General features: G+C 41.6%; 1 long non-coding RNA gene across 1 annotated transcript; it reads right to left on the bottom strand.

Moving 5' to 3' along the window:
- Positions 1-39,550: 39,550 nt before the first annotated feature.
- Positions 39,551-110,538, bottom strand: LOC130482059 (uncharacterized). Its single transcript, XR_008933492.1, has 3 exons — positions 110,493-110,538; positions 102,516-102,635; positions 39,551-39,644 (listed from the first exon to the last, which is right to left on the bottom strand). It is a non-coding gene; the product is annotated as an uncharacterized LOC130482059 (long non-coding RNA).
- Between the last annotated feature and the right edge of the window lie 33,641 nt (positions 110,539-144,179).

The following is a 144,179-nucleotide window of genomic DNA, read 5'->3' as shown; positions in this document are numbered from 1 at the left end:
TCCAGTCTAAATCAGTTGAAACCAATGGGCTTACACTGGTGTAACTCTGCATAAGATTCAGATGAAGTGATCTATAGACTGATGTGGAGATACTGAGAGGAAAGTCTAAAACTGGTACTGTATGGGGTTGTATCCTACCTCTGTGCTCAGCTACAGGTGGTGAGTTCCAACAGTATGGGACATATTTAATCAACGGAAGGAGCTCTGTCAGAATAAGCCTTGCACCAGCATAATGCCCTGCCCTTAGCTGTAGAGTACAATCTTGGCTAACAGCTAACATTCCTGTTACAAATTTTGTTTCTGCTATAACCTCATTCACTGGCATTCAGTATACCACACTTCTAAACCTTAACTCCTCATCTGCAAAATGGGAATAACAATACTGACTTACTTTACAAGGCTGCTGTCAGTATTATAAGATAGCAAATTGATCTGTTTAATGTTAAAGTGCTGCATTTGCCAAAGCTGGCAAATAAGCCTCTCCTTTGTTACAATAGTAAAGACTTCTAAAAAAAATCTTTAAACAGCAGCATTCTTTCTTTTAACCAAACAATACTCAAATGCCAAATGAACAGAAATGAACTGCAAGCCTAAAATTGAGAGCTGTTCAATCTTGCATTTTATACACATATCATTAAACATTAAGTCTTCCTTTACACCAAACTCCAAATGAAATAACAAAATTGCATCTTCAACAAACAGAATTTTGAATAAATTATTCTAACTGCTTTTTATTCAGAATGGCTGTTCTTTAACTAGAATGGGTATTGGCCATAAATTAGGAAGTACCATATTTTTCGCTCCAGAGGACGCACCGCTGCATAAAACGCACCTAGTTTTTAGAGGAGGAAAACAAGAAAAAATCTTGTTTTCCTTCTCTAAAAACTTGACTTATGGAGCGAATGCCGGCTGGGCACGTGCGCGTCGGGACGGCGCGAGCCAGCGTTCCCCGCCCAGCCGGCCAGCTGGGAGGCAGGCGGGGCCGCACAGAGCCAGCTGGGCGCGTGCGCGTCGCACTGGAATGACGCGAGCCAGCTCTGTGCACCCCGCCCGCCTCCCAGCCGGCTCTGTGAGCCCTGCCTGCCTGCCAGCTGGCCGTCCGGAAGGGGGAAAGCCGGCTCGCGCTGGAATGATGCGAGCCAGCTCTGTGCGCCCCGCCCGCCTCCCAGCTGGTCATCGGGGCGGGGAGAGCTGGCTCGCGTGTGTGCCCCGCCCGCCTCCCAGCTGGGAGGTGGGAGGGGCACACAGAGCCGGCTGGGCGCGCTGGAACGACGCGAGCCGGCTTTCCCCGCCCCGACAGCCAGCTGGGAGGCAGGCGGGGCGCACAGAGCCGGCTGGGCGCTGGAACGGGGCGCACAGACCCGGCTCGCGTCATTCCAGCGCGCCCAGCCGGCTCTGTGCGCACATTCGCTCCATAAGACGCACAGACATTTCCCCTCACTTTTGAGGAGGAAAAAAGTGTGTCTTATGGAGCGAAAAATACGGTAATCAACATTGGTTTTAATATTTTTCATTAAACACCTATATAACTGTTTGCTTTAGAAGTAGGAAATGAAGACAGAAAAGGCACCATTTGAGATGCTAACTGAAAATTTTAAAAGCTGGAAGGATGTGTCCAAAATACAGAAAATAGTTTTGGCAAAAAAAAAAAAAAATCTTCGGGGAATTAAATGTAACGTTAAATGGGAAAATGTGTTTAAAAATTACTATATCTAAAACTGTATGGTTAAAAATTATTCTCAAGGATCTTAATTATCCTGTTGTAACAAGCTGTTGCCACCTAACACCTTACCAAGTAAAATATATAATAATGTGTTTAAAAATATGGAGATGTTTGACGGATGAGGGCAGCTTTATACAAACAGGATTGCCAATCGGTCTGAAGACAAATGTCATGTCCGTTTAATAGAGGCTTAATGTATGGAAATGGGCAGTTGAAGCATTCCATGGCCTAGAGTCAAACAACATCACCCTTAAAATAATATCCTGTTTAAACCTCTATTAAATAATATCCTATTTAAACCTCTATTTTTCCCTCCAGATCCTATGTACACTTTTGCTGGGAATATCCCATAATTCAAAATTTGTCTTTAAAAGTTATTTATGTTATGTAATCAATGAAGTGTTGGGTTATCCTCTTCTAATGAGCCTTGGAACATTCCCCTTGTATATTCAGAAGGATAATACACTAATAAATAATTTGGAAGTTGCTGATTGAAACCAAAATACTGGGTGCTGTGATATCCTTACCTATCAACATTATAGAACTGAGCAGCTAAATGATGGAAAACCACAGAAATCACAAAATGACTGAATATATTAATCTCAAAGGAAGGAAAATTCAGATGACTTTTTATTGCCATCATAAAATTAAAATATAAATATGGACTTATATAAGAAAATATAATATATAAAATATAAACATGGATATGAATTCATTTACCATATGATAATGTTTTTGTCTGTACATTTTTTCATATTTGCAATATTTTAAGATACTTGGAAGTACCAATATCCTTATAAAATGAAAAGGCACACACAGATCTTCACACATACACACTAGTCACATCATGTACTCTATTTCTAATAGTAAAGCACTGTAGAAAGGAATTTTATTTTTATACTCACATGCCACCCACGCCTAATTAACATCAATCTGTCTTCTGTGAACAGTACATATTGCAAATATGCATGGCCTTGTCTACACTTGGCTATTTTGGCAAAATGTTCCACAGTGTTGCTAAAAATTGAAGCTGTTTTATCCACTACAGAACATAACTAAATCAGGAAATGCATAGAAATGAATCCTCATTCATTTATGGTTTGGGTAGGGAGTAGTGAGATGGTTCTACCTTTCTGAGATTGTTTATAGTTTCTGACATAATTTTGTAGTACTTTTTTGTGCCAGCACTTCTTTCACTTCCTGATGGGCATAGTTATCTCTCTGCCTAGTTGGCCAGCTTTGGTAAGTGTGCTAAATTATGCTGTGGCTGCTATACAACTGGGTCAGAGCCAAAAAGCAGCAGTTATTAGCCCTTAGAAGATACCCTACAGAGCCTTCACTGGAGAAACATACTCCAGGATGGAGGAAGAAGGCTAGCACTGATCGTTAGGAATGATTGAACGCCTGCTGGTTCACTGCACATGCTGTTCACCAGTAGCAATCAGGCAGCCGATTAATCAGCAAGCTGTTTGGCTGTTTCCATCTATTTGCAGGAACAGGCTACTTGCAGCCATCAGAACCTAACTGCCAGGTGATGAGGGATCAGCTATGAGTCAGCTTCTCATATCCTGCTGAGGAATTTTTGTGTGTAGCTACTTGGGGAAACTGGGGAGAATCAACAACCAACTCTCAGCTGACTCTCAGCTGACTGCAGGGATCAGCAGGAAGTTGGGTTGTTCCAATCTCCCAGCCTGGAAAGTTTGCTGCATCTTAGCCTCTCTGAGATTTAAGGGGGAAATTTAAGAAGATACCCAGGGCAGAGAGACTGTGTGTGTGTTAAGTGCCGTCAAGTCGCTTCCGACTCATGGCGACCCTATGAATGAAAGTCCTCCAACATGTCCTAACTTTGACAGCCTTGCTCAGATCTTGCAAATTGAAGGCTGTGGCTTCCTTTATTGAGTCAATCCACCTCTTGTTGGGTCTTCCTCTTTTCCTGCTGCCCTCAACGTTTCCTAGCATGACTGTCTTTTCCAGTGACTCTTGTCGTCTCATGACGTGACCAAAATACGATAGCAGCAGTTTAGTCATTTTAGCTTCTAGGGTCAGTTCAGGCTTGATTTGATCTATAACCCACTGATTTGTGTTGTGTTTTTTTTGGCAGTCCAAGGAATCTGTAACACTCTCCTCCAACACCACATTTCAAAGGAATATATTTTCTTCCTATCAGCTTTCTTCACTGTCCAGCTTTCACATCCATACATAGTAATAGGGACTATGATGGCATGAATTAATCTAGTCTTGGTGGCCAGTGACACATCCTTACACTTCAAAATCTTTTCTAGCTCCTTCATGGTTGCCCTTCCCAGTCTCAATCGCCTTCTGATTTCTTGGCTGCAGTCTCCCTTTTGGTTGATGGTGGAGCCAAGGAATAGAACAATTTCCTCATTGTCAACCTTAAAGTTGTGTAATTCTCCTGTAGTCATTACTTTTGTTTTCTTGATGTTCAGCTGTAGTCCTGCTTTGGCACTTTCTCTTTTAACTTTCAGCAGTAGTCGTTTCAAATCTTCACTATTTTCTGCCAATAATGTAGTGTCATCAGCATATCTCAAATTATTAATGTTCCTCCCTCCAATTTCCACTCCACCTTCATCTTAATCTAATCCAGCTTTCCTAATTATATGTTCTGCATATAGATTGAAGAGATAGGGAGATAAAATACATCCCTGTCTGACACCTTTGCCAATTGGAAACCATTCCGTTTCTTCATATTCTGTTCTAACTGTGGCCTCTTGTCCAGAGTACAGGTTGCGCATCAAAACGATCAGATGTAGTGGCACACCCATTTCCTTTAAAACCAGCCATAGCTTTTCATGATCCACACAGTCAAAAGCTTTGCTGTAATCTATGAAACACAAGCTGATTTTCTTCTGAAATTCTCTCATATGCGCCAGTAACCAGAGTATGTTTGCAATATGATCTCTAGTGCCTCTTCCTTTTCTGAAACCAGCTTGAACACCAGGCATTTCTCGTTCTATGTATGATAACAACCTTTGCTGTAAGATTTTGAGCATCCCTTTACTTGCATGAGAAATTAATCCGATGGTCTGATAGTTGCTGCAGTCTTTGATGTCTCCTTTCTTGGGAATTGGAATGTAAATGGATCGTTTCCAGTCTGTGGGCCATTGTTTTGTTTTCCATATCTGTTGGCATATTCTTGTCAAAATTTTGATGGACTCCGTTTTTGTGGCTTGGAATAGCTCTATTGATATCCCATCTGCTCTTGGTGATTTGTTTCTCCTGATTGCTCTCAATGCAGCTTTCACTTCACTTTCTAAAACTATAGGTTCTTCTTCAAAAGATTCTTCTTGGAAATAATCTTTTATCCTTTCATCCCTTCTGTATAGTTCTTCAGTGTATTGTTCCCACCTTTTCTTTATTTTGTCCTGTTCAGTTAATGCATTTCCATGCTGATCTTTCAGCATGCCTAACCGTGCTTTAAATTTCCCTTTGATTTCTTGGATCTTGTGGAACAGATCTCTTGTTCTTCCTTTTTTGTTGTTCTCTTCTATTTCTTTACACTGGTTATTATAATAGGTCTCTTTGTCTCTACGTGCGAGTCGCTGGAACGTTGCACTTAGACTTTTGATTCTATTTCTGTCACCTTCTACTTTAGCTTTTCGCCTATCTCTGGCAATTTTAAGAGTTTCCTCAGACATCCATCGAGGTTTTTCTTTTCTTTTGGCTACAGGAATAGTCTTTGCACATTCTTCCTTGATAATATGCCCCTGTAAATCCGGGGATTTAGAAACCACTGAACATGTTCCCCTGAATTGTAACTTTTACACATTACCCCGTTCTAAGTTTACTGATCCCCTCATACTGAGAATGGGACCCGACAGGGAAAGAGAAAAGATAGAAAAGCTCCTACAAGGAGATAATCCCTCAATCACCTCTCAGGTAGCAAAATTTTGTATGGCTGCAATGAAAATTCGTTGCCACAGAGTAGTCTCTTAGTCCAAATGGCAGATGTAACTTGGATGTTATTTATTTTATTTTATTTTATTTTATTTAAGTGATTTAAGACTCGGACTGTAAACTTTTGTCGGTAAGACCATTTTAGTCCATGTATCTTGTTTTATCTGGCCAAGGGCCACAAATAAACTATCTATCTATCTATCTATCTATCTATCTATCTATCTATAACAATATACAATATAAATATACAGTAAAATCCATAATAAAACCATCAATAAAATTCTAAAAACCTAACATGGTGGCGCACAAGGGGATTTTAAGTCTGGTAGAAGAAAGATGGGTGGAGACCCCTTCCGAAGCGGGCCAGCCAGCTCCCTTGTACATGAAGCAATTGCAAGAGAAACTCGCGGTGGCTCGCGAATTGGCCCGGAGGAATTTGGAAGGAGCTCAAGAGGCCCAGAAGGAGAGGTATGATGCTACGGCCAGACCTTGGGGTCTACAGGAGGGCACCCTAGTCCTAGTACATCATAAGGTATTTGGGCCGGACAAGGGAGTCCCATGACATGGCCCTTATAAGGTGGTGAGAGACCTCGGACCTAGCTCTTATGTCGTTCGATGTGGGCCCTCAGCCAAACAGGACAAACATCTTCACATCAATGACCTCAAAGAGTGGTTTCCCCGTGAAAGTAACCCAGGGGAGTGCCATTTAGGGGAATGTCCCTTAGAGCTTTTGGCCGGGGAACTACCTTGGCAAGAACCCACCTTAGGCAAAGATGAGCCTGACATAGATCCAGAGTTATTGGTCCCACAACACCACCAGGTCAGAGTTGTGATTCAGTCCATGCCCAGAGTCTTTTCAAAGACCCCCGGCCGCACTACCTGGGTGGAACATGCGATCCGGACCCCCCGGGCCAGGTGGCCCGGGCGCCCTGGCAGCCAGTACCCCATAAACACTGGGACACCATTCAAGAAGAAGTGCAGAAAATGTTGAAGCTAGACGTTATAGAGCCGTCTTGGAGTGCCTGGCGAAGCCCGGTGGTGTTGGTGCCTAAGCTGGATGGTTCGGTAAGGTTCTGCGTTGATTATCGGGTAGTCAATAAACTAGCCCAATTCGATGTATACCCCATGCCAAGGGCAGACATCCTGGTTGACCAGCTCAGCAATGCCTGATACCTCTCAACCCTGGACCTCACGAAGGGATACTGGCAGGTGCCCATACGCCGGGAAGATAAGGAAAAGATAGTGTTAGCTACTCCCTCCGGATTATATCAATTCCAGACCATGCCTTTTGGCCTTCATGGAGCGGCGGCCACCTTTCAAAGGCTGGTAAACCGGGTGTTAGCCCAGTGCCAAGGGTATACCTTTGCCTATATCGACGACATTCTTATCTTCAGTGCCGACTGGGCCTCCCACCACCAGCACTTAGAGACCGTCCTTCGGGCCCTGAGGGAGGCAGGCCTTAAAGCCAACCCCACCAAAAGTTGGCTAGGGTTTCAACGGCTACAATAACTTGGCTACATCGTGGGTACTAGCCAACTTTGACCCGTACCTGACAAAATTACTACCTTAGAGAACACCCCATGCCCCCGCACTAAGCAGCAGCTGAGGCAGTTTTGGGGGCTAGTGGGGTATTACAGCAAATTCACCCCCCATTTCGCCAGGCGGGCAGGGCCACTGACCGACTGCCTACAGAAGGGACGACCCAATGTCATCCAGTGGGACTCTATAACCGCATATGCGTTCCTGGACCTGCGGTCCGCCTTGTCAGACGATCCAGTTCTCCAGAACCCCTACTCTGAGAAACCTTTCTCAGTGTACACGGACGCATCGGCGACGGGACTGGGGGCGGTGCTGATGCAAGAGCATGAGGGGCAGGACCTTCCAGTGTTGTTTTTAAGTCGTAAACTAAGGCCAACCGAGCAACAATATGCGACTGTGGAGAAAGAGGCTCTCGCGGTGAAATGGGCTCTGCAATTTTATTTAACAAATAACCCTTTCACTTCGGTGACAGATCACGAATCCCTGTTGTGGATGTCATGGATGAAGGACCACAATGCCCGTATATTGCACTGGTACCTGTCCTTGCTCCCCTTTAGGTTCACCATCCGGCACTGCCCAGGACGTCACCACATCCCGGCGGATTACATGTCCAGAGTGTGCGAAGACGGAGACCGGGAAGATACAGCTATATCAGGGGGAGTGTGTCCTGCGCCTGGGCAAGCCCCGGCAGTGGACTGCCCTGCGGAGCACTTACCAGGTGTGAATCCCAGCCATCCCTTGTTGAAGGGGCGGAACCAGCTGTTCCGCCGCCAGCGAAAACCCCCGGAGGGACCAGCATCCTGGCCCGGAAGGGTAGAGCCGGGCAGCACGGCAATGCCACCCAAACACGGCGGGGCCCAAGAGGCGCCGCCTCCGAGAGCCGCGCCACGGCCCCCTGCTCAGCTGCAGCCTCCCCCGGCGGGGAAAGAGCCGGGCGAGGAAAAGCCAGAGAGGTGGGCGGGCGTGAGTGGGGAAGGCGGGGCAGGAGCCGCCGAACAGCTGAGCCGGGGCCGCAGCTCAGCTGAGAGGGAGAACGGGAAGCAGACGCTGGTGGGGGACAATTGGTGGAGCCCCAGCAGGGCAGGAGGGGAGGATCGGGAAGGGGCAGAACCCCAGGGGGCCTGGCCTATATGACCCGGGAGGGGCGCGGAGGCCACGGAGGAAGAGGCGGTCTGCTGTGGAGTGTGGGCTCAGTGGAGCAGAGTCCTGTCATGGGGAGGAGAGGAGCGAGAGAAGTCATTCCTCGACTCCCATTCTGAGGCCAAGGAAGCGCTCTCCAAGTCGAGCCGGCCAGGTCGCGGGGAAGAGAGGTGGGGCCCACAGGACGGATCCTCACACCCTTCCTTGCTCTGCTCCATAAGTGACTGGCCTTGATAAGCATGAGGTCCCATCGTTATGCTTTCCTGATCAGAAGGTCCTTGCAGGGGGAGCTTGCTTTCCCCAAATGAACATGGAGGGGGGAGGGCAGTTGAGAACTGCAACCCCTTCTCTAGGACATTTATACAGACTCCATAATTGGTATGCAAGGCTGGGTGCCCTCCTCCATGGCCACTGCCAGAGAGGGGCGGTAGTACATTACCCTTTGATAAAAAAACTCAGCCATCTGCTTCAAAAAGCTCTCCTCTGGAGAGCCAGGTGAACTTTCAAGGCTGCATAGGACCGAGCTGTTAGCCAGGGGGTGCTTTATTTGGTAGGCCTTTACCAGTTGCCATGTCTGCGCTCTTTCCTGTGGTAGCAGTCAGTTTGCCCCCACTTTCTTCCTCCATTTTGCCACAAGAACATCTGCGGGAGGTTTAGTTGCTGCTGGCCCTGGCTCTCCTCCTCCATTTTGCTGTAAAAATAGCTGTGGGAGGTTTTGTTGCTCCTGGTGAATGGAATGGTTTGATAAGTAGCCAGAGGCTGTAGCCCTTTCCCCCTGCCTTTTTAATGAGTCAAGCCAACTCTCTTTCAGGAAGCGACTGGCGGCTAGAGCCTTTTTTTTTTTTTAATGTGTCGAGCCTTTTAGTGGCTCTTTCTTTTAGTGGCTCCAGCTCCCCTTTCCTTGCTCTGCTACATAAGGAGGGCTTGTCTTGGGGCTGTGGCATAGCTACAAGTAAACCCAGCTCCAAATCCTCTGGAGAAATGTATCAGTCGAACAGCATTTCCACCATCTTGTTTTGGGGCAAAATAGTTTCTGTCAGATAAGGATCTGACAAGAAAAAATAGATCAGATGAGAAATTTAGCAAGCAGGAGGAGAAAAAAGGTATATCTGAGAGGTAGAGGACTATAGGAATAGAAGTAGAAAGAAATAAAGGGTAAGTTTTGTAAGAGAAGATCTAACACAGCAGAGAGCTACACAGAAGCTGCTCTCCCTTTGCGAGGCAGGAAATGAACTGAAGAAGGGGCGATTCCAGCCCAGGAGACAGGAAGTTGAAATTTGATTCTGCCTTCCTGAGCAACCCGTGGAAATCACCCAATGTTGCAAGATGCCCTCCTCCTCAGAGCGAGAATGAATATATTCCACTGAAGTCAGTCAATCTTGTTTCCAAGAAAATCTAAGAGCAAGCTATATAATTTGCTCTCTCCTGTGTGATGCATATTATCTGGCTACATTAGTTTTTTGAAAATGCAGTAATGCCACAGAAACATGTAGATTTCTTGGAAATAATATCCTATCTGTCTCCCCACTGCTTGTGGACAAGGAACAGTTTCTTGAGTCACACTGGGTTCAGCAAGTCTGCTTTGCATGTAATCACTGACAAGTCTTCCGCTTCTTTGCATCAGCCACTTTCTTCAAACAAAGGAAGTTATTTTCTAATATGGCATGTGTGTCAATGGCATCAGGTGATTTCTGCACTTTTGAGAACAGCCATTTACAGTTCACTCAAACAATTGATAAAGATAATACTGTAACACAGCACAATAAATGCTATTCCTACTGAGTCTCCTCTTTTCCAATCACAGGAGAAAGCATATGTGATGAATTACATATGTAGTTTTTCACTGATTTCTTAGATTTGGCATAGACAACTGCACCTGACATCATGAAACAACTTAGAGTCTCAAATGGCTATTCTACACAGATTACAGATAGACGGATAGAGAAATTCCTTTTAGTGAGAATGAGCAAAGAAGACACTACAAGCAGAAATCTGAAACTGGAATTGATCAGATCAGCAAATCACCAATATTGTAAAAGAAATTCCAACATTTGTAATAGCGAATGACTGCTTTAGTCTTACATCCATCCATTACTTATGCAATAACTACATTTGGACTTTCCTTGGACTTTCCCCTCACCAAATAGTACTGTGCTCACCTTTCTGTTGAAGGTACAAAGCTGCTCGGAGATTAGTGACTTCGCAGACGTTTACAACAGGCAGCAGCTCCCAAATGCTGACTAATTCATTTATTTTCCCTCCACCTGGGGAATGCCTGCTTAGATTTACTCATTCAGAAACTTTGAGGACCATCAAGAGACTAGACCACATGTTTGAACATGTTAGTAATGATTTGCAGAGCCCAAGGTGCATAATATTATATAGAGTTTCTGCTTCTGGTTTTATTGTAATTTTAAACAGACAAATGGAAACTCTCCCTATTTGAGACGGAAGCTTTTGGTAAACGTATTTTAGAGCAAAATGCTTAAAATGCAACTACACAGAACTGAACTGCTTAGAAAGCAGAAAGCAATCATTCAACCCATCACATATGTGCTTCAAAAGTGCACCATACTCACAAAAAACTCTGGAAAACATAAAAACAGGGGTGAACTCATTAGTATCCAGGGCACCTGCAGATACATATCAACAACTTGAAGTGAACCTAACGCATTCACAAAGAGATGGAATTTGTGTAAAAAGAACAAGGTATTTAAATGTCTTCCATGTCGCCATTTGTAATGGTCATCACATCACTGATAGGTCCACTGTTGAAAAATAGAAGTTCATTAAAAAAAAAATCTTAAAACAAACATTCTGCCCCCAATGAACAATGCATTTGAACAGAGGACCTATGCCCTATGCACAAAGTTACCAACTTCTGCATGTTCTCCCAGAATTACAACTGATTTCCAGATTACAGATATCAGTTCCCTTGGAGGAATTATTCGAGGGTGGACTCTATGGCATCACATCCCAATTGAAAACCCTCCCTTCCCCCAAATTCCACACGGTAACCAGAGCCTTGGGGTATCCCAGTAAGGCTGCCTCCCAACAAGTACAAAGAGCAGAGCTTACAACTGCTTGAGCTCTTCCCCCTCACCCTGTGTGTGCTAGTGCGTATGAGTAGTCCTCAGCCTCTGGGTGGGATCTGAGATTAGGGATGCGAATATCAAGATGCCAAATTACCCCCCCCCCAGAGAAATACCTTTTTGGTATTTGGGGGGGGTACGGGGGGAAATGGCAGCAATTAATGGCAGCCGAAAAATGGACCCTGAATAATGGCGGTCTACCACAGCAGACCCTGAATAATGCCAAATTTATTCAACATTATTCGGGACCGCTATAGCCCTGCCACCATTTTTTTTAGCTTCCTCCCTTACTTACTTGTAGTTTGCTTTGGCGCACCAGCAGAGCTCGGCTGCTGTGTCAAATGACTGGAGGCAGGGCTGGCTGACAGCTCCCCACCAGCCCCCCGCCAGTTTGGTTTGGTAGGTAAGCAGGGGAGGTGGAGCCCTGCCTCCAATCTGCTTCAGCGCGGAAACAGAGCTTGAGCTGTGCTGCCGCGCTGAAGCAAACTGAAGATGGGGCTAGCTGAGAGCTCCAGCCAGCCCCACCTTCAGACCTTTGCTGCCGGAGCTGAACTCCACATGGAGTTCGACTGCAGCAGCCTTCAGCTCTGCACTGTATTTTTCGGGTTCGGGTTTCTTGGAAGATGCTTTGAGCTCTGCCAATGACATCCTTTAGCACATAGCCCACGGCTCTCTCCCCCAATCAGGTTTCATGATGCCCATTTACATCCTCCTTTGGCAGGTAGGCCAAATGGTCTGGTTTTCCCACTGAAACCAAGTTCCTGTTTTCTCTGATTCTACTCTCTTGTGGAAATAAAACAGTTGCTATGGTTTCAGGGTCCCCAATCATAACAAACACTACTTCCAGTCATTTAAAAATCATCCTTTTGATGCACATAAGTAATACAGCTTGTGTCTGAAAGCTAAATTAAAAAAAAATGGAATCTGTCACTCCAATTACTAAAATGTTTCATATTTAGACATTTCTGTCTTTTCACAATTAGTCAATACCAGCTAATTTCAGAGCTAACAATAGGAGAATCTTTTATGTGATTATTTCTGTTTGCCCGTTACAGTTCAAGAAACTAAAACCCAAGAGAGAGAAAAAACTCTCTCTCAATGCATGTCTGCAGGTGAGAATATTAACTGCACAAAATAGGCAACTGAGCTGAGCTGTAACAGAAAAGCACGTGAGCACTGTTTGGCATGGGGGCCAGATTCAGTTTGGAGGGAAAGCCGGCCTGCGTGCCCCCTTTTCCCCACCAGGAGAATCCCCATAAGGGATTTTGAGGGAGGCCTGGATTAGGACAAGCCCAGCTCGGGGGCTGTCGGGGGACATGACCAGCTCGGGGGATGTTGGAATGGCCTCCCGTCAAGTGGCAGGGGACCACTCAGCTGGTGTCTGTCAATGTGGGTTCCACACACTGCCATCTCATACAACTCCCAGCAGATGGGCTGGGAGGAAAAATGCATCGACCAGCAAGCGGGTTGGTCGATGACAAGGATCGCGCCCCAATGCCATGCCAATGCCTGTTGCTGTAACCAATAAAGTTGTGGCCATTTCCATCCAGCATCTGTCTTCAGTCAGGTGCCAGGGTCAATAGTGTAAAGGGCAGGGGGTTGGTGTTGCATGCCAGGGAAGGGTTAGAATCAGGATCTGGTAGCCGGCTCTAGATACTCCCCAATTAAGCGCTAAGCCAGCAAGCGCATGAGAACTGTTTTTCATTATAACCAGGGTGAATAATATACAGCTTCTCAGCATCTTTCATGAACCTCCCAAAATCCTATGACATACTCAAGCATTATAGCTTTCACTGAATTTAAAGAGTTCTCTTTAAGATCTGAAATTGCGCACTGTCAACAAACCTATTAAATAATTTAAAAGACAGTGGCAAATAAATGAAGCCGCACTTCATTATGCATTTCACATCTCATGTGAATTTCTCTAATCATGCACCATTGCTACGGTTGCTTTAAAAATTCCTGGTTGAAATTTTTTTTTAAATCTGAATTCTATAGTTCAAATAAACAGGAGTTTCTGATGAGACATATTAACTCAGCTACAACTCTGAAATTTTACAGTATAACTACAACGTGCTTTCAACTATAAGTTTCCATCTTACATTGTGATGAAAATAACATGTAAATTGTGATATGCGGTATCTGCAATGTATTTTTGCTCATTAGGTACTTTTCATGTCATCATTAGTGCAGAATAAGCTGCATACCCTTTCAATAAAAATAACCCATTGCTGGATTTTTAATTTCAAAAAATAAATGAAATGTCATGGTATTGTAGGAAATGCTATGGAGACAGGTTCTGAAATAAGAGGTGTCTATTTTGAGCAAAAGATCTGGAGTGTTCTATACTTGACTGACAATGCAATCCTATGCAGAGTTACTCCAGTCTGAGCCCACAATGCCATGTGAAAAGATAAGGAAATAGTTGGAACCCAAACTAAAAATCCTCTACCCAGTTTCTTAGTAAGGAATTCAGCTTTAACCAGGCTAGTTGCTATTTCTATGACATTAACACGGATCCATTGGTACCAATGGGCGGCAGGACACTATGTGAGAATAAATCTTTCATACAGAAAAGAGGTGATGAAAATGGGTGCTGAAAGATAACTCCAAAGCTTCACCAAAAATGGGTGAGTCAGAAGAAACCACAATACAGCCAGCCCCTCATGCCATAAAGGAACTCATGAAATAATTTCTCTGGCAAACAATTCATATGTTGAAGGCCAGATGTTAACAAAAAATCTTTTATTACACAATTTAGGAGTATATGAAACACCGCTGCCAAGCTCCTCAGACAAGGGGTCCTTGTATCTGTAACAGAATAATGGGATGTAAGAACGTACAAACACCATAAACTTTAAAGTAATAATTGGCCTAAGCCACTTTTGTTTGTTCGTAGGAAATAACTATTGATCCTTGCACAACAGGAAAAGTATATATGACAAACATATATTATTTATTTACATTGGTACACCCAATGTATGAGCAGGCATGCAGAGAGCTAGCTAAAAGAATACGTGAACCCACAAAGCTGCCTTATACCACCTTCTAAGTCAGTGCTGTCTCTTCTGACTTGCAGGGGCTATCCAGGTAGCGGTGTTTCACATCACCTATGACCTGACCATTTTAACTGGAGATGCTGGGGATGCATGCAGAAGGTCCCAGGTTCAATCCCTGCCATCTCCAGGCAGTAGGTGATGTGAAAGACTGCTCTGCCTGAGACTCTGGGGAGGGGCTGCTGAGAGACTGAGTAGACAATCCTGAGCTTGATGGACCAATGGTCTGGATCAGAATAAGGAATCATCATCATGTGTTCAACTGAGCTCTCAGAACGAACTTTGATGAACTGTTTGATATTTCATGCCCAAGTAGCTCTGTTTACCCAAGTTTAATTCCAAGGACAGCTTGGCAGAGAGGCTATAGTTCTGGGGGATCCCCAGGTGCCACCTGGAGGCTGGCATTCCTATATTTAGGCTGGTCCTCACCCTGGACACAAAAGTGTTTAAACTCTAAATTCTTTCAATGTCTACTCATTCTTTCTGTGACTATGTTATGGCAAAAGGTCATTTATCAAACTGTATGGCAAGACTCTGGGACACATTCAGATAAATATTTTACGGTTTAATCCAGTTACAACAACATTAGGATGGAAAAACATAGTGAATTTTAGTAACATTTGATTTTCAGTAAACAAGCTTGTTTTAATAGGCATAATAAAGAAAATGGAATATAACACTTCATGCACCTGATAGAGAGCTCTGACTCATAAAAGTTGCTGCTACAATAAATGTTAGTTATCAAGGTGCACAAGACTACTATCATTTGTAGTATTTCTGAGATTATAAATAATGAAATGAAACTTTTAAAAAATTCAGGTAACTAACAAGGTCTCATTTTTCTGCTACTGGCTAATGGAAACTCTTAATTTTGGCATCAGAAAATTGCCCTGCACTGTTTAACATCTCTATAGGTCTCCTTCCATAAATGTCATATCTTTACATTAGAGTAAAACTCATGTATTATCAGCATCTAGTAAGAACAGTTTTGTATCCAGCTTCTGTCTTCATGTGGAATTCCTAAAGATCAAAATAACAAATCCATAGGAAATTATTTTTCAGCATTCTTTTCTAGGAAATCTTCAATAAACCAATATGAGACAAAGGACCTCTTACTGAAGGACCTCTGCTAAATGTCATTCAGGATATTGGCTCAATTCAGACATTATTCCAAGCCATAGTTTGCATACACATACTTTAGAACTCAAGCCATGGTTTGAGTTTCCAAACATACAACAGACAAGCTATGGCTTAGAAGTGCTTGTCTGTGTTCATTTTCCATCTTCTCAGCACTCAAGCTTCATAAATTCAATATTTTCTACACAAATGAGCAGCCTCTGGAAGTACACCTATGGTTGTATCCATGGTTTGTCCATTCAGATAGCACCTCAAGCCACAGGATCAATTCAGAAGTCACTGCAAAACCAGGTTTGGATGCCAGTAGCATATCCCTTGCTCAGATGTCCCCCCCCCCCAACTCCTACTTTCTCTGTCCTGGACCATAGTAACCATTGTTTGCCATGATGCCTAAACTGGGCACAATTTGCCTCAAAACCAGAATCAGAAATTTACTTAAAACTATAGCTCTCAATTTTATTTTGGAGGCAAACCCAGATTGCCATGGTTTTCCCTTCTAATTCAGCCGTTATGGTTAAACGGAAGTGCATTAAGGAATCAGAACGTATGAGTACCAAGCACATTCTCAGCAGCCAATCTATGTAACCATGGGCTGGCTGTTACATCTAAGCAGGGTCATAATTAAGCTCCCTTAACCATGGTTTTGGCATGATGTCTAAGCAGATACAGTGCCTCCTAGGAAGCTCCCCCCACCCACCCCGCCTGTCACTTAAGCAGAAGGCTGCTGTTTCTCCTGTTTCCCTGCTCTGCTCTGGTCCCTTTTTGTGATGCTTTTATCAATGAAGAGGGAGGGAATATCCAGCTGGGCACCCTTCAGAACAACAGAAGGCAGAACCCGGTTTGTTCACTGTTACTGCAAGAGCTATTTTGTGCAGGAAAAGGCCTCACAAAACAAAGAGCACGACCTAAAGTGACTTTATCAGAATACTAAATCGCTTTCTATTCTACAGTACAGCCCTTCTCAGTTACCATAATTATTCACTAGCTTAAGCTACACTCTGCTTGAAAATGGAAACGGAGCTACAAACACCACTGCATAGCTCCTGAGCTCTTCTTCAACCACAACTATCTCACAGAGTTAGTAAGGTGATACAATTCCATTTCCCCACGTATGCAGTTCTGAGTTCCTCGGAGGAAGGGGGGGGGAACATGAAGTATAAAATAAATGACCACCCCAGAATTAACTTGACAACATAGTTTCAACTGCACATCAGTCATATGATTTACAGGGAAGAGGGTAAAAAATGCACGCAATTGGGTTATCTGCTGTGTTTACAAAAATGCAAGACTAAGTTGTTCCCCAGTTACACTATCAAAAAAAGAAAAGAGGAGGTTGTCTTTTATTTTCATACAAGTTGCAGTTATGTATAGTAATAACAATTTTTTGGTGTGTTACATTCAGGGACATCTTCCCTTCAAGTAAATACGGTACTTACTGAAAAGGTATTTATAAATTTGTATCACATTGTCTTCAAGATGTGTAATGAAATCTCTTTCATATCCCAGGACTGGATGCAATGTCAGCACCTCTCCATTCATACACTACTGTGATTAAACAGGGTCTAAACCACCTCTATTAGTCTCTTGCCATGAAAACCCCAAAAGGGGTTGCCATAAGTCGGCTGCGACTTGACGGCATTTCACACACACACAAGTCTACGGTACTGCTGAAAAACAGAAACACAGAATCAGCAATCAAACCAGCACACTCACTTGCCCTTTGCCAGATCACCCAACCTATGTAAAGCAGAGGAGTGTTGCTTTAAATTAAGTACATGGTATACTTAATATATTAACTTTTCTCTTCACAAAAAATATAGAATAAATGCCTGTGATTTAAAAAGAGAGAGTTTGCATTCACTATTTAATGGAGTGTACTTTTATTCACTGACTACATTATCCTTTCAAGAAAATTACCATACTTGACTAAAAGTATTTAATGAGGGACTAATTAGCACTCCTATTTCCCCCCCCCCCATTTAAAATTCCTTTTAAAAATAAGGTCAGGAACATGAAAAGCACCTCTGCGAGGTTCAAGAAGAAAAGTATTCAAGTACTGTATGCACTCGTCATTATTTCTGAAAAAGGTAAACTCTTGAGAAGCTCAAGACCTAGGCGAGAATAAATCTAAGGTGCTGTTTCCTAGCAAGACAAAGAGGAAATGAACTGAATGCTGCAATTACCAACAAGCTGCAGATCAGCTACTGTAAGCTTTGGACCCAAATGTTTCCCCATCTAGACATTCTATGAATATCTCTTTGCCTTTCATTTACGCACGGAAAGACTACCTTTCCCACTGTGATAAGACTTCTTGACAAGTCTGCTTTTCAGGGCACTGCTCGAAAGGCTGGATGCAGAGCGTGGGGCTTATTTGCAAAACAGCTTATTTCCCCATCTTCTTTCCATCAAATACAGTAAGTCAGGGGAGGCAACGCTTGACATTCTTCTGCTGCAAAGTGCCTGACAGTTCTGTGGCTTCTTGCCATCTGCTTGAGCTCTTGCTGTTCTTTGCAAAAGGCGTGGCAAGCAAATTAGAGGTTATGAACACCTCCGACAGCAGGAAAAAATTCCTTTAGAGCTAACTCAGGAAAATAAATTTGCTAGGCAAAAAAAGGAAAGAAAAGTATAAGTAGACTAAGTAACTTTGGAAGCTGCACACATCCTCAAAGCTATCAGGAAATTTATGCAAAGTCACCCATGTGTTTCATCTCTGGGCAGCACATGACTAATTTATTTAGAAACTGCATTGACAAGGAGGTGGTTTCCTTTTCTACACTGCCTCTTTTTCAAGTTCAAAGGGTGCATTCAGCCTGCAGATACCATGCAAGGAATAATCTGACATTATAGGGAGGAGGCACGGGAAACCACTGCCACTTTCAAGCCGATATTTACTTTAAGGGAGAGACCATTTCAAGCCCGCATGTCAGGCTTTTCTTACCATAGCAGCAAACTTGTATCTGCAATAGTGTATCTGCACACTACTTCAAAGTACAAACGGGGAGTCTTACAGGATCAAATGTTCCTTTACACACACAAACACAAACCCTGTATAAAGAAACTAAACAAAGAACGCAAAGCTAAAATCCTCTTCCCTGACATGCTGGTTTTCTGTATGGAGGAAAATTCCATCGTACAAGTATTTACCAGGATGATATGATAAAGTTTATTGTTTGCGGCCAAAGGCCATCACAAGTCTTTACCAGTAGCTTAGGCATATCAGTTCCAGGCTAACCATAAATAAGCAACAAAGTCTCTAAGAGCTGCGTTGAAGTCCACAACTCCATGGCTTTTAAAGGGGTAGGAAGGGGGAGTTCGTAATAGAGGCAACGATATCTCGTTTCTGACCCTTCATCCATAATAACCAGCTGATGCATTAGAAGCACCATACATCATCCTTCATACAGAATATCTACAGTAGGGGGTCTCCAACGTGAACATAAGAACATAAGAAAGGCCCTGCTAGATCAGACCAAGGCCCATCAAGTCCAGCAGTCTGTTCACACAGTGGCCACCCATGTGCCTCTAGGAAGCCACAAACAAGACGACTGCAGCAGCACCATCATGCTTGTGTTCCACAGCACCCAAAATAATAGGCATGCTCCTCTGATACTAGAGAGAATAGGTATGCAGGATGACTAGTATCCATTCTAACTAATAACCATGAATACCCCTCTCCTCCATTAATATGTCCACTCCCCTCTTAAAGCCCTCCAAGCTGGCAGCCATCACCATATCCTGGGGCAGGGAGTTCCACAATTTAACTATGCGTTGTGTGAAAAAATACTTCCTTTTATCTGTTTTGGATCTCTCACCCTCCAGCTTGAGCAGATGACCCCGTGTTTTAGTATTATGGGAGAGGAAGAAAAACGTCTCCCTGTCCACTCTCTCCAAACCATGCATAACTTTATAGACCTCTATCATGTCTCCCCTTAGCCACCTTCTTTCCAAGCTAAACAGCCCTAAGTGTCCTAACCGCTCCCCATAGAACAGTTGCTCTAGTCCCCTAATCATTTTGGTTGCTCTTTTCTGCACCTTCTCAAGCTCTGTAATATCCTTTTTTAGGTGTGGTGACCAGAACTGTACACAGTATCCCAAGTGTGGTCTCACCATAGATTTGTACAAGGGCAGTATGATATCAGCAGTTTTATTTTCTATTCCTCGTCTAATTATGGCCAGCATAGAATTTGCCTTTTTTACAGCAGCCGCCCACTGGGTTGACATCTTCATTGAGCTATCCACTACCATCCCGATCCCTTTCTTGGTCTGTAGCTGTCAGCACAGATCCCATCAGTGTATATGTGAAGTTGGGATTTTTTGCCCCAATATGCATCACTTTACACTTACTCACATTGAATCTCATTTGCCATTTTAATGCCCATTCTTCCAGTATGCAGAGATCCTTCTGGAGCTCTTCATAGTCCGATTTTGTTTTAACCACCCTAAATAATTTGGTGTCATCTGCAAACTTGGCTACTTCACTGTTTAACGTGGTGCCTATGGGAGCCATGGTGCCCACCAGCATCAATTCTGGTGTTTTTAGAAAGTGGGCGGGATCGGATGGGGCTTCCCTCCAGCAAGGCTTCTGATTTTTAAAACTGTTGCTTTGGCAGCAACTACCACCACAGCACAAGGATTTTTACTGTGTGTCTGAAGGTAAGCTGTCAAAATCCCAAAGGTGCCCACAGGCCCAAAAAGGCCGGAGACGCCAATCTATAGTCTTCCTCTCACTCCACCAGAAGGTCTAGGAGCACTAATTCTCAGCCAAGTTATAGATATTTCTGACATACAAGTATACTAAAATCTTGCTGCAAATATCAGAAATGTGAATGTGGATGTTTTGTGCAAAGTGTGTGTGTAAGAACATGAAATATATAGTGTTCCTAATTAATCCACAGTATGTAAAGTGCAACCATGTTTAAGGCCAGCAAAGTGAGGCCTCTGTGTCAAATCTAGCTCAAAGAAGGCCTTAATCTTCTCCCACTAAGGATTTCAGTACTTTTACCCACTTTCATTCCATGATTACAGCCTCCTACTTTGCATTAGTATAAAGCCCATGCCAGGAATGGGAAAGGTACTCTGACATGATTCGTTAGTAGAGGTAAGGCAGGGGTTTTAAGGAGGGAAAAAGAAATCGAAAGCTTGTCAAGTAATTCAACTGGACCTGAGAACCATATCTGAGCACCATATAGCAATAATCCATACTGAACAGCCTCTCCTAAAGCTCACTTCCTCAACACGTATAACTTTCTCATTGCTCATCCTTGAAGCAGCTTTTTTTTGCAGGAAACTTGCATATAATTTGATAATCACTGCCAAAACACTGATCGGTCAAAAGTTACCCATAAATTAAGATTGTTACTGAGTAGCTTTTATAAAGCATGTATGGATGATGTGGCAAATTTGTTTTTAATTCTTAAATATTTTCTTGGTATATGGCTTATGGGCTGTTAAACCTGAATAAAGTGGAAGTGGAAAGTGGATTCATTAGTGCAATCCAAAGCAGAGTCACAACACCCTTTTAAGCCAAATTGAAGTCAGTGGGTTTAAGAAGGGTTTAACTATACTTAGGACTGTAAGCAATCCAGTAAAGTATCATGCCTTGAAGTAATACAGATGAATGAAAAGGTGAAAGATGAGTGAAAGGTTGCTACTCAGTACACAAAATGTTACTTATTTCCCCCCACATCTACATAGGACTTGAGGCAGTAGGAAATCATCCACAGAGGACCAGCCTAATTATTCGTCAAAAACAGATTATAGACCTACAATGAATTACTAAGAAAAATCTGAATGGGCAAATTGGCAAGAAAACAGAGGAGTTGGGGAGCTGAGGGGTGTATACACTTGTGGTGACAATGTCTTGGGTCAATTTGAGAGCAAGCAAATGCCACATCTAAGAGTAGATTGCAAAATCAGCTTAAGTTATATTGGAAGTAGGTCGGTCAAGATTCTGAAATAAGGATGTTCTTAATTAGCAGATAAAGGTACAGTCCTCAAAATGCTCTGCCAGCGCTAGTCACATTAGTGTCCACCTCTGGCTCAGTCACGCTTATGGGACAGTTCCCATCTTTAAGATCTCAGAACTGGAATCCTCATATTAAAATAATTGCAGCCAAATATCTCCCTGCAACATGGGCAGAACTTTTCAGCAACATCTCAATCTAGCAGTACTCTTCACTGTACTGAGAGATAATACTCTCATCCTGTCACCTTCCTGTGCTTTTATTGGTTGATGCAGAACCTGGACACACATGTTGCTATCTCTGCAATTAATTTAATTATTTGCTTCACTTATACCCTGCCTTTCTCTCTGTTGTTCTCTCCTCCATTTTATCCTCACAACAGCCCTGTGAAGTAGGTTAAACTGAGAGTACGTGACTGGAGCAAGGACACCCAGAAAGCTCCCATATCCTAGTCTGACATGCTAGACATTATCCTACACTGGCTCTCTGTACAACATTAACATATACCTGTAGACTGTGTGCTCCTGAAGGTTTTTGTCAATATTAATTCACAACCACCTCATCTTTTAAAAAAATGTAACCCCCCCCCAAAAAAAACAAAAAACCCACTAAGGTTTAAATATACAGCAGACGCATCCAAGGGATCCACAATATTGATGTTCTTTTTGTTGTCAAAGATGTTCCTGTAAATTCAGGAGCCTATAAAATGACAAATGAATTCAGATTACAAGGCAGAGAATGTACAAAGCACAAGGTCATTAGATACTATTAGGAATGGCATAATATCACATGTACTTTAGGAGATAACATAACCCAGAGGACTGCATATAAATCATTTTCAGCTATCAGACTACTCCCCGCACAGTCACAGGGCTCTCCCCGCACTAAGCACTTATGCCAACTAAGGCTAAAGGAGGAGTGCCACACAAAGCAATTGGTGCTTATTGTAGTGTGAAGCATCATCAGTTCTTCAGCAACTGCTGGAAAATAGGTGGAAGAACATTTCAAACCTCAAACTACACACAGTAATGGCCTTTGTCTATTGCTGGTGAGGAACATGTATTCTCTTATTTTAAAATATAAATTTCCTGAGTGGGAAGAACCAGTGGAGGGGGATGAGTGTGACTAAAGTTATTAATGGATTAGGTCTAAAAATACAGAAGAGAGCAAAATAAAGACAGCAGAGGGAATATGTTAGCTAATAAACAATGGGCTTATAAACGCATACATCTGACACCCACTGTTGTTGTAATTAGTACTTGTGGTCAATTGTGTTCTTGTTCATTTGCATTTTTCCATTTCTGCATTGCATGACTTAACTGTTTCCCTTCCTGTCGGTCAGAAAACTTCAGTGCATAGCCCAGAAGACAATTTATATATAGCACACTCTTATACAGGATGCATTGATTGAAACAAACAAACAATCTCACCTTAGCTGGCATAAATAACCTTAGTTATCAGCATCCAATGTTTAACAGTTTTATTTATCCAGAATAACTTCCTATATGTTGTAAATATGCATGCTACAGTATAAAAGTGAATCCTGAATATTACCTTCCTGTTTACCCATGCAACCTTGCTCTATTTGAAGCACATTACTTACTCCTTTCTCCCTCCATATGTCCAACCCTTCTGCAGGTAATTTTCTGTTTCTGTGTGGCTATCCCAAGCGCCTGAATAGGACTGAGAACTGGCCACCAGCATGAATCCTGCAAGCAGGCAATCCAATATCTTTCCTGGGCTTAGAGCTACTGGTTCTTAAACTCAAAGAGATATGAATCTCTAAGCTTAGAAGGTAGTAGTTGCAAGGCTAGTGGCCAAAATAAGTGTGCTGCAATTGAAGTTAATCATAAAACAGTCATGTGCACATGCAAGTGCATGGAATGGCAACTGTGCACGGAGCTCCATTTCTGCAGCAGGCAACAGGCGTCCTGGATGTGACTATTACATACCATAGGTGACCAAGTGGAGAACAAAACAAATGTCAAGTTGGCCTACTTTACAATGTATTCATGACTTTTTAATGCTTCTCTTATTTGTTCAATGCATTGTGTGCAACTTTCTCCCCAAGAGTTTTTTAGAAGTCTTCAATGGCGTGGTAAGTAAATCTCACCACTGTACTCTGAATACTGAGGACTCAGACAAAATCAAATGTTCATTTGACATAAGAACTCAGAAATTTGGCACTGTAAGCAATGCAAACAAGAACAGTGTACACTACAACAAGGTTATTAATAATAAAAACATACAGGGTATAGTTATATCTTTACAGTGAATAGGCAATTGATTTTAAAAGTGGGCGAAGGAACACTTCCTAGTCTCTTTTTCCAATAACTGAATTTAAAAGGGTGCATGGATACAATCCAACCATTGAAATCAAGGGAAGTTAAATGCACTGTACTGCAGCAGGATTAGGACACATGCCATCCACTTGCTTTACATTAACATGACAGCCAGAATGATATTCACTTACCCACCTGTGTGACATGCTTGAAAAAATCAATTTTCAGAGGTTCTGTGCATAAACATTTGAGATTTCTCATTGATGTCATATGCCTTTTACACACAGAATTTTTTTTTAAATCCTACTCTTTCATTTAGAAGTTGCTAGATTTGTCGAAGAACTGCATACTATTATTCTGAAATTACTACATATTCTGTCCACATACTCTCTAAATGGCTTTCAGTGCTTTTGCTATGCAATTATACCATGGCACCACAGCTTCAATTATAACTTTAAGTGGCATAATTCAGAAGAGTTGTAAGAATCCCATGCAAAGCCATCATTTTGGTATAAATGTAATTTGCTGCCGCTTAAGGATACCAGTTATTGTTCTTGCATTTGGAACTGAAAATTCCAAAGACATACTGAGAAGGGAAAATGCATCTAGGTGCAATCTTACATGAAGATCCAAACCACATGAACACATGAAGCTGCCTTATACTGAACCAGGCCCTTGGTTCAATAATAGCAAGCAGACTGGGAAATGAAACAAGAGGATGGGGAGGGGCCATGGTTCAGTGGTAGAGCATCTGCTTGGCATGCAGAAGGTCCCAGGTTCAATCCCCGGCATCTCCAGTTAAAGGAACCAGGCAAGGAGGTGATGTGAAAGACCTTTCTCTGAGACCCTGGAGAGCCACTGCCGGTCTGAGTAGACAATACTGACTTTGATGGACCAATGGTCTGATTCAGTGTTCATGTGTTCCATCAAAGTGAGTATTGTCTACTCAGACCAGCAGCAGCTCTCCAGGGTCTCAGGCAGAGGTCTTTCACATCACCTACTTGCCTAGTCCCTTTAACTGGAGATGCTGTGGATTGAACCTGGGACCTTCTGCATGCCAAGCAGATGCTCTACCACTGAGCCACGGTCCCTCCCTTATCATAAGACAGTGTTGAAGTATTAATCAATCCTATTTAATAATGAAAAATGAAACGTGGGTACTGCACCTTTGGTTAAAACCAGGTAGGGTTTGTTCTTTTGTGTGTGTGTGTGCACATACGCAGACTAGAATCCCAAGGGCTTCCTGTGCAAGAGAAAAGCACTTCTGCTTGGATAAAGCAAAGGATCACCAAATTTGTACAAAAACAGTTTCAGAGGGTATCCATGCTGGTCCACAGTAGAATAGATATATTCAAACAGCTGGATTCAGTATCTGACAAAGGGAGTATCTGACAAACGCTCATACCCGGAAAACCTTGTTGGTCTCTAAGGTGCTACAGGACTCAAATCTAACAAATTTCCACAGATTAACCCCTTCCATCTGCAATCCCCCCCCAACACCACATCCTACACAATTACAGAGGGATCCTCAAATCCAAGAAACAGCTTTAATTTATCATCTTGAAAATGCAGCAACATAGTTACCCAAGTATGTAATTGGTGTACAATTATGGCAAGTAATTTAGGGCAAGTTTTGGCAAGGGACCTGGTATAAATCTCAGGCTCTGGCACACCCATCTTCTTCCGCTTCCTACATGAACAAAGCAGCAGATGACCTGGGGAAGGGCAAGTACTACATTTATTTGATAGCAATATCTCCCTGAAAATGCATCGGTCCCTTGAAGGATATTGCTAGGGTTTTATTACTTGTCCAAGGAGATACTTCCAGACAGATATATTACACTCAAATAGATAGCCCTAGTTTATTATTGTTTTTACCAGCAATGAGGGAGATGTGGACAAATTCACAAGACACATAATATATTACGAATTCTCCTACAAATGTAATTTGTAGGGTTTCTATAACACATATGGCTTTGTGTACATTTCTTATACCAACTAACCAGCTGATGGTAGGATACTGCATGATCGTATTGATAGAGACGCGGTAAACGATAGGGCTGCATAGTGAAATGCAATGCCACTAAGACTTGAGCTAGTTTCCTTGGCCTATCACGGGCAACACATCAAAATCAGACAGTGATTTAACATAATTCATATTTTACAGTTATTTAATTAATGTATGATGATAATGCACCTCAATCCAGTTTCAAACCATGACAATGGCTTTGCTAGCTGGACGTTACTTCCAAACACCGTGGGCCTCTTGTCTATGCATTTGTGGAGCTGCATTTCAAAGGAACTCTTGCGCTACATTTTATTCTGTCCTCTTTATAAAGAGCCCAGAACTAAATTTCTGACAGCACTTTTAAATGAGATAAATCTCTTTTCTTTTTATCACATATACTCATGCAATGTATGTACGCTATCTTCCCAAAGCTCACATACACAGCATTTTTCTGTTTCTTTTAGTGATACAATGTTCATTAGACATTACATCTGAATTTCCAGAACTATTCTCTGTGATCTTTTACTGTGCATGTTACCACAGGCATTTCCAAAGACATTTCACAACCTTCTGTATTTCCATTTATATTTAGAAAAATAGATATACAGCAAAACAGCAGTAGACATTTCTCCTGTCTTAGTACTGCTATTCATTATATTATTATTTCTTTATAATGGTCAAATATGAGTATGAGACATGCATCTTACATATGTTCTAAGAACATTTTTATTAACATATCATGAATTCCAACGAATTATCACACATGTATGTGATCTGCACTTTGGCAGAGTAGAAACATATTTAGAATTTCTTGATTCCATGACCAATCTTTTATAAACACATACACAAATCCCAACCCTTTTAAAATAATCTAGCCTCCACAGAAAAATCATTTAAACTGCCCGGTTGTTTCTTCATCGTCTCCCAAGCACCTACCCCCTTTGGCAGCCAGGCCCTTGGAGTTTTTCCAAGTCTTGCCTTTAGCCATCTGTAGATCATCTTCCTACGGACCTTTGCCAAGCGCACAAGAGAAAATACTTTCCAGGCAAGAGTTTACTTACATTGCCCATATTATGTGATTGACCTAGGATCAACACTCTGTTTTACCTCTAATCTACTCATTGCTATTTGAACTATGCTACAGCAGGCACACTTGCCTGATCACGCAGCTGAAGAAACCCACAAACAATACACTGGGCTACTGTGATGAACCTACAGAAGGCAAGAATGTATCGAGGGAATATACCTTGAATTCTGGCAATTCAGACTACATTTACTGCCCTCTTGTATTCCAAAGCCTGGTGGAGCAGAACTGTAGTAAATTACACTTATTTGACTTCCTGCCAGCACACTGAGTAGAGGGCAAACACAGGAGCTGGAAGGCTCAGAGGAGGCACTTGCAGAAGCACCACAAGGGGAAGTGTCTGGTTCTAAGAGATTCTGGAGTCTTTAAAACCACATCTTCCACATAATCCCTTTCCGGAAAGCCACAGCCTCAGGCTAAATGAAAACTCTGGAGCAACTTTCCTTGTCATCACCACACAGAGAAGGAAAGCTCAGATGGTTTGTCACTACAATTCGGATTTACTTCAAGGTATCTTATTTTATTATGAGCCCATCAAACTGCTGTCTTAAACAGAAACCTTTTTTAAATTCACAAATAAGTCATTAGCATCAATCACAGATATCACAATGATTCAATAATTAAGGAGAATTTAAGATCCACAAACACAGCAATTGCCACTTGACGTCTCTCATACTATCTACTCCCACAGCAGTGAATTCAATTAAACCAGAATAAATGAACGAGCAGAAAGATTCCATAACTGCAAACTTTAATACAGATTAAAATCTTCACTTCATCCATAATCCAGAAACCTGCCCTTTCGTCATTCTTTTATCATTCAAATGTCACAAATTTCTGGTTTGCTGACTTGAGGAAGAAGGTTTTGATCACCAGTTCTGCCAAGTGCTCTTTGGAATCCATACTGGTGAACACAACACTCTACTCCACCTATTGCTCTGCTGACCTGATGCTCCTGACCATGTAGGCCATACAGAATCAAAGTCAGGAAACATGACAGAAGAACAAACAATAAAAGCACACTGATTTTCAATGCAACTCTTTGTAGTGGATGAGCAGGTATTGCCTCATTGACCACATTATCTCCTTCAACTAATCACTCTCCAGATGTAGACACCAGCAGCGAGGAGCCAGTTCTACTCACCCTTTCTATCCCTACAGTAGTTAGTGCAATTAACCACAAACATGCAATTTTAATTTACCCACAAACTTTGATAATCCATAATCTAGACACTCACCCACTGGAGAATGGGAGCCTATCTGAGGCATGAAGAATTGAAATATACCCAGGGAGATGCTCCTTTACTCAATCACTCATTCTCAATAATAATCCAGTACCTAGCAATGTCCACTCAGATATTAACCAATCCAAACCTAAAACTAAAATTTCCTATTCTTTAACATAACTAGTAACTAAGAAAATGGACAATCAAATACCTGGATTGTCAAAATATTTAGATTCTGCCTGTTATCCTAGGAAGAGGGGAAAGTGAACAGAGAGTGACTCAGTACCAATCAGCAGAGTTCCATACTTATCTTGCTAACAAAAAGGATTTTCCTTATAGGTTTCTGTCCTTCCAGAGCGCCATTTACAACAATCAAGTTTCCGGTATTCTGGCTTGGGGAAGAAGGTTCTGATATGATTCTGTACACATTGTGAGGACTCCACCCCCTCCTCCAGCCAAGGCCTCCTAGACAGTAGGGGGCCCCTTTTTGTTTTGGACTTAGTTGTTTTAATACCCCCCCTTTTAGAGCCTAAGTGTCAGGAGGTCTGAAACTTGGGGAACCTCAGAAAGGCACCTGGGTTCAGCCATGACATTGGAGAGGCCCAGGAACGAGGAAGGGAGTTGCTGGAATCAAGACTGATTGAATGCAATCTCCCCCAGCTCTGTGGCATATCTTTTTTAAGAACAAAGACATTTCAACACTAAGGACATTACCCAATGTCCACACACCCAGCAGGTGTTTGCCCAGCGCAAGGTCAGTGACTCAGTCAAGGAAGGTGTTGGAAGTGAAGGACTTTACACTGTCTCCTACCTCAGATTCCAGAGGGGGACAAGACTGGAGAGTCAGAGAGCTAGAGGGGACAAGACACTGGGACATCCTTTCTCTACTGCTCTGAACTATCCCTTTGATGTGTAGATTGCTGCTCTCAGAGGAAAACTTCCTTCCTTCTTCCTCCTCCTCACCTCCTCACACATGCAGGCACCTCCTCTCCATCTTGCCACCATGAGGGAAGGACACAAGTCCTGGGTCTCCCTCCATCCTAGTTAGTTAGAATAGATAGGGAACTATATTTTACTCTATCCTATCCAAAAATGGACTTCCTACAATAAATGAACTATATTAGTTGAATAGACAAAAGGCTCTGAGCAATTTTGTTCCTGGCACGCACAGCGGTTTGGATGGGCTTCTCTGCGCACTTTAACCTTTGTGCACTCAGCTAAATTAACAAGGATTGGGGCATAATGAAGCCCTCAAAATCCAACAGAAGGCACTCAAGTCATTTAATTGTCCCCACCTTAATTTCATTATTTCTGCCTCGCATGGGTCTTTGCACCCATGTAGATCTGGTTTACAATAGGCTAATCAAGGTAATTTCCCAATTTTTCCTGCCGAAGTATGACAGCGGTTACCTTTAAACCTGCCATTAAGATTCAAACCTATCTTGGCCCAGTCCAAAATTAGGATAGCCAAAACCCCCACCAGGACCTGGGACCTTCTGTCCATAAAAGAAGGACCCCAATTCCCAGCCATCGTATTCCCTATTACTATGTATGGGTGTGAAAGCTGGACATTGAAGAAAGCTGACAGGAAGAAAGTAGACTCCTTTGAAATGTGGTGTTGGAGGAGAGTGTTAAAGATACCGTGGACTGCCAAAAAAACAAATCAGTGGGTTATAGATCAAATCAAACTTGAACTGACCCTAGAAGCTAAAATGACTAAACTGGTCATATTATAAGAAGGCAAGAGTCACTAGAAAAGACAGTCATGCTAGGAAAAGTTGAGGGCAGCAGGAAAAGAGGAAGACCCAACAAGAGATGGATTGACTCTATAAAGGAAGCCACAGCCCTCAATTTGCAAGACCTGAACAAGGCTGTCAAAGATAGGACATTTTGGAGGACATTGATTCATAGGGTCGCCATGAGTCAGAAGCGACTTGACAGCACTTAACACATACAATCCCCAGCAAACAGTTCCTCAGATCTCCAGTCCAGATCTTTGCTGGTCAGAACTCTGGTTTCCTTCTGAGAACCCCTGCTGCACTCTGCAGGCCTTTTCTCCCTGCTGTTATGACCCCTCACTCTGCTCCTTGGGCCTCCACTGGGTCAATCCCTGGACCTCTCCAGATCTCAAGCACCAGATTTAAGGCTGTATGCCCCTTCCCAATTCCCCCCTTTCCCTCTAATAAGGTGCTCCCTCTTGTTGGTGTGTGCATATGTGAGTGCTTAAGAAATCAGTCCTCAGGTGCTTAGTGTAGGTTCTTTATAATTTTTGTTATTCTATTTTGTACACAATGAAGCTATCTGTTTATGTTTACAATTACTCTTTCTCTACCTCCCTTTATAATTTTATTTTGGGGTATTCCCATTGAGATCCTCCTGGTATACACAGACTGCAAGGTCTTGAGTTATTCCTTTCTGGAACCCTGTGATAAGCCAATTTCCTCTTCTCTGGGTCTACTTCAGGTAACAACATGACTCCTGATTTCTCGCTAGTCTCCCTTTGGTTGAGCTTGTTAGTCACAGGATTATGCTGCCATTCAGGAAGGCAGCACTGAAAACTGGAGTAGACTGAGAGAAATGCTACCCCTCTTCTTCAGCAACGCGCAGCTCTGCCCCTAGCTAGAAAGGGCCAAATATACAACCCCATCCAGAACAGGCTAAATAACACTTCACTACCACAACCGAACTTCCACCTTGTCAGGAATGAGCTGTAATGTATCAGCATGTGGATTTACAATTTCTTCCATAGTTAAACTGAAGCCATCTTTGATGAGGAAGGGATACTGTGATGGCAAAGGAGTTGCCCAGATTTATGAGCGTATCTCTCAGCTGTTGCTATGTTGACCCTAGATCCCAGTGTGCTTTTCCTGCTTTTTTATTTTGTAGCTCGGAAAGCACAGGAAGGTGACCACACTACCCTGGTGTAAAGTGCCAGTGAGGCAGGACCTTGTGACTGGCCTGTCCATTACAGCAATTCACCCTATTTATAAGAGACTTCTAAGAACTCAGTTAATTGTCCAGCAATGCAATTCAGTTAATCAAAACTAACATCAGAACATAAAACAAAAAACCCAAAGGCCTTAAAAGTAATAGTTGCTGATTCTTACATGTGATGACACAGCCGAGACGTAACCATATAAATACGATAATGCACAACCTTATATAGTTCTTGTCCCTTTGCACACCTCACAAATACAGGCTACACAAATTCAAGTGATACTAAAACTGACTCATCCTAACAGCTTTCTTGCTTTATTGGGTAAGTGCAAGTTATATTTATGATTTAGATTGTTCTTTAAGTTTAAAAAATCCCTTTAGGGTTTTGTTTTTCCTCTGCCCGTTTATCATGATATACACCCAAAATAGTTAATAGAATCCAACAGTCTTTTGTAGCCCTTTAGGTATTTGTGATGCTATCAAAGCAAGAAAAGGATACAGAGCACCTTGGCAGATAGCCAGATGAGGAAATGGTTTAACAATATTATGCTTCCAAACATATTTGTCTGCAGGGCTCACTAATTTTTTCAAATGTAGATGGTTAGTGACTTCAGATCTTGAGCCAAAATTAAAATCAAGAAAGACTACACCAGTTTTTAAGCATTTTTAGCATTCTCAAAGTAAAGAAGCCTTTAAACCAAATTAAACTTATTGCTATTAATAATTTCTGCACTCCCTTTAAGAATTTGTCTTCACTGCATGGCTATGTTTGCCGTAGTGCTCCATGTTAGTTTGTAAGGTTAGAAATAAAATCCAAGCCCGACGAAGTACAATAAGATCTGGGCTCCTAAGCCATTTTCCTGATGCAAACTGCCACACACTTATCCCTAAAATTTGCCATTTGCCCTTTAGGGGGGACACAAGTACTTATCCAGTTCCTGAGCTGCACCTAGAAGGAATAACCATAATACTCCATCACTTCTCTCATCTTTTGTTTTCATATTATTTTCTCCCAAGTTGGTGTGTGCACCTTTACAGCACTTGAGTATATCAGCCCACATGTTAATTAAAAGTGTCTTCCTCTTCCTAGCAATGCTATTTACCTATGAACTAAATAGTGCCTCGCTGGTTCAACTCAGACATCCTGGAGGATCAGGAACAAGCCACATGCTCTCACACATGTTCCTTCTTCCCTCTGCCATTACCTGTTCAGTGCCAACTATAATTTGTCATTGTACCTGTTTGTGTGTACCCTTCTAGACAGAACAGCATACCATGTTAATCATGGTTTTTAAATATGAGCAAGTGGAATCCACAGTCTGCCGGTGCAGATGTAGCAGCAAATGATAGTTTGCATCAGAAAAGAAAAAGGAAGGAGTGTACCACAACATACAAGGAGGAGGAGGAATGTGAACCTGAAACTTTTTCAAAGCTTATCTGCATATTGCCAAACCTTGGCTTGGTGCTACATATGAACCAAACCCAGAGTGGTCCTACAGTGACGAAGTGGAATTATTGTGTCAAAGATCCGTAGTGGCCAATAGCCTTAATTCAGGAGGATGAAATCTGTTGTCTTTGCGCATGTTTACACCATTCAAAAGTATGCACACTGTTGAAAGAAATGTTTGGAAACCTCCCAGGTTTTTTGGTTTTTTTTTTTTTTTTTGGAGAACATTTGTCAAAACACTTCACCTTCTGCAGTTGTAGACACAGTTGAGAAATGTTACTTCAACTTCCAAGTCATCTAAGCTTACATGTAGGCTGAATACTAAGGAAAATTCAGTTACAACTTATCCAATGACAGCTGAGTCCAAAAAAGGGGGAAATTTGTGCGCAGCCTGATTTGAAAAAGTTCCAGCAAATGAACTGGAAAAAATACTAGCTGGGTGCGATTTTTCACCTTCACAGGTAAAACCAAGTACTCTACTGCTTCAAGAGTTACACAAGTCCACAACATAATAATGTTACAACAATTGTTATAGTTAAGGTTCCTTGATAATGATGTGCTTGAATTCCTTATCACTAGTGACATGAGAATACATATAATTACAGCTTCCTGCATTTGTCAAATGAAACCAGGTATACTTTAAAAAAAATACCAGATTCTCAGAGTAAGTCAGACATCAGGAAATAGACTTCACTGACAGGTACCATGCCCCACTAATGCTGAAAGCTGAACATTTTCCTATCACCTCAGACATATACATTTACATTGGAGACATTCCTAACACCACCATGGCACAGTCAAAAGAATTATAACTGCTTTAAAAACAGCTGTAAATTTGAAGCTTATCTCACTGAGGCAACATGCTGCAACGCTGTAATCATACTACTCCAGCCACATACCAAGTCCCTATTCCATCTCTCTACCAGCTCCACCCACACACCCTCGTGTAAATAAATGAACCATTTTTGTTATGTGGCTCACAGCCAGGACATTTTCTCTTATTTGCAAAGAAGCACACAGCCAAGAAGATATACATCCAACACAACTTAATCTAAACTGAACCCCAACACCCCACCCCACCCCAGGATTATCAAATTCTCACATCCTCTTGACATGGTTTCTTGGGAAACCAAGTTTACTGGGGAAAGAGATATATCTTCTGTAATTAGTTGAGAAAAAATCAAAGTCCTCTAGGAATTATACTGAATGTTTTAAGAACTATGAGACATGGGAATGGTGGAAGATAAATGTATTGTGACCACCTAAAAGAACAAGAAACCTGTAATTAATTGCTGAAGAACTAAAATTTCACCTCCCACCCATGTCTTGTGGAAAAATTGCACAGAGAGGAAACCCAAATTACGTGTTCTCCAAAGCATCCACCTGTCAAAAGCATTACCAGTTACAGAGAGAAAGCATGCATATGTGTTAGTACATATATGACATAAATATAATGTTAAGAAATGTTCCCTGTCATTCTGTTATGAGATCTCTTGCTACTGTAGGATTCCCCCCCCCCTTTCTCTCTACAGTCGACTCACAGGTTTCACATTCAACATAATGTTATTACTTAGGCCAGCAAATGGTTTTACAGAAGGAAAGGAACCCTGGATGAATGAAAGCTGACAGTGCAACCCTAAGCAGAGTTACAGCCTTCTAAAACTGATGAAGTCAATGGGTTTAGAAGGGTGTAATTCTGTTTAGGACTGAATTGCAAGTTACCAACTTTATCTCTGTTATCTACAACATAATCCAGTGATAAAACTACTCATTGCGTAAGGAGAAACAGCTTTCGAACAAGTAATTTCAACGATTGACTTGAAAATATTGGGTGAATATTTCTTTTTATTTTTGTTTCTGCTATATTTGTTAGTACTATGCGATAACTGAAATATGGCAATACAGATATGCAAAACTAACGGGATGGCGAAAGTTTAATATTGTATACTTTGGTAGACCAGTTTGTATTGAATGATTATGACTTTTTTTGACGGGTAAAAATAAATACAGTCAACTAAATGGTCAAAGTTACAGCAGAATGTTAAAAAAGAGATTTATGCTAATTACAAAAAGCCAAAGCCACACCCTTTGTACAGTAATGCACATCTGAAAGCCATATACAAGTGGGTCAAAGTATGGACAGATCCATAGTATGAGAATCCTACACATGGAGTAGCATGTCTGGAGATGGGGCCAAGGGAGTGGCTATTGACTTAGGCCGAAAACGCACGGGCACTTACTCCGGTCTCCGCCCAGTCTCCTCCCATTTTATTTCCAGTTCCAACCAGGACCAAATTCTCGCAAACGAACGACCCCTCAGATGCTGCTGGCTGAGCGTTGTCTCGACCCAAAATGAACCCGGCTTTGTTAATGAAGACCCCAACCATTACCCCTGGCTCGCCTCAGATTAACAGGAGCCTATTCTTCCGGCGTCAAGACGTCCCGCACGCCTCCAAACCCCTCCCTGCGCAACCTCACCCCCTTTAGTTTCCAAATTTTTCGAAAAGTGGGAGCGCAGGGCTGTCATTGGTCAGTGAGTCAGTGAGTCGGCCAATCACCACCGGGCGCGTGCTTTGCTGAACGGCCAGGAAGTGCGTGTCTCCGGCGTTTTCTGTTTTGACGGGCAGATCAGCATGCTGACTCGTCACGGATCAAGAGAGGTTCTGCGCACAGATTGTCCCCCCGCCCGGTTTGAACTGATCCTGGCTGGAACGGGGAGGACACTGGGAAGAAACCGGAGTAAGTGCCCATGCGTTTTCGGCCTGAATCTAGATAACTACATTGAAACAGGGATAGCTATGCAAATATTTATGTCATGCAAATGTTATTTAAAATACTGAACCATTCTTTTTAGCTTTCCTTTGGGACTCCAGTGATACCACAAACATACATGTGGAATGCATAAGTACTGTGGAAAAAGAATCCTTAGCAAAGTTCGATTAGCTGATCTGGGTGACACAAACCTAGCAGGGGAGTCAGATTTGCTGACCGGCGAACTGCGACGCTGGTACCAAAGGTAGGAAACATGGATCACAACACACACCCTGCTGCAGTCTGATGCATTAAGGGCAAGGGAGCCATCTCATGAGCTGTTCGTTGTGCATGGAGGATTTGGCCAGGGGGCTGAAGGCTCTGTCAAATGAGCAATTTCCCCCACATGCCTGTTACAGTCCTCTCATGGGACTGTACCGTGTTCAGCACTCCCCCTCTTAGGGAGTTCCACAAGGCCTGTAAGACAGAGCTATTCCGCCAGGTTGAGGTCAGCTACGGCCTTTCCCTCAATCGCTGGCCTCCCAAACCCTCCCACCCCCTTTTTCTCTGTGTAAACCATTGTTGTTGTGTGTGGGTGGGGGGAGCTAGCTTGTTATTTCTGCTGTAGTTTATGCCGCAAAGTGTGCCAAAATGAGTTTTTACAGGGGTGATTTTTACTTAGGAATTTTTTAATTATGTGGTGATATTTTTAAAGATGTTGTGCGCCAGCCTGAGCCCGGCTTTGCTGGGGAGGGCAGGATATAAATTTAATAAAATAAATAAATAAAATAAATTTTTAAATGAATTTAAAAAAACAAATACAACTATAAAATGCAAAGGTTAGTTTTAAATGTGGTTCATGTGTGTGTTCCTAAATGAAGTATGAATGAAAGCGAGAGAGAGTAGGTGTATTCGCCAGTGTCCCTGCAGCTCTGGTAAGCAACATTTACAGTGCATTCCTAAGGAGAGTTACTCCAGTCCAAGCCCATTTAAATGAATGGGCTTAGACTGGAGTAACTTGCTTTAGGAATGCACTGTTAGGTGCATTTATTTCTATCTTTGACATCCGTTGGTATCACGTGTTTATTAAAAAAAACTAGGCCACCAGCTGTGTAAGAGAATTCCTCACAAGAAGAAATATTTTTCATATAGCATTAGAGAAGATTATCCCACATTAGCAAACCTTACTAAAGGCCATTTACCAATAACCTCTGGCCATAAACACTAGCCAACTTCTGGAGGAGCTTCTCCAGGGGGCCCTGAATTGCAGGATTCCAGAAGTGCATGCACCACTCTAGAAAGTCCCCTCCCCACTGTCTGGGGTCTCTGCAGACCATGGAGAGACAAAGGGGGGGACTTTATTTTTCCCCTCACAAGAAGAGGGGAATATTCTCTCCTTACCCCATGAAGTTCATTGACATTCAGTGGAACATATTTGGAGCAAATCCACAAGAGTAGACAGCAATAATGCCAAATATGATGCAGCTAGAAGAATCCAATCACCCCTGATTTTCATCATCAAACAACATTAGCCAAAGGATTGGGGACCGTAAGAGTGGTTGCTGTCCTAAGCAAGGCTAAATGCACAGAATTTTCACAATTCAGCTATTAGTTCGGAATGTTCAATGACTTATGAGATTGATGTTGTAATTTCCCCAGAATAAAACACAAATTTCTGCTATTATGAAACCAAAAGCCTTTTCCCATTCTATGGTTACTTTCTCCCCAAAAACAAATAAACATGTTTACACAAGTGCACAGGTTTACTTGCATATAATATGGGATTTTAAAACTTGTATTGGACTATAAAGTACAGCTCTGTCTCCTCCCAAAGTACACATCAAGAGACCTGTTCAGTGGTCCCACGTTTTGAAAAGCAAGGAAAAAATAATATGAAAGTTGGAAAAATGAAAAGCGGGGTGAACAAAAAGGTTAACCCCTTCGCCACAATTCATACTGAAATGTCTTTTTGTTTTTTTAATTACAAAACCAAAATAGCACGATGCAGTCTGAGTCATACAGCTGCTAATTCTGGTACCAATGAAACATTCTAGTGCCATTCACAGCCATGGTGCAGAAAGGGGATTTTATTTTGTTTCAGTCATTCCAGTTAAAAACTTCTCGAATGAAGAGAGCAGCATTAAAGCAGACAAAATAAGAACACTGACAAAACAATTCAAAGTTACAGACACATTCTGAAATATTTCAACAAGATGATTACAACAGAAGAATATGCAGTTTAAATCCACCAATTTTCTTTGAAACTCTGTTATACTTGTACTGCCAAGTGAAGAGTGCTCTAGTTATCCTCCTCCAAAACAACTCTACTGAGATTGCCTGGTCAGCAAAAAGATGAAAAGAGGCTTAGCAGGAATCAGATCCAGTATAGCAATTCTTACATTTTCACTGTTCTGCATATAATAAGAGACTTCTGATTACAAAGGTCTCAAGTGCCTAGCTACTTACACACAATGGATTATACTTGGGCACACACTACATTTTTTTAAGCTTTCATCCTATCTATAAAATGTAGCAGCCGCCTTCTTTGCATCGCAGCCAAAAAGTAAAATGCAGTTTGGAAACAAAACCTTTTGAGTATGTCTGCATAGCTGTTACTCAGGTTTCTCAGCTGGCACAGAGCTAAATTGAAGAAGAGTTTGTTGTTATACCCCAATTTTCTCTACCATAAGAAGTCTCAAAGCGGCTTACAATCACAAGTCCTTCCTCTCCCTACAACAGGCACCCTGAGAGAACTGTGACTGGCCCAAGGTCACCCAAGAGGCTTCATGTGGAGGAGTAGGGAATCAGACCTGGTTCTCCAGATTAGAGTCCTCCTCCCATGTGGAGGAGTAGGGAATCAGACCTGGTACTCCGGATTAGAGTCTGCCGCTCTTAACCCCTACACCACACTGGCTCTCTTCCCATACTGAAAGTATGGGAAGAAGTACCATGCTGTGCTGGTGGGCTATGCACAATCTCAGTGCTCCCACCCAGGAAGGCAGCCTGAACCTAACCCGGGATAACTAATCCACCCATCCTGCTGCTTTTCAGTATGTTTGGGAGGACTGCAGTGAGGACAGACTGACTGGGGCATCGTCCTGCAGGAGAAGGGGCTATCTGCCTGGAGGCAACGTTGCATTCAAGGATGGTGCTGGCCCCACCCCCCACCCCAGCAGGACTAACCCTCCTTGAGGAGGCCAGTTTTTCCATCCACACCTGGGAACTGGATGGAATCCAATTTTCTCGGTTGTCTGGTGTGAAGTGACTGAGCACAGGATCCAGCAAAGGCCTCTGAAATGCAGAAACGAGATGTGGGGGTGGCTGGCCTTGTGCAACAAGGGCATCCTCCACCCTTTCTGTCAGGATGGAGTTTCTGATATGCTCATTAGAGTTCAATTTTGCATTCTCCTGGGTGGATTTGCTCCATTGCACCCCCATCCCCACCTGCTGTACGGATAAGGAGACACTGTGGACTTCTTATTTTAAGCTTGCAGGGGCTCAAAGTATAACTTACATACATATGCACATCATGTCACAACTTACTTATAGCAACCTCAGCAAGGGGCATTCAAAGCAAAGGTAGTCTGCCATTGCCTTTCTCTACAGAGTCTTCCTTGGTGGTCTCCCATCCAAGTACCAACCCGGTTTAGCTTCCAAGATCCAGCTATACCATGCTGCCTTCCCTCCCAAAAGTATAAGTAGACATAACAAAAACAAAAGTTCTAAATGCAGACACAAACGTTAAACATTTACCAACTCGGGGGTGTATTATATATTGGCCTGGATCCACTATTTATACTCAGATTCAAGTGGGACACAATGGCGGAAACCTAGGTGTCCAAATCCAGATCAGTCCCAAATCTGATTCTAATAACAAAGCAGGGGGTGATAAACTTCCCCTGTTGCTAATCACCCAAGTGTAGGGCCTGTCTATCTGAAGTCAACGTTTCAGCCAGGCAGCCTGTGCTGTGCCCTCCCAACTGAGCTTATGAATCTGGTGGAGGGGGCACATCGGAGAGAAGTGAGCTACACACCATCTAACACACAACTCTTTTGAGCTTTTAACATCCGCCAAAACCCTTTCTATGTGATTTGAGTTTTAACATACAGATCTGCAGCTGTCATGTCTGGTTTGGCCTTCGGCATTCCAACGATCCCTTTGCAAAACGGAATGAATGCATATCTTGAGAGGAATGTATCAAAAGTGCTCCCATTACTTACTTCAAATGCTAGGAGTGTTCCCAGGTGCAACCTCTTTTTTCCCCTTCTTCCACCACTTGCTGCAACACTTTGCTCTGAACTCTGTGCATTAAAACTCCTTCATTGTGCTCCAGGATGCTACAACTAAAAACAAAACAGGAAACAAAATGTCACTTCAGGTGGTTGGCGGGGAAATCCCTGGCCCATCTGTAATACGTTTCTGATAACTTAAAGCCAGCAACCCGAAAGAATAGTAATTAGGTGGTCATTTTTTGCGGGTTGTGCTTTTTGTTATCTCTGTAACCTAAAGTGTGTTTTTTAAAGACGATTCCAGCTAACTGGGCTCTTAATGTTCTTTGATCATCAACTTTATAACAACTGCTGATTGAACAGAATATGCACTTGCAGAGAAGTAGGAGTTATTACACAGAAAAATATCATTGTGATAAGCAAGATGAGTGATGTAGATAGGTATATCAAATTAATTATAATGTCGTTTTTACCCTGTATAAAGGCCCATACTCTCCCTGTCTTCCATCTCTCAGCACCACAACCACATCAAAGACAATCAACCAGGTTCAAATCTGCCTAAGACTTCACTTTTATTTAAATTACCAGCTTTTTGGTGCCAAAAGAGACCTTCTTCTATAAGGATTCTTCCTGTGTAGCTAATTCAGCACTATATAATCAACTAATACTATTTATTTTGCGTGCCAAATAAGCCCCCCCCAAAAAAAAACCTGTGTGCTTAAAGTCTTTAAACATTTTCTTTACCCCTCAGCAGAGGTTAAACTTGCTCACAGTGCTCATTTCACAACTATCTTGGGGCTTACTTAGGTAAGGGTTTTTTGTTTGTTTGTTTTTTGCTTGCCTGCACAGTGGTTTCTCAGTGTAGTAGAGGGTTTAGACTTCCTCAATTAAAATATTACTACAAATAAATATCTTTTTTGCAGAACTCGAAGTACAATACATTATTGCTTGCAAATGGAATTACCCTGCCAGCCCCTACAGTAAGTATATTTTATTGCCAAAGCGAACATTGTATGGATCATGGTTGTATCAGTATCTTATTTCCAGGGTGTGAGTTTTTAGTCTGCTGCAGTCAAAATGATGAAGTATCTTGTGAAATCTTGAAGACTAATGAATGTTGTGTGGCATAAGCTTGAGGCCAACACCTTCAGACTTTGTTTGCCCCTAGTACCATCACACCATGTGTGTTTGTAAAGTGCCGTCAAGTCGCAGCCGACTTATGGCGACCCCTTTTGGGGGGTTTTCATGGCAAGAGGTGGTTTGCCAGTGCCTTCCTCTGCACAGCAACCTTGAACTTCCTTGGTGGTCTCCCATCCAAATACTAACCAGGGCTGACCCTGCTTAGCTTCTGAGATCTGACGAGATCAGGCTAGCCTGGGCCATCCAGGTCACCATCACACCATAGCTAAATCAAATTGGCTGCACAGCATAGTGACATAATCACACTCGCTATGTGATCCCTGATCAGCTGGAATCATTCATGAAAAGTGAATGCAGTGCAGAAACGGCACCAATGCATTAGCAAAAAGAGGAAATGGTATCGCAAAATCCACATTTAACATTCATTAGGTTTTTTTTATTTCCTAGTATTTTAATCAAAATACCCTCAAAACTGCCTACCCATTGCATCACCAATTAACTAATTTACAGAGCAGCCCTAAACAGAATTATATCAGGATTGCCAACTGCCAGTAGGGAAAAAAAGAAAAGTTGGTTTTTATAACCCGCTTTTCTCTAGCGTAAGGAGTCTCAAAGCAGCTTACATTCACAATCCTTCCTCACCCCAAAACAGGTACCTTGTGAGGTAGATGGGGCTGAGAGAGTTCTGAGAGGACTGTGATTAGCCAAAGGTCACGCACCAGGCTTCATGTGGAGGAGCGGGGAATCGAACCCAGTTCTTCAGATTAGAGTCCACCACTCTTAACCACTACACCATGCTGGCTCTGTCCCTTTAATAAAGAGTTGATGCAGTGTAATTTCTGGGATGACATTAGTTACCTCCATGCCATGAAAAGCTTCAGCTGCCCATTTCCACACTTTAAGCCTCTATTAAAGGGACAGGACATTTTTCCTCAGGCCTGTTGGCAACCCTAAGTTACACTCTTCTAACCCCGCTGACATCAATAGCCTTAAAAGGGTGTAACTCTTCTTAGGTGTGTACTGTACATTTTAGTTAATTAAATCCATCAATCCAAGTTTGCAGCACTATTATTGCTTCTTATTATTTTAAAGCTATCTTCCCCTCCCTCCACTCTCAGTTTAATCAGCCTAGACAGTTTATTGTGGTCCTACTGTTGAAAATCAAAGTGTAAGTATAACTAGAGTGCAATTTTATTGGCTGTCCATATATGCCAATAATATAAGGTCCCCAACTGGATGCTGTTCACCACAATTAGGGTAGTCAGGAAAAGCAACCTTTTGGATAAAGATAAAAATCAGACTCTTTACATCATATTGATGCGACGGTTACTTTTGGGACAAAGAAATCACTAGTTCTTTTCAATGCCTGCCCAACGTGTGTTGTGGTGTTACGTGTGTTTTAATTGATTTATTTTATAAATTTAACTGCATTTTATTTGTTTAAATGTTGTAATTTTTTAATATTTCTTGTGCACCATGATGGGGTGGAAAGGTGGCATAAAAGGTTTTAAACAAATAAATCACGGAGATGTCTGCCACCATGCTGTACTTTTGTGCCAAATGTGTCTTATAGTGTCATCTTTTCTTGCAGTAAGTCCTATCTTCTGCTTTCCTTGGCTTTCTAACTTGCAGTCATTCTGTGGTGCAAGGCTTGTCACTTCATATTGTGGGGCATGAAACGTCCCCCATTCAAAAGAGCCAACCCTAAAGAGGAGGCAGATGCTTTCTTTGGCAGGAAATACCTTCCTTTGCACATGCTGATCTACATGTCTGCACACTCAATAAATACCACATGGCTTCATTCAGACTGAAGCACGTTATTCCACACGATCATTTACTGAAGTCAAAGGAAAATGCTTAATCTGATGTTGTACAAAATTGAAACTTTTGTTGGGTCATGTCTATATTCTCCTCAGCACTTCTGCCAGAACCCTCATAACAAAACCACGGTCAGGAACTGAATGAGTATTACTGCAGTCACTGGATCATTTTACAGCTGCTAAAATAAGACCTAGTGTAGCTTGTTTTTTACTACCTTAAGCAGTTCGTGTAAATTAATTTGCATGCTATTAAAAGTGTCATATCAGCAGGAAGCTTAATTTTCGGTAACTTCATCTGGATTCATCACTATTTCCTCTCTCTACAATTTGGTGCTGGACTGCTACATTGGCTCAGCAAATTATTCAGCCTCTCCCAATCTCCTTATACCCATTCCAATTAATTTCCTGACATTTAAAGTCAAGAGTTCACACATAACGTAAAACCATGGTTTATTCTAACTATGGTTAGTCTGTGAAACGAGGATTAAATTATTTTGTGAAACCAGGAACCAAGTAACCATGAACACTGTGCTGTTACAGGGACACTTGTTTCTGCTGTTGTTGATTTTCTTCTGACTTGCTGTTGAGTTTCAAGACTATATCACACCAAGGTTATGGCTGAAATAGTGGCTACCAATGTAACATGAACACAGACAGCATTCTCCCCCCTCCCCATATCAATGGGACTGAAAGGTCCATAACTTTTACTGGTTTGGAACCACCAAGGAAATATTGCTAGTCTCAATAGTCCCATGCATCCACTAGGATAAAGTTTCTAGTTTCTCTGTTAAGTGTATACATTTCACAGTTCTGTTATATTAATATAATTCTTTATTTAACTTTACTTCCATTCCTAACTTGTACACTAGGAATACGTTGGGGGGTTAGAAAAAAAATTAAAATAATCTCTCATTGTATAAGGTATTTAACACCCTCCATTTGCCATCACTGACGCAACCACTGGACAGTACTAACTGCCAGAAGGTAGATGAGGGACCCAAACTGGCTGTCCAATTTTCCACGAAGAATAATTGTTTATATAGTGATTCTTATGTGATATTGTAATTGTTTTATACACTGGTGATTTTGTTAGCCACCATAAGAACACCAACGCAAAGGCAACGGGGGGGGGGGGGACGGGACATGCAGGAAAGTCCTAAGTCTAATCACTAATACATGTTCAGGTGTTCAGAATCCATTTGGAAGGTTACCTCCATGGAAGGTTATCTCCTATGGCAGTGGTTCCCAACTTTTTTTCACTTGTGCACCCTGTGGCAGCCCACTTCCATAAATTGTACCCTCATATTACCAAAATGTTTGTATTTAATATAATTGCTGTTATTTCAAATGTATAGGTTGCAACTGCAAATAAATAGCCCAATAATGGGATTAAAATCAATGGAATAATAAGGTGAACAAACAGTGTATATATATTTACAGCTACAAACACAAAATCCAACCCAGATGCTGAATATGAAGAAAATGCACCCTCCACCAGAATGGGGGCAGGGAGTGCCAAATGTCCAAAAATGCTCTGAAAAAAACACCGTGGTGTTATCAATACAAGCCCAACCCTGCTTCTCATTTGTCACCGGTACCAGGGGGGGAGTAGGAAGCTACACCTTTGCTGCCACTCTGCACTCATTTCTTCCCCTCCCCCTACGTCTCCCCCCACAAATAAACAAACAGTCCCAATGAAGTTGAGGGGAAAGGGAAGGGGGAAATTCACATCCCAGGTATTTTATGATTTGACAAAGCATGCCCCCCTTTGCTACCCCCATAAACAGAAACTCACTCAAGGGAAGGCCCATATCTATTGTTTGGGACCTGCTGCAGTTGCCTCTTTAGGCCCTTTCTTCTACGGCGTATGTGCCTTTTTCAGCCATTACTCAATTTTTTTGCGTACCCCTAAACGTCCTGGGAGTATGCATACCCCAGGTTGGGAATCACTGTCCTATGGGAAACACAAAGCTAGAACACAGGGCGTCAAACAGAGAACTGTTTCCTTCCTCCCACTGCAGGGGTAAAGGATAGGCCATTAAGACAAACAAACCACTTTCTGTCCTTGATGGCTATGCTGTTCCAAGATCCACAGTACACCCTCGGTCAAAGAGACTGAAATTCTTGGGTTTGCAGTGGTAAGGGCCTCCCCTCTTTTGAACCTTAAGTTCTGAAGATGTTGGGCAGAAGTTTAATAAAGTATTAGGGTGGTACATAGCAGTCCCAGCCCCTGGAATCCTCCTCTTTGTAAGACAATATCAGTGACACTGTAAGGTACAAGTTTATTGTATTGAGCCAAAGGCCGTTACAATCGAATGAACATAAAGATATTTGAAGGAACTACGTTGGTTGACTGAATATCCATTTATGCTCTTTTCCTAAAGATCTTTGCAATAATCCTTAGCCTACGAAGAAGCTTCCTTAAATCTGAGCAGTGTTTATCAAGACACTGTTTATCAAGTTTGAAAAAGCTGTCCAACAAGACAGTAGCATTGGCATATCATACATGTCTATGGCTAAGACCACCATTTAGTTGACTGAAGGATTTTGGGGTCCATTATAAGTTTCTATATGAATTAAAGGAACCTATACCACACAATGCCAACCCAACCTGACTAAACAAAGAACAAAATATGTCAAATTCAGACATCTCTAAAGACAATCAATTCCATTGTAACCACAATCTTCCATCAGAGCAGGACCATTTCCACCCATGTACATGATTATGCCTTCAATAGCTGTAAGCTTCTGAAGCTTCACAAATTTCTGGTAACTTACATTTGCAGACTTTTGTGTGGTAATCTTTAGTCTGCTTTCCCAAACCAGAGACATCCCTCATCCACATCTCAGTTTGTTTCAGACAGAATTATAGGCCTAGTTGTGTCCTATCTTCTTTTTGGCAGCTGGATGTGGGAATATATTGGGAAACCTGATGCCAAGGTAGTCACTACAGCATGCTTTGTTCCAAAGCCTAATGTTGTTTCAGCTTCGTCAGTGTTCTTCCAAATGGTATGTGTAGGCTCTCCAATGTTATTAAACATCATGCCATACTAGATGCAGCAATATGAGGCTGTTCCCCGTCCTTTATTCTCTCTTCCAAACTGGACTAAGGCTGTAGTGCCTGCTGCTTCATTCCCGAATGTTCTGAATTCCCTACAAAGGAAAAGAACCTTAAATATTTACTGAGAAGGTCCTTTCTGCTCTGAGGTAGAAGGGCATCTTGAAGCTTTGTGTGATTCTCTTCCAATGCTAGGGGAAGCAGGAACTAAGTTTCTACTTTCTGTATCCTTGGCAGGAATCACCTGAGACTTCCAGTTTTCCTCCTGCCTTGCTGGGGAGAGCATCATCACAGCTGACCTGCTGTAAATTCAGCTGTAGATTTCAGAATTCTAGGCTCATTCCTTCCTTACCTGATTCTTTTCAAGCTACTACTATTTCCTTCCTAACCTTGCACTCCAAGCCCCCTGTCCTCCTCTGTCCTCTTCTAAAACTTTTTCTTCATCCACGGAGAGTCACTCTTCGGATATAAAATGGCCACCACATCGGACAGAGCCACAGATTACAAGATGGCCACCACTCTCACTTGTGGACAAGAAGAGGAATTTTTGTCAGATGCCGATCACTATTCGGCACTGTGCCATTCCTCCAATACAGCACCCTCTGTCAGCTGGCAAGAAAACCGGCAGTGTGGCAAAGAAGCAGGGGTTGGAAGCGCCTGGCAAAAAAGGCGTGAAAAGAAAGTGGCTCAATAAACTGAGCTCTGCTGATGCTGCAATGGCTCTTGATGGCTTTTCAGCATGCCAACAGACAACTACTTTTGCTGGCAGAGAAGACGTTGGATATACCCTCCCCTTCGGCTGAAGGTGTGGGACTCAAGCCACTTGCTCACAAGGAGGTCTTGGCCATGATAAATAATGCTTTTATGGACATTTTCAGACTTTCCAATCCATAGCCTTCCACCCTCCCTCCCAGGGTTAGGTGCCCCTCCAACCCTCTGCCCCCTCCAACCCTCTACCCACATGGATGCCTTCCAGAGGATCCTTGCTGCAGCCATGGGGACCCTATGAGGCAGTGGCCATCCAAAGTGGCCATGAAATCTGTCTCCTACTCTCCTGACCAGTTCTCTAGAGATGACTGTTCCTCCTTCAAGCAGGGATCTAGGGGAGATGAAAGGGAGGAAGGGGGATTTGTCTCAGATGAGGAAGTTCCCCTGGTGCAAGAGCCACAGCCTAGGCTACTTTCTCCTGAAGACTATCAGTCCCTGCTGGCTAAGGCTCTTTTGCACTAGACTTGTCCGATGAACCCGACGTCTCTGATGAGACCAAGCCTAAAGCTAGAAGGAAGGGGGTTAAGGAATGTTTTCCACAATGCGATACCCAGACAGAAAAGGTGCCTCTTCCTGAATACTTTGAAGGTGTGATAAGGGCGGAATGGGACAAGCCTATCTCCAATAGACAGTTTTCTACCAACACCAAAAAGCTCTATGAAATTATGTCATACACTACGGGGCTATTAGACTTACCAATGGTAGATGCCCCAGTTGCAGCCTTGAAGTCCTCTGACCTTTTATCAGAGGACAGGGCGGGATCCATTAAGAACCAGCTTGACAGGAAGACGGAATTCCTTTCTAGGAAGGTCCACAAGGCCTCAGCCTTGGCAATCCAAGCTAATTCCACTACTGCCATCATAGCCAAGGTCTCTATAGCTTGGACCAAGAAACTTGTTCAACTACTCCCAACCGCAGATAATAGGGTTGCAGAGGGTCTGTCAAGGGTTCTTCCTTTTTGGCAGACGCATCCTTGGATGCCCTCATCTTCTCAGACAGATCAGTAGCATCTAACACTTCCATCAGAAGGGCCCTGTGGCTCAAGCCTTGGCAGGCAGATTTTAAATCCAAGTCTTTTCTGTTGGCCTACCCTTTCAAAGGCGGCAAGCTGTTCAATAAGACGCTGACTGATACTAAAGATAAGAAGCAAATGATGCCAAGGCATTACAGAAAGGACACTAAACCTAACCAACCTTCCCAGTCCTTTCATTCTTTCCACACATTACCCAGGTTTTGTCAGGATCAGAGATGCCCCTCCTGGACGAACTCCGGAGGCTCCGTTCGCCATTTCATTGGCTTCAACCGTCCCCCTCAACTCCAGCCCTTTAGAGGAGACAAGGGTGACAAGTTCTCCAAAGGTTTTAAACAGTGACGCCAGGTCCTAGATAGTGGGAGGAAGATTACGGCTGTTCCTTCCACAATGGGTTCAGTCCCAGCCGGATGCCTGGGTCCTTCAGCTAGTCCAACAGGGCTATCTAATAGAATTCTTACACAAGCCTCCGGACCGTCTTGTTCCGTCACCAAAGTCTCGTCGCACAGACAAACACCTGAGGACTATGGAGGCCATAAACCATCTGCTCCGGATCGGGGACATCAAGGCTGTCCCAACAGAGGAAAGCTCCAAATAGGTGTATTCGGTTTTCTTCTTGGTCCCCAAGAAAAACGGGGATTGGAGATCCATACTAGACCTAAAGTTTGTCAACTGAAAAAAAGAAAAAAGAAGTGCACTCTTCCCAGTTGTTCCAAGCAGGAGCCAGGGCACAATGTGGTTCACTTCAAGTGCCTTCAGTGAACCTCTGAACTAACCACTTTACTTGGAGGGAAGCAGAAGAATGTATATAATCCAGAAAAGAGATTACACCATTTTGAATTACAGAGACATTTTTGTTGGAAATTATTTTTAGGCCCTATCCATGTGCATTCTCCTGGAAATATTTGTGTCCCAAAAAATAAAAAAGTGGGTACCTAACATCGGCATCCAATAACTTTCCTGTGAAAGCCACTTGCATTTTCAATCTAGAACTGTATTTTCACATATATCCTTGTTGAAGAAAGACACTAAAAATAATTTCCAAAGCTGTTGCATTCTTTATTGTATAATCACAGGAGACAGCAAAAGCAGAATCTCGGGGGAATTATCTTTCCCAAGTACATTTATAGTCCCCCAGATAGGCATGCACAACTAGAACTTAAACTTGGAATTTTCCAGTGAAACTGACATCTTAGTATCTTTTCTCTGCAGCTGATCATGGCTTGATCCAGACCAGTTAGTTCTAGTTTTGAGGTCCTTTTTTTTTTTTTTTTTTTTGCAGTCATAGCTCATCCCACCTACCCTACTTGACTTCACCATTCTACTATGTCTCCACTCTAGGTCATTTTTACTTCCACATTCTCCCTTATGTGAATTCTTATTCACACTCTATTGTACACATTCTATTCCATTCTTCATCAGTCTCCTTCGTGTGCAACACCATCTTGATAGCTTCTTCTTTGGTCATTAATTGGATAGTCTTTTTCATGGCACATTTATAGCAACTCAGAAACAAGTTAACCAGCATGTATACAACAACAACAATCCATAGGACTATAAGACCATGTTTCATTAGAGTCTTAAGCAAATTTCCATCCCCACCCATGTGGGGAGGACTGTATCATCCCTTGCCTCACACTTATGATTTCACCTTTTTTCAGTGTTTTTAAATAACCAAACAAGATTCTAATCCCCACCACAAAGTGAAACTCAGCACAAGCTGAGTGAAACTCAGCCACCCTTACCAGTCAATGGGTTCTTCTGCAACTTTATGGAAAATGTTCACTGCATTTTAATACATGGTGTTTACTAGCATGCAAACTCCTCTTTGGGCAGCCAACAAGTAACCTAAGGCCTACGATTCTGTAGTGTGACTTGGCATAAACTTTTAATTTCTTTTGCAAAGCTTGTGACACTGCAGTGACACTGCCAAGAGCTCCGTGGCTGCTGAAACGTTAGAAATTGCAGGGTTTTCATAACAGTAAGAATTTGTTCTTCTCAGTCCCCATGTCCACCTGCAAACATGACAGGCCATCTCCTGCCAACCCTAACTACCATGCATTATCCATATGCGACCTTTTGGAATGCTGCTAATCATAACAGAAAGCCTGTAAGTATATAAACGTCTTTCTTGCGAAAAGTGAGCTTTTTCTTTCTACTGCGGTGGGCTAACACAGTGATTGGGCGGGATGTTAGATATGAAATGTTGAGAACCGCTGGCCTAAACAATATTATTCATGGTTGTCTGACAAGTTTAGTGTTGACCAAAAAAACCCTGCCTTCAACAAAGAAGCAATACTGGGCCCTTCCCATAGAAATATATATATAAAAATAAAGATACACTGGAGCTGAAAGTCAACATGGTTATTTAGTTATTACAAAAAGATTATACCCTTGTCTATGAAATATTCTGAAAGCATTCCTGAGGAGGTAACCATTCTGTCAGAATCGGTGCTGAATTCCCAAGGCTAGCTTAAAGGTTCAACAGTCACTCTTTTAACAATGCCAGCTGTTTAAAATAACATGTAACATCTTGTTATACCAGAGTACGGTAGCTTCCAATTACTGCCAGATCTTGGTGTGAAATAGCTCATGTATATGGAAGAATATAAGCAAACAATATACATTATTCAAAGAGATATGTAAGCTCCAGCTCGTTAAAGCGAAATATCAGCCATCTCCATCTTCTACCCTAACACTACACCCTTGTCTCATAGAAGTAGCTTACTGTATCACCTTCTCGTGCGGAGCTGTTTATGTATTTTGAAAACACAAATTATGCCATTAGTCATTTTTATGTGACGGTACACTGCAATTACATAACTTCTCACATTCACACAGTACACCTGAGGCAAACACCGCCAAGGTACAAACATCGTCAAAATGAGAATATCGAAACATTATTATTTCAAGGCAAGAGCAAAATAAGTGGGCTTTTCCTCCTGAGATAGCCAGAGACTATTTTTGGGGGGAGGGGTCCTGAATTTTAAAACACTTTCCCTTCTCCACTCCAGAAATTATACAACACTACAAGAAGAAAATAGTCTTAACACATGTACAAAATGCCATAGGGAAAAATCCTAAGACGGTCTACTCAGAAGTAAGTCCTATGTTATATAATAGAGCTTAGTCCCCAGAAAGTGTCCTTAGGACTGTAGCCACAGTCTCCCTGTTGAGAAACATCAGCTATTCGCTAGCGTGGTGTAGTGGTTAAAAGTGGCAGAATCCAATCTGGAGAACCAAGTTCCCCACTCCTACACATGAAGCCAGCTGTGTGACCTTGGGCTAGTCACAGCTCTCTCCGAACTCTCTCAGCCCCACCTACCTCACAAGGTGCCTGTTGTGGAGGAGGGGGGGGGAAGGCAATTGTAAGCCGCTTTCAGACTCCTTACAGTAGAGAAAAGCGGGGCATAAAAAACAACTCTTCTTCTGGTGCTGCTCTTATGGATAGAAAGAATGGCTTCCAGGTGAGATGGCATGAGCTATGATTACTAGCAGAACTTGGTTTAGAAATTTTGCCAACCAGTCTTACAGTCTCCATGTGGGGAGGACTGTATCATCCCTTGCCTCACACTTATGATTTCACACCTTTTTTCAGTGTTTTTAAATAACTGAACAAGATTCTAATCCCCACCACAAAGTGAAACTCAGCACAAGCTGAAATCCCCTTCCACTGCCATTTAAGTAACAAAGACTGATGAAGTGAAACATAACAGAACTGGTAGTTAAGAAAATGGTCTCACATCTGCCATCCAGATGGAAGTGGGGATCTGGCTGTTCAGGTATGCAATGGAGGGCTTAAAGTCAGTCGGGGGGCCCTAAAAAAAGCCGAATATGCTGTTCAAACTAAGCTAGAGGAACATTTGTGTGAGAGTACTGATGGATTTCATAGTGGTCTTAGGTAGCCTCAGGCAGTGTGATGACCTCTCAGTGGGTCTGTTTCCTCTCAGCCCCTCAATGCAGCTCCTGAGTTTGCCTTTGCATAGATAGAAGAGGAGGGGGACCAGAGCTAATAAACACCCAGGATTCTAGCAAAAAATTCTCCGGATTTCTAGTTGTGAAACTATGACATTAGAATCTGCAAAACCATTTTGTAAAGTCTCCTCTATCAAGGAGACTATAATTTCTTCACACATAAAAAAAGAAAAAGAAAAAAAGAAATACAATAGTCTTCATTTTTTTAAATTAGGAAGGGTAGTAAAAACTACATTACTCAAGTCCAAAATAAGGCCCCAGTTTTAATAAATGCACTGTGCCAACATCTTCAACAGTATTTTGATTTTTAGCAGAACTCTCTAAACTACTTCAGTATTGTTTCTCTAACTTTGACACTACTGCAACCAACATCTTCTCTGTATGACCACCAATACATAAGCTGGGACTTTCCCCACCTCCAAGAAATTCATGTGGCCCTACTCCTGCTGAGCGCAGGAGGACTGCGTGACTATCAGAAGCCTGTAGAGGAGGGGGAAATCCCACGCCCAGCTCAGCTCTTACAGATTAAGACAAGACAAGGTTGCTGCAATAACCAGCAAGCTCCAAACCCCAGAAGAACTAACGTTTTTTAGTTTTTGTAAAATACTTTGTGAATTATTTTTAGCGAAAAGGATGCAAACCTTTTAAAATATACATCTACCAGAACAGCAATGCCCAGGAATATGAGTTTTGAAAGGCCAAAGAGAGGATTTTTAAAGGATCATACTTACTGCTCCAAGGATCCAGAGAGGCAATCACCTTTGTTCAGGTACAATAAGCTAAGAAAGGCAAGGGTCGATCATAGGCTCCACTTCCCCTAGCAACTTGCCCGTATCCTCAGGCTACAATAACTGAATTTCATCTGAACTATGACAAGACTGCACTCTCATGACATTCTGGGACCAATCTGCTAAAACCACAAGTCTGTGCCTGCACAGATGCAGTGATCGCAAAGGAGTACACACACTTCACTATCCACACCAGCAGAAAACAGCAAGCCTTGCCTTTGAAGGTCACAGTCATGGTATGACTTTCTCCATTTGCGCTGTAGTCTGCTGGCCACTTCATTTCTCTCTGCTCCCCAATAAACCAAGGAGCAGTATGGGCTCAGGAGGAACACCAAGAGTATCTCAAGGTGACCATGTCAACCACCTATGTCATCTCCATCAGGATATAATCACCTTCAGTTTTCTGGGATTTGAACTTTTACAACAGAGATAATTTGTGGTAGCACTGCCCCAGAAATTCTCTGAAAACTACCAGCATACTATCCTTGGATAGTGTGGGGAGAAGAGTAAAATAAATGTATTTTAGTACATGCAGGGTACCCTTACTTCATTTCATCTCTGACCTACTAGAAATGGCGTTGGGGAAAAGGGTAGGTTAACTTTCAGTCTTCAATAACACCCACAAATTCACACACACAATGGCTAGTGAACACCTAATGCAGAACTCAAAAATAGTAGTACTTTTAGAACTCAAATCCTCACACTCAGCAGAAGTATGGATATTCCTGAAGAATGTTCTTCAGCCCCCAGTGAATTAAGCAGATGTTCACTGAAGTGTTGTTCTTACAGTAGGGCTGTAAGAAAAAGCATATTCACCTGGAAATTAAATTGAGTAGTTTAGGCTTAGAGTATAGGAACACAGAGGGTTCCAAAATTATATCACTACAACATACCCACAATTGTTACAACCACTTCCAGGAATTCTAGCAGCAGAAAGGCACTTGAGTTAAATTACCTAAATTAAAGTTGTAATTCCATCTTCAGTCTGTGATGATACTAAACACCCGGGTGAAATTTCAGACTTATTATGAACGGGGATACACTGCTGAGAGACAATAATGAACTACTAAGTTCATTGCTGAATTACTGCACAAAATTAAAAGTGGGTATTTCTCACTTTTAAAGTATGTTCATAGTAATCAGAAAGTGGACAGCTGCTACATTTTAAAACACAGAAGTCATGGACTCCCATAATGTTGTAATGATGCTTTAATAATTGGTTAATGAACATCACATGACAAATAATTTCAGAACTGATTAGAGACTATTGTTATACAGTTGGCCAAGAAAACACCAAAGTTCAATAGTTGGCAAAACAAAAAGGACTGTCACTTTAAAAAGCAAAGACACACACCCACATAAACTGTGGGTAAGCATCAGGAAGCCACGGTAACTATGGTGCCCCAGTCATGCCCCCATTAGTCTTTTGTTACTCATCATGACAATCACTGCTGAAATCCAGGTACTGTATTAAATATGAAGCAGCTCTAAGGTGTTCGATTAAGCATGAAAGATTTTACAAGGTTACTGCAGATCAATATTCCATGCCTAAAATAAATCTTACGAATTAAGGCTGCGATCCTAACCACATTTACTAGGAACTAATTCCCTTTGCTTCGAAGGAATCATGCATACAATGGAGTTGTAATGACTACAAAAGATCTACCTGGACTACAGAAGCAATAACAGGTTAGGACAAAAAAAGATAACTACATAACAAGAAATAAACAATAAATAAAACTGAAGAGTTACTAGAGCAAGAGTAAAAAATATTGACCTTGAGATATATTGTAACAGAAACACATTTTCAGAAGTGGCCACACAGCCCTCCTTGGCCTTTTATGCTTGGCTGTTTCCCCCGCGGTCACCCCTCCAACGACTTCGGGTCTTTGTTTTATTATGCATGCCATTTCCGACCGTCAGAGGTCACCTTGCTCTCCCCCTGCATTTTCCCACGTTTTGCCCACGTTTTCAAATTTGAGATAAAATAGGTCTCTGAAAACGCAGGCAAAATGTGGGGAGATGCAGGGGGAGAGCGAGACGACCTCTGACAGTCAGAAACAGCATACATAATCAAGACAAAGACCCAAAGTCTTTGGAGGGGTGACCACAAGGGAAACAGCCAAGCATAAAAGTCCCTTATTAGTAATGCAAACCTTTAGAAACTGATGCACAGAACACAGTTGGAAATGTCTAGATGAAAGTAAAGGTACAAAGATCAGAAGACTTGCTAGATTTCTCGCTTGAAAGTGTAGAGGCATATTTTGAACCATGAGCTAAACAACAGTACCCTGTGTGGCAAACTGAGCAAGGAGCCAGTTCTTCAGTTTCAGAGAACAGAGAGTGGAAGGACCATTTCAAAAATATTTCTTTGCACAGATGGAACATGCACAGGTATGCTGAGGACTGTAATCTTGAGATGACCACATAAGCAGGAATTAACAACTGGTCATCAGTCTAACTCCATATGTGGTAACCTAAAAAAAAAGGTAAAGGTCCCCTGTGCAAGCACCGAGTCATTCCTGACCCATGGGGTGATGTCACATCCCAACGTTTACTAGGCAGACTTTGTTTTACAGGGTGTTTGCCAGTGCCTTCCCCAGTCATCTTCCCTTTACCCCCAGCAAGCTGGGTACTCATTTTACCGACCTCAGAAGGACGGAAGGCTGAGTCAACCTTGAGCCGGCTACCTGAACCCGACTTCCGTTGGGATCAAACTCAGGTCGTGAGCAGAGCTTGGACTGCAGTACTGCAGCTTACCACTCTGCGCCACGGTAACCTAGCAGTTACTTTAAAATACAGGTTAAACCTATGGCAACTAATAGCAATCTAACAGCAAATGATGCACTGGATTGTCATGAGGCAAGATGTAGCATGGCTCATTTGCAACACATTACTGCTAATGACTTCCGTTGCCACAAAGGTTCATTGGTAGCCCATGCACAATGAAGAAATACAGTTAGTTAATTGCTTTTTAACTTTGTTTTTGCTTTTTAACTTTGTATTTCACTGCCTAAACATCAAGCCTTACAATTTTAAAGTATGAATTCTTTTACCACTGTGACAATAGGGAGTCTAACACACTTCCTGAGTCTAATGAGATCAAATTTTACTCACTAGATTATCAGGAACAGAATTTAATTTTTCAAAGGGAGTTTTCACAAAAGCTATGAACCTTATCAGAAAAAACACCCCCAAGATACAATTGTTTGAAAGTAACGCTCTGTGGCTCAGAGGATAGTGATGTGAAATTTCTTTAATCAATTACAAAACAGTGGGAGGAGGGACAGGTCACAAGAGATCAGAGATGCATGGACTACAGCCATGCTTGCCAGCCTCCATGTGGGCCTGGAGATCTCCCAGAATTACAACTGATCTGCAGATGACAGAAAACAGTTCCCCTGGGGCAAATGGCTGCTTTGGAGAGTGGACTGTATGGCACTGTACCCTGCTGAGCTCTTTCCCCTCCCCCAAACCTGTTGTCTGCAGGCTCCACCCACAAAATACCATTCCCCTTAATGAGGGCTGACTACTGGGAATGCACAAGAGGGAACGTTCCCCCATCCTCCAGGGACACACCTCATTTGCTGGGCAGAAAACCAGCCCTGAGTGTCAAACAATGTGGTCTAGTCTGAGCGCCACCGTTCAGTGCATGAACCAGATTTTGCCTGTCCCTGGATAGATGACAAAATCCCAGCACTTCACCCTTACCAGCCTGTTTGTCACCATATTTTAACATCACTCCACTCGTTAATTTGTCTAGCTAGCATAGTGGTCTCCCATTCAAGTACTAACCAGGGCTAACCCTGATTAACTTTTGAAATCAACCTAGCCTAGGCCATCCAGGTCAAGGCATAGCTGCTTGCAGAACCTAAAAAAATAACCTTAGAAAATATTTCCGGTATCCAAAATCTGCCGATGCAGTAGAAACAAAAAGCCAGGTTGCAGTACAGGTTGCATTGCTGTTTATTTGTGCACCCATTGTAGAAATGCCACTTAGATTGATCAAGTACACCATGACTGAGACAAGCTAAAAAGATTTCAGAATTCTCAATAATGGTGGAGAAACAAAGGAGCGCTGACCTGTCATGTGAGAACCCGGCTTTCACTTTCAGTTACACACATTGCGCTTTTCTTTTGGCTTGACAATTTTGTTTACAAATGATAATGATTCAAGTTCCACACTTGCTCTTGACGGCTCCTCTATAAACAGTAACTGCTCTGATTCAGAAAAAAACAATGCTGCTGTGCTTGAACACTTTGCAGCAGAGTCTGGAGAAAAATGCCATTTGTAATGTCAGCCAGCTCACACAGATGAGTCGTGCTGTGATTTGCATCCCTTAAAAGGCTTCTGGAGCACGCCCTCTGCAATGAAAGGTGGTGGGGCAAGTATAAATATTAAGGGACCAATTATATCCCAATGTGATAGGAGAGGAAAAGGAAGTCCATCTCCACACTTGCCACATTCATGGCAATTCAAGGTACACGTACAAGCATAATGCAGTGAAGGAGGCGTCACATTTTGCCCATGTGACATCACTGGTCCTTACAGCTCTTGTAAACTAACACAGCCCTTACCTGGATAGCCCAGGCTAGCATGATCTTGTTACATCTCAGAAGCTAAGCAGGGTTGACTCTAGCAAGTATTTGGATGGGAAACCTCCAAGGAATACCAGGGTTATCACGTGGAGGAAGGCAATGGCAAACCACCTCCAAACGCCTCTTGCCTTGAAAACACCACCAGAGGGGTCGCCATAAGTCAGATGTGACTTGACAGCAAAAAATCCCTAAAACCCAACATAGGCTTCAGCATGACATCTGCATGCCTAATCGGGCAGCATTTTGTTTGTGCGGTGTGACAGCCCTGTGGTTTTTTTCTGCTAGTTGGGAAGCAGGGAGGCATTTTGACTTACCTGCTGATATGACACAGTAATTTATTTACTGCATTCATATCCCTCGTTTCTGCTACAGAACTCAAAGTGGCATACATTGCACTCCCAGGCACAAACCAAACCCGGACAATCCCTCTTCACTTTAGAAAAACTGCTGCATTCAGCGGTGGAGTGGGACTTCAAACCGCCCTGTAGCAAGTGAGCTAAGCAGCCCCTACACGGAGGTGGAAGTGCTCAGCTCAGCACTGCTCAGCTCAGACGGAGGATGTGGAAAGGATAACAGTGAGTATAAGCTCATCCGATGGGCAAGCTACAATTGTTGTTGTCATTGATACAGGCCAGGTCATAGCCAAGTTGCCCCTGTGATGTTGCTGGCATCACAACGGCTCGGCCCCTCACCCAGTTGCCACACAGGGCAGCAGCCCACTGGGAACTTTCCTGGTACATTAAAAGGCCAGTCCAGTCTACAGCAGCCAGAATATGCTCTGAAGTTTATTCATAGTAATTTACCTCCTCTGGTGTTGTCAAGATCATATCTGACCTTTCCCCATGATGGAGACTAGTAGGGGGCTGAATGTTCTCAGCAGGAAGCCAGTAGTATAGCATGCACACTGCATGTAGAAGGTCCCTGCTTCAATCCCCAGTATTTCCCACTATAAAGATGTCAGGGCCAAAACAGATGCAGTGGAGACCATGGATTCAGATCAAGGCGGTGCCAGAACAGAAGCCTAGATCAGTTGGGAAGGATCAGTTGACCTCCCTTTAGATGAACATGATATCTTTTTGATACCAAATGTAAAAGAATTTTGCAAATCGAGCATCTACCGAATGGCTTGGGAGCCTCCACGAAACACAAAATGGTAGTGCCTAGAGGGGACCTACGGTAGGGCTTTTTATAACTTTCAATCCTGTGAAAATGCAGAAAAGCCAGCTGAATTTGTTACTGGCTGCAAAATTTGACATTGTCAGAACCTAAACTACTGTTTTGGGGGAGGCGGTGTTAAAGCAAATGTATTACTCTTATGCCCTCAAAGATAGACTGTATGGAAAATGCCTGAAGAAAGTGAGAACAGGGCTCTAAAAGATTTCCAAGCATCAGGAGCTAGATTTCACTAACCTGCACAACTTGCTGTCACTCACTATGACTAGCAGAGGCAGAATACATTATACAAGCTAAGAAAATGCATTCAAATTTTAACTGTTTGCCACAGGTTTCAGCTTTTGCCTTGAATAGATTCTTTTATGTGTACACAATCCTGCCCAATGGATAGCAGAGATGCAGCAAGAGATGGCTTATTTCTTTGCATTCTTTCAAGCACTGACATGTACCTCAGGAACATGAGAGTTGGAAACATCTATGACTTTAACTATGAAATTAGGAGATTACGACTGCTGGGGCTTGCATGCAGAGGGGTGAGGATTTATTTTTAATTAAATTCATTTGGATTTCCATCACATGAAAAACAATCACCGCCTTCCTCCATTTAATCCCATTTGAACAAGAAACATTCTTGGACACGTTCTCTTCACATGACACACCTCTGTCCTCCTGAACCCTTTCATGTACGCAGTCGCTGGCCCACCACCCCCATGGTCAAACGCTGATGGGGGAAAGCGTGGCTTTCAAAAGAAAATTGTTACCTTGGAGGTGGCAAAAGATTGAAGGAAAAGAAAGTTAAATGGATACTCTTTCTCTCCAACACAGCTGGGGCTCAGACATTTTCACTGTGTGATTAAAAAAAAAAAAAAAAACCAACAACAAACTGCTCTTCCACAGAACTGAACATTTTTACAACGTTTACCCCCCCCCCCTTAATGCGGCTTCCTGAAGAATGCTTACATAAGACACATGACATTTAGTAAAGGAAACAGCCCTGTGTTGTGAAAAATGGCTGGCAAGGACCCTGAGTGCCGACTGCATTAATGACTCTGCCCGATGCCTGCTCCTTTTTTACAGGCATGAGAAAACAAAGGGGGATATCTTCCTAGATAAATATGACATGGGCAGTGGCATGAAAGCCCTTTGAGAGAGGAACACAATTTGATATATAATTGTTTTAATGAAATGCTTCCTAAAGGGCGTGTCTCAAGTGATTTGTGGCCAAGTTCCTAGGCTGCAAGCAATGGGTGTGGGGGGCGGGGAGCAGTGGATGGACGGAACACAGCAGGAAGGCTTCTAAATCAAAGGAAGAGAACAAATTTTGTAATAATAAGTCTGGGGATTATATATGACAAACGACTACTTACTGGCCTGTATGTATAACCCTAGTTCTTGCACTGCTTCTTCTGAAGGCCTCTGCTATGCCTCTTAGCTCCAGAAAGCCAAAATGAAACACAGCACTGAGGTTAAGAAAAAGAAGTCCTCTTTTCCATTAGAACATCAGATAACCATATTCTCTGTACTTGATTCCTCTGCACAGAATAGTGTGTCATGGCTGGCAGAACTAGCCCTCTTTTAGTATATCAAAAAGACCATCTATCTGTCTTCTTTGAACTGGCTACTTATCTGAACTCCATACACTTTTAGAAGATACTACTGCGGCCCCCGCATTTCATGACCCTCTAGCATGCAGCTTTTCTGAGAGTTTCCATCAAGTAGAGCTTGCCCTTCCTATCACATACAAGTGTGTTTGCCCTTGGTCACACCAACAGCATCAAAAGCTTGTAGCCTTAATGTGTATTTCTCTGGTGCAATCACTAAAGCTTAAATTAGACTGTTATTCCGAGATAAGGAAGATGTACACTGGTGTAAAAGATGCCCTGACTGATGAGTTCCCCTTCAGTCGCATGATTAAAAGTTCTACAATAGTACAACCATGTAGGTTTCTTCATGGTGAAAGTATTTGGTTGGATAAATCACATATATTTTGTCAAGCTACGAACTAAACAAAAATTACACATCACATTAAATATATATGTTTCTTCTTCTTCCTTTGGTTTCTTAAGATTTGCTGCAGTAATTTCTTTCATTTGTTTCCTCAAATATAGGAGTTAAAATCCTACAAGCCTAGTATTCTGCTCTTTCAAACTTCAAGATAGCAATGAAAAATGAAAAAGAAGATAGCAATGAAAAATGAAAAAGAAGTACTAGATTCCAACAGGGATTTTAACATCTAAAGAAACGTAATACCTGTGGTACTCAGATTTGGCAGCAAGCAAATTGAAAACCAATGTGCATGCCAGCTGCTCCGGTTCTCAATGCTGGTTCTAATGTCTGAGCTTTTAGCAAGCAATCAGGATTACTGTCAGTTATCACCAACTATTACTTGTATTGAGAACCAAAAATCAGTAACATATGCTTTTAAAATTCCTTTAAAGTCACTGGTAGGAATAATATGCTTTTCAGCACCTGAAAAAGAATGCTGCCTCTCTATTTAACATAGAAAAGTGAAATTTGAGGATGAGGAGTTGGGCTGCCAGATCCTCCCCTGGAAAATGGTGCCTATTCTTTTTAACACTCTAATGTGCCAATGCACAAGAAATCTGCAAATGCACAAGAATGTAAGAACTACTGTGAAGAAACAACTAACGGTTCATCTATTCCATGTCTCCATCAGTGGTCAATCCAGTGCCTTTGGGAAGCTCTCAAGTGAACCAAGATGAAGAAAAGGCAAGACCCTTGGAGCAATTAAAGCAGGTGTGTACAAGTCAAACAACTGAGAGGGCTATAAGGGATCTTGGCTTAAACTAAGGGCCAGACTCAATGATATGGTGTCCCCTCATTTTACAAACACCGCAGGGACCTGATCCTGCTGGGACTGTGACATCTGAGGAGGAAAGGCTCCCTGTCTGGGCTCCTGAAAGTGTGGGAGGGTACAGAAGCTCCTCCTCCTGCCAAAGTCCCAAGATGGATCAGGTCCCCATGGTATTCGTAAAATGAGGGAACTCCAGTGGTAAAATGGTGATAGCAGCAGCATACTCAGGGATGCCGTGTTATCTAGTTTGGCCATAAGTGGACCACCTTAAGACCCACGTAACTGTTTGGGGAGGTCAGAATGCTGCCTTTCAGTTGTTCTCTTGGCTGAAAGGTGCCGTTCTGAAACACATACCCCATAGAAAATTCCCCCATTGCATTCAAACACAAGCACCTGAAATGCAATGGAGAGCATTCCCTTGGGGGAGGTCAGAATACTGCAGAACGCTGACTCTCAGCTGCTCCCAGGTCTGAAAGTTGCTATTCTGACGTACGCACACACCCTCAGGGGAAATTTCCCCATTGCATCCCAGAGATATAAATTTGCATTTATAAGCCCATTGAATGCAGCAGAGAAACTGCCCAATTAGGGGGGTCAGAATGCAGCCACTCTCTTAGACGGGAGGCAGTGTTCTGAACTTTCCCACAGCCACCTGGGAAATTTCTGGTGCATCCTAAGCAGGATGTAGAGGAAGTTTTCCAGCTCGGCGTAGGAGACAGATTTCAGAGTGCCACCTCTCTCTCATCTGGGAAGCGGCATTCTGAATGCAACGCCCCCGCCCCATGCAGAAGAAAGTTCTGCTGCATCCAAAGTAGGGGCACAACAGAAGGTTTTTAGATGGCATAGGAGTGCATTTCAGAATGTCATCTCTTAACTATGCTCTTAGCTGGGAGGACATTCTTTGTTGCCACCCCCCACTCCTGGGCAATGTCTTGCCACAACAACTTGACTCCACTGACTGGTGGTGCCTCTCCACAGAGCTAACGTTGTGGCTTCCCAGTTGCCAGTCTCAGGGCAGAGGGCAGATTATGGGTGCCAGGGCAATGAGCAGCAGGGCATATACTTTGCATGTTGTGCACCCCATGATTAAAGATTCAGGAACAGTCTCCAGGAAACTTCAGCAGGGAGTGTCAAGCTGAGATGTTATTCTTCCAGGCCACACAATCTCATCCCAACACCGGTAAAAATTTCATTGCTCTAGGAAATCCTTTCATACAACACAGGTGAGACTGCTGGGCTTCGTGTATGCCTTTAGTATAGTAGTGATACACAGCTCTCTTTCTCCTTTTCACACCACCTAGGTAAGGCCACGAAGGTTCCAGACGGGATGAGACTGAATTAACCTAGACAAGACGGATATGATAACAATGGGAGTCCTAGCCAGGAGTACAAATACCAGTTCTGGATGGGAATAAACTCTGCTGAAGGAACTCAGCCACTGTCTGGGCCTCATACTGAATCAGACCATTGGTCCATCAAGGTCAGTACTGTCTACTCAGACTGTCAGCGACTCTCCCACTACCTGCTGCTTGGTCCTTGTAATTGGAGATGCCAAGAATTGAACCTGAAACCTTCTGCATGCAAAACAACAGCTCTTCCACTGAGCTTCCCCTGGAATTAATGTTGCTACTAGAACATCAGACAGCCAAGAACAGAGCACCTTTCATCAGATCCAGCTAATTCACCAGCTACACCCACTACTGAAACCAGTAGTTGCCTCTTTTGCCAGGAGAGAATATTATATGGGTGTTCGAAAAGCTATATTGCATTCCTATATGCTTCCAGGTACATTTCAAGGTGCTAGTTTTTACCTTTAAAGCCTCGAATACTCTGGATCCAGAGTACCTCAGGGAGTGACTACTTTCATGTGAGTCCTTCCGTCAGTGAGGCCCTGCAAAGGCCTTTTCAGTAGTTACCCCAACACTGTGGACAAACCACTCGGAAGATGAGCAGTGCTAACTCTGCACAGGATTGCACTTACAGTCTCCTTTACTTGCTTCTTTTCAGAGACAGATTACAATTTATCTACATAGCTGAGCAGGCAATCTGGAGTCTAGTCCCCTAAATTTGATTGTGTATGATACTGTTGATTTCAGGTTCCTACAAGCTATACTTTTTTTTTTTAGGCAGCGTTGCTGTCTAACCAATTATTGGCTTTTATTGTTTAAAATTAATTTGTAAACTATACTGTAAGTCTTTAAAAACTGAAAGCCAGTATAGATCTATTGTAAATTAATATATTAAACACAGACAACCATTGAAAACTTTCCCCTCTACTTCTCACATGTGACATAAGTCACACACAGAAGAGGATGCTTACCTCTCTTTGAAACCTGTGGTGTAGATTGACTAGGGATTCTTAAACAGCCAGCACCAAACCATTTCCTGTAACCTCCCTATTTATTTCAGAGAAACTTAACTTCCACCTGTGTACTTAGGATACCAAATGTTACCCACCCTTTCCTGCTTATGTTTAATATAACATGGCAATTTTCAATATCTATTTGTACTAATCTGGACAAATCCTTAAAATAGGTAAACATAGAATACAAATAATAACCAATGTAGATTTTAAAACTTTATTATGAGATCAGTGTTTCACTTTTATTTTTGGAACATGTATACAGTTCCCAATCTCCTTATAGCACCCATTGGAGTTACTTGTGGCCAGATTTTAAAGATTAACCTAATTCACAGCCGGTGGTGGTGGCAAATTACTGAAAACATGACTGAAAATCAGATATGTAATTTCTTAATATCTAAATGTGTGTGAGTGTTACTCAGTGTGAGTGTTATTCAGAATAAATTGAATGTTCAGCAAAAGTCTTCAAGGTGTGTGTGTGAGTGTGTAATGAATGCAGCATACGCCAATAAAACAATATATATTTAAGATAAAAGCAATAGAATATATATATATATATATTTTAAAAATGGACAGTCTATTAACTGTTTGCTATGACTCTGACATTCCCTATTTGTTTCAGCATAGAATCATCAGCTATTTGTTTCATTCCACATTGCTTTTAAAAATCAAATTATGCTTCACAATGGAGTCCTCTGCCTCCAGCTTTGAGTTTTTGTTTCATGGCCCTTTAGTTGTGTTAATACTATATCTTTTATAAGTCTGAATATGTACTAAATACTTTTAAAACCTGAATCTCATTGTGGGTTCTAAGGTCTTGATAACTTGGATTAAGTTGTAGAGATGTTCGGTGGGGGGAATCGCAGCTGCAGGTGTCAACTGTTATTTAGACCATGCTTCTTAATGGAAGAGTCAAAATCAAGACTTGTTTTGGTATGTCAAGGCAAAATGCTTGCATGGGGCATCACCATAAAGATAATGTGAAGTGCAAAGAGAGTGCCAGAAAGGGCAATGTGAATCCCAGCAAAGCACATATCAGCATACAAAGAGAAGCAAATGCAGCTTGTCTTAAATATATTACACAGGCCTTTTATGCCTGGTCTATTTGTGCTGGATCTGCTGCTCTCTAACTGCACAGTGTTTGCAGTCGAATTCTCAAAACACTTAGCACAGGGGCTTTTTGCCCCGAAGAAATTCCAGGAGTACCTTGTGATCAATTATGCATCCCCAGCAAAAATGTGGAGCTTCTGAACCATGTGTGAGTCCCTCCCCGCAATAACGCTGCTTTGTAACTGGCTGAGGTGTATTTTTTTGAAATACATCACCAGCCCCTGCCAGCCCCACAGCGGGATTCTTTTTTTTTTGGGGGGGGGGATCTGAACCTACTGGCCATTTTACAGCCAAAGCAGGGATGGGTCCAAACAAGAATACTTTTTTTCTGGGTGGGTGGGGGAGCTTCCACACAATGGTGTGCAGTAATTGTATTGATTCCAAAGTTTCCCCATCGTCAATACACTCCCTCCCAAATCAGTCAAAAATGCAGCCCAAGGGAGTTAGAACACCAGCTGGAAGAAATGGTGCACATTTTCCTAGGCCACAAAAGGTCCCACCCATATCAGCGCCCTTTTCTCATTTTCAGTTCCATGTAGATGCCACTGTTTTCCTGCCATGCCACCAGCAGACTTTTTGGGAGCTTTCTTTCTTTCTTTCCTTCTTTCCTTCTTTCTATATGCCGACTTTTTCTACCACTTAAGGAAGAATCAAACCGGCTTACAATCACCTTCCCTTCTCCTCCCCACAACAGACACCCTGTGAGGTAGGTGGGGATGAGAGAGTGACTAGCCTAAGGTCACCCAGCTGGCTTTGTGTGTAGGAGAGGGGAAACAAATCCAGTTCACCAGATTAGCCTCCGCTGCTCATGTGGAGGAGTGGGGAATCAAAGCTGATTCTCCAGATCAGAGTCCACCGCTCCAAACCACCGCTCTTAACCACTACACCACGCTGGCAGTTGTTATAGTGCTACAGCACTATATAATCTCTTGCCCCTGTTGCAATCTATTTCCATTCTAAGTGTTAATAGAGCATGCATGAAGAATAAAAAAAAGTGGGAATGAGTCACCATGGCAGCCATGACAGTCATATCTCCAGAGCCAATGTGGAGTCACTGTAGAGCACACATGGGAAAGCAAAAGCTGGGGGGTGGGGGGAAAGACTGGAAAAAGTACACTGAGAACTCCACATGTGGAAGCTCTGTCATGAACATGTATGTCTCCCCATACACAGTGGCAACGAAAGAAACGGAGAATCCCTGGAGTGCAGAAGTACCTTTCCAAGTTGTACCATATTTTCTGACTGCGGGGCTGCCAACTTCCAGTTCTTATAATGCAATCCTATGTTTAGAACTAATGTTAGGTCATGAAATCTTCTTTACATGTTTACAGTTTTGCTTCTATCCTACTTTGTTCCACATATTACAGCTGTAACAGAAATGCATATCTTAATAGTTTTTAAACATCAGTATTAGTTGCAACACAGCTAATATTTTGTTCTGTTCTTTTGAGAAGATAAGAATCTTCTGTTAACTCTGGCTCAGGAGCCGGTGCAGACATAACATCACACTATGATTAACACTGACAAGAGAAGGGAGGAGAGAATTCATACAGAAGAGGGGAAGAGGAAGGGAGAGGGGGCATAAAAGTTAAGATACTGGCAGAATTCTGTCTGCACAGGGCCTCTGCAGCTAACAGGAAATAATGGTTTTAAAATAAACAGGTATGTTTCATATTGCCTATGAGAATGAGACAGAAGGTTGCTCGATCTATTGTTATTCAAAGCTACAGACGACTTTTTGAAGTCACCACAGTGGCAAAAATTCAATTCCAGGAGAATAAAGTCTATTTGAATAATCTTTCTTTCTTTCTAAAGCCAGGTGCACAAATAGTCTGTAACTATAAGTAAATCTAATGTATACTGCTTGTGACAATTTTTTCGGTTTGGGAGGGATAACTTATATATTTTAGCTTGTTTTCCCCCTCATTTTCCTCATAATCTTTGCCAAAATAAGCTCCATGTTTCCAATTTTTCAATGGAGTTGGAAGGTGTGTTTTATTTTGCTTACCAAAATCCCGTTATGAAATGTGACAGATTTGCCCAAGAAGAGAAACTGCACAGGGTTTAACACACTGCGAAAAAGGAACAGATTTGTTCTAGCAGATTAACAGTCAGAAAAGGCTGAGAAAAGAAGTTGTACTTTCCTTCCTTACATATGGTTCTTGTTTATCAAAATGCAGTTTTATGCAAATAGTTACAACAAGGGACAGCATAAAATAAAAGGATTACCAGCCAAAGGTACTGAAATCCATGGGGGCATGCCTTGTAGCCATCACATAAAAATCTATAATCAAGCTTCAAGAAAAAGGGGATGTTTTCCTGTGGATATTAGGAGAGGAATGTGCCAATATTTATGAAAGCAATGAACATATTTCTCACATCCTCCCTTTCTCTTAATCTCAACTGCAGGCAGACACTTCCTTTATCTGCCTTGGGTGGGGGAGGTGTTTCTTCTTCACAGCTAGCTCCTTTAGCAAACTTCTACTAGTCTGAAAGCTAAGTATCATCCTCCCCTTCTATTCTACAAAGGATGCTTAAAACAGAACTGAGAGTAGACAAACTATTGTGGAAAGCTGCCCATAAGCATCTGAGGATAACCATATGCATTACATCAGCATGTGCCTTTTTCAGAATAGCATGGGAAGAACTAGTAATCCAGACATGTTCAGTATGTTCAGTTCCTTTCTCTTGACTCTCTTCTCCTCCTTCAGAATACTATAGTGGTTAGATCAGGGGTCCCCTCACGTGGCACCTGCCGACACCTTTACTGGCACCCTCCAGTCGTTTTGAGAAAGCAGTTGGGGCAGGCTGGGTTTTTGCCTAGTAGGTCTTCTGACTGAAGATATGATTGGCTGTGCAGATATTTTTAAAGTTGCTTCAACTACAGCTGCCACCACAACACAAGGATCTTCACTGTGATACCATTTGCGTATGCCAGAAGTTTTGTTAAAATGTTCATTTTAAAAGGCATCCTGTTAAACAGAGCTTCTGCCTGAAATATTGAAGCCTTACTATTAGAGTTAATCATAACTTCAATCCCTGACATTTTGTAGTTGGCTCCGCCTCCTGAGGCAGCCATTTTATAGTTGCAACCATCTTATGTCAGAATTCCAAAGGTGCCAGCATGCTCAAAAGGGTTGGGGACCACTAGGTTAGAGTGTCAGAGGAGGATCTGGGAGACCCATGTTCAAATCCCCATTTCTGCTGCGATGATGACTGGTTGACCTTGGGTCAACTCTCTCTGCCTCAGTTCCCTGACAGGGCTGCTGCAAAAATAAAAAGGAGGAAAGGAGAACCATGCATGCCATCTTAAGCTCCCTGGAGGAAGGGAGGGATTGAAACTGAAAACAAATGGTATTACAGAACAACCAATGTGTAATGGACAAAGTCAAATCTACATGTGTAAGCTGAGCTGGGCGAGCAGAATGACTGTCAATTCAGACTTGCGTGAAAAGCTAGCTTCAGCAAATACTCATTTCTCAAAAGAGAAACCACTGGTATAGGAGATTAATATAATTTGTATTTGTACACGATGAAGCTAAAAAGAAAGAGTGATAAGAATTATACATTTTGTACATAGACCATGTGAACAGAAAGTGAGTTATGGCAACAGAAAAAGAGAATGTACAACTTTCCCCCCAAATTATAGGCAAAATGGATGTTTTTAAATAAATGGCTCAATTTTTTCAACCACAAGATTTGCTTTATTTGAGTGGCTGCATTTTGTTGCGTAATACATCCAAGAATTAAATATTGGCATATTAAATTTCTAAAATGTAAAACAGAAGCAGCACACATCCAATGGATAGACCAGCATATTGCGCAGAGGCTTAAGAAATTAAAGTTTTGCTTTCTCTATCTTCATTATCTTCCCTTCCTCATCATATACTGTCCAGTTTATAAACTTGGGCAAATATTGTTTTTCCATTCATGAGATAAAGTTTAGCCTTTATGATATCACCTTTTCGCTGCTTTCATTTTGACTCACCATTTAATTTCCAACAACCATCACATGACAATGCATGAAAAACTGCCAGCACGCACTAAAAGTCTCAAAGATGCTGAAAGACCACAAAAGAATGAACCAAAGCTAGGCCTGTTCAAACACAGTTCCAGGGAAAGAGAGACTCTTTGAGCAGATGGAGCTTCCTTTACTAACCAGTTTAGAAACAGGTGGATTGAATGGTCCCTATCAGAGAATCTTCACTGAGGAGAAATAAAACATTTCTTCACATTGTTCTGTGAGGAAAATTGTCCCACAACTGTCTCAGTCTGATTTAGCAAGAGCTAATACACATTTCCCTCTGCAATTATGTTTCCCTCTGCATGGTTCTGGGAGGAGCTATTAAAAGATATCCCCTTCTGTTCCTCTTCTAATTGTAGTGTTGGTTTTCTGCCATGACATGATGATGCAAGGATCGCTGCAACCTCACTTGCAGAACACATGGCTTGGGCAAGGTTGGCAGGGCAGGAAGCTTTTGAGTCAAAGCCTCCTTCATCAGATACCAAGCTCTGAGTCTTGAAAGCTCATACCCCAAAAATCTTGATGGTCCCTAAGGTGCTACTAGACCCAAATCTAGCTGTTCTACTGCAGACCAACATGGTTACCCTCTGAAACTGAGTTTAGAAAAGAGGCCCAGACTGAAAGAGTTTGAGGAACAGAATAATGGGATATCATTCCGAACTGGCTTAACTTGCAGCCAAATAATTTCACCATTATGCCCCCAATCAGCACTTTAGACTACTTAAGACTACTCCCCCAGAAGATCATTACGATCATCTGATAATAATCTACCTGTGGTACCCAGCCCTAAGAGTGTGCGGCTGTCCTCGGTCCTGGCTCTGGCCTGATGGAATGCTCTGTCTGGTAACATCAGGGCCCTGCAGGACCTTAAAGAGTTCTGCAGGACCTGTAAGACACAGCTATTCCACCAGGCCTAAAGTAGAGGGCAGCTGCAAGTATTATATTTGCAGGCCTTCCTACCACCTTTCTTTTATGTTATATGTTGTATGGATCTGCCTTTTTGTCTCAGTCAACACAATGAAAATTGGGTGCCATCTCGGGATTTTAATGTTCTTAAATTATAGGGCTTATTATTAAATGTTTTTAATGTTACTGATGCATGGTTTTAAATGATGTTACGCACCCTGAGCCTGGCTTTGGCTGGGGAGGAAATGAATGAATGAATGAATGAATGAATGAATGAATGAATGAATGAATGAATGAATGATCACTCAGCAGCAAAAGTGAACTGCTATTTGCCCAAATCCAAATAAAAGTAAAATGTCACCAATTGGCCCCTATTCACACTACTGCACCAGTTTCACTGTTGCTAAATCTGATGTTTCATACAAGTAAATAAAGAGGCAAAAGTGACAGAAGGACCCAGATATAATCAAATAATTCTTCCCTAGCCATACTGTTACAATTCTTACCTCTCAATCTGCATAACAAAGATGCAAAGTTGCAACTTTAGAGAAAACCCTCATTTTGCATTTCTAGACAATTCAGAGTGTTACTGTACATTATTAGGGGCTCCACAGAATTCATCACATTTCTACTATACAATTTGCTTCAACAGTATTTTCATATGGGAAAATCCCCAGAGGGGTAGTACATCTGCATACAGCAGGAATGTATATGGGCAGTGATTTATGCCCCAATTTTTACTGGGTCAATAAAATCTCATATTCTTCAACCATGATAAACAGCAGTAGACAAGAAATTCCTGTCAATAAATGTGAAGCTTCTATTGATTGGTGCATTAAAATTAAATGCAAGTTCATAAAATAATTCAGGAGTTTTTGTAAGAAAAGTCAGATTTTTTACAATCTCAAAAATGAAATAGATGTTATATTAATTTTCAGTCATAAACCATCACCATAGAACAATGTCAGCCCTATACAACATGCTGATTCTGCTTAAGTCTGTTAATTAATTATACTACAAACTAACACACTTAAATTTGAGCACAAGAGCACAGGCTTGTTAGATATTAAAATATCTAACAAGGTACACCAAATCTCAACCTAAAGGTTTCCCAATGTACACATGAAGATTATCTCCAAGGAGAAAAGTAACATGTATTAAATGACCACATTAGCAATGAGAAGAACGACGACAGTATTTCTCTCAGGTAACTCGCATTGTCAGGAGAGGTAATAAGTTTGTTTGTCTTTAAACAGATACAACTTTTGCCACTGCTGTACAAAGTTCTAAAATGCTGTAGTTCAATCTATCATGTTTGTATCCTAGGGTTGCCAAGTCCCCCCTGGCCATCAGCAGGGGATGGGGGGTAGGGTTGCCAGATCCAGGTTGGGAAATTCCTGGAAATTTGGGGATGGAGTCTGGGAAGGACATAGACCTCAGTGGGGTACAATGACATAGAGTCCACCCTCCAAAGCATTCATTTTCTTCCAGGGGAACTGATCTCTGTAGTCTGGAGATGAGCTGTAATTCTGGGGGATCCCCAGGGCCCCGCTGGAATTTGGCATCTCTATTCCCTCTTCCTCCAAGCAGCTTCTGGCAACATATATTCTCATCTTCCATTTTATCCCCCAAACAACTTTGTGAGGCAAATTAAGCCGTGAGTGAGGGACTAATCCAAGGTCACCCAGTGAGTTTTGTGGCTGAATTAAAATCTGAAACAGGTTTTTCCCTGTGCCTAGTCTGCTTCTCTAACCACTGTTTCACAATGGGGTAGAAGGTCAACATCTTCTGCGAATACACAGCTCTCTTCCACAAAGGAGCAGTTTATGTTTACCACAACAAGGTGCCAACATCAGCTATACAAATAAAACAAAACACAACTCACCTTTGGGAAAAGTAACCAAGGTGAGCTCCTATCCCATTTCCCCCACACATAACATGTTATTGACTGTGGCCTTGTGATCAGACTGGAAAGATCTCTGTAATTGTATGAAAACTAATTAATTGGAATGAAGTTGGCCCCTGTTGATCTGTTCACATGGAGTATGGGAGTGCAACATTTCTAATCTGCTCAGTGTTCAAGATCTCAAATCTTCAATGCCTATGTCAGATGTAGGCATTTTTGCTCACTTATCAAATTCTTTTTGACATTAACAGTATATAGAACAACAAACACAAAATAGAAAAGCATTACTTACTGAATAAAAACATCTTAATCACAAAGGCTCTTCCCTACTAACTTTGATGTAAAGAAATCCTCTGAGTCTCCAGTATCCAATAACCATGCTATAGTTTTCTGCTGAGAAATAACAGATGTCTTAATAAAATAGCGAAGATTCAACATTCTAAAGCAACACCATTAAAAACATCCAGGGAATAGTAACTCATTCCTTTTTCTGTTCTTCACTTGTTTGAACCTTACCCCTCCATCATAGAATCATAGAGTTGGAAGGGGCCATACAGGCTATCTAGTCCAACCCCCTGCTCGATGCAGGATCAGCCTAGAGCATCCCTAACAAGTGTTTGTCCAGCCTCTGCTTAAACACTGCCAGTGAGGGGGAGCTCACCATCTCCCTAGGCAGCTGATTCCACTGTCGAACAATTCTTACTGTAAAAAAAATATTCCTAATATCCAGCCAATACCTTTCCACCCTCAATTTAAACCCATTATTGCAAGTCCTATCTTCTGCTGCCAACAGGAACAGCTCCCTGCCCTCCTCTAACTGACAGCCCTTCAAATATTTAAAGAGAGCAATCATGTCCCCCCTCAACCTCCTCTTCTCCAGACTAAACATTCCCAACTCCCTTAGCCTTTCCTCATAGGGCTTGGTCTCTAGGCCCCTGATCATCCTCATCACTCTCTTCTGCACCCACTTGATTCTGTCCACATCTTTTTTGAATTGAGGCCTCCAGAACTGCACACAATACTCCAGGTGCGGTCTGACCAATGCAGTGTACAGCAGAACTATGACATCTTGCGATTTGGATGTTATGCCTCTGTTGATGCACCCCAATATCGCATTAGCCTTTTTTTCCTCTGCATCACACTGGCTGCTCATATTTAACTTATGGTCCACCCGTAGCCCAAGATCTCATTACCATGCGTACACACCCCTCACACCTTCTGGTCTTAACACAAAAGAGGGAGAAAGTCGCAAAACAAGACATGTGCCATTAGTAGTGTGCTGTGACACCCCCACCTCTCTTAAACCTCAGTACTCCAGTGAAGAAATGGTGGCAATGGATCCTTGCTCCTGTCCTGCAAGTACCACTGGGAAGGAGAGCATAGGCACCAACTACCCATTGCCCTTGTACCCATAAGGCCAAGAGAAGTGGTTGAGGCTGCTGTCATGTCAAGCCATGTACATGGGTTTGTCTGATCCATCTGCCTTAAAGAATTGCTGCCCTTTCAAGGCACAAGGAAATCAAAAGATCTGGGTACCTAGCTACAATGGTAGCAGAACAAGGAGGGGCATGGTTTGGTGGTAGAGCATCTGCCTTGCATGCAAAAGGTTCCAGTTTCAACCCCTCCTCCAAGTAGAAGGATCAGGTAGTAGGTAATGTGAAAGACCTCACCTTGAAACCTTGGAGAACTGCTGCCAGTCAGAGCAGGCAATACTGACCTTGACAGGCGAGTGGTCTAACTCAGCATAAGAGAGTATAAGGAATATTATTTATTCATGTGTTTAGTCAGACCCAGCTGAAGAAAACCACAGCTTCGATATAAACATCTATTGGAGACAAAGATACCACTATGGATATCTTCGCAAGAAATGTTAACTTTGCGACCGTTAAGACCATCACAATTTATAATATATCAAGATCTTTTAAAATGGGAAGAGAATAAATGTGCCCTGAAGGACTTTGATGAGGTTAAAGACTCTTAACATGGCTTCAATATTACCAAGTACAATCTGTATATATCCAAGATATGAAAAAGGGATTTCTTAAAGAAAAATCAATTCTACAACAGACACTTTTGGACAACACTGATCATCTAATTTCTAGGATGTACAAGCTTTTATTGTTGCTATATACAGAACAAGAAAGAATCAAGCCAACAGTGATTACCTGGGCACAAACAATTGGTCATCCTATTTCCTTGAAATGTTGGGAAAGACTTTGGTCAAGAGACATGAAAAAGATTTTTTCCCAATCGATAAGGGAAAATATCTATAAAATGATCTACAGATGGTACTTGACACCGAAAAAATTGTCCGCAATGTACAGTACAATGTCACCAAACTGTTGGAAATGTCAGGATAAAGTTGGTTCTTTTCACCATGTTTGGTGGCTTTGTGATAAAGCTAAAAACTTTTGGGATATGATATACAACGAGTTAAGGCTAATTTTACAACAAAATATCCCTAAAACCTCAGAGATGATGTTGTTAAGCATTATACCAGACTATATTATAACACAACGAACCTTTTTACTCTATGCCACCACAGCTGCGAGAATGGTCTATGCAGCTAAATGGAAAATGACTGAAATACTGATTGGATTCATAAAATGTTTGAACTAGCAGAAATGGCAAAATTGACTGCGTTAGTAAATCAAAAAGACAATGATGAATTTGTTAAGGAATGGGAGGCGTGGATTGTTTATTGTAAAAATGAACTTAATGTGCAAAATGTTAAAGGCTATGACTTAGACTAATTCAACTTGTTATAAGTTAAGTTAATTTTCTTGTTTTTTTTCTTTCCTTTTTTAATAATTGTAGAAGGTTTTATAAATTTCTTATAAAGAATTAGAAAATAATTGCTAAGAGGATTATGAAGATAAGTTAGAGATAGAAGAAGGAAGAGGGGAAGTCAAAGTAGGGGAAGATGATTGTTACATATATGTTAGATTTAATTGAGAATTAGAAAAGATTGAAAGGCAATGTTAATTGATTGTATAGAATGTATGAAAAAACAATTAAAAAACAAAAAAAAAACAAAAAAAAAAACAAAGACCACAGCTTCAACAGTCCTGGACTTAACATCTGAGACGATTTGTACACTTGTTTTCCTGGCTGTTTCTTCTCCATCCATAATATTTCAGTGTATACTGTGATGAATGAACTAGCTGAAGTGAAATTTTTCCTTTATAATGATGCAAATGAACTAAAGAACATGACTTCTTCACTAGTTTTGTTCTTTGTTGATTTGGTTGATGGTGTCTGGGAATCAAGAGTAAAGTGGATCATAGCTTTATACCAAGTGCCGTTAAGCTTCTCTTTGCATAATGCTGGTACACTCTGGCCCAAATACCACAGATTTATTTGATGTACACACATTTTCAAAAACTAGCAAACAAGTTACGGTCTATTATGAAAAAACAGCTTTGTAACTTTTTTCATGCACTGTATTTCTATGTAGGTATTGTCATATGTTTCCATTTGAATCTCAACAAAATTATGAATGTTTTTGTTTCACAGAGGGGGAAAACTACTCAAGCTTTTTCATTTGTTTTGTCTACATAACCAGCCCCCCAGCCTGTTGAAAAATGCTTTAATTCGGTTTTCATTTTTTGCGCTTTTAGCTTCAATGATAAACATTACTTAATTTTATGTATTTAGGCATATAACACATCATATTAACAAGCAAAGAGGGCATCTTTATAAAAACCAGATACAGATTTTTTTTTAAACCTGAAATGTTAAACTAGATTACTTAAAAATTCTGCTGAAATTGCTCTTATTTATTCCTAGTCACTAATGCCTTCCTGAAATAAAAAGATCTTATACCACCTCAATGAGATACCCAGACCTGGGTTTTGACAAGAGGAAAAGAGTAATAGAGCCATAGAGCAACCATTTAACACCTTTCTCACTCAATTTAGTGAGTGCTATCTGAGGTTGCAGGATACTAAAGGTGGACTGGTATGTAAGAATCAAGTTGTTTAGGACTTGGGAGATTAAAACCAGGTCCTTGAATAATTTCTGTGGACATGAGGAAGTTAAGGCGTAATTTGTTCCCGTTATCACTAAGATATAGATCACCACGTTCTGCACCACCAGAAACATCTGAACTTTCATCAAGGGCAATGTCATGGTGAGTCCATTACAGTGGCTTAGCCACTTTGTAATGAAAACATAAATGTTTGTTGAGAGCCATGCATCTGACAGCCTCCTTACTGAATGCTAGTAAAAAGTACTTCTGGGCACTATTAGAACTAGGCATGTAAATTTTCATTTTGTTATTTCAGAAAAGGCATGATTATCGGTTTCCTAAAATTTTGAGAGTATTGGTATCATTTCCAAAATCAGTTTTGGATAGATATTTTGAGTTTGGGAATATCAGATATCGGTAAACCCAGCCTCCATCCACACACCAAGTCTACTGCCAACTGAAAACTGCTGGAATCCTGAAAAAATCCTGAAATTTTGGGAGACAAATTTTAGTAATCCCAACATTTCAGGAGTTCATTGTTTGTTTCAGCATATTTCTGATCTGAAACAAAAAATGGGAATTTCAGGCACTGTTTTGGATCAGCTATTCAAATCCTAATCACAACATGGGCCCAACAATAGATTGTGAAGTCTACCAGGTCTATAAATTTGAAGGCTATAAGTAGGAAGGCTGACTCCTATCACACCCTCAAGTAATAAGACCCAGCAAACATTATTATCTCAATCTTATTTGGGTTTATTTTCAATTAACTCATGTGCATCCAAACCCCACCATAGCCAACAATGCAGGTTCCAAGTGAAATTGAGGTAGAGTTAAGGTTTCATGAGTTTACTGAAGGCACCAAAATCTCACACATCTGACTGACATCTGCTTAAAACTGTTATGAAGTATTCCATATCATGAAACTGGCCCTTGGAGCTCCTTGACTACATAACCACTGAAGTCACAGGAGTTTATTAGTATTTATAGGATGTATCATCGGTCTTGTAGATCTATGTTCCCAATGCACACCTTATTCTGCGTTTTGAACATTCTTCACAATACGACAAGTTGTGACCTGGCCATATATTGAAGAGTATGACTTCAGCACTAAACTGTTTCTACTAAGGACATACTTTCAGCCCAATGTAATATTGTGAGTTTCCTATGAAGCATGCAAACACTCAAAACGCTCAAAGGAGTTGGAAAGCTAGTGGATGTGAACTTCCTTGAACATTGTTTGGCTGTTAGCATTTTAGACTCATCTCTTTCTCAAAGCTGAAGGAGTGGGTTGGCTTTTCTTCCCTTCTTTTTACAGAAATTGTATAGTACTAATTAACTAGAAAAAAATAGTAGCAGTTGGAAAGCCAGTGGAATTTTCTGTTCAAATGGGTGGTGGTTTCAGAAAAACAATTAAGGGCTTAAAATAACCAGAATGAGTATTCCTAGTACAATGCTTCAGTGACTTTACTTGATGAGAAAAATGATAGCACAATAAATGCAAAAATTCAGCTACCACATAGCCGCAGAAAGTTTTTAAAATTACACAGAACTACATTGTATCAGTACTTTCTACCAGATATGTTCAACAATAAAACACTATAACTTTACTGAAGATGCACATCCAAGGAGGAAATTAAAAATTCACTTGACCAGCATGCTGTTTTACTGCTTACTTATCATTCAAGAAGGCAAGACACACTGTATTGAATTCATAGTCAAGTGAATCATTTTCTTAGGCCATCTCTCCCCACCCAATTCTACTCCCACCATAGTTCCACTATTAATTCAGTTTCTGTTAAATTCACACAACTCTGCAGCAGGCCAAAGTTATTTTCCAGTTCCGTATTCACATCTCCTTGGAGTTGCCAGACCCCCGATTTGGGCCCCCTCGCCCTGGCGCCATCCAGCTGGCCAGCGGGGGTCTGACCAGGCTAAAAATGAGGCCCTGGCCCCATCGGCACCATGACATCACTTCCTGAAGTGAAATTATCATGTCAGCAATGTCGAGGGAGATGCTCTGGTATTTGGGCAAAACTCTATGGTAAAAACAGCCTCTACCATAGAGTTTTTGCCCAAATACCAGAGCATCTTCCTCAACATCTCCAGTGTTTGGACTGGGTACCAGTGCATGTCTTCTTAGAGATGTTTTCCAGAGTCTGGGGAAATGGCTTGGGGTGGTCCAAAGATTTGGGGGGGGCAGCTTTGCCCCAGTTGCTGCATGTGCATTTGTCCTGGGGGCACCCAACTTTGGAGCAGTTAGCAGAAGAACTGGGTTTTGGACCAGGAGACAGCATAGGTCCACTTGGAGGGCAGACTCCCCTGAATGTGGGGATGTATGATATGTGGTGTTCTAAACCTTATTTTGGGATCCAGAGCTTTTAAGTTATTCTTAATATTTGTGATTGGACTCTCAAATCAGGCACTATGAAATGCAGATAAGGAACAGGGAACCAACTTCATCCTTATTAGCTCTTGCAACATTTAATCACTCCTGTTTTGCACCATTTTGCTTTCAAGGTATACTTTGGGTTGAGAAAAATGATACTACTCTACAATGATAGAGAATTTTCTTACAATGTTTACTAGCAAAACTAGACAATAACTGGATCCTCTAAAATTAACTTATCCAGGAGATCACAACTAGTTTTACGGAAAAAATCTTACCACACCATAAGAAATCCTTGCAATTTTTCCAACCATTGTAATTGTAATTCTTCAGTTTTATAAACGTAACAGTGTGTGATAAAACAGACATAACTGCCAAAAATGGCCTTAATTTCTATTTTGCAAAGATCAAACTTGCAGAACAAAACACCTTTGCTTGCTGTAATAATTCTCCGGCTACATCAATAAGCTCTTTTCAAATGTTCCCAAGAACAAAATATATTAGGCCCCAATCCTGTTCTTTACATTAATCCAAAGAAAAGGGAAATGAAAAGGGAAGGGAATGGAATGGAATGGAAAGGAAAAGGAAAGAGCTTTGGCATCACAACCTCTCAAAGAAAGAGACTGGCTGGGGAGATGAAAGCATTCTATACTGCAACCTTGAATTATACGTTTTAAGAATAGATGGAGAAAGCAAATGCTGGTAAAGTACCTTGGATTTGTAATAAAAGATGTAAAAAATTTTACATCATTAAACATTTATTTAGAAAATTATAGGATAAGTATTATTTTAAAAGTTTCTGCATATTATAAATATATTAGCTTGGTTCCCATGCAGCATTTCCTTAAGGATTTGCATCAACAGAGCACAATTTTCTCACCTTCCCCCTTCTGCTGCTGCGCAAAATATCCCCCCATGCAGTTTTTGGAACTGTTCTCCAGAAGCATTTTGAGCTGTAGCAGGCCGGGGGTGGGGTGGGGGAGTGAGAAAGTCACGTACTGCTGACAGAAATCCTTTCCATCAGTGGAAACATGGGATCCAAGCCAATGTCTACTACCACATTATACTGTAGCAAAGTTTAAAGCATTTTGTTTGTGGCATGCCCTGGAACGATCATGCCAACCTGTGTCAGTGACCTACTAACTAACTAAACTGTCTGGTGACTCCACTAGAGCCATTTTCATTCATTACAGCCACCCTCTGTGAGTTACGTGTCACAGGCCCCATTCACTTGCTTAATTTGATCATCTTTTGTATCAGAAAAGCATGTTTTTATGTTTCATACAAAGTACCCTGACTGGTACCAATGGTTTGTAAACTTCTGAATGAATCTCAGTCACCATCCTTAACCCCCAGGGGCTGCTACACCCCAAAAAGCCTGCAACAAGGCCTGCTTAATGTTTTTAACATGACGGGACATGAACTACTCTGTATCAGCCTTAATTATGTATAGCAGCAATCTTGCTACCCTCATAAGACCACAAATTATCAAGATCTTCAGTTCAGGGAAGAAAATGGTCAGTATAAGCAAAATATAGGAATTACTAGCAAAGTTCTACATCCTGAGTATGTTATATAGTACTAGACTCAATAATCATAACAGTCCTGTTATTAGTTTTAAATGTTTGCATCTATGAATTATCCAATACATGCTACTAGTTAACTGACTTATGACCAAAAGGTTGCTAGCACATGACAGTCCAAAATCATTTATTATTACGCAATTGCAGAAATGCTTATTTATTAGATCTTCTGTACATACTCACATCTATACGTACATAAGTGGTGTCAAGTTGCAATCAACTTATGGCAACCAATTTATAGTAACCCCAGCAATGGGCTTTCAAGGCAAGTGAAAAGTAGAGGTGGTTTGCCATTGCCTTCATCTGCAGGGCTTTCCTTGGTGGTCTCCCATCCAAGTATTACCCCTGCTTAGCTTCCAAGATATCTCACTCACATCTATACAAGCTACTTTTTAGCTATTTTTAAACAAAGTATAAGGCAAGTCTTTAAGGTGCCACTAAACTCCCATTTATTTTTGCTGCAACACAGTTCTCCTCCAGAACATTTATTTAACAGCAACACTGAGCACTGTGTTGTATTATGAGTGGGAAAAGCCCCCTCCTTTTAAATTACAACTGCTCATCACTTGGCTAAGTACTGCAAAGGAAGGAAGTACAAATATATTCTCAGCCAAACACAAGAACGTGAAGTTAAAAACCAAACGTTTAATCAGATTAATTAATGCACATCACAGAACGGAATAAATCAAGTACATTTGATTCTGTGAGCACATAAGCGGTAGCCACTTGTCTCAGCCTGTATCACCATGCTTTGTCTTAATTACAAAAAAGAGTGCCAAGTCAAACATCAGCAGCTCACAACCTACTAGTGACTAGTTGAGGCAAGGGAACTGGTCCATGGAAAGGGAAAGAGATCTGTACAAACAAAAGCTGGGAATACTGCAATGAAAGCCAAATGTTGCAATTCAAGGCAAAACTTATTCATGAAACAAAACAATATCCCAGCCTGCCCTAAGGGAAAACATCTCAAGTATTCTTCCCCCAAAGCTGTAACAATCAAAAAAGATCACAGTAGAATATAGGTTCATTTTTTTTGCTCTATCTGTATGTATACATCTTGAATTATACCTAGCACAAATTAATCGACTACACAAATGGTGAGCAGCTGTGATTTTGTAAAATACCGGTATGTCTTTTAAAAAACAACCACGTATAGCAACATCTACTTACACAGTCACCTTAGAAAGAGAATGCTGGTTAGATGTATATAACCCACTACTAAGTTGAACTGCACAGTAAGCAATTTTTGCAAGGAGAAATCCAGTATTGTTAGAAACAACATGAGCTAGAGCTATCCTTGCATTCTAAAGATAAAAGTGAACATTAATCATGTCTGGAACTGGGTTAGAGGAGAGAGGACCCGAAAGTACATGAAGTATTGCTGAAGGCAGAATCCTTCTACTATCAACTTTTTCTATTAAAAAACAAACAAAACTCCAATGTAAGCAAGCCCAGTTCACCAGAACAGAGCTGAATATCACAGCATTCAAATACAGCCTTGTCAAACCCTAAGGGCTCCAGCAAGGTTGTGAAATCCTACTGCGTTTTTAGTTCAAACAAACTCCTACTTTTCAACATGCATTCTATGAGCGCTGCCCGTTGGCTTTCTAGTAAGCCCCTGCTGCATAGATTTAAGGGCATCTCCAGGTATATTTTAGTTACCAGAAGTAAAAGTGTGCTAACCCACACTTTCTCAGGAGCAAAGAAAGCTAGGGGTGAGAGAATGGATGGATAAAGCACATATTACAGTTGTCATAGGAATGCTACCCAAAACTGGTTCACTGTGGCAAATAACCCTTGTCGCAAACATATTTACCCCATGGATCTCTGCCACAAGCACATTTCCTCTATGCACAGCTTCTGTTAGGAGTGCATCACTCACCATGACTGTAACATGTACTATCCCATGCCCTCAACAGGACAATTATTCCACACCCGCAACAGGATGATGTTTCAAAAGGATTCCATAATGTGGGAATAATACTCTTGTCTAGGAAGGGGTGAAACATCTATGTCTATACAGTCTTCCAGTAGCAAACGAAACTGCCACCACCTTGAATGGCCTCTTGTTTAGAGATTATAGTTGCTTGACAACAGGAAGAATAAGATTCATGGGGGAGGGAGGTCTATTATTTGTTCTATAACACAGCCTGATGGAACTTTCTGTCTAGTGAGACCCGTGCCCTGTGATACTTGGCCTAGTTCTGCAGGGCCTGCAAAACGAGAATAGTTCCGCCAAGCCTATGGTTGAAGACAGCAATGGTAATACATCTCAAGCTGGCTTCCCTTCCCTTCCCCCTTTGTGTTCTCCCTTTTTCTGTGCCCTTCAGTCTCCATCCCCTTGAAAGAATGAAATTGAAGCTGGGTTTTGGCTCCCTATTGTCATTCTTTGGCTCTTGCCAGGAGAGGGCAGGGTATAAGTCTAATCAAATATAAATAAATAAATAAGACATATTTTATAACCAGGACCTCTTGCTAGGGCAGGGACCTTAACTTCTATGTAAAATGAAATTGTCAGGAGGCCCTTTTGCCATAATGTAAGCTACATTTATGAAGTTTAACAAACTGCGGCCTATGTACGGAGGAGGAAGAAGAGTTGGTTTTTATATGCCGACTTTCTCTAACACTTAAGGGAGACTCAAACCAGCTTACAATCACCTTCCCTTCCCCTCCCCACAGCAGACACCCTGTGAGGAAGGTGGGGCTGAGAGTGTGTGACTCGGCCAAGGTCACCCAGCTGGCTTCGTGTGTAGGAGTGGGGAAACAAATCCAGTTCACCAGATTAGCCTCCGGCGCTCATGTGAAGGAGTGGGGAATCAAACCCGGTTCTCCAGATCAGAATCCACCACTCAAACCACCACTCTTAACCACTACACCACGCTGGCTCTGTACATGGCTTTTGAAGGGCGCTTAAAAACTAATAAATGATATTTCTAGCTGTGCAGGAACAAAGTTGTTGGTTGGTAAAGCTGAGGTCCTGGAGGAAACTGTACTTCCATCTTTAGGTGGGATACAGCTTTCTCTAGATTTGGTTAAGAGTTTGGGAGTGCTGTTCAACCCAGATCTTCCGGAAGTGACAGAGGAGCAGCAATGTGGCAATTTTGATGGATAACTTTTGGAGTAAGACCCTTTCCACCACAGCAAGGATTCTTACCCTGGAGGAAAGCTCCAGACCTGTGGTTGGATACAAGCTATTGTTTGTGAATTGTAATGCTGACTTTGTTATAAGATTTCAATTGTTTTTATTACTTTCAATTGTAGATTTCTGGGAGAAAGGCAGATTTATAAATATCTTAAATAAAGAAACTGACAGTGCAATCCTATGCAGAGTGACTCCAGTCTAAGCCAATTGAAATCAACGGCCTTAGACTGGAGTAATTCTGCATAGGATTGCCCTGTAAGTGACAGTGCATTTCTGAGGCTGGTGGCCGAATTGCCTTAAGAGGCAATGTGACCCCTACGTCGGCATCCGTGCCACTTGCGCCATGCAAACTGGCATGGACGCCGGCGTAGTGCCATTTTCACCGGCCCTACTGGACAGCCGTGGTAGTGCAGCCCTCGGACAGCCTCTCGCCAGCATTCTGCCAGCGCAACTCCTCACGCTGATGTCCTGGGAGGTGTTCCTGGGGCATTCTGGGGGGCAGAGCTGCTGGTAGGCAGCTTCCTAACCCTTTTCAGCCTGAAAACGCCCCCTTAAACAGTGATGCTGCACCAACTTTTTCCTCTTTCTAAATTTTACTTTTTTAAAAGCCCTTTTTCCCCCTTGTTACATCAGCCAAACCTCTTTGGAGGCAGCACAGTATGGCCACACTGTCCCCAGCCGCTGCAGCTCTCAGGAATGGGCTGAAAGAGACTAAATATGCAGTTTAAATTTCAGAGCTGTGGTAGAATTCTATACTTCACCTAATCAAAAAAGTTTCCCTTTCCAAATGTAGCTTCAAATGTAGCTTGTGGTCAAAAAGTTTTGGTATCAGTATTAATTTTTAAATGTCAAGTATATGAAAACACATTTCCTGTGCTATCTAAGGTATTTGGAGCAATTTTCAGTGAAGCATTAATGTTGCTACCAGCTTGCAATTTCAACAATTCTGAATGGGAGAAAAACAGCACTTAAAACATCTATATAAATTTTTCTTTTCAGTCTCTTTTGTGTGTGTTTTTATAACAGTGCTCTTGTATTCCCTTGAAATAGTTGTTCTAGCTTCCTGCTATAATACATATTTATTCTTTTTATGGAGTGCTATTCAAACTGACATATCAATTGAATTTATAGCGTTCAGCATGACATTTGCTTCATGCATACGCTATATTTGATAGCCACTTTCATGTGTTTTGAATCATCACAGTCCTATTTTTAAGTGGTTCTGTTGCACTTTCTTCATTAATGTTTTGTAACACATTCTCAACTTTATAATACTCATTGGTTGTGATTATCTGTACAGTTATTTAAATTAAGTACTCATGCTTAGTTATGGCTGTTATTTTTTATTACATGTAAGTGTTTCAGCTGTAACATGTACTTTCATTATATAGCTCAGAACATGCTTCCTCCTACAAATCTGAGCAACATTTGTGCACACTCAGAGAAATAAACAAACTACATAGATTTGTTTCCTTACATAGTAATGAAACCTTGATTATTTACCATGAGGGTTCTTTCTGCTCTGAGGATGGACGGCATCTTGACTGATGGGTGATTCCCACTGGCTACTTGGGGAGGCAGGATCTAAACTTTACTTCCTTTCTCCAAGGCGGGAATCTCCCACCAGTCAGTTTCCTTCCTGCCACACTGGGGTGTGCAAGCGTAGAGAAGGCTGTCTGTAGCTGCTTAGGTTTTCTGATCAGAAAATAGTAATCCATCTTTCTTGTTTCTTCCTATTTACCTTCTTTACTCTCCTTTTTGGTGTCTTCTTCTCCTCATATGCGACTTTTCCCTCCTCATATATCCTTGTCTTGTCGATCCCCCTCTCCCACTCTTAACATTAAGCAGAAAGTGAAAATGGCAGCCCATGAAGGCAAAGAAGCTGACAGGTTCATCTCAGAGGAGGACTGTGTGCAAAGGCTCTCTGTTCCCATGCCAGGACAGGTTCCTCTAGTGGCTGCTGACACAGACACGCAGAGGAAATATGCGGGGAAGGACAAAGTACACCGAAGAAGAGGACCGAAGCACCTAATTTAAAAAGTGTGAAAGTGGCTCCTGGCAGCATGGTGATTCCAAAGGCACCTGACTTCCAGCAATGTCAGACCAACGACCACCACCCCACGTGCCTCAGAGCAAGAATTGCTACTTTCTCCGTTGTAATCAAAAATTAAATCTGATCCATTTTTATTTTACAAGATACTGGATTGGATCCCATGGATCTATTCTGTTAGCTGAGATGCCTTCTTGCAATGGAAGAAGCCTCCCCCCTAATATAAGGCACTTGGTCAAGAAAAGAATTGTTTACCCAGAAGAAAGCAGCTCCACAAGATGCAACCCACTATTTGTTGAAAGATCAGACTAAAACATTGCAGCTGAAATCCACTTCTCACATTACATCTGACTTTGGAAGACAATAAGAAGAAAAATGAAACAAAATACTTCTACTGAGGCAGGTGTATAATTCCATTCCTACAAGTATTATTCTTATTCTCAGGGTGAAATTTTACATTGAATATAATAATTCATGCTGTAAAATAGCAAGCAATACTAATGGTAAGATAGCAGTAGGCAAAAAGTGACTAGATAGAAGACTGAGGCCTTCATGTTGCTTGTCTCTGTGATTTGATCAACTATAAGCTGAACGTATATGCCAACATCTCCACACTGCAAAATGGTTTGCAAGAACTGCTTCCTGTTTTGAGTGTCTTGATATAAAAAGCAGAGGCTGGACAAACACTTGGCCATCTTTTGGGCATGAAGTAGGTGTCACTGGGTGTGTAGGCGGGAAGTAGTTGCAAATTTTCTGCATTATGAAGGGGGTTGGACTAGATAACCCTGGTGGTCCCTTCCAAGGTGGTCCCTTCCAACTCTATGATTCTATGATTGTCAGGGATACTCTAGACTGATCCTGCACTGAGCAGGAGGTTGGACTAGATGGCCTGTATGGCCCCTTCCAACTCTATGATTCTACAATTCTAGATTAATGCATCAAACAAGCAAAATAAATATATTTTTTCTGAATTAAAACCTGTGCATTTGCAAAACTCATGTTGAGATATAATTCACACCTCTGTGTGTGTGTGTTTGTGTGTATAGAATCTGCAAGTACCTGCAGGAGGGGTCATGTCATTTTTCCCTGAATCTCCTTCCCAATATTTCTCCTCTCTCTTTCCCTTCTTTCTTCTCTCCTTCACACTAACAAACTAACCTTTTTGTATTCTTCCTCCAGTCATCAGCTTTATTTATTATTTATTTACTTTATTTATACTCCATCTTTCTCCCCAATGGGAGTTTTCATCATTCTCCTCTCTCCATTTTATCCTCACAATAACCCTTTGAGGTAGATTAGGCTGAGAAAGGGTGACTGGCCCAAGGTCACCCAGGAAGCTCTCATGGCAGAGTGGGGATTTAAACCCATGTCTGCCAGATCCTAGTCTAACACTCTAACCACTATACCACACTGGCTCTCAGCTTTCCCTTCTTCCCTTCCTATGGCAGCCTTCCCTGGAAAAGTCTGGTCCAGTTGCAAAAGTCATGAGGCAGCAAGTCACTCAGGAAAGTTGTATGGTAATCAAGTTGTATTGAAGCTGCCAGTAGGTCCAGGCAAGTGGTATGACACCAAATAGTAGCCACCACCGCATTTGGGTGAGTTGCACAGATTTCATGGTAGCAAGTTGCCTGGTGGTTGCTGCTGGGCCTGGACCCGATGAGTCCTCCCTCCAGGGCAGGAGGAAGGAGAGCAGTGGTGGACCAGGAGATCCAAATAGCCCTGGATAGCCCCTCCCCCTGCCTCTTACTGACAGAAACCAAGGTTTGAAGACAAGCAATATTGTTGGAGTTGTCTAGCAACCCCCACAATGGCCAGAAGGCATCAATTTCTTAAAGTTATAGGTACCGCTACTATTATTCTGGTGGGGGTTAACCCCCTCAATTGTACTTTTTAATAAGATTTGTTTTTTTCTGAAAATGTGGGGCTTTTCTCAGGCTTGTAGAATGATTAGTTGTGTCTGTTCATGGCTCGGAGCTCTGGATTTAAGTATCCACAGATGGGGATACTTAGAATTATATATATATATAATTATATAATATATAATTAGAATTATATATAGAGAGAGAATTATATCGATAATAAGTTGTTGTAATTTAATTTATTGTCACAGCCATTGGCCAGCATACTATAATAAGAATTACTAGATAGACAGACAGACAGACAGATGTATTTATATATGTGCTGTCCTCAAAAAAAAAAGCAAGAGTTATTTAACACTCATTTAAGATGTCCTTCCTTTAAATAGGATCTACTGCAACAGGCAGGATACCTGGTAAAATTAAGGATGGGTAACAGATAGTGTCATCTGAAGGAGGTAAACACTTCTAAGCACAATCAATTCAATGGACTTAGAAGGGTGTAACCACTCATTACATATATAAAGAAAGCCACATTCTTTTTTATGAAGTAGCACTAGGAAGGGTGATTCGAAATGGGGGAAGGAGGTGCTAACCTTTCCTCTTCCACATTCTCTCTCAACTAATTCTTCCTAGTGTAGAACTCCAGAGACATATTTATATGGGAGATGTGGAGGAAAACCAGTGGACAGGGAAGGGTTGCACACTGCCATTTCTGTGCAGCAAATATGCTTCTCCTAATACTTCTTTGCATCAAAAAAAGTAGGTTATCAGAAGCCTTTTTTAAGCTTGACATTACCAGAGCAACATGAGGCTAGTGAAGATAAAGACTGTAGAGCCCTTTGAAATGGCACACGTCCAATTGGTAAGGACAGACCAGACTTTTCAGAAGGTAATTCTAAAAAAGTGGTTACCACAGTACACTTCACACAGTTACTATTAACGATATATATTACAGGAGAAAAAGAGAACCTTTCCTAGTTTATCTGCATTTCTCATTTGACAGTAATGTTTTACAGTTAGTTTCACTATCGTCTGCATCATCTGTTTAGTCAGGGAAGAAAGAAAGGAAAATATTTTATTCCAGCCAGAAAACACTCATTTTCAGGAACTTGGAAATCAGTGTCATTCTGAATAATGCTTTTACATTTTTAAACATTCAATTATATACCATGCTGATGGGGTGTCTTTTAAAGCCAGTGTTGTGTTAATCAGCAAAGAAGTCCTTTGTGCTTTGTAAAAATCATAAAAAATAGAGTAAATTTTTTATTGTTTTGATGCGCAACCTGTATGGACAAGAAGCTACAGTTAGGACAGAATATGGAGAAATAGAATGGTTTCCAATTGGCAAAGATGTCAGACAAGGATGTATTGTTTTGATGCGCAACCTGTACTCTGGACAAGAAGCTACAGTTAGGACAGAATATGGAGAAATAGAATGGTTTCCAATTCCAAAAGATGTCAGACAAGGATGTATTCTATTTCCCTATCTGTTCAATCCGTACATCATAAGGAAAGCTGAATTCAATTTAGATGAAGGTGGAGTGAAAATTGGTGGAGGAACATTGAGATATGCAATCTCTGAGATATTGAGATATGCAATGACAACACATTACTGGCAGAAAATAGTAAAGACTTGAAACGACTACCGATGAGGGTTAAATCAGAAAGTGGCAAAACAGGATAGCAGCTGTATATCAAGAAGATGCAAGTAATGACAACAGGGGAATAACACAATTTTAAGGTTGACGATGAAGTAATTGAAATTGATCAAGATTTTCTGTTCCTTGGCTCCAAGGCCTGAATTGTCCCTAGAAGCTAAAATGACTAAACTGAGGCTATCGTACTTTGTTCACATTATGAGAAGACAAGAGTTGGATTAGATGGCCTGCATGATCCCTTCCAACTCCATGATTCTAATCACCAGAAAAGACAATATCGATCCCAAGGCTACATTGTCAGTGGCAAGATTTGTTTCAGTCCTTATATCCCTCAAACACTAGATATATGCTGCTCAAGATCCATGGATCAAGGCGCTTCTAAGGGATAAAAGGAAAGGAAAGGAAAAGACAATAATGCTAGGAAAAGTTGAAGGAAGCAGGAAAAGAGGAAGACCCAACATGAGATGGATTGACTTTATAAAGGAAGCCACAGCCCTCAGTCTGCAAGACCTGAGCAAGGCTGTTAATGATAGGACATTTTGGAGGAAGATCCAACATGAGATGGATTGACTCTATAAAGGAAGCCACAGCCCTCAGTCTGCAAGACCTGAGCAAGGCTGTTAATGATAGGACGTTTTGGAGGACATTAATTCATAGGGTCACCATAAGTTGGAAGCAACCTGATGGCACTTAACACAACACACACAGAGAGCAAAGTATTTGAAGAAAGTGATTTGAAGGAAGTGATTTGATGTTATTCCAGTGATCTGGTCCGTTTAAAGGAACTACAAGAGGAAGGGACTTCTCAATAGCAACACTACAATTATTGAATGTCCTCCTGAAGGACTCATGAATACACTGAAGCTGCCTTATATGGAATCAGACCACTGGCCTATCAAGGTTAGTCTTGTCTACTCTGACTAACAATGGCTCACCCGGGATTCAAGTAGAGGTCTTTCACACCATCCACTACCTGATTCTTTTAACTGAAGATGCTGGGGATTGAACCTGGATACAAAGCAGATGCTCTGATTCTGAGCCACAGAGCTGTTCTGTGTGGAAGAAGTTAAATACAGAGCATTAAATGTACATATTCCTTTGCAGATGCAGCATAGAGCTGTTGCTTTTGAGGAAAATATTTTCTTGCTGGAATTGTAATGGTTTATTTTAATGTATTTTGGGTAGAAGCTGCTTTTTAGATAGATGTTATTTTATATTGCTGTATCTGCTTTTCCTGTTCAGGATGGAAAGGCAAGTTACAAATGGCTTTAATAAATAATAATGTAGGTTTCTAGTTACATATTAGAGAACTGGAAGAGACATGATGGGTGATACTATCCCCCTTTCTACCAGAAATATGAATTCTACCCAAGGGTGGGTTTTTTTTTGTCAAAGGGCTATGAACCCTCTAATTATATTCAACGTTTGGCACCATGATTCCAAGGACTGCAGATTTACTTTTCATTTCTGTTCAGCACAACCCAGGAGTTTGACTATTCTAACTACAGTTTGAACTAAACAGCAAATAAAATGTAAAGCCCTACATTAGAAGGAGAGACTATGTGACTCCATAGCTCATTCATGATTCTCCAAATCATGGGTTAAAAGACTGAACCAAGCCGGTCTTTCACATTTAACACATTCTTAAGCTTGTAAACCAAACGCATGGCTTCCAAATGCAGCATAAATATGGAAAAAGCAGTTGAATGAATGTTAACTGTTTAACAAAGGACGGGCTATATTATAGGAAATATATAAGGTGCCAGAAAAGGGTTGCATTTTATGCACCGTTACGTTAAAAACTAGCATATGTGAGAAAAGATTGCTACAGAAATACTGCAACTGGAACCAAAAACAAGCTGGCCAGGACATGCAGCATTAAAAAAAAATCCCGGCATGTTTCAGAGGAATGTGTGTATATATAAAGATTTTCCCATGAGCAAGTGGTTGGGGGGAGGGCAGGGTTCCTGGAACGAAAAGCTACTTCGCACAAATCATGTGAATATAGAAGCTTGAGATTCATTTATGACTAATAAGGAAGGAAGGCGGTTACAAAAAAAGTTGCATACAACTCTGCAGAAATGCTGAGAGCTTTAGCAAATCCTTTAGCAACACATTACACAAGAAATGACCATTTAAAAAACAGAATTTAGTCATGATATATAGCAACAGACCTCTGCAGAAGGAAATCCAACAAAATGAAAGTGAATAAACGTTACTGAGATACCAAATGTGGGGGGGAAATAATGGGAGAAAATGTCTCGGGGGGGGGGGGAACACCCTGTTTAATCAAGTTAAACAGAAACATCATCCATACCAGTTGTAGATTGAGAAAAAGGAAATATGGTTTTGACCATGGAATTATTATTTTCATTCTCCCCAAGCAGAACTGCAGTTCATATCTGCTTCCTATAAAACAAGCAGAGTTTCTACAGCCCTATTCTCAGAAATGTTGGCTCTCTTCACCAGCGGAGCTCCTTACAAACCATCACAATAAAGCCTACAGTAATGAAATCAGCTTCCGGCACTGAACTACTATCTCTGAGTTTATTAGCTTAAGAAATATACAAAACACAGCCCACGTTAAGCAAAATAGGGAATATTAAGCTCTCGTAAGCATAACATACTCAGTACTAATCTATTTGTTAGGACCGAACATTTTCCAGTATGCGTGGCTGTTATAAATGTTGATGAAGTGTCGCTTGATTTGCATTCATTTTCTCCTAAGTAACATTCCACTCAATCTGAAATTCTGACATGGGAGTATACTGTCTGATTCTGTTTAATACAAGTAAAAAAACAAAAACCTATGTCTATACACATTACTGATTCAAGTTAATATGCACTGTATTATCAGACCAAAAAAAGTCACACCAGCTAACCATCTTAATTACACTGCATTTTTTCTAAAACATATCAAAGATTAATAGACTCGTTCCACAATAGAGTTGCTTGGCCTAATCTAGTAGCTCATAAGAACTAAAGCACAGCCTTGCTGGAATGAACTGAAGGTCTGTCTAAACCAGCATCCTGTTTCTCATAGTGGTAAGCACCAAGGAATCCCACAATCAGAGCATGAAGGCCACAGCCCTCTTCTGCTGTTGCCACTCCGCTCCAACCACTAGCATTCAGTAGCATTCTGCTTTTTGAATGTGGAAGATCCATTTAGCCACAGGGTTGCCAGCTCTGGGTGGAGACATACCTGGAGATTTGGGGGGTGAAGGCCAGAGAGGGCAGGGTTTGGGGACAGAATGCACCTCAGCAGGGTACAAAGCCATAGAGTCCACCCTCCAAAGCAATTTCTCCAGGGGTGCTGATCTCTGTTGCCTGGGAGATCTCCAAGCTGCACCTGGAGGTTGGCAACCCTGATTTAGCCATGATGGCTATAAACCACTGATAAACCAATCCCCCATAAATGTGTCTAGTCCACTTTTATCTCCAGAACAGACAAAGAATCCTGAGTGACAGAAAGCCACACAATTAATTTCAATATCAAGGAACTACGTTTTTGCCAATCTAACCACCACTACCACCCCAAAAATCCCCCATTTCTTACAGCCATCAAGTTTCAGCAAAGCACTTATGGTTAAACTTTTGTATCACACATGTCTCATACTTTCTAACACCACAAGTATATAATTTATAAACAACCAAACAACACAGTCTCAAGCTATTCATATACATTACAGAGCCCAGAATTATCTCTCCTAATTTGTTTCACTTATACACTCAACTAATTAAGAACAAAATGCCACAAATGTTCCCTTACCACTACTGATCTTTGGTCATACCCACTGGGCCATGGATTCGTCAGCAGGCGTGGCTGCACCAACCCAGAAATTAACATAAATAGTTGGTATTCTTATTCATCAAGGCTTGTGGGCATATCATCAGTTGCTTGATAAACAAAAACTGCTTATGAGGACACTGATAATTCGGTTTCAGTTCAGTTTGCTAAAATAACTGTGCTCCCGGGTAGAGTCTAGATTCTTTTAAAGAACTTGGAGAAAATATAATAATTTCAGTTTGGGTTACACAGAAACTGTAAAATAGGGGGGATTACTGCAATAAATTAATGTAGTATTCATCATCAATATAACAGTTTCTGCATACAAAATACTTTACAATATTGCAACACTCCTATGAGACAGTCCTTTATTATTATAATTTTTACAGGCACAGAACTGAGATTGATACCACTTTGTCAAGAGCCACCAAGGTGACCTCATATACCGCAGCTACATGTTAAAGGTATCCAGAAGAAAAAATCTTCAAGGTGTACGGTAACTCTAAATATCAGGGACAGCCCTGTACTAACACTACTACCGATCCCTGCAGTAATCAGCACAGTGACCGCACTAGGCAGTTGCACAAACCCATGGCTAAGTTACAAATCAGCACACAACTCACACAAACATCAGAAAGCAGATTTACCCTTGGCCAAATACATCCCAAGTCCATGACCTAGCTGAGATTCAAGCCCTCTGTGAGCCAATATTTTCTGAAACCCACATACACTTTATTTGACTTCTGGTCTTCTGTTGTTAGACAGACTTAATGTATAAAATTATTTCATACACTTGCATAAATATGCAATACATTTAATATAGAATGCAGTGTTCAAAATAGACAGCATATTCTATCTTCCACTCTAATGTCACTTTAAATCAAGGAGCAAGACTATACATGCTGTACATGAAAGCTGTAATAAGAACAATGGTACAATTAATAATGTAGACCTTTATTACAAAAAGCACAAACAAAAAACACAGGTTAGTCAGCAGACACTTCCCATTGTTCTTTTGTCATAAAGCAAAATACAGATTTCAAAACATTTGTTCCAATTACCTGAACAGCTAATTAAACAACCTGATTCTATGAAGTAATATTTAGGCCCTTGTCTATCAACTATGTAACCAATGGTCAAATTAGATGTGACAAGGACAGCCATTTGTACTAACTCATATGCTTGCTCCATAAAGTAGGGATGGCCTACTTGCTACATGAATTGTGAGAGGAACTATAGGTACCCTCCCCTTACTATGTTGCACTCTCTTGCTTTAAGCACCTTTGTGCCAACAATAGCATAAGTATAGAAAAATGTCCAAAGCATAGAATGCAGCAAAGGAAGGGAAGGAAGGAAGGAGGCTGTAACTCAACTTACTAGCGCTTAACTTTTCAAGCAGAAATACTCTCTTACTCTCCGATTTATACATAAATGCAGCAGATGCATGAATACATGGCTGTCCCTATCACTTCTGGTTTGGCCCCAATATTTCAATATTACCTAAACCATTTTATGTACCCCCTAACAATAAGGTAGAGCACCATGAATGAACAAAGATGATGCCTTCAGTACCTAGCAAAGGGTTCAAGGGAGCTCCCAAAGAATAAGGCAGGCTGCATGTAAGCAAATGCACATACAAATATTATAATAATAGAACCATAAAGCCAGATAGATCACTATCATCAACAAATCAACATCTTCAAAGAACTGGTAGCACAAACGGCAGCATGTAAGTTCACAATCAGCAGAAGAAATCAACAAAAATTCCCCTAGCATAATATAGTATTATATTTTAGAGGCTCTGCTAAATACAAGGCTTCAAACCTCACCTCTACCATGAAGTCCTACTCGACCTTAGGCAAAGAACTATTTTTCAGGCTCTATTCCTCATCTGCAACTTAGCAGAATTAGTTTTAAGAAGCTAGCAGGGCTAGTTTTAAGGAGCTAGATCAGAGGTGTCAATCTCATTTGTTACAAGGGCTGTATATGACAGAAATGTCACTTCGATGGGTCGGGCCATGTGTACCATAAAATATAATGCCAGGTACAGGAGATACAAACTTTATAGAAGACACAGGCACAGCCAATTAATGATATTATTTTTTACTTTTACTTAAAATACAAACATACTTACCACAATAACACACCCATTCCCCACAATTCATTTTTCTATACTGTACAGGTTAGAAGAACATATGGGGTTATACTGATTTGCATTCCCAGACCTAGCAAATGCTGCTGGGGTACACACCTGACATAAAAGGCTTCATCCCTAAACCTCCCTTAAGTACCAAAGTTTTTTTATTTCAACAGTCTGCAACCTTAAGAGAGAGCAACACTGGAACCGTAAACAGCGCTTCAACATGCATTTAACAAATGTACAAATTTCCCTACACTTCTCCCTGTAGACGGGATAATTGCTCTCTCACATAGGTCATTTTATAAAGAAGTGGTATACATTCATAATGTTTTGGAAGGGTTAAGTTATTAGTATTATTTTTCATCTTTTTATATGAGATTTACAAATTATTGCAACGATGGTATTTTATGGTCTTTGGGATTATTTTAATAATTCTAAACTTGGAGCAGTAGTGGTCTTTCAATTAACATATATTCCAGTTGGCATGTCCATTAGTAATTTCATTGCTATATGGTGGATGTCTTTAATAGTTTATTACACTGTGAATTTTATCAGGAGGTTAGAAATAAGCTGATTTTACCAGTGTTGTCTAGAAATTTTAGAAATGTTAGCCACTCGGATGATTTTATTGTTACATTTTTATTAGAAGATAAAGATGCTTTTATCTCTTATTCCGTGGCAAAGTTCTGTTATGTAGCCAGTAAGATACAGAGGTCCTCAGTTGGGGTTTTAAAATGGTAAATTTTGTACTGCTACGTGCTGGTCAAATGACTGTAAATAAACTAAACTGAACTGTCTTTAATAGTTTTGTAGCATAATATTTTAACAAATGGTTTGCCATTGCCTGATTCTACGTCCTAATCCTGGACTTCTTTGGTGGTCTCCCATCCAAATACTAACCAGAGCCAACCCTACTTAGCTTCCAAGATCTTACAAGGTCGTATTGCAGAATTTTCTAGGTTAGCAGTTATTTTTAAAAAGAATCAGAATGGGAATGCAGATTGATGGTGGAGACAAGATTATTATGCACTTTATTATGCACCTAATTATAATGCCATCCATGCACAAGTAGCCTGTGAAACATTATTTTTAAATTTACCCATCAGCCTGAAAGCATGATTTCTTTTTAAATCCTTCTTGGTGGTTATTTACACTGTATGTGATATATTTAAAATGCATGTTGAATAGTGCATTCTTAAAAAATCCCACTTTGATTTGAGAAAAACATTAGCAATTATTCATGGTTGTCAACTGTTCGCTTGTTTTCCAACATCTGTATTGCAATATCTCTAGCACTACATAGAAGCTTCTGAAGCTCAGATTAAATGCACTCTGCTCAACAATTCCATCACTGTTAACTCATCAGCAAATAAGGAGGGAATTATCAAATGGGAATTGCCAAGTAATTATTTCCCTGAAGCAGATGACATACAACAGCTACAAGGAGAGGCTCCCTCTTAGTCATATGTCAGAACTAGAGCTTTACACTCTGTAAATAAAATATTGCATATGATTATCTGTAGCATTTTAACTACTTGTGGCATGGTGACAGTAATACTAAAATTCAGTCTTGTAATAATCCAATATACTTCACTGTTTGTTTCCATAGGTTTTTTGGGGTTTTTTTTACAAATTGGGCTGGATTTTTTTTCTTGCTGAAAGTTTTGTTCCTGCACATAATACAGCAGAAAGTAAAACACACAATGGGAACTGCACTTATACACAGAGGTGTTCCAGGTATCCTTCCACCATAGAAACCTTTAAATCTAAAGACAAGAAAACAGCCATATGAGTTCCGTTTCACGAAACTAGCAGCATTCCAGAATGTCAGCCACATGACCAGGACCAATAAATCACTGGAGACACCCAGGGGGGCCTACCTAGTGGCATGAACGGACCTCCGTGATCTGGGATCAGAGACTAATTACCACATATACCCAGGGAAGCTGGCAGCACTGCTTCCAGTTTGAGCTACTGTTTCTCCCAGGGATTAAACTCTATGGAATGGAGTTAAATCAGAACAGACCTCGACTAACACAGAAATAATCCATAACTAGGGTGGGAAACTCTGAGTTGGGAGATTTTGAGGATGGAGCCTGAGAGGGAAAAGTTTGGACTAGGAATGGGAGTGCAGCAGGGTATCATGCCAGAGTTCACCCTCCAAAGCAGCCATTTTCTTCTGGGGAACTGACCTCTGTTGCCTGGAGATAGTTATAATTCCAGGAGACCTTCAGGCCCCACCTGGGGGCTGCCAGCCTGTCCATAACCCAATTACAAACAAGGTACCTGGAGTCATCAGAAACAGGGAGTAGCTCAGTACGGGGGGGGGGTGAGGAAGGCAGGATTAATCACCGCTAGAACTGTGACATTGCAACAGGGCCGGGCACACACAAATATATCATTGCTGTAGGCAATAGAGACACAATGTTTGAACATGAGGAAAATCCAACCTATATAGGCAGCACACACTACAGGGCATTTATCTCCAGAATGTGGAGGACAACCACAAGAAAAGTGTAAGGAATTTGCCACTGTTTTCTCTAAAGGACTTTCTGCTGGATTGCCTACAGCAAAACATTGAAATTATACTACTGAGGACTACTTACACAAGAGAACAGACAGAAGAAGCACTATTCAGCAAAGATCAGTTTCTGGAACCCTTATTTTATTCCTGGAATAAACTACGTGTCCATACTGCACACAATCTACTCAAAATTGAACAATTAAATCCCATGGAAATCTACCACTGAAATCACTGGTACTTAAAAGCATCTTACTCTGGTTGGGCTGAATCTATAACAACCTGCAATTATGATGTTTGTATCCATGTTTGAAAAATGTTTGGGGTTGAATTTTGGCCCCTAATTATAATGCCATCATTAATTTCCAATAGAATTAGGATTCGACTTCTTATTCAATGACTTCGAAACCACCATTCAATTTGCATGTGTACATTCATAACCAACATGCAGTCATTTAGTTTAGACTAGGGTTGCCATGTGCTGCCAACATTCCAGCTGCCAGCAGCAGAAAGAAGAATTTAAAAAATTATTGTCAGTGACCGTGTGATGTCACTTTCAGGAAAACCCACAAGTAACATCATGGCGTTCTAGGAATCACTGGGAACTGTTTGGTAAAACCATACAGTTTTCATCAATACCTAGAGAGGACTGATATCACTTCCTGTTCTATATTAATCAAAGAGCTGAAAAGGCTGAATGTCAGTGATGTTTTAGGAATCAATTTTTGTATTTAATCTATTAAATCTCTATACGGTGTAACACTATGAGAATCCTAACATACCCATAAAGTACAATCCAACATAAGAATGCACCACACACAGATGTCTATGTCAAATTAAAGAGTCCATATAATAATCCTTGCACAGTATGCTGCACTTGTATGGTTGTGCAGGACAAAGGTTCAAATGTCCACATTGTCTGTTATTTTGTAGGAGAGAGTGCTTCAAATCCTGGAAGACGATCCCTCTCGAGAAAGCCTCATTTCGAATCTCTTCATCAGTTCCGTGTTATAGAACTCTCCTTACCAAATAATAACCAAAAATACATCGAAATTACATCAATACAGAAACAATAATTATAATAACAATAAAGTACAATATGGACATACTTTACCACTTCTAGTTATTTATCTTCATGCTCAGTCTTTTCATTACAGACTTGCCTTATTGCATTAGTTCCTCCGTGGGATACTCTATAGCATAAGGTAGGTGCTAACCTAATCCTACCACATTTATCTCATCAAATTAGTTACAGATGTGGAGACCATTGCTGAGCAACTAGCCCCATTAAAGGGATATAGTCGTAAACCTCAAACAAAACATGACAAATAATTAGCCAAGTTTAACCCATGTGGGGTTACAGTATTGGATAAATGTATAAAGAAAGCTTATTTCTGTAATAATATCTTTTCAATATTCACCCGATTATACTTATTTGTTTTTAAATGCCATAAAACAAAATAACGTAAATCATTCTCAGAATGTTCTAGGAATCACTGGGAACTGTTTGGTAAAACCATACATTTTCCAGCAATATCTAGAAAGGACTGATATCACTTCCAGTTCCATATTAATCAAAGAGCTGAAAAGGCAGAACATCAGTGATGTTTTAGGAATCATTTTTTGTAGGTGCACATAAATAATGATTTAAATAAAAATTTCAAGTACAGATTATATATGTAATTGTTTGAAAATCTAAACTTACTTTTCAAAGTAGATTAATTTCATGCCCCACAATTATTGGGGGGAGCGGGTTACACAAACCAGAGATAGTCTATGAGATCAGACTCAAAGTCAGGATAACCATTTCAAAAATGTCATGCTAGTTAAATAGGGTCGCCAACCTTCAGGTACTAGCTGGAGATCTCCTGCTATTACAACTGATCTCCAGCCGAAAGAGATCAGTTCACCTGGAGAAAATGGCCACTTTGGCAATTGGACTTTATGGCATTGAAGTCCCTCCCCTCTCCAAACCCCGCCCCCTCAGGCTCCACCCCAAAAATCTCTGACTGGTGGCAAAGAGGGACCTGGCAACCAAGCATGATTTTCAGGAGTTCGTGATTTTTTTAAGTACAGCTTTTCAGTATTAGTGATCTACCAGCCAGGCCTGTCAGTTCCTCACTTCCAAGTAGATTAAATTTACTCTTCTACTTCAATACTAAATATGCAATTTACAAAAATCTAATGTGTTTTCTAATTACTAGCTAATTACACTGAAGACAAACTGGAATTCATTCTCTTGGTTCCTCTAGTTCAATAAAATTTTCTCAAATTTGTTTTCATACTTCTCCTTCAGGTCATTATATATGCAAAGTAAAAGATGCCGTTCTTAAGGAAGGCAGATATTGCTCTCAAATAGACAGCAGGGGGCACTAATATCTTCCCCAAAGAGGCAAAAAAAATGTTGCAAACCTGCAGTACTTATTTTAGTAAAAACTACACAAAAATATTACAAACATACAAACATAGAACTACTTGGGTGAGCTCAATTACCTACATATATACTTAAGTGTCTGGGGGGTGGGGGTATAACTCAGAATTTGAGTCTATAAAAATAAAATCAAAATTATTGGTTCTTGTGGGTTATCCGGGCTTAATTACTTAATCAAAAATATAATCAAAATTACTTAAATATTGTATTTAAACTTAAGTACCACAAGCACTGCATGTGCTCTGTGCACAACAATATCCCTAAAGAAGGGGAGCTTTAGCAGTGCTAATCACCTGGTGAACAGAGTAAAGGGTATCTAGATTTATAGTGCTACCTGAAGCAGAGGTGCACCCTTCTATAAGCCCACTGACTTCTAAGGACTTAAACATCGGTAAATTCGCTTTGCCCTGATCTAGATAGCCCAGGCTAGCCCAATGATCTCGGAAGCTAAGCAGGGTCAGCCCTGGTTACTACTTTGATGGGAGACCACCAAGGAATACCAGGGCCGCTAGACAGAGGCAGGCAATGGCAAACCACTCAGAATGTCTCTTGTTTGAAAACATCACAGGGTCGCCACAATTCAGCTGTGACTTGATGGCAAAAGAAAAAGGCTGCTTTAGAATGACACTGTCAGTCACCTCTACTCAGGAGGTTACCTTTGTCCAAGCTGACTGTCACCAAGCATGTATGCTATCCAAATCCAGCAAGGGGCACTGCATGCAGTTACAACTGATAAACACAGAGGGGGTTTCTTTTTACATTTTTTTTGCATGTCTGGATTAACTTTGTAGATCAGGATGACCATGGCACCAAGCCAAGAATTTTGCAAACTAACAAGAGGTTTTGTTTATTTGTTTCCTTGCCATCAAGTTGCAGCCGACGTATGGTGACTCCATAGGGTTTTCAAGAGAAGAGTTGCTCAGAGGTGATTTGCTTTTGCCTGCCTCTGAATAACAACCCTGGACTTCTTTGGTGGTCTCCCATCCAAGTACTAACCAGGGCTGACCCTGCTTAGCTTCCACTGTATGACACTGGCCTAGCCTGGGCTATCATTCAAAACTGTACAAAGCAGTGCTACAATCTTGTCATGTCACTTTTCTATCCACCTTCTCCAGAAAAACAGCCCCTTCCAAGCACTGATGGCTTTGCCCATATTGTTAAAAGTATCCCTGCAAAAAAAAAAATTATTAGTTTTTGCAATATTAGTTTAAAGTACAGAAAAAAGGGATACTGAATGTGACACTGCAGTACAGTTCTAGCAATACTTAGTGGGCTATCAAGAATCAATATGGTCGAAACAGTGTTATAAAGAATAATTTCTTCTAATAATTAGACGTAAGTGGAAAAAAACTATCCTTATATATAGAGTATCCTTATTGCTATGATAACTGCGTAATTCTAACGGGGGGTAAAGGGGATAGGAGCTAGTGTGATCCCACCGCTGGCATTAGTGCCGCTTGTACCAGCTAAGTGGGCACTAATGCCGGCGGCTGGGCACTTACGCTGGTGCTGGGGAGCCGTGTGGCAGCATGAGATATGGTTGCTGGCGCAGCCTCGCCAGCACCATTTCCCTGGCGCAATGCCTTGCATCATTGTCAAGGGGTGTTCCCAGGGGTGGAGCTGATTTAGCCAGCTCCCTAACCCCTTTTGGGCTGGGAACGTCCTTTTTTAAAGGTGCTAAGTTACACCTGCAAAAAGGCAGGCACAGTCCTGTGAAACTCTATGGAGGAGTTTCGCGGGGCTTGGGGAGTTATTTTATTTTCGCTTCTGTGCCGCAGCAAGCCACTCAGAAGTTGACGAAGCTATGCCATCCCCGAGCCCATCGTAAGTACCTCACCCCCATTAGGACTGGGCTGTAAGTCTGCAAATATGTTCAGTTCCCAACAGCATATCAACCTGTACAGTAGTGTACCCTTTAAAATTGCTGGAAGGATAAAACTTGAATCCTGAAAACCTATTGAGACCCTGTACCAATATGAACTGTTATCCTTTGCAGGCTGTTAGGCCATGCTTGTATTGCTCATACTTAACCACTGCAGTGGTAGAAGCTGGTTAAGCATGGCATGTTTCCTGCACGCACCACTGCAGGCTCCCAACAAACATCAGTGCAAACTGCAACACCCCTTATCCTAGCTGACCTATCATTCATAATATAAATGCCATCCAAAAACAACAAAGGGTATAAATGTGCATTAACCATTGAAAAAAGAAAAATACTTCAAAGTCAAATGACTCAAATATGCTTCCTCCATTTCTGCCGATGTGGTATACTGCAAGGGGAATGTCTTTACATGTAGCTAGTTGTTGAAACTACCCTCCTACAAAGTACAACATCCCAGCTCGTCGCCAAAATAAAATTTCAATTATGCACTGTGTAACCCATTAAAGCAACCCTGTATACATTAAAAGTTATTTTCACTCATGCTTTGAGCACATTTTCATAAGCCGTTATAACGTAAAATAATTTTCTGGATTCTCTACATATTTCTGTCATGTTTTAGCACTTTTAATTTGCCACTTAACAACCCATTATAATATTTAAATGGCATTACTATGATCTGGGAGATCCAGGTTTGAATCCCCACTCTGCCACAGAAACCTGCTTGGCGACCTTGGGCCAATCACACCCTCCCAGTCTAACCTACCTCACAGGGTGGTTGTCAGGACAAAATGGAAGAGAGGAACGATATAAGCCACTTTGGGGAGAAAGGCAGTATGTAATTAAATAACAGCTCGTTCCTGAAAGCTGCAGCGGTCAGGTACGGCATGAGTGTGGCACTGCTGTGGCACCTCCAATGAGGTTTTGTGTTCACTGCGGGGGGGGGAGGTTTTTTTAATTTAAAAAAACAAAAATGGTGGAGGAGCCCCATAGCAAACAGTGATGCTGCGCCACCAAAAAGGTGGTACAGCAACACCATTGCGTTAGGGGGTGTTCTCAGGCTGAAAGGGGTTAGGAGGCTGCCTAAAGCAGCTCCCCCCTTCAGAGCACCCCGGAAAGGCCTCCGAGGACACCGACGCAGGGACTTGCACTGAGAGAATGCTGGTAGAAGGCCGCGCCAGCATCCAGGGACCATAACGGCACCATGGTCCAGGGGGGACAGTGTAAGTGCCCCTACACCAGCATCCGTGCCAGTTTGCATGGCGCAAGTGGTATGGGCGCTGGTGTAGGGGTCACGCTGCCTCCTAAGACCATTTGCCCCCCCCTTTCAGGAATGCATTGTAAGTAAGCCACGTTAAAAACAGAGAGAGAGTTATCATTCACTGGTTGTCTTATACTATCTACCTGCACTGTTCTAATGTGGGAAAGGCACACTATAAAGTAAATAAAATAATATTTATTTCATCAGTTAACGATCTGGCTATATTATAAGCCTAAATATGAAAAACAGACACCTACATGCAAAGTCAAGGAATCAAGAACAGGAAGTTAGGCTACTTCTTAGCCTCGCCTACAAGTGCTATGATATTTATATAACTATTTTTAAAAATAACCAATAAAAGCACAGATAGGATTTCTGTTATTTATGCTTCACATCTTACAGAGGTCAAATACTGCAACTCTTTTCCATTCATACTTTAATATACATGCCTCAGCATGTTTCTGATCTATTTCTATGGTAGCTATCACATCATTAAGTTTTTTGTAGCTCAGCCTTCCAGAGATCAACCAACAAGCAATTTTAAATGTGAACCCTCTCCATTTAGTAAGGTTTTGCAAATCAGAATAACCTCATTTCCTCCTCTCATTCAGAAAACCCTACTCATAGCAGAGATCAACCAGCAACAACATCTTGAAACAAACAAAACAAAAAACAATTTTTTGAAACACTGTAGTAAGTATATAACTTCCTGGATTGTATAATAAAAATAATTTTAACATATAAAAGCATTTTATCGCTTTTTCAGACCATAAAATCTTATGTCCAGGTTTCTGCAAGATTTATATATTAACTAAAGTGAAGAAAAGTTTGAAATTCTGACCTTATTTACGTACCCCCTCTCAAAGGTGAAGATTAAAACTGGTGGTTCTTGTCTTAGAAGGATAAGGAAGAAAATCACTACTTGGGTTGTTTTTCTGGGTTGCAGCTGTTGATCCAAAGACTGAGAAGAGAAACAAAAGGAGAGGCTGTTAATATACTATATAAAGTACTAGGAAAGACCTAGAAAACATATTTAATCTGTTTTTAACAAAGCAGAATAACTTGAATTAACAGTGTGCTTTGGCAGACTTCATCTTCAAAAAGAAATCCAAAAAGTTTTGTTTTTGGAAAACTGGTGTTTTCTCCCAGACAAGATACTGTATTCAGAAAAACCATATTCAGAACCAACTTCAGATAGCAAATATCTACCATTTATAAATTGTTGCAGAAAACAGACGAGTCTGACTAGAGTGCAAACTTTATGATGCAAAAGACTTGAGCCAAACAAAACACATAATGATAATCAGAATTCTGTTTTTCATTTCCTAATATTTCGATCAAATTCATTCTTTAGATGCATAGTAGGCTCTTGTGTGTATTTTGTTTCAGACTAATTTCAGTAAAATTTCACAAAGTACACAACACGCGTACTCCCCAAAATAACTGACATAGGAACTAACTACTTCATCTATAGAACAAAGCCTGATACAGCCACATAATGTTCTAAATTATGTTGGCATGGCATGGTAACAGCCACTATTGCTAGATATCACACTGCAGACTCAAGCAAAAATGACAGGCAGAACAGGCAAAATTAGGCAAAGGGTGCACAAAAGTAGGGATACTTTGTCAGCATGTATAGAAAAGGGCATTTTGACCATTACAAAATTTAGCTATATAGACAGCTCTTCCTGCCAAATACATTTATAATGGGATTGCAAATTACAAGCAGAGTAACATGAAGAAATGACATACATGCCAATCATGGAAGCACTGCAGCTACTGACTTTGGCTGCAATCCTGAAGGGGGGGCAAGCTCCTTAGGAGCTGGCGTAACTCTGCACTGGCGTAAGTGCCCCTTTAACCCAGGATAAGGAGCACTTACGCCATCCTGGGAGCAAACACTGGTGTAGAGGAGCCGCAGAGCTGCGCCAGCCCCCACTGCTAGCTCAGCCACGCCAGCAGGGAATTCGCAGAAGGGAAAGCCCGCACTAGCGTGCGGGGGGGGGGGCATTCCTGGGGGCAGAGCTGCCTTTAGCAGCTTCCTAACCCCTTTTGCCCCAGGAATCCCCCCTCGTGCTGCGGCGTGGCTACGCCAGGTACTTTGGTTGTGTAGCTTCGGTTTACTCAATGGGGGCATTTCCCCATTTTTATTTTTTAACTGCCTTTTCTTTGCGGCAGCCAGGAAGTCTCTGTGGAGAGCGGCACGGCCTGCCCCCGCTCCCTAACTGCCCCCCTTCAGGAACGGGTTGCCCATCTGCTACATAAGTCTATAGGGGCCATCAAGATGGCACTGTCAACAACATAAGGAATACAGGGCAAGTCTCCCAATTATAATACAAGTTTAGAAAATGTGTGAGTAATAGTATATTATTTACCTACCATATTTCTGAAATGTCTGAAATTTTAAAAACCTACATCCTACCTTGTACCGATGCGTAGTTTAAAAATCCAGTAATAGAATTACCATTAATTAAAATTTAAAAAATCAAGATAAAATAGCTTTTATTCTGTGTGGGGATGTACTGTTTGTAAATCTCTCGACTGAAATGCTTATGGTTGAACAACAAAGAAACAGGGAAATTTGTGTCACAAGAGAAGTCTAAGAATCTACATTTTACCATATTAGTCATGTCATGTTACACCCGATATTCAGAGTATAAATTCTCAGGGAAAGTAAACAAGTATGTTACATTGTTCCTTCTTTCTCCCACACTATTTTTAGCATCTCATAAACTGTGATTATGTTTCTGTCTCATAAGCTTTATATGTACTTTAAAAAACTAAACTTTTGGTTAGTGGTGAAACAATAACTTTTACCTCATCTTGTCGCCATTATATATTGCACCATGTTCCAAATTAAAATGGCTTACAACTTTGATTAATTTTAAATTCTATGCTTATTTAAAATTGACTGCAGCAGGCACAGTCTACCAAGAAATTCTCCTGAGCAAGCCCCCAACTGAAATGAAGCTTTTTCAGGAGAACTTCCATGGTAGCTCATAATTACCTTTTTTTTTTTTTTTAGTGGAATTAAAAAGATAGGAGTGATCTACTGGATCATTAGTTCTTACCTCAAAAAAAATTATGTTCGTCCAACTTATATTATTTTATGCTCAGACTGCTATCTTTAATTAAACAGATGATTTCCAGTGTCAACCATGGATGCTGTTTTGTTTGCTGTGCAAGCACGGTTCCCATGTTCTCCCACCTCCCTCTTCCTCTCCCCCATAGATCAAGCTCTGGTTTGCTATAAATCTGTCTTGCACATTCCCCCCCGCCCCATTCTAAACCTTACAAAAGTTAAATATCCATGTAGATGTCTAACTCATGAGGGAAACAAGATTCCAATATGCTGAAGTGCCTGTATTCAGATGTCAAGGAAAACTGAACCTTCATGAAACCCAAAAGCATTCAATCAAGCGCCATGTTTAAGAGGAAGTAAAAGATGCATGGAGAAAAAAGTGTTCATGCCTGACTTGACAACCATCTTTTTAATCGGAGCTTCTCATGACATCTGAATGGAGCCAGGCAGTCCAATCCTGAAGGGGAGGGTTGGAGCTGCATAAGAACTGACGTGACCCCTACGCCGGCATCTGTGCCACTTGCACCATGCAAACGGGCACAGATGCTGGTGCAGGGTGACTTACACTACCCCTGGGGCACCGCGCAATAGCATGAGCCTCCTATGCCCGTGTCACCTCCCCAGTGGCATATGTCTGCGCCGGCATCCTGAGAGGCATTCCCGGGACATTCCTGGGGGAGGAGCTACTTTTAGGCAGCTTCCTAACCCCTTTCAGCCTCAAAATGCGCCATTTTGCAGGCAGCGAGAAACATCTGCAAAATTGTGACGCAGCCCTGATGAACTCTATGGGGAGTTCCATGGTCTTTTTTGCTAAAAATAATTTTAAATTCATTTTTCGGCTCGCTGCACTGGCAGCAAGCAGCTCTAGAGGCATCATGGCTGCACCGTCTAACCACCCTTCCTTCGGGAATGGGCTCTTCGACATGTAGAAGTTCACAGCATTAAAAAAGATATTTTATGAAATTCCTATTGACTATTTTATATGCAGAGTTCAGTAATTTAAAAATGTACTGCTTTAAAAAGGTCTTACTATAAAACTTTTTTTGCAAAAATTAAAATCATGAATTTTAAATTTTAAAATTTCATATCATACCCTAGGCACAATGATATAACACAGATTTTATGGTTTTATAAGATATTCCATCTAAAATGTCTTTATGACATGCAAATATAAATATTCTAACCTATAGGTAAAATGGCCACCAAACTACATCTCAAGTAACTGAAGATTTGACATTTCAGTTTTTCTATCTGCCAATTTTACTTTAACATTACAACTCCCTTTGGAAACTATGATGTACTTACTATGCACTTTTTAATTATCATAGCTGGGTGATATAGTTTGTGCATAGTTTTCATATATCATGTGACGTCCACTGCAATAAATAACACCCAGCTAAGTCTGCTGTTAAAACCGAGTGCATGAATTGTACCCTAAACAGTTAATCATTCAACCACTCATAAGGTCGGCTAAGAGCTCTCAAGAATTCTCTACACTCTTGTCTCAGAGAAACCGTCCCCTTACTGAATTGTGTTTAAAACTAGTAAACACTGAAGACAGGATTCACTATTATGACAGTAAAGTGGGGGGGGGGAGAGAGAGTCAGGCCTATTTTAGCTCCCACGGACATCAATGTAAGTTAAGTATTCCCTCCAGCTATCAGTGGACAAAGAATTGGATCATGTGTTTTACTGTACAAGATAGCTTATTCTGCTATAAAATACTAAAACAAAGAACATTTGATGTGATTTAAAACACACAAACTCAGGTGGGGCGGCTGTTTTATAAAATAACCTTAAAAATATAAGCACTTTTCCTAAGGTTTTACATAGTGAACTCCACGGGAAAATATCATGTAATTGGTACTTCAGACATCTCAATCACACATCTAAAGCATACCTGAAGGCACATAAAACCTCACATTATAAACAAATTAATGTACAACAACACGTACCAAGACAGTACAAGGATTCATTCAGTACTACCCACTCTACATGGCTGTTTCACTTTTCCCTGGTGTATTACTTATGTCCTTCTCTGCCTTATGTTTTCAGACTAGCAACGTGGGCACACTGGCCCAAAACAGCAGTTGAATGGAATGTGGCACAGACTGAAATGGAAACGAACTGCAGAACCTCCACAGCAGCATTGCCCAATCTATCTTCACTGCTTGAAAGATCTGGGCCTGCTCAGTCTGAGAGAAACTGCTCCCAAGGCCCATCAGGAGAAAGGAAGCTCTGAGCTTTGGCAGACAGAGAGAAACCTGCCTGTTCACTTACACTGACTGCATCTATGACTATGAACAAATTTGCAACGCACAATCCAAAATACTAAAAAAATAAAAGTATCACATGCTCTATACATTTCCAGCCTCAATGTTATCAGTGGTCTGGTTTTTGCTTTTCGAGCCATCTGTTTAATAACATGGCACTCTGCTTTCTGATAGAAATATTTGTTAAATATATGTTGGAAAAGGCAGTGTGCAAATATTGAACCATTAGCATTATGAAAATGCTTTTATTTTACATTAAAAATGCATTAACAACAGTAAAAGGCCTTTGCTGTTTCCTTGGTTTAACGCTGTGATTAAAAATAGTGAAATCAAATAAAAAATAAAGTTGTTAACTAATTATTGATGCATTACTGAGAATATAACTGGGTCTCATTGGTTTTGTTTTCTCTAAGCTTTTTCCATCCTGGCAATGAAAATATCTACAATAAAAGAAAATCTCATTAACACAGTAATATGCATTTAGCTCTAAACTTTATGATTAAATTCTGGCATAATCTTTGTATATATTTACAAGTCAAAATATCACACTCCTTAAAGTTCAAGTTCGTTTGTGATTTCACATGCAATTCTCTGGCTTCAAATGGTTAAAACACCCAACAAACTAAAAAGAGCTGGCTGCAAATGAAATTTTCCTACCCAAACTCTTAGGTAGCATTTAAAAAGCAACATGAGTGTTCTGGCTCATTAATAACACACCCATGTTATCTATATGCAAATGTCACTAACTAAACAAAATAGATTGGCGAGCAATTTGTATGATTGAAGATCAACTTCCATAAGATGCCAATAATCAGGAATCAAAGGCAAATGGCACAAGTTACTTGCACGTCTGCACACTTCTGTCAGAGGTGGTACAAACTTTAAAATGTGGCACATATGTCAGTCATCAAAGAACAGCGTGACCAGAAGATTCCTTCCAAAAAGCAGTAGGCTCAATTCCTTGCTCAATTTAACGAACTGCAACCCTTAATCCTGCAGTAGTTGTAAACTTTGCATTTTAGACAGTTGCAGTGCAAAGATACCTGACTTTCTACAGATACACACAAACTGTATAACAATGAATACAGTAAACCCACACGGACAACATTCAACCCACAGACACCTTCCCAATGCAGTTTAGTGTAGTATGAGAGATCTAGCTAAAGACCTAATAATCTCACGTTTCATAGGATTAGAGTGCCTCAAAGAGAAAAACTTGAAAACTCGTAATTTATGTGCATCTAATTCAATGCTTTAAAAATAGCCAAATAAAAAGAGCCATTTTATTGTTTTTAAATCTCATTATTAAAGGATTTGTTGGTATTTTGAGTACTATTAACGAGCTGTTGTCATTTTGAATACTCTTGGGTGGCCTCTGCTGAAGTAGCAAAGAAAGTCTCCCTGTACCCCCAGAGATGCCACAAAAGTCTACTTTAAAGTGAAATGCCAATTGCCATAAATACATGGCAAATGTAGAGAAGTGTAGTTGGAATTAAAAGAGAGGATTCTCCAAGTTTTAAAGGCAATAAGCAAAGCTACTTGCTATTTACAAATCCTCCAACTATATATCTAGCATGCAAAAGACATCAATTGATTCATACAGCTGAACAGTGGAGAAAAACAGCCCCCCCCCTTTTATAATTCTGCCAATCTCTAGAGGGGGACAAAGACTAAAATAAGAGCAACACGCTTAATTTTCCTCTTTGGTGATGCATCCCCTGCTAAAGCAGTGTAAACAAAACATCGCAAATAATAAATAACTGTCTACAGAAAATCCTACGAACTGCAACTTGTAGACTCAAAGTCGAAACTGTACCATTGACCTAATAGAAGTGCTTTTATATCAAGCAGCCAAGAACCCACTTCTTACATTTCAAATTACATGCAAATTATGTTAATCATATGCAAACAAGCTGCGGCACACAATACACAACAAGCAAAGCTTAACAAGTTGCCCAGCCCCTGCAGTACATGCATCATTTGAGGTATCCCAGTCACAAGAAAAGCGCACCTGAATGGACGATGAATACTGTCTGTTACCATGGCAGCCCGATCTAATTACATGACTGATCAGGGCTGGAGTGAGTACACTGAAAACCTACACCCTGACATGTCTATACATGATCACACTTACACACACACAAAATCTTACACACAGAGAATGAAGTGGAGAATTTCTCAGTGTTTTTGCTCTACATTACTGGTGACGAGACCAAGGCAATCTATTCCACTGAACTATGCTCAGTAAAAACAAAAACAAACACTGAATAAAAATTATAATCTACTATCGACAGGGTAACCTTCCAGCATTTCAGAATAACCCTTAGCAACATAGCCTCTCTCTTTCAGCTATGTCTTCCTCATTCATAACCACTATTCCTGTGAGCAATAAAACTAGGCTGTCCTCACCAGCCAGACAAACAGATTCACATTCACAGATGAAATCTGAATTTGCTGTTCACTGAAGGGGTCTCATCAGAAACTGAAACGGACTGCCTAAATGTCATGCGAAGTAATTGGCTGTATTCAGACACATGTAACTAACCATTAACTGCATAAAATATATAACAGGAATCATTAAATATTTAATCGCCAGCAGTGTCAAGCATTTCTTATCCATATGTATGGAGCATAAAAGGATACACAAACTCAAAGTATGCCTTCCCACAACTGCCTGTATAAACAGATTATAAACAGTGATATTATGCATTAACAGGACAACTTGTAGGTTTCTTCCTCCTTCTAACTGTATTTGGGGGGTTCACACAATCACTGCGAAGAATATTATCTTGGAGGAGTTCCTATTGCATACCATACGGTAAACAAAATAAAAATAGCTTGTTCTCCTTATCCACATAATATGGCATTATATAACACGCTTGCAATTTGCTCTCTTTTCCATCGCTGCTTTCTGGTTATATCTCTTGCTTTTTATTTTAATCGCCACCGTTTCCAATACTGCCCAACACATTACGTTGCCATCGTAGCATTTCGACAGCAGCCAACCTAGCAAGAATGTATCTTCACTGCCTGAAATATTCTTAGATGCCATGCAACCAAGTTGCACCTACCAAAGAGTTCGGGGCCTTTAAAAGAAGGAAAGAAGGTAACTTCGAAACATTATTTTGAGCAAGACAAGGAGGAGAAGGGCACCTGAGGCATGGAACATAAATATTAAAAACAGTGTCGGGATCTTGTCGTGTCGCTTTAAAAACCGGGGGGGGGGAGAGAGAGAAGAATCTTATAATATGCACCGATAAACCCACCGGTTCTTGAAAAGCAGAGCTCCTGGCCAGCCCCGTGGGGGAACTGAACGCTCTTGAGCTGGTTTTCTCTCTGGGAAAGGCTGCAGGAAGGGGGAAAAGCAGAAGCTGGCCTGGCGGAGGGAGTCAAGGTGAAGAGGAAGGGGAGCGCAGGCCTCCCTCTCTCTCCCCCCCCCCCCCTGCAAATGGAGCCCTACCTCTCGTCCCGGTGCCCAGCGCCGGCCTTCACGCGCCCCCTCACTGGCTCCTTGCTGAAGCGCCCCGGGGAGACTCCAGCAGACCTGGGCCCAGAGCAGAGGAGCATAGCGGAGCGGCGGCGGCTGCCGGACACATCCCAGCCCCAGCACCGCCTCCTCCTCCTCCTCCTCCTCCACCGCCTCCTCCTCGCTTCATTCACCCCTCCGGCAACCGCCCAGCCCCGTACTACACAGTGCAGGGAAGACTGGCCCTCCCTACTATGCAGCCGAGCGAGGGAAGGAGGGGGAGGCAGGGCGCGCGCGCGCCTGTCCCGCTCGCCCACAGCCGCCGAGCAGCAGCGGCGGCGGCGGCGGGGAGGACGCAGCCCCCGGCCCGGCAGTGCAGCCGGGGGAGGGCGTTGCTGCGGGACAGACAGACGCGCCCGCCCGCCAAGCCCGGGGCCTGTGCAAACCCCGCGCGCCCCTCCCGGGGTTGCAGCCGCCACCGTCTCCCAGGGCGCGTAATGGGGCCCAGCCCGAGGGACGGACGGGCGAAGGCCGCTCTCCTCCCTGAGCTAGCCTGAGAAATGAGAGCCCGTTTCTCCAGGGAGGGAGGGAGGGAGGGTGGGGGGGGTCGTTTGACCACCTCCGCTCCTTGCCTTCGCCGTTTCCTTGCTGCAGAGGGGAGGACGCTTCTGGCGCGCGCGGAGGGCCAGGCGTTCCAGCCAGCGCCACCCCCGGTGGCGACAAAACAACATTCCTGGCCTGGTTTCCCCTTCCTCCTACACCTCCCGGGGGGGGGGGAAGATACACCGACTGGCTTCTAGGAAAGGGAGACCCACCAACCCCTTGGAGGTGACAGGACGTCGCGCTCCCCTTCCCCCCCCCTCCTCCTCCTCCTCCTCCTCCAGAGCCTGGCGTGTGTTTTTTCCCCAGCTGGAAACTGCTGGAGGTTTTCGGTCGGAAAGGAGGGGCGGAGAAGCGAAAGCAGAGGGGGTGGGGGGCTTTTTTTTTTAAGGCATTTGCTGATAAGTGTCAGGGGGGGTGGGGTGATGGGGGAGGGGGGGGAGACTCACACACAGGGTCTTGGCGGCTGATCGCAAAGGCTTGGACTTTTTTAAATAAAAAATGTTTTATTTTCTCTTCCTTCTCGCGGCTGCACGGGCCCTGGATGGTCTCCTCCGCCCCAAGTGGAGCAGAAACGATGTCTGCGGTCGACAAGCTCTCCTCTCCAGTGTGTCAATGTGTAACCGAAGCCAAATATGGAGCAGTTGGCTTGCCTCTGCATCAGCTCAAGGATCCGACTTCATGCAAAGGGGAGGAGGCGGCACTTTGTCAGGCGGCCAAGAGAGCCACACAGATTAGTGCATACGCACCACACTGCCTGGCCAAACCAGGCTTAACCCTTTCCGGGGTTGCTTCTCGGATGTTTCTTTTCATCGCTACACCTCTGGGACTGCACCTCACTCCAAATCAAGTACACCGGTACCCTAAATAAACAAGGAACCTCTCTAACGTTTCCCTGCGTTTGGATCTGCATTTGGATCTGGAAGTATTCTTGGGTGTGAGGAAAAGACAGTTTTCCAGACAATTTTTTTTTTTAAAAAATCCTTACATTTTATTCTCACAAGTCAGTCTTTTCTGCATGTTTACTAAGAAGCGTCTCTAAATCCATTCGCGTCTATTCCCAAGGAAGTATGTGTAAGACTGAAGGGCCAGTGTATATTCCTGCCAGCGTGGTGTAGTGGTTAAGAGCGGTGGTTTGGAGCGGTGGACTCTGATCTGGAGAGCCGGGTCTGATTCCCCACTCCACACGAGCGGCGGAGGCTAATCTGGTGAACTGGATTTGTTTCCCCACTCCTACACACCAAGCCAGCTGGGTGGCCTTGGGCTAGTCACATTCTCTCAGCTTCACCTACCTCACAGGGTTTGTGTTGTGGGGAGGGGAGGGGAAGGGAAGGCGATTGTAAGCCAGTTTGAGTCTCCCTTAAGTGGTAGAGAAAGTCGGCATTTAAAAACCAACTCTTCTTCTTCATTCTGGGTCCCAGTGATTCCCTGAAAGAACCCTCATTCTTTAAACAAATAGGGGTGTGTGTGTGTGTTTTTAAATACACTTTTAAAAAGCTCACAAAATAGTTATAGCATGGCAGGAATTATGTCACCTGTTTGAATTGTTTAAGTTACCCACTACATACCTATACCACATGCACACCCAAAGCTACATTTTCCAGTTAGAGGTAGCCTGAGCAAAGTCTATAGTATAGTGAATAAATTATCACAAGAAAATTAATGCTGACCAACTGTTATTCCATCACAAGGAGGTGGTTCCTATGGCCTTGGTGTAAGCTGTTCCGAGCCCTTTTTTGGGGGGAAAGTGGGCTATAAATGCCTTAATTAATAAATAAATGCAACTTTCTGGCTGTCTTGTGACAAGGGGTTCATTTCAATGACAGTACCTTTAAACCAATTTCCTTCCTGGAAGCAGCCCTAAAGCATCCCTGGCCTCAAGTATCCAGGTTGCATTTCCCTCTGCTCTGCAACAGCATGCATGGTCTTGAAGGAAGGGACTGTGACTCAGTGGCGGAACATCTGCTTTGCATGCAGAAAGTCCCAGGTTCAGTCCTGAGCCTCTCCAGTTAAAAGGATTGGATAGGAGATGATGGTGGAAGACCTCTTCCCCAGGATCTCCAACAGTTGCTACCAGTCAGAGTTGACAGTATCGACCTTGATAGATCAGTGTGGTCTGACAATATAGGACAGCCTCATGGGTGTGAGCACAATACTTATGGAGTTGATCAACAGTTAGTTTTTATTTTTCAGTTGGAGGCTCCTATGCTCCCAGAAGGCCCAAGGTGCAACTGATATGAAGCTCCACCCATCACTAGTATTGCCAACCTCCAGATGGAGCCTGGAGGTCTCCTGCTTTTACAACTGATCTCCAGATGACAGAGACCAGTTCCCCTGGAGAAAATGGCTGCTTTGGAGGATGGATTATATGGCATTGTACCATGCTGAGGTCCCTCCCCTCCCCAAGTCCTGCTCTCTTCAGGCTCCACCTCCAAAATCTCCAGGTATTTCCCAACCCAGAGTTGGCAACCCCTACCCATCACCAAGACTGTGGGACATTTAACTAAGGACATGTAGCCTCAAGATCTATCTCCCCCTCTTTTGTTTTTGAACATCCAGCCCGATAAAGGGTTCTGGAGAACTCAAAAGCCTGCACAATTTGTGTGTGTGTTATTTTGGTCCATCTCAATAAAGATATTACACTGCTTTGTTTTTAGCTCTTACGTTGGACCAATACAACTATCTGCAATCTCCATATTTCAGGTGTTTCTTACAATGGAGAACATTCAAGTTCTAGTTGGTCTTCCAGATCTGAGGGCACACCCACCAGTCTGATAATACTTAATTTAGGTTTATGCTTTCTTTATAGCTAAATTAAGCCACTTTAACTATCTAATAAATTCCAGTAGTCACTTGTCATAGCTGTCAAGGAATGCTGCAATCTTTTGGAACATCCAGTGCAGCTGAGCTGGCGTAAAGCATTTTAATCAATGTATTCAACTCACCTATTCAAAGACCTTGGAGTTTAAAATCAGATATACTGGTAAAGATATATTTTTAAACCCTCAGAATCATACACTGGGAGTTTGAGTGGTAAACGGGCCTTTGCGATGCAGAACTTCCGGGTGTAAACTAGAAGTGACATGGCGCCGTGGGTAGGCGCGCGTGCACGTGTGGCCCGATGACCTTCAGCTGGTTGGCAGGCAGCCAGGTGGATAGGCGGGGGTTTGCCTGCCACCACCTGGCACTTGGCAACTCTATTTTGAATGCTGACCATAGTTCTCTGTACCACATAGACCTCCACCTGCTTGGAACATGCTATTTTAAAACGGGGGGGGGGGGTGCCCAGAAGGCTGGCAATTGGCAAGCAGCTATTTTTCCAGTGGCAACCCCAGGCAGTATCTCATCCCCTTGGTGCCCAGAAGTGGGGTAAGTGGGAGACACCAAGGCAAGGCCTCAGGGTTTGAAAGGGATGCTGGGAGGGGGGGATCCTGACCTCACCCTAGTGGGCAAGTCCTACAATGGTCAGATAGTGGCAGCGGATACCCAAAAACAGAGAGAGGCAACCCCCTCCAGGAGAGGTTGAGAATCCCTGGGAGAGGGCAGGAGTGGAATAGGGCCTGCAAGTCTGAGCAGGACCATTCTGCCACAACCCCAAAGGCTTGCATGCTGCTTTGTAATACTTAGTTTGCTAGTATATTACTTCTGTTCTTGGAATTTTTCTTCAGACTAATTTGACTACCTATTAATCTCTTCCAATAACATTATAACTGCAGGTCCTTAAAAAGCAAACCAAATGAACATTTTACATGATCATATGGCAAAACTGCAAGGGGAGACACTGCTGAATGAATATACTTATTTGTTAAGAAAGCAGCATGAATGTTGATTTTGCCACTACATGATTTGGGAAGGTGATGAGTACGACCATTATGTATTGTTCTAGTTGAGAGCCAGCGTGCTGTAGTGGTTAAGAGCGGCAGACTCTAATCTGGAGAACTGGGTTCGATTCTCCGCTCCGCCACATAAAGCCTGCTGGGTGACCTTGGGCCAGTCACAGTTCTCTCAGAACTCTCAGCCCACGCAGGGGCAGACGATGGCAAACCACCTCCAAATGTCTCTTGCCTTGAAAACCCTACAGGGTTGCCGTAAGTCAGCTGTGACTTGATGGCACTTTCCACCACCACATTGTTCTAGTTAAGATGCATAACCTTAGAACTCTTACAGCCCATTCCTGAGCCGACGGCGTAGGGGAACGGCGGGGAAGAGGTGCAGCAGCGCCACGCCTCTTCTTCTTTTTCCCCAAGATATTTTATTAATTTTTTTTAAAGGAAAAGAAAAAAGAACATACATACATTACAATCATACAGATTCTAATCCTTCGGGGAATAGATTCCTTCTTACATATAATACCTCTTATAAGATTATTTCAGTGTTATACAATATACTTAATAAATCATGTAGCTATATAATCTAAACATTATCTATATTATCACTATTTATCAACATTTAGTCTATTCTTTCCATTTAACATATTCAAAATAACATTGCCATTTCTTCTGTGTTTCTTCCATCGGCTTTTCTTTCATCATGTTGGTTAATCTGCCCATCACCGCAAATTCTTCCATTTTCTGTTGCCACTTTTCCAAATCTGGAATGTCCTCTTGTTTCCAAAAAGCTGCCAGTACTAATCTGGGCACCTCTTCTTAAGCCGTTTCCCCTATGCAGTTTGTTTGTTTGTTTGTTTGTTTAACTGGGGCTTCCCCCCCCCCCGTTGAAAACAGCGAGGCTGCGCCTGCAAAATAACAGGCGCAGTAGCGCTGTTCCGGCCGCCGGCGCAAGTGGCCAAAAGTGGGTAGGAAGCAGTCTAACCGGCAGTTCCTCCCCCCCCGGAACGCCCCCCTGCGCTGGCGCAGCCTCTCTACACCGTTGCCAGCTCCACGGAAAGGCCGCACTGGCAGAGGGGAGAGGCACAGCTCCGTGGCGCTTGGGCACCGGGGTCAGGCCGTCTCCTAAGAGGTTTCACGCCCCCCCTCAGGAATGGGCTGTAAATTGTCATCTTAACCATGGTTTAGGTACTTTATAGTGTGTTCCTAAACAGAGTTAAACCCTTCTCATTGCATTGACTTCAGTGGATTAAGAAGAGCATAATTCTGCATAGGATTACACCATTAGTGCAAAAATGAAGGCAGAGGAAGCAGTACCCAAAAAAGGAGATACAAAGTTGCATTTTTGAGATGTGCAACATTCCCCATTTGTAATCTGTTCCACATGTGCTAACTCCACAGCTCCCATATATGTTATTAGATGGATCCACAGTCTCCCAATAAGGATCATTAGAAGGACTTCTACTGCTATGCTGACTTGCTGGAATTTATTACATCAGCCATGAAAAAAATTCCTTTATGGGTCTCCCTGGATATTATATACACTGAGTTGCGAATAAACTTTAAATAATGGAAGCTTACACAACTTGACTAGAATAGCTGTACCTGTGATGTAAGATACCAGAGCCAGCTTTTATACCACAGAACTCAAGCACATTGCTTAAAATCGCTCTCGGTCTGTGTGTGTGTTTGTGAGACTACTAGCAAAGCTAAATTGCTAATTTCTGGATCTGAGGCACACTGTCTAGAAGCCAGTTCATTACATGGAGTGACACGTGTTATCCGCTATTTGTGTATTATACCTCTATTTGTGACCAAATAATCATACAGCTGTTAAACCCCAATACGTTGTTTTAATGCAAAGGAATATTTTGCCAATGACTTTCATTGATGACCGCCTACATTTCACGTCTGTCCTAAGAACAACATTGCTGGTCTCACTACAGCCTCTAGTGGACAACAGCAATCCATTTCTCAAAGTACACCCTTTTTGTACTACAGGAAACTCACAGCAGTCCCTCTGGAGCCCAGCCAATTGCCTTTGGAATGGTTCTACGTGAGGCAGTTCACACATCCACAACTTTTTTTCAGCATATCACCGTGGGTTTTTGATATGGCAAGCTAGCAAATAAATCCTGCCATCAGTCAACCACACTTTCCCCGCAGAATCTTTAGTTTGGGGAGGGTAAAACACTTTCCTACTTCAGCCAAAAAACAAAATGTTCCCCCCCCCCGAGCATGTTGGTTATTTCAGGATTTGTTTAAACTTTTAATATAGATACCTCAGCAGATTTCAGTTTGAGATTTAATATAGGTAAAATAAAATGTTTCAGATTTTCCTCCTTAATTTTAGTTTGAACCTTTTTAAAGACAAAAAACAAGTTAGAAAATCTACATCTAAACAGGCATTCAATAAATATGAATTATTTTACCAGTCAGATTTATGTATTTATTTACTTACTTCATTTGTACCCCACCTTTCTCCCCAATGGGGACCCAAAGCAGCTTACACCATTCTCCTCTCCTCCATTTTATCCTCACAACAATCCTGTGAGGTAGGTTAGGCCGAGAGAGTATGATTGGCCTAAGGTCACCCAGCAGCTTCCATGGCACGTGTAGGGATTCAAACCCAGGTCTCCCAGAAACTAGTTCGATAATCTTAACCACTAATCCACACTGTCAGATAAATGGAATGGTTTGACAAGTAACAATGCTATGTCTACAGCATTTGAAACCAAATCATGACATATTTCCTAAAACAGACCTATCAGCACAAGTTATTGGACTTCAAACCAGACTTCTCAAGTGATCTTTGACCTGTGTTATTCTGAAGACTACACTGAACAGTTGTAATTAGGGCTGTGTTTCTTTCATTTACCAAATTAGGATTTTCATGGGGGGGGGGAACATTATTATACACAACAGACTTCCCAAAATTAAATATTGGACAAACAGTTCATTGGGCAGCCAGGAAGGTTTCAGCCATTTACAGTACAAGATGCTATACAAATTAAATACAAACATTAATGTAAAACTCATGTCACATATGTAATACTAGTGTGTTTTGTTTAAGAAATTCATGGATATGCTTTCATCTTAATGGCCCAAATAGGAGAGCCTATGTTGACCACTGACTATTGTTCTTTGGAGTAATATTCAAACATAAGGACATAGTTGCCTATATTTTTTTAAAGAGTAATGTTTGTGCAACTCATGGAGAGTTATTACTCCAGATTATATATAATTAGTTCAAGCCCTGACTTCGATTCTCAGGTTAGCCTGCTCAGATCTCAGAAGCTAAACAGGGTCAGCTCTGATTAGCCGTTGGATGGGAGACCACCAAGGAAGTCTAGGGTTGTTGTGCAGGAGGCAATGGCAAACCCACCTCTGAACATCTCTTGCCTTGAAAACCCTAAGGGGTCGCCATAAATTGGCTGCAACTTGATGGCAATTTTTTTTCTTTCTCCCCATTGGGGACTCATTCTCCTCCATTTTATCCTTACAATAACTCTTTGAGGCAGGTTAGACTGAAAGTGTGTTTCAGGCCCAAGGTCACACACCCAGCAAACTTCCATGGCAGAGTGGGGCATTCAAACCTGGGTCTCCCAGATCCTAGTCTAACACTCTAACTACTATACCACACTGGCTCTGTGAATGGTAGTAATAATAGGAGAAATATTAATGATAATACTTCCTATGTTTAATATCTGATAATGAAAATATATGAGGCATAAGATATCTTCAGCTTCACTTAAATGTAATGGTTTTCCACCTTCAAATCTGTAATTCACAGCCAAGTCAGAAGTATACTATAATTGCCCCTCAACAGACAATTATCAACTCTAGCTCTTCCATGAAAATTCAGGATTTTCAGAAGCCGTGATAGTACTTACCAATATGCAGAATCAGGCCACTAAACACTGGTTATTAGTGGCTGCTTTGTGCCTTTTTCTGCAAGCATTAATGTTCTTATGTCAATGTCCAGTTAAAATATTGATAGAGGCAACTTTAAAATGGCCATGTTAAAAAAATCCAGACAAAAAGCTCCAGATATTTCTGGAAGTAGGCAGAATGATAGACTAAGTTTGCAGCGCTTAAGTGCTACCCAATGCATACTGTTTAACTGCGACCTGATAGATATGGATTCAGCTCAGCCACACATTGGTGAGTGGCAAAGTGCAAGTCATAGTTTCCTATTTAAAAAGATCTGTTCTGCACAGTTTGGAAAAAAAACTAACAAGGTCAGGATCACAGTGTTCTTTGCATGTTCAAAATGTTATATAAATGATAACTTGGAATTGCAATCACTTTGGAACATAGAGTAGACCTCCCTCTTTATCCCTGTCCCTCTTTACCACTTTTCTGTACTCCATAACAGCTGCAGGAATCTAGACAGAATGGGCAATAGTTCCTTTACTCTGCATGTCAGTTTATGTTGGTGCATCAGAGTGGAGACTCTTCTTTATAGTGGCTGAAGGAGCCATTGGTTTGATAAAGTGGACTGTTATGTTGCAAGAACAAAGAACACAATACCTATGGCATGTTTTAGTCAATAAATGTAACCTGGAGGAGAGTGCTGTCCCTTTATATTTCTTTTTCAGCATAGGAATAGCTGGGTTGCCAATTTAAAATACCAGTCCTGTTGACATATAAACCAGAGATCTTCTGACATCTAGCAAGCAAATTCTCTGGGTTCAAAAGGAACAAAATGGTGGAATCTTTATATAATGTTGAGCAGAAATATAAAACATTTTCAAGAATGGTATGTTGTACCTCACAGTTGCTTGTTTATGCTTTCTGCTAAAGTAAAAGCATGTTAGAACATAAGAAAGGCCCTGCTGGATCAGACCCAGGACAATCAAGTCCAGTAGTGTGTTCACACTGTGGCCAACCAGGCGCCTTTAGGAAGCCCACAAACAAAAGACGACTGCAGCAGCATTGTCCTGCCTGTGTTCCAAAGCACCTAATATAATAGGCATGTTAGGAAGGTAATCTTCCCTGCGGGACGCTTGGTGCCACAGGTCACAGTGGTTTCCCTTATGACTTCTTTCCTTGTGGCAGAAAGTTGTAGGTATTTTAGAAGTTCCTTAATCATGGATACAAAACAATCCATTTCCTTTCAATCTGATTGAGTTTGCTGGAGACAACAATAGGGTTGCCAGGTCCCTCTTCGCCACCAGCGGGAGGTTTTTGGGGTGGAGCCTGAGGAGTGTGGGGTTTGGAGAGAGGAGGGACTTCAATGCCATAGACTCCAATTGCCAAAGCAGCCATTTTCTTCAGGTGATCTGATCTCTATCGGCTGGAGATCAGTTGTAATAGCAGATCTCCAGCTATTACCTGGAGGTTGGCAACCCCCTTAAGTGGTTAGTTACTGATATCTAAATGTTCCAAGTGAAGTTCTAGATTTCAGATGCTGAAATTCTGATGTTCAATACTGACTATGCCCAGAATATGATCCCTAGTACAGCATTTATGGAACAGCCTTATATTGTCAATGACTATCCAAACGTCCTGTAGAATAAATGTTAAATTTATGTTACAATTAAATAATAAATAATATGGGATTGGTTGTAAAGCAGTTCTTCATACAATGAGATAAAATGGTGCCGGTTCTAATTATGTATCTTACTTTCCCCCAACAACCAATACAAAGTGCATGGCAGGATGTATATGTCTATGGAGCCCAGTGTAGTAGCAGAGGGAATCATGTCTAATGTACCTTAGTGAGTCTGCAATTTATAATAATTCACAGAATTGCTGCCATGATCATAGACATAGCTGGATTTCTCTTTCTGTTCAAATACAGTACACTGGTTGAACTAACAATACTCCAGGGTGGTTAGGCACCAAAACTGGTTGTGAAATTCTGCCTGTTCATCTACAGGCTGATCATGTATCTCATCACTTTGCACTATTAATCTTCTTTTCTCATCTGAAAAGCCCTTTGATTCGCTGGCCTTTAAAATCCTTACAATCTGCCATCATCTGTACCTTTCATTGTTGTGCTCAACCAAGATCTTTCTCAGATCACTAATGAAAATGCAAAACAAAGCCTTCATTGTTCTTATCTTGATGCATCTACCTCTTCAAGGTCATGTTGCTGTTTACCTTTATTCTCTCCCTTAAAAAAACCTCCTTAAAATTCAATTTTAAGGGACAGATTTCCCATGTCCTATACCTGATTATGCTTGCAGTATTTCTTAGCCCACATATATTTTACTCTATAGACCTTTCTTTCTTTCTTTCTTTCTTTCTTTCTTTCTTTCTTTCTTTCTTTCTTTCTTTCTTTCTTTCTTTCTTTCTTTCTTTCTTTCTTTCTTTCTTTCTTTCTTTCTTTCTTCCTTCCTTCCTTCCTTCCTTCCTTCCTTCCTTCCTTCCTTCCTTCCTTCCTTCCATTTAAAACAAATATTAGCTAGAAAGTTTTATGACCCCATATTCTTGAGACTATGTTTCTGCCTTCCAACATGATGCTGCCTTCCTTCCAACAGGAACACAGATTTTCAGCTACGTGGCCCAAATCTTCAGCCCTAAGATATTTATAGATCAAAACCGGAAGAAGCCTGCCATAGCTAGGCAAGGGAGCTGGGCCTAAGCTTGAAGGAAACATATACGAATTTTTCTTTCCTGAGAGGCATGATTCAACATCCTATTACTTTAAATATGAGTGCAAAATCAACACATTTAATCCATAAACCATCTAAGTGCATACTGTACTTCTTCATCATTTACCTTTCAGCAAACTGCTACTTTGCACTGTTGTAGCTTGTGAATGTCAAGTTGCAGAAGTCAGTCCATAGTGACAATTTCTCTTATTTCTCTGCCATTCTCAAATAGGGTACAATCCAAACTCCTTCCTGGTTAGCAGAAACAACTTACTGTTATTTTTAACAGGCTTTGAAACTAGGGTAGCCAACCCTTGAAAGACAACATTGTTGTAGCTGGACAGGGTTCAGCGTAGAGTTCTGGGGCTCAGGTAGAAATGGTAGCTCAGAGAACAGAAAGAAGGGTAAAGTCAGGGATTGGAAGGTTGTAAAGATATTTGTCTTGAATCCACATCACAAGAGGCTGAGTACAATTCAATTTTGTTAGTCATAAGACATTAAAGAATACTTGCAAACTAAGGTTGCTTTCTGACCATGGGCCATACACACTTATTTCCTTCAAGTGGAAGCCAGACTTGGACTTTTCCCCATCAGTTCAAGTCAAAGCTTCATTCTTAGATCAGGCAGACTCCTGGAACACACTGATGGGATACTGGATATATATTTATATTTGTGTAATTTCAAACCTGTATCTAGGGTTGCCAGCTCAAGGTTGGGAAATACCTGGAGATTTTTAGGGCGGAGCCTGAGGAGGGCAGGGTTTGGGGAGGGGAAAGACTTCAATGCTACAGAATCCAGTTGCCAAAGCAGCCATTTTCTCCAGGTGATCCGATCTCTGTCGGTTGGAGATCAGTTGTAATAGCAGGAGATCTCCAGCTAATACCTGGAGGTTGGCAACCCTACCTGTATCATGAACTATGGCCATGAATATTTCATTTCCATGGGATTGGATCCTGCTAATCATTTCTGCATGTGCAAAGGGGGACGTTTTTCACGATTCTCTCCTCTTGCTGCAAACCTGTCCCTCATGTTGTTCCTGGTGACACCTCCCCCACCCGAAGCAGCATTTGGGGCTGCAGCAGTAGGTGACAGTAAAGCTGTGCTCGTCTGATGGAAATCCTTCCATCACTGGAGATCCAAGCACCAATATACATTAATGGCTTTTCAAACTCCCATCTACATAGAGACAAGGGACTTACACAGTTGCTCTCCTTCATACACACTCACATACACACACTTATGAAGGCACTGTCTCCCCCACCCACGCAATGTGGTTGTTGCAGCTGCACCATCCTCAGATCTTCTCGACTGCTGACTGGCCTGGCCTGTGTTGTGCTCTTCCTGCTGGATAGTGCCTGGCTCAAGTAAATGGAATGAGACTCAGATAGAAAGCCAAACAAGATGAGTATCGCTTCTCTTGGCTGCCTTTGCCTGTCATCTTATTTGAGCTTCCAGCTTCCACTTCCTTTGCCACGACAAACCTGCCCCAGGGACAAGGGATGAAGCCAAGCCAGCTCTTCCTTGCCACTACTTTCCATGGGGAAGGCCAAGCCAGGTTACAACAACCACATGGAGTACAGTATGTAGATGGTCAGCCATCTAAATTTCAACATGCACTGCACGCACATATGTACTGGGCATCCTCCTGACCCAGTGTACACAGGTGCAAAATAAATGAAAATAGTCAAAATTGGACAATAGATTAAAGAAAAATGAATGAGCCAGCAATACAGGTTTTCTCCCTCTTCCAAAAACGTGTATGTGTGTGTGCATTCACATTCTTACAGAGACTCTCTCTCTCTCACACACACACACACTGATATAAATATGTCATCCAGCCTAGATATTTTTTCTTGGACTGGCAACACTACTTGCAATTGGAATGTGTAGACCAGGACTCAAAACCTGGGAATGGTGACATGGCTGATAGATATTTGAATTCCTCTTGTGTCCCCTGCATGCAAAAATTGAGTCTTCACCTGTTCATGCACAAAATAAACAGAATGTTAATATTTTCTCTGATAGAAAAGAGGGAAGGAATAGATGCCCTCAAACTGGCTGGACCAGTCGTTTTCTGGTAAATTAGTAGCCGTACTTGAAAGAAACCTTTATTGTTTAAAGAGTAAAGAGTAGCTGCTTTGATCCAGCCAAAATCAAGTAAGGATTGGCTGCCCTGAAGTCAGTTTGGAGCAATGTCTTTTTATTACCTGTGAATGAAACATGTGATACAGTGATCATTAATTAGTGGGAGAGTAAACCCATACTTTTAAACTATACTGAAATTGCTGAAAAGCTCTGTTTTTATTTTATTTTATTTTTCTCTGCTCCTTCTTGCTAGAAATTTTTTACTGCAGAATCCGGCATTATGCCCTGAGGAGCCAAACAAAATCCCAGTGATTTGCAGCCATGAACACTGACAAGTTCCCTCCATACTTGTATCAGAAAATAGATTCTGGCAAGAGATTTAGGACTTTCAAAAGGAAATACTCAATGAGTAATTAGGTTGTGGAATTCACTGCCAGTAGACATAGTGAAGGAGCCCCGTGGCGCAGAGTGGTAAGCTGCAGTACTGCAGTCCAAGCTCTGCTCACTACCTGAGTTCAATCCCGACGGAAGTAGGTTTCAGGTAGCCGGCTCAAGGTTGACTCAGCCTTCCATCCTTCCGAGGTCGGTAAAATGAGTACCCAACTTGCTGGGGGTAAAGTATAGACGACCGGAGAAGGCACTGGCAAACCACCCCGTAAACAAAGTCTGCCTAGTAAACATCGGGATGTGACATCACCCCATGGGTCAGGAATGACCCACTGCTTGCACAGGGGTCCTTTACCTTTAGACATAGTGATGGCCACACACATGGATGGCTTTAAAAGGAGGTTAGAGAGGTCCATGGAAGATAGGTCCATCAATAGCTAATAGCCATGGTGATTAAAGGGAACTTCCACATTCAGAGGCAGTATATCTTTAAATAATAGTGCCAGGAGGCAACATCAGGGGAAGGCCTCATCTTCTATGCTGCTTGTTTGGCTCTCCAGGGAAACTGTCTGGCCACTGTGTGAAACAGCTTGCTGTACTGGATAGACCACTGTTCTGATCCAGCAGGGCTCTTCTTAAGTTCTTAAAATAATGTGTTTGTTAGAACTTATCATGTCCCATGTATGCAGATATGTACAGATGTGTGGAGCACAAAAAACAGGTACCTAAAACCTATTTCCATCTAGTAGCACAAAAATTTAAGAAGAGCCCTTCTGGATCAGAACAGCGGTACGTCTAGTTCAGCATCTTCTTTTATGCTCCGGTCAACAAGTTTGTGAGGCTCTGCCCCCTCAGCCCCCTTCTGTTGCCCCTCCACGCTTGGCATCTCTTGCACCAGCTGAGCTTCCCCGGCCTCCGAATGGGTCAGAGACGAGGATGAGGATCCTGCCCCGGCTGCTGTGTTTCCTGTGTTGTGCTAGGAATCAAGCAGCCTGGGGCTGTGCTCATCTGGCTTGGCTCCCTGAAGTCTGTAGGAAGTTTACACCATGGCCAGTCTGGTCCTGGCTGGTTCTCTCCCCTTTGGATCTCCCTCCTTGGTGGGAGAAGCCTTTGGACTGCCTGTTGCCCTAGGCTTGCAGCTGACGGGAGGTTCTTCCTTGGCCTAAGCAGCCTGGAGTGGCTTCCCTAGTTGGTCTAGCCCCTCCCTGGCTCCCTTGAGCCGTGTCAGGTATTGTTCCTGCCCTGCGCTGGTTAGATACAGTTCCAGGAGGAAGGTCCAGTGATCCCGAGGCCCAACCCCATTGGCTTTGGCCCATATGCATTCAAAAGCTTGTTGTTGGGACCTAATTTCATCAGAGGGACAAGTGGGAGATGCTCTGATGTCCCCGCTGGGACTCCTTGCCATAGGGACCCAGCTGTCTCGGATGTAGGGTTGCCAGGTGCCCACAGGTGGTGGGCAAACCCCCGGCAATTGCCCCCTCTGCCCGCTGACCACCTGAGGGTTGGCGGGCAGACGTGCACGCGCACGGTGTGACGGCCTTTGATAGTTTTGCCATTGAAAATCTATAGAAACACCTTAGAACCCTATAAGAAACCTTATAAAAGATTAAGCATGACATATGTTGAGAAGGTATCCTGCCTTAGAAGGTTGAGAAGAAACTTGCCTTAGAAAAATACAGAATTGTATTCACAGTACTCTGGGAACATTGCCAGAGGAATAGATAAAACAACACCTGCTCCAGAAGGGAAAAGTAGTATTGTAGTATTGGAAAACCTTTTCTAATAGAGATAAGAGGCTAGCATCAGATATGGTTACATATCTGTGTAAGGATAATGGTGTAATTGCAACTCACTCCTCAATGTGGAATACTATTTCCCTCAAAATATGCCGATGCATGAAGAATAATCAGATTATCTACATTATCAGATGTAGGAGGGGCAACAACACATACTGCAGATGTGTTGATAGCATAGATCTGAAGTGTATATAAGGCGGAGCAGGATAGCCAGTACTTCAGAATGTTGTTGCTGGGCAGACTGCAGCTGCACAGACACAGCATCTCTCCATCTCAGAGGCCTGAGATGTAAAACACTGAGACTCTGATCCTTGCATGGACAGAAGTTCTCTGAGGTATCTTGGAGTATCAAGATCTGGATATTTCAACATATCTTATAATATTCACAGTCTTCTTGTGAGACTGCTCTATTCCTAGAAGAGGATGGAGGCCCTTAGAATTCTTATCCTTTGAATAGGAATCTAAGTGCAGTGATCTTTCCACAAATTGGAACATTGAGAGTCCATTGGATCAATGGATTCTTACAAATTAAACCTATTTGGCTTACCAATGCTAAAGAACGTCCTGAACACAGGACTAATAGATAGACCTCTGAGATAGTGTCAGAAGGTCCTCTACTTAACACAGGGAGTTCTGAACCTCCTCAGAGTAGAGACCAGAGAGGTTCCTGAAGGAAAAGGAGACTCTCTGTACTCTGTGAGATATGCACAATGCTGATACATTGTACAGCACATACACAGATTTGAACCATAAGTTCACATACAAAACTCTCTGCAATTGGCACTGTCAGAGAGACTTTAAACAGCTTTAAGCTAACACATAGTATTTATATATTCAGAATTGCTGTGTAATACTAAAAGGAACATGCATAGCATGTACAAAGACAATGCCTGATCTTAATGATGATCAGAGGTCTTCTTTATAGCTAAGAATACTGATAGAAGTCTTTAGGGATTCAAGACTTAGAAAATACAGATACTTTTGGATGAATTCATATGTTCTTATAGATCTTAGTTACTTAGAGGTTTGCAGATGACAAAGCAAGGTATATTGTCTTCTGTGTGAGGTTTTGAATGATTTAAGTTAGGATGCTTCTAACCTAATCTTTTTCCAAAGAATTAACCATATTTTGACAGGATTTCTGTAACTTTATATTCTGAATGAAGGTCCATTGCACTAATTATACCTTATGAGGTATATTCTGACTTAGATACTCTTTTAATAGAGATTGTGAATGATTACTTGCTACTTCTTGTTACATAAACAAGTTTAAGACTAATGATGTCTAGCCTTATATAATATTTTAAGACTTCACAACCAAAAGGATATATTATATAATGTAAATAAATGTGTTTTTATTATTCTTATACTCTTCTCCAGTATTATAAATTTATTGGCGTGTTCAAGAGATGTCCTAGGAACCGTAACAAGTTTCTAGGAACCGTTGATTCTGGTCTAGTGGTGTCTCGCTGAATAAGATAACATATTCCTTCTCAGGAAGGGGTCCTTTCTAAGAGTGTAGGCACTTAACGGCCCGAACCACGACAGTGGCACTTCCGATTTAGAACTAGACGTTCCGCCTCGTGAGGGGCCTTCACCTCTTAGTTTGAGTGGTAAAGGGCTGCTTTACCACTCAAACTAAGAGGTAAAGGCCCTTTGCGAGGTGGCACTTCCGGTTCTAAACCGGAATTGCCGCACGTGCGTCGGCGCGCTCACACACACACACGCTTAAACACGAAAGCCTCCCACCGGAGGAAAAGAGGGACCGGGCAACCCTACTGGGATGCCCCACCCCACCCTCCAGGGCCTGACATAAATCCCTCATGAGAAAGGTTTGAGCTTCCTGCTGCTGCTGAGTCATATCCTGGAATAGCCTCTCCTGGTGTTCCACCAGCCATTGACCGAGTGAGGCCAAATCTGTGGTGTCGGTCCGATCCCCTTCTTCTGGCTGCACATTGCTCTCTGGGGCAGCTCTCTGTGACTCATTGCCTAATGTTAAGAGGGGTGGTTGTAAGAGGGGCTGGCTTCCCATCTAGCCGGGGGCAGCAGTGATCGAGGAGGGGTTGCCTTACAGCTGTGCTGCCTGCATTCTCCACCACTATGTGAGGCTCTGCCCCTTGGCCCCTTCTGTTGCCCCTCCACGCTTGGCATCTCTTGCACCAGCTGAGCTTCTTCGGACTGGATTAGAGACGAGGATGCGGATCCTGCTCCTTCCCCGGCTGCTGTGTTTCCCATGTTGTGCTAGGAATCAGATATCCTGCATCCTCCCCAGCCTCTGCTCTCACAATGGCTTTTAAAGTATTGGCTCCTCCCCTTCATATCCTGTGAACCTTCCCGGCTTTACCCCCTGTGACACCTTATAAGCCTACCTGCACCTGAAAGCCGTTCCAGCCCCACCTTCTGTAAATGCCCAGGGATGGGCTCTTTCCAGTGGCCCCACCCTGCTCCTGGCTGTGCTCAGCCAACTTGGCTCCCTGAAGTCTATGCTGGATTTACACCACGGCCGGTCTCACAGGTGGTCCTGGCTGTTTCTCTTCAGATCTCCCTCTTTGGTGGGAGGAGCCTTTGGACCACTTGCTGCCCTAGGCTTGCTGGCCAACAGGAGTTCCTCCATAGCCTGAGCAGCCTGGAGTTGCTTCCCTAGTCAGCCTAGCCCCTCCCCCAGCATGGTGAGGTGGTTAAGAGCGGTGGTTTGGAGTGGTGGATTCTGATCTGGAGAACCGGGTTTGATTCCCCACTCCTCCACATGAGCAGTGGAGGCTAATCTGGTGAACTGGATTTGTTCCCCCATTCCTACACATGAAGCCAGTTGGATGACCTTGGGCTAGTCACAGTTCTCTTATAGCTCTCCCAGCCTCACCAACCTCACAGGGTGTCTGTTGTGGGGAGGAGAAGGGAAGGTGATCGTAATTCGGTTTGATTCTTCCTTAAGGGGTAGAGAAAGTCGGCATATAATAACCAACTCTTCTTCTTCCTCTTCTTCCCCAAGCCACGTTGGGTGCTGTCACTGCCCTGCAGGCCTTTGAGCACCCAGAAGCTGTGCTGGGAGTTTGGTGCGGACAGGGTGGGCCCGACCCTGGCCACATCTCACACCACCATTGTCTTGGCTGGCAGGCTTGGGGCTGCTTCACTGGCTCTCAGGCCTGCCCCCATGCTCCTGACATCGGGCTGGCTCAGGGTTCCTTTTTGTCTCTTCGGGCAGCAGCAGACTCCGCAGGTGAATACTGACACCCCTAAGAGGCCCAGGAGGTTGCAGGCTGCCAGCGCTTCAGGACAAAGCTGCTCTCGTGTGCCAACAAACAGAGCATAGAGGCCAAGGTCTTCCTCTGATGTTGCCTCCTAGCACTGTTATTCAGAGATTTGCTGTTTCTGAATGTGGAAGTCCCCTTTTGTCACCACGGCTAACAGCTATTGAGGGTCCTACCCTCCGTGGATCTAATTCCCTTTTAAAGCCATCCATGTTACTGGTTGTCATGACGTCCACTAGCAGTAAATTCCACAATTTAATTAATAATTGAGTAAAGAGCCCTGTGGAGCAGAGTGGTAAGCTGCAGTACTGCAGTCCAAGCTCTGCTCACAACCTGAGTTCAATCCCGACGGAAGTCAGTTTCAGGTAGCCGGCTCAAGGTTGACTCAGCCTTCCATCTTTCTGAGGTCGGTAAAATGAGTACCCAGCTTGCTGGGGGTAAAGCGTAGATGACTGCGGAAGGCACTGGCAAACCACCCCGCAAACAAAGTCTGCCTAGGAAATGTCGGGATGTGACGTCACCCCATGGGTCAGGAATGACCCGGTGCTTGCACAGGGGACCTTTACCTTTTTAAAGAGGTACTGCCATCAGTCTGTATTTTTTTTTGAAAGTTTTATTGGTTTTTATAATATAAATTTTCCATGTTAACAAACAACAATAAAAGTAATATACAAAATTAAGTCATAAGTAATGTTGTTATAGTTATTTAAGTACTTAATAAAATAAAAAAACAAAGGAAAATTTGTTGACTTCCCCATCACCTCCGTCCGCCTCTTAATAAAGTATTCTATCCCATCATGATATAGTCTGATCTTAATTATTCTTATATCTCAGTTAAATTTCAATCACAATATTCTGTTAATATAATTAATTACACTTCTTTATATTAGCAATGTCATCTAGATCAGATTAAAAGGTACTCTTCCATTTTCCCCAGTCCTAGTTCATATTCACAATATTTCATCCAAGCCTCCCATTCCCCCATAAATTGAACATTGTCCTTTTGGTTTAAAGTAGCTGTAAGTTTTGCCATTTCCACCAGTTCAAACATTTTCATAATCCAGTCTTCTTTCCCAGGGGTGTCTGCCCCTTTCTATTTTGCTGCATAGAGCAATCTTGCAGCTGTTGTCGCATAGATCAAAAAAGTCCTTTGTATTAACAAGTCATCAGGTATCATGCTTAATAGCATCATTTCTGGTGTTTTGGGTATATTTTTTTGTACTATTAGTCTTAATTCATTATAAATCATATCCCAAAAATCCTTAGCTTTGTCACAAGTCCACCACATATGATAAAAAGAACCAATTTCTTTATTACATTTCCAACATTTAGGGGATGTCACTTTATAAATCCTTGCAATCTTCTTAGGTGTTAAATGCCATCTATACATCATTTTATATATATTTTCTCGAATTGACTGCGCATTTATTCCTTTCAGGTTTTTCACCCATAATCTTTCCCATTTATTTAAAGCAATATCATGTCCCACAGTTTGAGCCCAGTTTATCATTGTTGGTTTAATTATTTCCTGCTCACAATAAATTGTTAAAAGAAGATTATACATTTTAGAAATCAGTTGAGTGTTATTATCTAATAACATCCTGTGAAAAGGCGATTTCTCTTTAGAGAATCCATTCTTCATATCTTGTGTAAATACTGATTTAATTTGATAATATTGAAGCCATTGTAAGTCGTCTTTAAGTAACTGAAAGTCTTTTAGTGAGCTTTTTTTCCCTTCCCAGTTAATTAACTCTTGGTAGGTAATAAATTTGTCCAATCTAAGTGGGCGTAATGTCAACATTTCTTGAGGTGATATCCACATCGGTGTTACTAGTTCAAGAATATGTTTATATCTCATCCAAGTATGAAATAAGGAGGACCTGATTATATGGTTACGAAATGATACTTGTATCTTAATTTTACCATACCACAAATAGTCATGCCATCCACTTATATTGTTAAAACCCTCAAGATCTAACAAACGCAAGTTAGATAAGTTCATCCAGTCCTTTAGCCATACTAAAGCGGCCGCTTCAGCATAAAGTTGAAAATTAGGTAATGCTAAACCTCCTCTAACTTTAGAGTCCACCAAATGTTTGTAAGCAATCCTCGGCTTTTTCCCTTGCCAGATGAAATTTAATACGTCTTTCCTCCAAGTATCAAAATATTTAACATGTGATATTATAGGCAGATTTTGGAATAAGAAAAGCATCCTTGGTAAAATATTCATTTGGACTGTTGATATACATCCCAAAAGTGACAGCTTTTTATTTGACCAAATGATCATGTCAGTTTTTATTTTATCCCATAATTTAAGATAGTTATTAGTTATCAATTCTTTGTTCTTCGCAGAGATCCAGATTCCCAAATATTTGACCTTATTAGCCTTGTCCCAACCTGTATATGATATAAATTCCTGCTGTTCCATTTCTGGTGAATTCTTAAATATTGTCTTTGTTTTTTCTTGGTTAACTTTAAACCCCGATACACTTCCAAAGTCGTCCAAAGTTTCCAGCAATATCTTCATTGATTGTGTTGGGTTCTCCAAAATTAACAGAAGGTCATCCGCGAAAGCTCTCAATTTAAATTCATGTTTTTTAATTTTTAATCCGCGAATGTCCTCCATACTCCTTAGCTTACAACATAGTGATTCCAACACCAACAAAAATAGTAATGGAGACAGGGGACATCCCTGTCTAGTTCCTTTCTTGATTGAACAATTATCAGACATCGATTCATTCACCAAAAGTTTTGCCTGTTGGGATGTGTATATGGCCGATATACCTCTCAAGAAACGGTCTCCTAAATTTAATTTTTCCAATATCTTTTTCATAAAATCCCAGGAGACCATATCAAAAGCTTTCTCTGCATCCAAAAATACAAAGGCCGCCATTTGTTGAATATTCTGGTCATAATATTCCAATGAGTCTAATAAAACTCTTATATTATCTTTAATTTGCCTTCCTGGAACAAAACCTGCTTGGTCTTCATGTATAAGGTCCTTAATAAAATGCTTTATCCTATTCGATAAGACCGAAGCATAGATCTTATAATCCACATTTAACAGCGAGATAGGTCTATAGTTTGAAGTTTTTTCTGGATCTCTTCCTTCCTTAGGTATCAACGATATAAATGCATGTGACCAAGTCTCTGGGGATGCTCCCTTATCCAAAATTGTATTACAAAGTAATACAAAAAAATCACTAAATTGTCACTGAATGTTTTATAAAATAGTGCAGTAATTCCATCTGGTCCTGGTGTCTTATCCATTTTTTGTTTCATTATTGCTTCTTGTAGTTCCTCCTTTGTAATTGGAGCATCTATCCATTCTTGTTGGGGCTTTGAAAGGACATTCATCTGTATTGAATTTAAAAACTTGTCTATTTTCTTTTTTGAGATATTTTCTTTCTGATATAACTTAGTATAGAATGAAACAAATTCTTTTTGTATATCCGTAGTTGTATAAACTGGTCCTTTAGCGGATTGAATTTTTGTTATAATCTTCTTTTGAAATGAATCTTTCAGTTGGGTTGCTACAAATTTTCCAGGTTTATTAGCATGTTCAAAGTATTTTTGTTTAGCAGATTTTAAATTTTTGTTCATTTCCTCCATTATTATCCATTAAGATTGATTTCAAAAAAATCTTTAATTAGGTCCTGTAGTTCTTTTTGAATCTTGTTATCCTTTAAAAGTTTATCATTTAATCGCCATCTAAATGCTTGTTTATTGTTCCATTCAAATGTAATTGGATTGTGATCAGAAAAAGTTCTTGGTACAATTTGAATTTTACGTAGTTGCGACCATCAGTCTGTATTTGAGGGGGACAAACACAAGCCCCTTTTTGTCCCCTCTAGTGGCTTTCTAGAATCTTATTTCAGGATTTCAGAAAGGTATTCTGTTTAGAGTCGGAACTGCTTTAAGTACATGCCTTTAGTTGGATCCATATACACAGATGTTCAAAATCCCTTGACTAGAATCCAGAACTTTCTCATCTACACTGATTCCCCAACACATGTTCCTTCTTTACTTTCCAGTTCTTTTAACCTTGCCAGTTTCTACTGTCAAAGTGCTGGTGTTAGAAATCACTTTTGATGCATAGACCTCTCTTCTCCAGCTTTCTCTTGTATGTCTCCTATCGATTGATTAATGCTCACATACACCAATATTCCTGTTACAAGCAACAGTAATACCTCTTTTAGTAATACCGCTGGATAAATTATAGCCTCTCTCATTCAGTAACACTACTCCTTGCTTACTTCCCATGATTCTTACATTTGTGCATAGATACATAAAGCACTTACTTTTCTTATTCTTCCACTCTTTGTTTCAGAGGAGGGGGGGATGACTCTCCTTTGTTTTAGTTGCTTGAAGGACTAATTAATTTTATTTATTTTGCATTGGTAAAAGAGTTTGCTCCTAGGCTGAGTATAGGGAGGGCCCAGATTTCCTGCATGCAATTTGTTACAACTCAATAGCATTTTCCTGAAGATAGGAATTTCAAATAGAAACCATGTCAGCCACGCTATAGTAAGAATTTTTTCTTTCTTGTTCTATATACTTTATGTTGTTATGCAACACCAGCACACCAGAATGTTTGTGGGAGACAAATGGACAGATAAAAGATGGAGTGCAAAGTAAAAAAAGAAATAAATAAAGAAAGAAAGAAAGAAAGAAAGAAAGATGGAGTGCAAAGTAAAGAAAGAAAGAAAGAAAGAAAGAAAGAAAGAAAGAAAGAAAGAAAGAAAGAAAGAAAGAAAGAAAGAAAGAAAGAAAGAAAGAAAGAAAGAACTAGACTAAGATCAACCTTGCAAATTAAAATAGTTTGGTTAAATATTTAGGCGTGGACGCATGAAGCTTAGAAAACATGCCCTTGAAGTATTGTTGTCAGGATCAGCACCCCACCCCCAATGGAAACCGGTTCAGAAATTTGACAGTTTAAATAGTGGAGGATATAAGCGTTCTCACAAGGTCTGCATATGTTCCATATATGGAACAAGATGCCAGATGTTCAAACTGGATTCAAAAAAGGAAGAGGCACTAGAGATCATATTGCAAATTTACGTTGGTTACTGGAGCATATGAGATAATTTCAGAAGAAAATCAGCTGGTGTTTCATAGATTACAGCAAAGCTTTTTGACTATATGGATCATGAAAAGCTATGGTTGGTTTTGAAAGAAACAGTGTGCCACAACAACGGCTTGTTGTGATGCAAAACCTATACTCTGGACAAGAGGCTACTGTAAAGAGAATATGCAGGAGCAGAATGGTTTCCAATTAGCAAACGTGTCAGACAAGGATGTATTTTATCTCCATATCTCTTCAATTGCTATGCAGATCGAGACCCAGCATTGTGTAGTGGTTAAGAGCAGCAGACTCTAATCTGGAAAACCAGATTAGAAGAAGAAGAGTTAGTTTTTATATCCCAATTTTCTCTACCTTTTAAGGAGAATCAAATCGGCTTACAATCGGCTTCCCTTGCCCTCCCCACAAAGGACACTTTGTGACGTAGATGGGGCTGAGAGAGTTTGGAGAGAACTGTGACTAGCCCAAGGTCACCCAGCAGGCTTCATGTGAAGGGAGGAGGAGGAGAAGGAGAAGGAGAAAAAGAAGAGTTGGTTTTTATATGCCGACTTTCTCTACCACTTAAGGATAATCAAACCGGCTTACAATCACCTTCCTTTCCCCTCCCCACAACAATCACCCTATGAGATAGGTGGGGCTGAGAGAATGTGACTAGCCCAAGGTCACTCAGCTGGCTTTATGCGTAGGAGTGGGGAAATAGAATCTGGGCTGGATTGGCAACTAGTTGTCAACCTGCAATCATCAGAAGGACATATATGGTCCATAGGCTTCTAGTTTATGACCCCAGTTCAGGTCGGAGCTGTACTAGGGGTTTTGTTTTTCATTAAGGGTCAGTATCAGTTGCATGCTCTGACCTGGATGACCCAGGCTAGCCTGATCTCATCATATCTCAGAAGCTAAGCAGGGTCAACCATGGCAAGTATTTAGATGGGAGAACAACAAGGAATACCAGGGTCGCTATGCAGAGGAAGGCAATGGCAAACCACCTCTGTTATTCTCTTGCCTTGAAAACCCTACTGGGTTGCCATAAGTTGGCTGTGACTTGACGGCATGTTACACACACACATCAGTTGCATGTGTGATGTTTGTCTTACACACAGTGTCTTTTAAAATATTTATATATATTGTGTTCTTAATTGGGCTTGCATGTAAGGTCTTCTGCAAATTCTGTAGCATCTGGCATTTCCAGACAATTCACCGGGTCTGATCTGCATTCTTTACAATGAAGACAATTAACAGAGTGTTTAGGTGTGGTGTCATCATAAAGAAAATTGCACTGGTCTGAAAGTAACAAGCTACATCCTTTTGTAAAATGAGTGTTGATAAAATCACACAAATCAGACCACAACAGTTTGCCATGGGAGAGAGCTGGGTTAACTGTCTAGCATGATTCCTTCCACCCCCACCTTCTCTACATGTGCACACCCTGGTTCAAAAGGCAAGTGATGTGTGGGTTTGAAGGGCTTTGTTCTGTTTCTGCTTTGCACAACTATGCAACACTACAAATTTGCTTAATTACAAGCAGGAGGGATTGCCATGCACGAATGTGTAATTCTCATGGAAAACTTAAGAATAAAAAATGATGTGGTCGAGAAGGCTTGCAGAAACCAGACAACGCCCACACCTATTTAAAGCACTCTCACAAATGGCTTCAACAATGCCTTTTAGTCTGGGACATGTTACTTTTGAATGTTCATAAAGAAATGCAAAAAAAAAAAAACCACAACCACAACCCTGATTAAATAACAGTGACAGAGATGGCATGTTAGAATCACCAACACACCTGGCTAGGAGATGACCTCTGAAAGAGAAAGATTGCAAAGAATGAACAACTGGGCAGTACTGCAACTTCTATTTGGCTGATATTCTATTTGGCCTGCACAACGTTATAGTCAGCAGGTGGGGCCAGGGGTGTTAAGCTAGGCTAACCCCACTGTGTGGCAGGGATAGGGCAGTACAAACCAACACCATTCCTTATTGCAGGGAAGCTAATGGCATCTTTCTGCACCAAAACTTGCCAACGAAACAACTGCTAATTTATTTGAAGATTTAATTGCTGTATGCAGTCCCCATTAGGTATTTTACAGTAGTTGGGACCAAAATTGTTTCAGAATGGTGTTAACTGGGGGACGTATACCAGAATAACTAATAATGGTTTTAATTTAAAGGGGGAAAAATGGTTCCAAGATCGTTGGGAGCTCCCAAATGACAATGCCACTCCCCTCATCTGAGGATGGGGTGAAGGAGTGGGGCTTGGCAGCAGCCAGTGGATGGGAAGCATCCAGGTGTGCAGCCTCAGCAGATGCACTAGGCTAGAGCTGGGCAGGTTAGGGCTTTTTAAAGAGCCAGCAGCTGCCTTCCTGTCAATCTGAAGATGAGGCAAATTTTACCCCCCCAAAAAAGAAAAAGAAAACAGGTTCCACGATCCTTGGTAACTCCCCAGTGACAAAACTGTACTGTTATTAATGAAACAAACACGCCAGCACCCCATGCGCTGCCACATCACAAGCTTTGTGCTAACTGTATGTGTTTGGGTGCCATACCAGAAACTCAAGATGGTACATGAACATAACTCTGAAGCTAACTGCTTACAGGGCAAGTGTTTTTGTACACAGAACACTAGAAAGTTAGGTCACTTTGCTGCTCAGGCCACCCAAAGACAGTTAAGCAAACTCTAGAGCAGATGTCAGTGTGAACATTGGCCACTGCTAATGTTGCCACATAAGCCGGTTTGGTTTATTTTAGGTCTGCACATACAAAGAGACAGCTATTGTAACAGATGCTGTTTGACAGCGTAAAGAAACAGCATGCCAACTTAAACTGTAAATTACCAACAATCCTGCCTTAAGTAGAAAATGAATGCACAGAACGGGGAGCTTCATCAGCCAACAATGTTTGTAAATCAAGTGAAGGGAAACAAATGACTGCCCGGGCTGAAGAATAGACGGTGGTTGTACAATCAGGTCTGGTAGAGTGGGCTGGCAAAGAGAGGGGCTGGCACCGATCGTCAGTCACCAGACTGAGGATCAAGCCAAGCGCAGAGCAACAGGAGAGGCCAGAGGATCCACAGACAGGCACTCAAGCTGCTAACGAGCCCGGGGCCGGTGCATCAGTGCGCAAGACACTGTGCAGCAGAGTCTGGCCAAAGCACAGTAAGAAGGAAGCAGGTGAAGGAGAGGTAGCAGAAGGGATATGAACAGGCGTATCTTGGAAAGCTGCCTCTGATAGTCTCACAGCTTTTGGAAGGCATGCCAAGGTGAACACCTACTTTATTTAAAATACATGCAAAAATTACCTTTTAGTACCCAGATACCCATACTAGAAGATAAAATACACATATATATATTGAGTATGAAGGGTGCATGCATGAATGTTTTCTTTAAAACAATGCCCGCATAGTGCCTGCATATATTTTAAAGGGAAAGGCAGCAACAAACAAACAGATTTGCCTCTGGAGACTTCCTGTGACTCAACAGCAGCAGGGGAGGCCACTTTCCTCCAGATAAGAGCACCCCCACTAACAAAACAGACTGGTGGGATCCATTATTTCTACTTGGATACGTGTACCTGTGTAATCCCTCAAAGGGTAAAGGGCACTGGTGAACAGTGGGCAGGTATCACCAACAACCTGGCTCAGGAGGAAAACGTAGGATCAAAGAATGACCCAGCAGCAATCAGGGTACGGCTTATAGCCAACATGATGTAGAGGTTAAGAGCGGCGAACTCTAATCTGGTGAACCGGGTTGGTTTCCCCACTCCTCTACATGAAGCCTGCTGGGTGACCTTGGGCTAGTCACAGTTCTCTCTAAACTCTCCCTCAGCCCCACCAACCTCACAAGGTGCCTGCTGTGGGGGAGGGAGGAAGGCGATTTTAAGCCGCCTTGAGACTCCTTAAAGGTAGAGAAAAGCAGGGTACAAAACCAACTCTTCTTCTTCACCATGCTAAAAAAGGATACTGAGGCGCCTAGATGATCAGAAGAGAAACAATCAGACTAAAAGAGATTGCTAACAACTGAGAGGAAGCCAATGCAGCTTAATGAACAGAAAATCAAATTGAGGGAATGGAGACCAGAGTTCAGTTCAGAAGCATACTCAGTGACTTTAGGTCAGTTGCTATCTCTCATCCAAACCCACTGCATAGGGTTATTGCGAGGGCAAATGGGAGAAGGAACAGCAAACCTTCCTACAAAATGTTCTACTCCCTCAATAATATAAATGGTATTTTCTGTAGTGAGAAAGGGAAGGGAGAGATTCAGAATACCTAAAAATAACTATCTCTTCTTTTAGTTTTCCGTGTGACCCTTTCAAAATTCAGAGACATGAATGTACAAGGAGTACACAAAATGACACCAGAAGAATGTGATATCTGAGGTTCACTGCTAAAGCAAATGGAAATCTTTTGTTCAATATTTAAAAAAACACAGCCCACAAAGACTTAATGACTATGAAGAAGTCAAACCACATTATTTCTCCAAAGTTTTACTGCAGTTATCAGAAAGAAGGGAATGTTAAAAACATTATCTTGCTTCCCTCCTGGTACAGCTGCCTTGTATGTCAAAGGTCAAGAAGAGAAGTTTTAAAGTTAAGGGTAACAGAATTTAAAATACTGGGTTCTGTCCCGATCAGTCGCCAATGACAGCATGCAGTCAACATGCACGCCTATTCTGATATTTTAATGATATTTTTTCTTCTGAGTTCCCCACTGGAAATCCTTCTGTTACTTTCTAATTTAGTGAAAGCCTTATAGAAAGATGTATTCTGGGTTATTCAAAATACCTTGGATTCCCAGGTTTGTATGAGAGACTTGGTATTTGTGATGTCTCAGGCCAAGATAATGTCAGTAAGTCAAGAAGAACATAAGGCTGTATTCATGGAAGGAAAGATAACCTATGATTTCTTTGTGGTGTATATGGCATCCTCTGCTGAAGTAATGATAGTTAGCATGCATACACAAATACTTCCCTACCCCTTCTTAGGAACTGATTTCTCTTACGTGTAGACAGCAATCCTAAACTGGTCTACTTGGACGTATGCCCATTTGTTCAATGTACTTTCCATGAAAGTATTCTAAAGATTGCATAGGTGCTGGTTAGGGTTGCCAGGTCCCTCTTTGCCACTGGCAGGAGGTTTTTGGGGTGGAGCCTGAGGAGGGAGGGATTTGGGGAGGGGATGGACTTCAATGCCATAGAGTCCAATTGCCAAAGCAGCCATTCTCTCCAGGTGAACTGATTTATGTCAGATGGAGCTCAGTTGTAATAGCAGGAGATCTCCAGCCACCCCCTGGAGGTTGGCAACCCTAATGCTGGTAGTTCTTCATATGATGTATAATTTATAACCACAATGGTGCTTACAGCAGAGATAGCTAACTTGTATTTGTTGTCTTTACAAAAAGCATAAGAGCCAACATTAGTAAGTTGTTCTCGTTAAGGTAATAATTAGCATTTATATTATGCTTTAGAGAGCATCACATCACCTTTAATAATAATAACTGTGTGATGCCAAGTTGCAAACAACTCATGTCAACCCCAGAACCATGAGGCTTTCAAGGCAAGAGATGAGCAGAAGTAGCTTGCAGTTGTCTACCTCTATATAGCAACCCTGGTCTGCCTTAGTGGTCTCCCATCCAAGTACTAACCAGGGCCAACCCTGCTTTCTACAATGTAATTAATATTTCAGTCTGCAGGTGTGTAGATAATGTCCATCTAAGCCCAGGACCACAAAGATGCCCTCTGGCTATTTGGGAAACATCGCTCCAACACTAAAACAGTAGTGCCGCAGTAGATTGTTGACAAATGAGAAGATTTCACAAAATTCAAGAGGGTTCACCATTTACTGGGCCCACATTTACTGGTGAAATAGGATTTGAAGGCTCTTTTTCAGGGAAGGAAAAAACCCTACTCTGGTTAACCTTAAAGATGGTTAAAGAACCTCGACAAAGGTAAATGTAATTACCATGGCATGTTTGATTTAGTGTATGGCATTAGTAAATGTTTCCTAATATGATTTTGCAGGAATACGGTCTGCTGCTGTGTTATTATGCTGTGCACTCTTTGTCTGCAGTGCAAGATTGATTATTTGAATCCTGATGCAAGGCTTACTGAAAAGTAAGCACAAAAATTAATCAGCTAGAGCGGTTGGATGATATCTCCTGAAAGAAATCGTATTTCCTCGAGTGTGAACCATGCTCTAGTGAGGAGGCTACGGTTTGGTTCCCTTCCCTGATCCACATTTTGTTAGCTGTCTGATGTCACCAGGGAGTTGTGAGGTCTTTATAATTACAGCTCAGGGCCAAGAGAGAGAGAGAGAAATTAGGTTTCATGCATTAATTCAGAGCTACCTGAGATGGCTTTATGGCTTGTTAATTTTCTTTCCCTCATTGGAAAACTTAATTAATTTTCCACAGGTTCTGTTGGGTTTTTTTTAAAAATGGATAATAACAAAATGCCCTTTGTTACCAACAATTGCTTCTTGCAGTCCTGCCGAGTAAGATGTAAAGAAAGGAATGAGTCTTGGATACAGCACCCAATGTCCTACTAAGCAGAGAAACTTGTTTCTTTCATCTTCCCTTGGAGAAAGAATTCAGGTTACGCTCTGCACAAAATTAAAGTGTTCTGTTCAGTTATGTATACGAACAGCTTTGTAACTGTTCCTTGCTTCTAGGTCAAGGGCTCTCCCTGTGGCGAGGTGCCAGCTTTATCCTTGGGCTCTCATAATCCCCTGAAATAAATCAACTTTCCATTGAAATCCTCTGCAGTTCCACTTCAAACTGCTGCCTCTAGCATGATGCTGTTTTATACTTTTGTGGAATTAAAAATAACCACAGGGAGGCAAAGGGGAAAGAAGGAAACAATACAACTGTAGGCCAGGTACAGAGTTCCAAATATAATCCAAATGGTGTATATTGAAAAGGGCATCTTTTGTATGTTGCTTCAGCTCCAAACTTCATCATTAGATCTGAGGAAAATGCCTTGGATTAAAGATACGATCTGGATGGCTGAAAGAGTTAATAGTTGAAGGGTATCTATCGTTACCATGCAGCTTTGGCACTCACAGGCTGGAAACATTTTGTCCTGCTTGTTGGTAAAAGGGTAAATTCCAGCTCAAATTAAGGTCTATCCCAAACATTAGGTGGATGCCGTTAATGAAAGCCAATGCTCTGTTCTTTGGTAAATGTTTATAGTCCTCAAGGAATACATGGATCAGAATTGGTTGAAAAGAAGTGGAATTTTCCAGTGGAAGGACATTTTGTTGATATATGAATGTCTAATTTCCTGAATCTGAAGGTTCAGTGCAGGTTTTTGTCAGAACTACATGGCTGGATACATGCCACTGCTTTGAAGAGTAACCGGTTGCAACCGGGAGGGGGATTTACATGTACACTTCAAAGGTTAAAATAAATTGGAAACATATGGCACCATGGACCAACAAATGCTCATTCTAGCCTTTGTGAACCAGAGTCCACTTTGGCGGGTAAGGTCTACTTTGGGAGCCCTGACACGGCTTTTTAAGGTTAAAAATTATTATATTTTTGTGATGTCTCTGGAAAGTAAAGACTTCAATTTTTAAATAAATACATAATTGGGAGAGCTGATGTAGCAGTCTCTGACATGATCATGGTATCTTGTGAACATGTGCAGAATTAATTCCATATAGAGCTTAAACACATCATGCAAACTGAGCCACTATAGAGGATTGTGTAATGTATAATGAAAGTCTGTGTCATGCTGACAGGCTAGCTCTGTGTCAGGCTGACAGACTACTCTCAAGGTTAGCTCTATCAAAGCTAACTACTAAAGTTACTCTGGCTTTGTCCTTGAAGGGGCAGAGCTGAGCACCTTCCCTTGAAGGGGCAGCGTGAAGTCACCTTTCTGACTCAGCTGCCAGATGTCAGAATCTCAAAGGCCTTTTCAAGGTCTCAATAGCTGAAACTGTGCTATTGAGGCATTAAAGTTCTCTCAAAGATAAGAGTAACAGGCTTACTTGCTCTTCTGTAATCTGCCCAAGGCTGTCAGTTACTAAAAGATGTTACAAAATGACAAATGTAAACAATAATTGTGTTTCATGAGTTATATAGTTAAACGTTGTGCTACAGATTTCTAAGTAGTCTCATTTAATGCGTATTGTCCTAACGAAGAGGATGGTATAGAAATTAAATATGTAACGTGATCATGTACCTCAGAAATGAGTATTTATACTTTAGGCACAGAGGAATGAAAGGGAAGGATGTCCATATTTGGACAATAAGATATCAGAGGACAGGAGCGGATGCCACTAAGCTCCTGGTATCTGATAAGAGAGAATAAAGGTACCCTTTTGAAGGATAAGGAAGAGGGGATAAAGGAACACTCTTAATGGGTCTAGAAACAGCATAAATACAGCTGCAGAACAGCTAGCACTTTTAGAGTGTTATAGCTGGCAGACTGCAGCTGTCTGAAGTAACACTTCTCCATCTCAAAAGGCTTGAGATGTAAAACATTGAAACTCTGTTCTTGCGTGGACAGTAGTTCTCAGATATCTTGAAGTATCAAGATCTGGATATTTCAACATATCTTACTTACAGTCTTCTTGTGAGACTGCTCTATTCCTAGAAGAGGATAGAGGCCCTTAGAATTCCTATTCTTTGAATGGGAATCTAAGTGCAGTGATCTTTCCATGTATTGGAACACTGAGAGTCCATCAGATTTATGGATTCTTACAAACTAAGCCTATTTGGCTTACCAATGCTAAGAAGCATCCTGAATACAGGGCTAATAGCTAGACCTCTGAGATTGTGTCAGAACGTCCTGTACTTAACAGAGGGACTTCTGAACCTCCTCAGAGCAAGAGACCAGAGAAGGGAAAGGAGACTCTCTGTACTCTGTGAGATATGCACAATGCACATACACAGATTGACACAGTCAAAGAGACTGTAAACAGCTTTAAGCTAACACATAGTATTTATACATTCAGCATTGCTGTCTAAAACTAGAAAGAGCATGCATAGCATGTACATACACAATGCCTGATCTTAATGATGATCAGTTAAAAATATTAATAGAAGTCTTTAAAGGATTCAAGACTTAGCAAATACAGATACTCTGGGATAACTTCATATGTTCTCATAGAGCTTAGACTCTTAGAGGACTCCAGATGACACAGATGACACAGCAAGGTATAGTGTGTCTTCTGTACAGAAATGTTATGATGTTTTGAATGGTTTAAGTTAGGATGCTTCTAACCAAATCTTTCTCCAAAGAATTAACCATATTTTAACAGGATTTCTGTAACCTTCTGAATGAAGGTGCATTGCACTAAGGATACTTTATGAGTATATTCTGACTAAAATACTCCTTTATGGAGGCATAGAGAATGTGAATGATTACTTGCTACATAAATATGTTTAAGACTAATTATGTCTATCCTTATATGATATTTTAAGGCTTTGCAACCAGAAAGCATATATTATATAATTTAAATAAATGTGTTTTTTATATACTTCTACTCTTGTCCATTATTATAAATTTATTGGCGTGTTCAAGAGATGTCCTAGGAGCAATAACAAGTTTCTAGGAACCGTTGATTCCGGTCTAGTGGTGTCTCGCTGAATAAGATAACATATCCCTTCTCAGGAAGGGGTCCTTTCTAAGAGTGTAGGCACTTAACAACCCGAACCGCGACACTGATCATGGATTATATCGGTGGCCCAGGTGGCCAGGCCCTGTCCTCTAAATCTTTTGGAGGCATTGCTTCCTAGCTAAACTAGAGTTGCCAGCTCTGGGTTGGGAAATACCTGGAGATTTTGGGGGTCTAGCCAGGGGAGGGTGGGGCTTGGGGAGGGGTGGGACCTCAGGAAGGTATAATTCCATAGAGTCCATCCCCCGAAGCAGCCATTTTCTCCAGGGGAACTGATCTTGATCGTCTGGAGATCAACTGTAATAGTGAGAGATCTCCAGGTGCCCCCAGTAGGGTTGCCAGGTTCCCCCTCTCAATCGTCAGGAGATTTTGGGGGGTGGGGTGATTGCACAAGCTGCAATCGCGTCACTTCTGGGTTTACTCCCGGAAGCACTGCATCGC

This window comes from Euleptes europaea, chromosome 8 (assembly GCF_029931775.1).
Source record: "Euleptes europaea isolate rEulEur1 chromosome 8, rEulEur1.hap1, whole genome shotgun sequence".
Lineage (NCBI taxonomy): Eukaryota > Metazoa > Chordata > Lepidosauria > Squamata > Sphaerodactylidae > Euleptes > Euleptes europaea.
The sequence above is the reverse complement of the archived record's forward strand: the minus strand, read 5'-3'. Positions and strand labels throughout refer to the sequence as shown.